Source organism: Lytechinus variegatus, chromosome 19, assembly GCF_018143015.1.
Source record: "Lytechinus variegatus isolate NC3 chromosome 19, Lvar_3.0, whole genome shotgun sequence".
NCBI classification, from domain to species: domain Eukaryota; kingdom Metazoa; phylum Echinodermata; class Echinoidea; order Temnopleuroida; family Toxopneustidae; genus Lytechinus; species Lytechinus variegatus.
The window spans coordinates 4,391,290-4,535,468 of NC_054758.1; the positions used below are offsets into that span (position 1 = coordinate 4,391,290).

Sequence of the window (144,179 nt, forward strand, 5' to 3'; positions counted from 1 at the left end):
CATTGACAGCGGGTGACCTGGTATAACTCAGGCATCCCAAATGTTTTCGAATCATCTTTTCTCTGGTGGCATACAGTGTAGGCCTACATCACGGGAGTAGGAATGGGAGGTTGTATATGGGTCATCTATGGTGTGAATCCACTCTCCAAGTTTATGCACTGTTCCCACTCTTTTGATGCCATTGCAAAATTCGGGTTTCCCTTGAGTAAATTGTATAACTAGGAAAGTAAATGATGATACACCAAAACTACCGGGTTGACTTCCCAATATTCATTCTATAGGCTTTTTGTGTAACTATAATAATATATGATTTTTGGAAACACAATGTATCTATTGTCTAAACATACTAAAGACTGCGTTCATTATCAAGAACAATGACATTGTTTTTCCTTTCCACACTGCCCTTGATGTCCTTTCGGGCGACACCATTCATCTTATGCTAATGATACATTTTATTTTTAGGAGATTAAACGTGTTAAGTGAGCATGAAGAGCGCAGCGATTAGTTGTGTGGACGTCGTCTGTGCGCTTCTACCAGATACCTCGCCCCTTTTCCGCCCTTTCTTGCCAAGAGACTACACCCTTTTCGTAATTAATAATGATGTCGAAATGACCTCGGTGATCGATGCGTGCACGTCAGTCAGTGATGGACGTCCACGCGCCCCCACCCTTTACCCCGCCCCTTCGGCCAAGTGGCTACGCCCCCTTTGTTTTAATGATGTATAGTTGGAATGACCATGATTGATGCGCCTCATAATGAAGACGTTTTGGATGTAATTACATGTCCTCATCACCTTCCCCACAGCTCCACGGTTCTCATTATAGCACCCTCTCCACTGACATCCCAACGCTCCTGGAATGCCTTTCGCACATTGCCCACCCGACTTCGATGACGTATGGCTCAGTTTAATTGAAGTGACAACTGCATTTACGGCAGCGATTATTCTCGACTTGTGGGACCTGTTCGAGTTATTGTTATGATTTGTTCCAGCGTGGTGAAATTGACTTTGGAGAGCGATTGATGAAATGGGTTCCAAGAAAGAGGATAGTTTATGAGCAATCCCGCATTATGCCCCCCCCCCTTTATGATGATTGCAGGGTGTTCATGATGGTTTTGCCATTTAGGTATATCGGAGGTTCTGAAAGATCACGTGACGGAAGAGATTAAAATTGATCATAATCATACATGCATGTAAACCATATAGGGCAACAGATGCATATGCCACTCTCCTCTTCGGTGTTTAAATTGGAACCCAGCCGTAGGACGCGAAAGCGACAAAGCCTATAGCTATTGAGTTTTGAATGCTCCTCAGGGAGTGGAGAAAGTAAATGCAGGCACACCGGTGACGGTCCGATGACGCGTCGCTCCGATGTCTTAATCGCTATACAAAAGCGGATTATCACTATTAGTGAAAGAAACTTACAAAATTAAATTCTTTTCAAGAACAATGATTAGAGCTTGGAACTCATTAGATCCTAATGTAAAGAAAAAAAATCGTGAAAATATCTGTAGAATGATTCAGAGCAACACTCGGACCCACACATGAGCAGCACGCTGGCGATTTACTTTGACTGGGAAGTGTCATTTGATGACAAATAGGTACAAATGCCAATCCAATACGGTATTCATTCACTAAGATTTTATTATCGATTTGAAAGAGCTTGGCATTTTAATTCATAAACATAAGATTTTGATATTGATTTGAAAGAGCTTGGTATTTTGATTCATAAACTTAGAAAGAAATATGACTGAAGTCAGTAATAACTCCTTAAAAAACAATTACTACACCACCAATCGTCAGACCTAATTCTGTAACGTTTCTTCCCCCAAGTGGCATTATTTGACGTGGATTTTGGACTTACATCAACGTTCGGACGGAAAGCTGAATGATTGAAGTGAATACAATTGCCGTTGCGTCACAACTTGGTATAAATATCGGCCCAAAATATTGACCAACTAAACGCTAGCACGGATATCCAATGTCACTTTTCACGTTAATCACACTTTACACAAAGTGCTCAATAAATTTGGAATGCAAACAATGGACTGTTTGGGGTTTAAATTATGTCAAAAGTAGGGCTCAAAAGGCTTGATTTGAGTTGTCTAATTGTAGTATTTGCCGTGTCTTTGACTATTTACTCGTCACCCTTCATGGTCATTCGTTAAAACATGGACCCTACCAGTCATGTCAGTGGAATGGATTTAATGACATAGTTCTTTTAGGGGATCACAGTCACAATTACAGAGTTGTGAAGCTTCTCGGTCACATTTGCTCTACGTTGGCCGTATGACGAGTCGAAACAGGCGTTTTATTTACTTTTATTCAAACCACCGATGTATAGCTGGTACAAAAATTGTTCAAATGGCTGTTTTCGACTCGCCGTACGGCCACCTAAGAGCAAATGTGACCGAGGTATTAGCGTACACAGAGGTCTGTAAAGTTGTTTTTCGATGGCCTGTCTAGTTCATGAGTTGACCAAGTGTCTCGATAAAGAATAGTTTAACTATGGAGATAATATAAAATTTCCATGGTTTAACACATTGTTCCATTTAGTACTATCTCACGTCGCTTGGAAATTAACACTTAAAATAATCTCTCGGATGGGATTGTCATGTACTTGTGAAAAATAATTTCCATTAGCAGAGATGCGCAGGTGGTACCCGTCTTCAGAAACTGAGAAGTGTTGTTCGAATTAACAGAGCGAATGTTTTCGGATGAGGTGAATGATAGCGTCTGAGAACTCCATTTTCCAAGAATTGAACACTTTTGTTTTATGTACATCGTGTAAGGAAATGAAACGTAACAGACCAAGTAATGTTTTCTTAGAAATAATCTGGCATTGTATGTAACTACAATTAATTATTTCTTTATTGGCTGTTCCTTCTTTTGCTATTCATATTGGCCTGATTGTTGTAGGATTGTGTATTATTGTTTCAATCGGTTAGGCGAATTTCTTTTCTCGCTGTATCTTGTGATGTTTCTGTTTCTGTTTTATGGTAACTCCCGTAGGAACTCGGCAGGACAGCATTTTGCTGGTTACCGCCAAGCTGGTATATAGGCCCTAACCAATTACCTAGGAAACATTTTAATCAGTCATAGCATGCATAGTGGCTGACGTTATAGACGATAGATATCACTCTCGTGCCTTTTTATCAAAGTGGAGACAATGGCAGAGTTGGGATTCGAACTCACAACCTTGCGATTAGGAGTCCAATTCTCTAACCACTGGACCACACGACCCGTGTAAGGTCCTTTTTATTAAGGTGGTTCTGAATTAGTTTTTTTTTAAGTTTATGCAAAGAAAGAAACCAATTAAGGAAATATGGATTTTTATCTCGATATATTCGTATCACTTGCTTAGTTCCAGTTGAATTTTGAACTCGAAGTCAATGAGGAAAACTACGAATCAATACGGAAGAATATTACAGGTTCTGAAATAGTGTTAATTTCCGGAGCTTATTACTTATGACATTGAAGTTATATGTAAGGCTTCCATGAATTCCATACCAAATATCTGTCATCGATGTCCATTTCATTTTATTTCATCCATTTATTGAAATACCAGAGAGGTGTGGGACCTCTCTCGTCGCGCCAGGAAAAGGAAAACTTTTTGTAATTGAAATAAATCAGATGACTGAAAACACAAGCAGCGATGACAGGACTCTTCGTCTCATTGCACTCGTCTTCACTTCGACCTTGTCCGGAGTTGATCGTTAATTTCCGCTCCTAAATTACCGTGATCTTCGGCAGCGCTCCGTGAAACTCTAACGCAGACGACAAGAAATGTTTTTCTCGTTCTGAGACCACGAATTTGCCGCCAACGGAACGCGTGTTGAAAGGCGAGATCGTGTCGAGTTTCGATTGGTATAAGACGGCGATTACTCCCTCCAAAATTGGACTGAATGTGAAATGTCAACATGCACGGAAAAGGAGTATGATTTTGATGGAAGATTCGGAAGGGTATATGGGTATATACGTAGGCCTATATAGAACAAGGTTCTTTAGTAATCTAAACGCGTTATCCCGGTAGTTCTCGGGAAGGGCACCGACTAAAATGTATCCCCCTAAAAAATTCACGAGGTAAATTTAGGTTCCACGTAATGCAAACTTATCCCCCCCGAACAAAAAATATAAATGAAATGAATAAAAATGTGATAAGTAGCCCCCCCCCCTTCTTAAAAATCCCGTCCTGTTCTTCATTAATGGAATAAATCATCCATTACAATATTCGAGCTACTCTCACACCCTACCCCCCCCCCCCCCCCTCACGCACGAGCACATTATTGTGTTGGTTACCCCATCACCTTGTCATATACCGGACCACGCCCCGTGATCAACGACAATTTCTGACCCCACCCCTTACAAGCCGAAGCCAAAGGAAGCGAATTTTCTGGCCCCCCCCCTTCTGCTTGGAAGTGGGCGAGACAAGTAGACCTGAAAACAAAATATCGATAGAATAATGAAGCACATGATGCAATATCTAATCCACATTAACTGGGGCCCGTTGCAGAAAGAGTTGCAATCAAACGCAACTCTAAAAATCATGCGCAACTTGATTTTCAACCAATCAACAGCGCGTATTTGGGACTTGCGATTGATTTTTTGACTTTCGTTTAAATGCAACTCTTTCTGCAACGGACCCCTGATTGGCTAAGAGCAAATTTGCTGGTGAAAAGCTTCATGAAATACTCTCTATGCCTGGGTCCTTGGTGGAGTTGACCTGTAGATGCCCGGCGAAGTTGAAGGCTATAAGTAATCAAATTTAAAAATGTTGACAAATATACTGTCCTAACAACTGAGGCTGATGCCTTTATTACGTCGGATATAATGTGTGCCTGTCTCCACAAGAAAGGATAATCGCCCATTCGTCTATTGCCAACTCGTCCACTCACCACAATGTTCTACCTTTATTTAGTCTAATGTCATTTTGTCCATCAACATTTCGTCTAACAGCCATTTGGTCCAATCATCACTTCGTCTAATCACCAGTTCGTCTATGACCATTTCGTCTCATTACCAGTTGGTCTAATATCTATTTTATTTCACTCATTTCGCCCAATAACACTTAGTCCAATTAGACCAAATGGTACATGGACTAAATGGCTATTGGACCAACTTATTATTAGACGAAATGGCAATTGGACCATGTGGATATTGGACGAACTGATGGTAGACCAAAAAGTTTCAGACGGAGAGCCTTGTATGTCTTTATTGTTGAAAAAGGGTACGTCATTCTGACCCTCTTCATAGTAATGTTGGATATATCTCCAGCATTTAATTTCCCCATGAAAATTCGGGTTTGTTGAGATTAAAGCTTTTTATTCATTCCTGGAAGTAATTATTGTCTTCAAACTTAAATAATCCTCCCAAAAGGATTTTGGCAGGTACTCATATAAAAAAATACCACGAAGAATGTATATAAGGAGAAGCCGAACTGTTAACCATGCATGGATATATCTCCATGCTGTAACGCCAGTATAATGTAATACGATACAAAGGAAGAAGGAAAAGGACTATACAGGAGGAGACGATAGGTAGGGATCAAAAGAAGAAAATAAGATTTGATATGTTGATCCATCATTTCCTAATTAAATAATTAAAAAAAATCAGATTTAATCCTGACGCCCATGTGTTAATAATATTAAACCATTTTCCCCTTTTCTATTCAGGAATCATTTTCACCCATTCGGAACCCCCTCCCCGCCGCCCACCCATCATTCATAAAAACCACATCTTTGCAATAAAGTTGCGAAGTAATTGTCAAAATCCGAGGTTGACCTTTCTTCTATGAGTCACGTGACCGATCGGTCACCTTTGACCCCTGCTTCGAGGCAAGGCGATCAAATGACATAACAAAACACTGAATATCAATTTCAATGTCATTAATAATTCCCGGGGGCATTTTGGTTTTTGTGGTCGCTCTTCCGATGTTTTTGTTTGCCGCCCAGTGGAGCCATTCAAATCAACGCCTCAATTCATTCGTTTTGTAATATCGAATAAGTTGAAATCCGTATATTATATTAAATGTAATTTATATTTTAGAATTTAATCGCGATTCAGAGTTCAAAACTCACACCTTATTTTTTTCCTTCATTTTTTGTAGGCCCTACATCTAATCTTTCACCTCGGAATGAGTATAATATGATGTTAGCGACAAGATTTTCTTTCCTAAAGTAAAAATTAAAATGGTAGCCTTTGAAGAGATAGAAGAAAGAGTGAGGGGGTAGCCAACGGGTGTCATTCAGTTTATTTACCCTTACTTTGGGTTGGGGTGGTTCCTTGTGACATGTAAATTTTTTATCAGGAAATGCATGGAATAACTCTCTAACTCTTCCTGGTTCTCATTCTTTGTTTTCCCTTTTTAGATAAATGAGAGTTGAAAACATGTGAACAGAACTTAATTATATTTGATTACAACTAACATGACTTACAGGTGGTTGAAGACGTCAAATTTAAGGGCAATGTTTTGCATTTTGTTTTCAGCACCACTCGTGTATCTTACATCATATAGGCCTACTCTATACACGTATTTTACCAACATTCAGACATTCGGGCTTGCTCGTACACATCATCAATAGCTCCATGCATGCATCATCCAAAGAAATAAATCCCCGTTTTTCGACCTTGGAGTCTTTGGGTTCGAAATACCATTCGATATACGTGATTCTTTATAATAAGGAATTAATGATCAAAATGTCCTTGCTATTTAAAGATGGACAAAGCTCGCTACAGAGCTCCTAAGTCGGAAGAAAATCAATTTATAGCCGTGTCTCTACATTGAATTGGATATTTCCCAATGATAATTACATCGGTTCCTTTGTTGGAATCTAAATCTGATGTCTTTTATGTTTCTTACAATGATTTTACCGTCGTTAATTATGTTCATCTGTCATTCTCTATTTTCATTTTCTGAGATATTACATTCCTTTTTTTCTTGTATAAAAGAATTTGATATTATTTTTGATATCTTTCGTAAGTTTTGTTCAATTTTGATTGCACAACGTGAACCTACTGTGGATGCTGCCTATCACGCTTGGTTCTCTGACATTTGCTCCGGCGACAATTTCACACACTAATCGAATGACCAACTTCAACCCTGGGTTTACGTTCCTAAAGTTTGAACCATAACCTGAACCTAACGTAAAAGCCTCATTGCAACCCTATTAGAGTACATCTTAGACGAAATTAAGCTCATACACTGTAAAAACTGTGGTGTTAAAACTGACACCAATTGGTGTTAATAGAGGACCACACCCTGAGGTGTTAAAATTACACCCTAAAGATTGAACATAACACCAAAGAGTGTAAACGTAACAACCAAAGGTGCTGTAGTAACACCTATAGGTGTAAAACTAACACCACCAATTTAACACCGGTGTAAAATAACTGTTGTGGTCCTCTATGTACACCGGTTAACACCACAGTTTTTGCTGTGTAGCAATTGTCGCTGGAGAAAATGTCGCGTCACCATCACGGTTCGGCGTGATACGGCGTGTTGCAAGAGAATATTTGCAATCAATCTCAAATTTCGGTAGCAAATTTACAAGTAATAGATCAATTTTAATAACGCAAATCAATTTATATTTGTTGATAAAAGAATCAGACCATGCAGTGATTGATTAATTACAAGAATTCGACTTGCAAACGATTACAAGTGTCGTGTAACGCTCCATATTAAGACATGTAAAATCTCTTTCCGATGTATCATGAAAATCACTCAAATCATATTTTCCAATAAGTGTTTTTTCTGTGTTTATTTTGTTAAACAACCCATTTAACTGTTTATCTATTGATATTAAACCAATATTTTAAACCGCCAATGATAATGACGAACCCGACTTTTATTCCCAGTTTTTAATCTGTCTACTTCTATTGCGATATATAGCTCAGGCGAAAGGGTGAAGCGGGGGTTTCGGATTCCGGTAACCCGGGTTCGATTCCCACTTGTTACGCTAGTGCCCTTTGGCATCGTTTGGTAAGGCATTTAATCCTCATTACCAAGTCCTCCGGAAAGGACAGTTACGCCGTCGGTCCTCTGTTTGCTTGCGTACAAGCATTCGTGCTTTTTAGCAACCAGGTAAAAATCATTACCATTCAACACCATCTCTCTCTCTCTCTCCCTCTTTTCACCTTTCTCTTCACCAAAATAAGACTCCAGTGAATAAAATTGTTCCTTCCTATTCATTGCATATCCCGTTATAACTCTTTAGGTCTATATTTGGGAAAGACTGACCCCTTTTAAAGGATTATCCCACACCCTATTCAAATCTACTTCCTAAAAAGTAATACAAGTCATCTGACGCACCCATTCAAATAAAATTCCAAGGTTCGATTTAAAAATTCGGATTAAATGTTGTGAATTGTATTTTAAAGAGCTATTAAGACCCGCGAGTGTTTTGAAGAGCGAATTAAGTGGTATTTGTTATAGATCTGACAAAACTATATTATGGTTTAAACGAAATCGTTTCGAAGGTGTTTGAAAAACATGCGACTTTCTTTTAGTTTACAAGAAGGTCTTCAATAATACATGTACGTCGCTATACGTTTTTTTTTATGTTTATTTACTTCATCTAAATACCCTGCTTTCCTGCATGGTAGAAATGGAAGAACGCTAGATTTTCGCGACTCGACATTTTCGTGTAACCATGGAGATATTAAAAATGTCATAAATTCCGTATTGATTCGAACTTCTCCTTCTTTCTTCTGTATGTATTCACATTTGCAGGGCTACTGATATATTCAAAAATGATAATTTTCTATTTTTAGAAACCATTATGAATATTATCAAGACTCTAAAAAATTTCCTGAGGGTTAAAAATTCATTAGACAATGTCTGAATACCAAGACTATTCCGCACTCTGGCTAAACTTGGCGACCTAAAAATGTGTTACCTTCTTTTCATCTTTCTGTCAAGCACATGCTAAGCTCTTTAGCGCAAATGAGATTGAATTAATTACGGATTAGGGGAGGTTATGATACACACATGAGCATATACTGATATAGTCTTCACAGGCTTTATAACAATCTACTCGTGTCATATTAAGGAATCTGTATCCATGGTTGTACGAGAGAGTAGGTCGTAAAAATGTGCAATTTATGAAATATTAAATTTTGTTGCTGTTTTGCCTCTTTTGTCAATGTTTTCGTTGTTTGTTGCGATTATGGAATGAAACTATACCTCTGAATATTTCATTTCATGTACATTTAACGCTGCCTTATATTTGATTGTACTTATTTATCAATGAAAAAATCATAATAAACAAAATCGATAATGTAAATCTCGGACCATGTTTTATGTCTGATATGATAACATTCAGAATTTTAGTAATGAATGACAAAATACGTTTTGGGGTAGTATTATTTATACGAAATCATAAAAAATACCTTATTTAGTGTTAAACTGAATGTTACTTGAACTACGTTTCTTTCGTTTATAATGTTTAATAATATCGCTTCCATATGAGATAAGTATAAGAAACTAGATGTTCTTTCCGTATGTTTATACTGCTTATACCAAGAAATCGGATTTTAAAGATTACACTGTGTAAACGAAAGTCTAATGTATTTACGGTTTATTTACGGTCTATTATATACCCCTTTTAAGTATATTAGTAAACACTTGAACGGATTCTTTTAGCAATATAACGGTATACAGTTATTCAACGCAATTGAGATCGGGCAGATTCGAGCTAGTAGTATATAGTAGGCCTATACGGACGAACAAGTAGATGCCGCCACTGGAGTCGCCATGGGGGTGGCGGAAAGGGGCGGGGGCAGCAGCCCTTAAGATTTTAAAGTGACAAAACAGAGGTAAGAAGAAAAAAAGGAAGAAGAATGAGAAAGAAGGGTCTTGATAATATTCTGTCGAGTTGTATACTTTTTTACTCCTATTGTTTCATCAGCAGAAAATTCATTGTCACCTTGAGAATGTTAAGGTCTTCTTGCCGGTGACACGACATTTCTCCTGCGACAATTGCTCCGGGCTTCATTTCGTCTAAGATGTGGGGTTAGGGTTGCGATAGGGTTTTATGTTAGGTTTAAGGTAGGGTATAGTGTTAAATCCAGGGTTTGAAGTTGGTCATTCGATTACTGTGTGCATGGGATTTAGAGCGGAGCAATTGTCGCCGGAGCAAATTTCATGGAACCTTTTGCCGTCCCTTCCACTTACCCTGACACGCCCCGCCTCTGATTACGCCCACAAATATGTGGATCGTTCTAGTTGGCCGATCATTCTGATCAAGGTATACAGGGACACCGAGGTAGGAGGTTTATTTCCAATAGGTCCAATGCCAATTCGTCCAATTACTCGTCAACTGTCATTTCGTCTATCATCAATTCGTCCACTATCCACATGGTCTAATTGTCATTTCGTCCACTCACCATAATTCTAATACCCAGTTGATCAAATAGCCATTTAATCCTTATGCCATTTGGTCTAATTGGGATACGTATAAATTGGGCGAAATTAGTGAAAAGAAAATGGGTATATGAGACCAACTGGTTATGAGACGAAATGGTCACAGACGAACTGGTGGTTAGACGAAGTGATTATTGGACCAATTGGTTATAGGACCAAATGGATGTTAGACGAAATGTTGATGGACGGAATGGCATTAGACTAAATGAAGGTAGACCATTGTGATGAGTGGACGAGTTGGCAATAAACGAATTGGCAGCTTACCGCGTAGGACTCCCCGCCCCTCCCTCCCCTCTTCGAAATGATTTGAAGCTGAATGATTTTTTTTAACATTTCCAGAGAAGCGTCGATCTTATCTTATCTTGTCTTATGTGATATACGCAGGTTTTTGATGCAGGATTTTCTGCATTTATTGGATATGATGTACAACATAGCATAAAGTACATAATAAAATTTTATAATGACTGGATTTAGACCAAAATACAATGTAGTAAGCACATATTAATGGCGAAAATTAATGCAGAGGCAAACTATATATGCCCCCCCCCAAAAAAAAAAAATAATTATAATAATAATATTTGTAACGACATAGCATCCTATCATAGCCCATATGCATTCAAGCAGAACTTATTAAAGCAATCCATACACTTTCTTTAGAATGTACAAATATGTACATTACAGTTTTAATTAATTTAATAAAATAACTATACATTTTGTATTTACCTATTCATTCATATTTCTATATTTTACTTCTTCGAATATTTTAGCCATTTCAGTTATAGAAATAATTCATGAAAGGTATTTTGTAAAGAGTTATTTGATTTGTATAGTACAGTACATAAATACTCATCTCGTTATACATGTATATTACGGCCAGTAAGCAACGTACGACTTCGATCTTTGCAATCTCCCGGGGTTGCGTCTTGCGTTGAAAAAGGCCCGCTATCAATGAAATTGAATTAGGCCAATTTTTATTCGTAGGAATGTTAATGTCGCTGGTTACAGAAGCACTATGTTTTGGGGGTTTGATGTACAAGTACAGAGATTGTTTTGCCCCAGGCAAAGCCAGACTTAATGGAATGATTTTTGTTTGTTTCAGGGTATAGGCATAGACTGCAAGTGAATTATTGTTGGATGTTTTTTATATCCTGCTACTATAGGCCTATATTTAAAGACGTGCATAGATTTTTTTCTTATTTTTTTCATTTGTTTCTCACATTCTTTGACTTTATATTTCTTAGTTTATTTCATTTATTATTAAGATGTATTTATTTGTTTATTTATTTATATATTTATTTATTCTTTCATTTATTTATTTATTTATTTATTTATTCGTTTATTTGTTTGTTTATTCATTAATTTATTATTAATTTTTCTATTTATTTATTATTTTTATTTTTATTTATTTGGGGGTGTGCGTGTGTCTCAGATCAACGCATGAAAAATGTCCCAATCCATTTCCCCCTTTTAAAATGGCTCTTTCTACGCCCCCATGTCTCTCTGTCTGCACCTCTCCCCCCCTCTCTCTCTCTCTGTCTTTTTTTCTTTCTTTCTTTTCCTCTCTTCCTCTCATCACCCACACTATTCCCTATCTTCCATTCTTCCCTTTCTCCCTTTCCTTTTAATGATACCCTTGATAATTTACCAGGCAAGCATTATAGTGTAGCCCCCTCTCACTTGTCAGTATTGTGTTTTGCCCGAAGTGCCATTAGCTTGGATTTCTGCGATAAAATGTGAAATTACTGCATACATACATCCATGCTATCTGACACATCCGTCACACCAACGAAACCGACTCCAAACCGACAATCGCTATCCGATTCGAAATAACGTAATAGTTTTGATCGGTCCGGAGTCGGTTTCGTTGATGTAACTGTACATGTGCCAGGTACATGATGGAGAGAGATAGTACACCGCCATGCATGTGCCCCTCGCTGCTCCCTAGTTTCTGGAAACGTCTGTTCCGTGACCTTTTCCAGTCAAAGTTACAAAACGCTTTCAATATGGATGAATAAAGACGAACTTGAACTGAACTCGTGTATATAAGGATATTGTCAAGAGAACAAAAATTGTGTTGGAGATGTACATTACATGTTTTGAAAATCATATAAATATCATCTCCAGTCTATTTTTCTTTGACATAACCCCTCTTCTCACTTTCTCTGCAGAATACTATTAAAAGCGCCCATCATGAAATAAGCTTTTTTATTATCGGGTACTGCACATATTTTGGAGGGGTCGAGTTTTATTGTAAATATTATATTGTAGTGTCTATGTAAAAACCATAACAACGACCATAATGACAAAGGTTTATCCGACAGAAATTATGATTTTAAAAATAGATAATAAGTCGTCTAATGAATTGACCCTAAAACAATATATATATAAATATATTTTGGGGGGCGTTTCCTTTAAGACCCCATCATTACACAATCGGGGTAGGCAATGTCTGTCTTGGTTCCTCAAATTAATTGTCTGTTTTACCCGACAGCAAAGACAATATCTGTATTTTAGTAGATAAACAGCCCCGGGACCAATGTATAGCATGTCCTTTCCGAGGGACCGTTTAACGAGAGTCTAGCTTTAGATACCAACCCAGAAGGAGGTTTTACTGCATCAACTCGTGCTAGGAGATTCCGTTTGGTTGAAAACTTCCAAGTCTGCTCGTATGCTTCCTCTTTCTCTGAAGAACTTGCATTTATATTCCCTTGACATGGCTTCGTAACCAATTTGTAAAGTACACACTGTAAAAAATATGTATCAGAAATTTACAAATGACCCCAACAGTATGGGCCTTTGAAAGAAGATATATTATAGATAAGACTCATTCTCTGTATGGTTTGATATGTAAATATATCAATACTGTTGTTTGCAGAGCAATCTATTCCCCATTGTCCTTTTGAATTGGAGCTATTAATCTGATAATCTTTCAATGAGTTTTATCTGCCTTTTGACACGTGTCTGTGATAAATAGTCTGTTCTTAAATCAAACAATGATATGATAGGGAAAAGAAGTCTTAGCCTAGTAAACCCTCTATGCTTGTGAAGTATTTGAGGGTCATTTTGTTAGTTAAAGTCCAAGTTCAACATGTTCAAGTGTTCGTGGCTGAACTTGGCCATAAACTGTGTGATAAACCATGAAATGACTGTAAGGACACTCTTCCGCGGAAGCCTATATAGGTCGCACACCTCTAATTGTTCCTCCGTTAGACCTGGTGGCCGATCCATAAAGCTGTTTGTAAGTTAAGAGCGACTTTAACATGTGTAAGAACGACTGGTGATCCTTTCCTGTGGTAAATGAAAATGTGTTAATTGATCATTCAGCGCGTAAGAAAGGATCGCCAGTCGTTCTTAAAGTCGCTCTTTACTTATGAACAGCTTTATGAAACACCCACCAGATGTGTTATATTTGAGATTTGAAACAATTTAATCATAAGTACATGTAAAAGTATTAATTACACATTCAAATTTAGTAGATTATCCAATATCGTCCAGTCCTGAAGACATGAAAAATATGTTATCCAGTATTTTTCTCTCTCTTCCGATCGGTCGTCGGGGGGGGGGGGGGTGCAGCACAGACATGACAGAGGACTCCCCCAATTTGTCTGCATTATACCATTGGCTGATTGTTCTAATATCGTCCTCATAAAATATGTATAAAAATCCTTCATGTATTTTTGTATACTCTATGTCTCATATCAAGTTGATGAGGTAGCAATGATTCCCGTGTGCTTACCCGACATAGCACCATCCAATGTGTATATATGAAATGAATGACATGTATGAAATATTGCATTGTCATCCATCAGGGTCCATCCCAGTGCGTGTCATGCAAAAGAAAAAATATATCGGATTTTGATGACCTTCCGTGTCCCGTTGTAATCTATCAAAATGATGCTGGATTGCTCGGCGGGAACGTCAACAAATCGATGACATTCGGGACATTTATTGATGAGCGATCGAACCCGAGCGGAGATAGATTACACTGATGAACATGATGACAGACGCGTTCATGGGCCCGTTGCAGTAGGAGTGGCAATCAATCGCAACTCTGAAAATCATGCGCAACTTGATTTTCAACCAATCAACAGCTCGCATTTGAGACTTGCGATTGATTTTTTGACTGGCGTTTAAACGCAACGCTTTCTGCAACTGACCCCAGGTTACAGTCACACCAACGTCACCTATCCAGTCCGATCGATAGTTTTCCTTTGGTAATAACGTAATAGTTTTCATCGGTGTCCCGTGTGTGTGTGACCGTGTCGTATATGGATCGTTGGCGTTTATTCCGCGGTGATGTGGAACACCGATTATCCTGATTATTTTCCGAGTCATCTGACCAGGAAGATTCCCTGACAGACCTCGGCTTCTCCACACATAAATCAATGTATGCACATTCTCCACACCCTGAGGATCAGTGGCTTTTATGAGTCGAACATTTTAAGGGGCAACGTACAGCATGACATACAAGGAAATTTGGGGATAGTGTGCGAGTGAAGCGAGCGAACGAAAAAAAAAACCTAGATTAAATATGTCTAAACTTCAACCAACCTTAATCATTTTAGGGAGCTTTCATCTACTCCGACACATGGACGTTCTCAAGCTCGCCCCAAGCCCCCTCTCTCTTTCCTCCCAACTCCCTGTTCCGAATAAGTGCAAAGGCACACATGAACCGAAACCCCAACATTCATTTCACATAATAATATACTGCAATCATTGCTATAGAGGCCTATATCAGGTCTTAGACCTAGTCTGCAGGTACAGACCCTGATTGAAAACTTTTATCGACAAGTGTGTCTCCACGCAAAGACTAGCACATACAAAACTTGCTGTTTCAAGGCATTCAGTACACAGGGCATGAGTAGGCTGCACATTGAGACCCTTAACACGAGTGAAGGGTTTGCACAGCAGACTACCTTGGACCTGTGCAATAGTTCACAGGAGAACCAAGTGGAAAGCGGAAAGGGTTCAAACGCAGTCGTTTCAGAAGACACCGAGGGTTCAAGAATCAAGGTGTTTCCCAGCATGATACTTCCTTAGGGTGGAGTCTTACCCGTGACCTTGCCTTGTCTACCCGCCCAGGATGTCTTATGGACACCAATGATGAAAAGAGCCGATGTGAGCCTTTGGGTGGACTTCCAGTTCCACCCATTCTTATTCATGTGCAGACAGACTTATGAAGCTAACTCCAAACCGAAAGAAAAGTATGGCATTGACAACGCCGCAAGAACTTTGATCAGTCGGGAGTCTGAAATGGCCAATGTGACCGGACTGTGGCATAAATGACCTGTAACATCACATTTCCCCTTCCGTCATCTCATCCTTTGATAAGAGATCAGTTTACAGTTGAACTGCCTTTTGATCGCAACTCCTGAAAATAAATGGGGCTTTAGCTGGAAAATTAAGATGAGTGTTATTTCCCCCCGAGTCTCGTTCCATTGCAAGTTTTGTGAAGGAGGCACCTTCATAACGAGGACAGGATAAAATCCTTCCTCCTTGTGTAGATTTGATGAATTGGTAAGAAGTCTGTCGATGAAAATTTAGTGAATTTGATGATTCTGATCAAATTAAATGTCAAAGTCAAAGAAACAATCTCCTCGAAATCGCCAGCTTTGCACTATTATGAGTCTGCGGCTCTGCCTATTTATCCTATCCAATTTATTTTGGACACATTAATTTGGTTTTACCTCGACCAGCATGTGTTGCAATTCTTCACCCCTGACAGATCCCGAGGTTGGTTTTGGGTCGGGATGTCTGCCTCCATGAAAATGACTCGCCCACCATCCGACTTTCAATCAGAATAATTGGGTTACCATAATGTGAATGTTCAGGGTATCAATTTAAAAGATTCCATCATGTTGCTAGATTATAATATCTTTTGGATATTTGCACTCTAAAAACGAAGAGCTACGAAGAGCGAATTGCTGATTTTTCTCGTTCAAATTTAAACTAGACAAATCAGCACTCCGAAGTGCTGCAGTCACTATACACGCTATTAGCTCTTCGTTTTTTAGTGTGGACAGTTTTGGCTGTTCAACTTTAAACGAGCTCTCTGCGTCCTCCGCACGCTTCTTTGAAATTAATTTATTTCATCTCTGTAACAATGTCAATACAGTAAGATAAGGGTAATTGACCATCGTGTATGGTATTTGAGATCAATGGATGCGATCGACCTTATCAGTTAGGTGATTCATCAACCGATTTCAGACTTATGATGAAATATGAATGATGATTATACGTTCAATAACTCAATCACTCAACATGCTCAATCAATGAAATAAATGCTCAACTAATCGTAAACTTCCCACTTACTCATTATAAATCAACGGAAATGACTGATTAAATCAATTGATCAATCACCAATTCACTCAAAATGTAAGAAATTGATCAATTACTCATTTAATCAATTATTTATTCAATATCTTAGTCGTTCAGTCAGTCGGTTTCACTGTCAGTTCATTGATTTATTAGAGATTTTGATCAAAGAAGTGCAAACAATTTCCCAATATATCAGTCAGGCAATCAACCAACAAATCATTCAGATATTGCAGTATTTCGATTAACCAATTATTGTTGACTCAATCACTCATTCTTCCTCTCGATCGATCAATCAACATTAACCAATTAACCTATCAATCATCAACTACACAATCAATCAAACAACCGGTCAACCAACTAAACAATCAATCAACCAATCAATCAGTCAGTCAATCAATCAACCAATCAATCAGTCAGTTAGTCAATCAATCAGTCAGCCAGTTAATCAATCAATCAACCAACCAATCAATCAATAAAACAACCCATCAATCAATGAACTAACCAATCAATCGGTCAGTCAGTCAATCAATCATTAATCAAGCCCAATCATTTAGACTTTTGATTTCAATTAATTGTGAAGTCAAAATCAATCGCATTGCTGATATACCAGATATTGATCGAAGATACGATGGTGTTAATTAAATTTCCAGTGATATTTATTTCTGCAATCAATCGATTCCAGCGCTTTTCTTATCCCTTTCACTAAATACGAGAAAAGTTTCCTCTGTGTTTTGTTATGTCATTACTACCATACTTCACTTTATCATGCTAAATCCACTTGTTTATTGAAATGAAATTCCGTTTCTCTACCACATTGTCTTTACCAATTATGGTTTCAATTGAGCATGCTTTCATCATTTGCACAGTTCTAAAAGGATGGATGAGAGATTCGCATCCTTTATTCAGGTGTGCTGTTTCTATTGATGGGGGGGGGTTTAGGGGCTATCTCTCTCCCTTCCCCGCTATTTATCTCTTTGATGCTATCCACCCCCTCCCCTGTACCCCTACTCTCTTCTTTCTACCCTTTCTCTCTCCATCTCTTTCTTTCTGTCACTCCATCTCTCTCCCATTTTTTCGCCCTCTCCCCATCTTTCTTTCTTCTCTTTTCGAATGTTCTCTTCTCTTCTTGTCTCTTCTCTTCTATCTCTCTTCCCTTCTCTTCTCTCTATTCTCTCGACTTTTCTCTTCTCTTGTCTCTTTTCATATTTTTTCCTCTTTTCTTTTCTCCTCTCTTCTCTCTATTCTTCTCCCTATACTTTTCTCTTGTCTCTTCCCATCTCTTTTCATCTATTCTCCTCTCATCTCGTCTTTTCTCTTCTCTGTATTCTCCTCTCGTCTTTTCTTTTTTCTTCTCTTCTTTCTATTCTCCTCTCTTCTCTTCTATTTTCTTCCTCCTCTCCTCTCCTCCCATCTTCTCTTCTTTTCTTCTCTTCTCCCTCTTTCCTTCCCTTCCTTCCCATCTCGTACGCCATATTAACGGTAGAATGACTAGTTATATTCACGCAATTACTGCTTGAATTAAAATGGTTTCGACTCCAAGGCCAAAAAGTAAATTGTCTTGTTACAATTACTGGCTGGGTTTTTGGCGTCCAGCTAGCCATTTTTTGGTTATGTATGAGAATCATGCCATATCAAATGAATTCGATATGGTAATGAAAATGTTGTGGGTATATACGCTATGTCCAATATAATGTCGCGGCCGTCACACTCGTACTGCAGTTACACTAACGAAACCGACTACAAACGATATGCCATTGGTAATAACCTATTAGATTTGGTTGGTCAAGAGTTTGTTTCGTTTGCGTGACGTGCCATCAGGAAACCGACTCACTATAAGCACGTCATACAAAATAATGTAATAATTTTAAATCAGTCGTAGTCGGTTTGTCGGTGTGACTGCTATCCGGACTGCGGTCTATTTGATAACATGATAGGATGACATTCGCGGCAAGTGTACTCTGAATTTTCAGATCACATTGTGTACAAATGTAATCCAGTTTTTTTATAGATATGGGACCGGCTTTTAACGTCACCATCCGAAAGACGTGACACGGGACTCGAACCTCTGCACCAATTTCCGCCCAAGCTACAGGCGCACACACCACAATGTCCACTTGTAACTTGTGATAGATTCTCATGAGGACGACAAGAACACAATTGTCGAAACGTCGACATTGGGTGATCCTTTTCAGGACCAACACCGTGCCCAAGAAAGATACATGGTGTACCGTGAAACCTACTATACTATTGTGATAGACTTATTTCAAGACCGACTTATTAAATGAAGTTTCAATCTTTTTAATCAGTCTCTATCTGAAGACTGCTGTCAACAAAATAAGTTTTGGGTAAAGAAGGGTGACTGGTGAACATTATCTCAAAGTTCTGTAGACCGAAAGTTGGTTACATCGTGATGCTTTCTCAGAAAGGTCAGAATAGGTTACAAACAATATGTTGGTTAAGATGTCATGAATATTTCAGATTTAAAAAGTGAGCAATGATATACAGCTCGTATACATTTTTAATCACTTAATGGAAAATTACGTCATGCATACGTTGACGATCATATACAAACGTTTCATAATTTCATTTCGGGTTTATCATTGTGGCTGTTGTCATTTTAATAGATCATTCCTCGCTCCATTAATGAAGCATATCTCGGCACTGATAATCTTTTATGATTGTCAGTGGGCCATTAAATTGACCACGATAACAGGTGGAGATTAAAACAGTGTGTATGATTGGTTAATGAGCAGGTCTCTGAAAAACATGTGCATATAAGGAGGATTATGATTGGTCACTGGTCGTATGTTTCATAATTGACAGTCTGACCTTGGATTGACTGTGATAACAGATGAAAAATAAACATGGAGTCTAATTGGTTAATAATTCATGTTAGCATTTGAACGATAAAGATAAAATTGTTTGGTAATTTCATTTATTATTGTCATTATTTAATGGTCAGTCATTTATTATGGTCAGTCGGCCATTAAGCTAGTCGTATACTGGTCATTCGAATTTCGCTGTAAATTTACATGTACGAAGAATCATAAAAGGAGGATTTCTTTTCCAAGAGATTCGAAAGTGCATTTAGAGTTGAAATGTGTTCCTCGCGCTCGTGCGACTTTGAATCTTGGAGTTATTTCCAGAAATTCTCTATCAAAACATGCTTAATTGTAAGATGGGTATATTTACATGTATTAAGGCGCTGTGAAATAAGCGTTGAGGACTTAATTTACTCCAGTCCCCTCTGGCCTATTTCCAAACAGATATATTAGTTTTCTTTTCTTATTTGTGCCTCGTTTCTACCCCCGTTTTCGTCACACCTTCCGCAATGATAATGCATCCGTGTCTTGCGGTGTTATGCTGGAAAATGGGTATATGTCACGTATGCGCATACCTTAGGATTTAGTTCTGTTGGCTTTAAATGGAAAGAATAATACAAACCAAGAAGCTTGGGAAATTTTGGGATGCTAGTTTATGACGTGAAATTGTGAATGGAAACCCAAGAAGATGTGTTATGTACTTATAAGATGGCGTTAGTGTGGATGACAAAGAGTGGTACGGAGCTCGTCGAGGGAGTGCAGTGCTAGTGTAAACTTGTGACGCAAGTGTGGGGCAGCCTCGGGAGGGGGCGACCGGGCGGGGGCACCTTCACTATAACCCCCTCCTCTTGATTTTCTACTTTTCTCTAGCTCCCCCTTTTTTTTAGATATAGTATATGCTATATGGTATCACCCGTATCAGACATCTGAGCTGGTCATTTACAAAATCGTATTGCCCTACATTTTCTTAATATCGGGAAGGTTAGGTATATTGTTTGTATTTTCCTCGGTCTCAATGTGCGCATTTATTTTGCATGCAGAGACAAAGCAAAATATACCTTTGTATTTTCCCTGGTCTCACATCCGGGCATTTGTGGATGCGTATAAAGAGATACGCTTCATAAGGATCCGCCCACCAACAATTACGTCATAATAAAGACAACGCTGAATCCGAGCGCTTGCAAGTACGTCATAATGGTAAAGTGCAGAGCCTAGACCGATATGAACATGACCACAATAGAACTCTATTTTGAAAAGAAATATCCCCATTATCATGATTTTTGCTCTAGATATCTGATTGGATGATAATAAAAATATTGACTGGCTCTTCTTTCGGGGAACATCAAATATATTGCCCTTAAAAGACACATATTGCCCTCGTCTAAAGACTCGGGCCAATATGATTCTTTTGCTGGCAATATATTTGATGTTCCCCTCAAGGCCAGTCAATATTATATAAATATAACCCGGCTAGCCCCAATGAATGTCATTACAGAAAAACAAGGTCCAAACTGTATTACAATAAATTGCCTTCGAATTTAGATTGAATTGTATAGGCCTATATGAAATTGGGAAAAATGCATTGGGGAGAATAAATACAATCTGAAAAGTCAATAACACCCCATATCCAGTACTATAAAATAAGTTTGTTATTTTAGATGACGCAACGGTACAAATACTTTTTATGAAATTGTTTTTATTTCTTATAAATATCATGTATGATTCTGATAAACACTTATTTGTTGACATGTGTGTATGTAATTTGAGTTTAGTCAGACGTGTATCAATCAGATATGATTATTTACGTCTGGGACCGACTTTTGACGTCACCATCCGAAAGACGTGACAATGGACTCGAACCTCGAACCTCTGCATCAATTTGAAACTTCCCCCAGAGCTTGGATTACAGGCGCACGCCACAACGCCCAGTTATTTGTTGACATGAACTGTGCGTCTGTTGAATAGCTGAGACAGTGTATTTTTCTTGAAAAGTGTTTAGGTCTACTTTCACTATTGTAACCATAATGTCTGTCTTTTACGCGAGAGTAGTACTTTGAGAGCCCCTAAAAATAAATCAAATTGATACGAGTACAAATTTGAAGAAAAAAAAGGCAAAGTGCATCAGATGCGAGATGTTGTTGGTGGTGGTGTTAGACATGTTCGAAGTAAGATCGCCACTGCTTGGGATTTCCCTTAGAACGAAACAGATGCCTACATGTATGTAGCTATGTTCATGGATACTTGATTTCGAGGGAGCGAAGCGGCCGAGCTGGGGAAGAAGGCGGTTTTGGCGTTTGCATAATTAAATAGGACGATTTCTGGTTACGTCTTTGAAACTGAGGTGCCCTTTTGCCTCCATATGAAATGGATATTCATCTAAATGGTAGGAAATTGCCAGTCCCCTCTCATTGTTCTTACACCCTAAAAAATGAAATGCTAATTTAGCACTAAAGGAGCATGTATAGTGACTGCACTTGCATGAAGGAGTACTGATTTATTAACGCAAATATGAACTAGAAAAATCAGCACTCCCAAGTGCAGTCCCTATACAAGGTCTGTAAGTGCTTAATTCGCACTCATTTTTTAGAGTGTATTTTCAGTTCTACTTTTGTTTCATATTAGTTTCCATGATATGTGGTGGGTTGTACCGATATTCACGTTTCAGGACGTTTCGTGCCCCTTTAAAGCATCCATTCCCGCAGAATACCTGCTTTAAATTGGAAGGCGAATTGACTACTTGGCTTGAATAGAAATGAGCAATTATTTGCGGAGCTGTGTCGAAAGGTTCTCACTGGTACCTTGAATGAGATTCACCAATGTCTGATTGTAATTCCCTTCTGCTTGTCTGTATGGTATTTGGGTTCACTTGTTACCCTCGTATCCTATTCGAGCTCGCTTTAAGACACTGCAATCTCTATATTTTACATCATTATTTGTTGTGGCCCATTAAGCGGTATGATGGGAGGGGTTGACGTTTAATATGCAGTGACGCTGTTGGTTGAAACCAGGGAACTTGTTGAAACACAGCCCCACCCCTGTTGCACATAGGGGTGGGGCTGAGGGGCAATCGCTTCTATCAGTTTGAAAATAAAATACAAAAGAACCCTTTCTTTGCCACCCCCCCCCCCCCACTTCTCAACCCAACAACTGACTCGTCATCATGTGTGAGTTTCCCTTCACCCTTTTCCCCCATCACATCCTTCTCCTCCTCTTCCTTCTCTTCTTCCGCCTCCTCCTCTCCCCGCACCTCCACTCTTTTTCTCCTCCTCCCCCCCCCTCCCCTTCAAAGTAGGCATCGCCCTTATTAGCCCCCCCCCCCCCCCCGTTCCTCCATCCTCCATCATCCTGGCTAAGTAGAATAGCCTCTCCAGCTCTAGTCAACGACAAGATAGAATGCATCATTTCATGTCCAGCAGAGTTCAGTCCGTGGCAGGTTATACGATAGAAAATAGCATCATGACATCATCACGTATCCCTTTGCACTTTTGCTCAAAATTGGAAATTCTCCTTTTTATTACCCGCTCGCCATTTCCAGCGATAGAACTCGAAAAAAACAACCTGCCCCAGAAAAAAAAAATCTGGAGGGACTGCTGTATTTCCATCGGGTGTGGGTGACAGATGGGGAGGTAGAAATTTATTTCAGTTTAGATTGAATCATAAGTAGGAGATTCGCCAATCTACGATCAATTTCCCCTATGGTGTCTTCAAATCATAAACAAATTTAGATTGGATAGAAAAACATTAGGATTTATATCTGTTCTCAAAGACGAGATGTTCATGTCGGAGAATATAGATTTATGTCACCCCAATAATGGCTATAACGCGGTGTGGTTTAAAAAAAAAGACTTAGGTTGGAGTTCGTTTTAGAGAGTGATTATGATTTTCTTGTTTTTAAAATGGCCTACTATTATGTCGGTATTGAGGTCGGTGAAGATTATGAAACAATGATGATGAAGTTATCTTTTGGTGATGGTTTTGTATTATAGTAGGTTTTGTTCTGATGGTAATTATGATGATGATAATTGTGATGGCGATCATGATGATGGTGACAATGGTGTTGATGATAATTATGGTGATGATGGTGATGATGATGATACTGATGATGATGATGATGATGAAAATGATGATGTATGGTGGCAGTACTGGTGGTGATGATGATGATGATGGTGATGGGATGGTGATAATATTAAATAAATATTGCATAAACATGTATGCTGACTTTGCGACAGTGTATATCCACGGAATTCCTTAGAATATCACATAGAAAAGGCTTTTTCAATTTTCAGTATATGTAAATCCGCTTTGAAGCCCAGTAGGCCACTGAATATGCCCCAATAAGTCAAATTAACTTACTTCAGCGAGTATACTCCCGACAACATTCCGTGTTGGATATTTATTTGAGAAACAGAAACGACTGCATTGAGTTGGAGTTTTCCAAGGTCGCCCAACAAAAGATCAAATCACCCTAGCAAAATAATTTCTTACCTCTTTCTCCGAGTTTTAAAATTTGTATTGTTGAAGTGGAAAATGGGGGAAATCTATCGTCGTTAATTTTAGCATTCCTCGGCAGACGTCGATTCCGTGACCTTAAAATTTAGGTCGCCAAATAATTTAACACATTTACAGTCAATTGTGTTATTATTTCCAGCATTCGTTGTTGGCAGAGTAAGTGTGTTTGGAATTCTGAGGACTTGGAGTGTGTGTGTGTGTGTGGGGGGGGTCTTGATTCTTGAATGTGTAGCTCGTTTGCTTTCGGAAATGATTTTATTGAAGTTACACGGTTTACAAGGATCCACTATTGTAGGAAATAAAAGAGAAACGGTGTCAATAGAATACCGTTTCTTATTTCTAAAGATGCTTGTTCACATTCCATGATAAGTCAAATTATGTAGGCCTATTGCATTTTCGCAGCAGAAAATTGAATTTAAAAATAAGAATAAATCATACCTTACATTAACAAAATGTTACTTTGACGTCATCATCTAAACATTTCATACAATGTGACGCACATCAATGAATATACTAATTCATTATAGTTGATAACAATAAAAAAAACATAACACAACGTAACCATGGTAATTGTCTGAAATATTCCGATAAGCTTGTATCGTTATTTTTTATTCCACTTTTTAAAATTTCTTATTTTATTTAAGTTCTATGATGAAAAGCCAAAGACGCAACTCATAGACAAAATGTCTTTTTGGCGGACGATGCAAATATTTGAGATGTTGGCGGCGGATGATGATGATGATGAGAAAAGGGCGCGAAAAACAGTTGTTTACCCTGTCGTCTGCCGACAATGACCAAGATCGATTTGATGAGGTTTAAAGACGATCATTATGCACTTAGCACTTCTCCTCAGAGGAAACCATGTATGTCCCATTTCCCATATTTAGCCATTTTTAGGGACGCTAAGTTTTTCATGAATCTGGAACTCGATGAACCTAATTTGAAGATGTTTTGGGAGTGAATGTTTAAAACGGAAACGGAGATGACATCATTGTATCTAGCAAACTTGGCATAAAAGGGCGGCGTCCCTTCTATGTATGGGAAGGGGGGGGGGTATTTGATAGATGGCAAGAAGACTTAAAGGTGAGCCCCCCCACTTCTCAATGGAATAACAGTGGTGTAATATATTATAGGGTTCATGTGTATGAGTTTGCGGTTTTTATAGCTTTTTTCAGACGTGTGCTAATCAGATGTGATTATTTACGTCTGAGACCGACTTTTAGCGTCACCATGCTTCGTTGTCTCATCTAGTATTAGTCCTTTACCTGAACAGTATTGGGCGACAGGGTGTGTCACTCCTGCCCCCCCCCCCCCCCTACCATGCCCATACAGCACCGCCCCTGTGTGACATTAACCGATTCCGATTGATGCAAGTGCAACTGAATGCGATGCTGTTAGATTTAAAACGCATTTATTGGAGTCATTACCAGCCCATTATTGAAAACAGCTTGGTGTTGTATATCTGTACATCTGAACGATTTCTAACGAGCGTATGACATTTGGGAAACAGTAATGTCCTGCGCCTTCCTTTCATCTTGCCATGTTGAACATGTCTCTCGGATGAAACCGAGAGAATTCAAAATAATCAACCAAAGCCCTTCCAACCTCCACGAAGTTCTTTTTTTTGCCGAATGCGACATTGCAGAAAGCTTTATAGACCAAGTCTACCCCCACCACAAGAACATTATAGAGAGAACATGAAGACTGGAGCATTGTATCGAAAATATAATGAAAATTGGATATGAAATATGGCATTTTTATAGTTTCGCTGATTTTCACAAAAGGATTATGCACCATTTTGGCGATATGACATGTATAAATCAGGGAACCGGTGATTGCAAGCACTGTTTCTTTTATACTGTTCTATAAATGGAATATTTTACACAGTAAAAACGCTGTTTGAGATTTTATACAACGCTGTTTACTATATACGAACCTTACAGTATTTATTTAACCGTTTAAACAATCATGTTTGATTTATTGAAAATTAGATATTGAAAATTAAACTTTGTTGTTGAAGATTTAAACAGTTGTTTAAACTGTTTAAACAATTACCCTAAGGTTCATATAGTAAACAGCGTTGTATAATTCGTTTTTACTGTGTAGAATATTTCAATTGTCATAGAGTTTTGGAAAGAAAGGGATGGGAGTTTTGGAGTAGGACTAGGAGGAAAGGGGACGAGAAGATTGCTGAGGGAAATGGGAAAGTTCAGTAACTTTATATTTGATAATTAAACCTGTTTGTAAATATTTTTTTATGTAATCTAAATCTTACCATTTGTGTATCTATGCCTTTGTATTGTCTCCTAATTGTCTTTTTTTACTTTTGATATTGTCAATAATTATTATTTTTTTAAGTAAGTTGGGTCGGCCTTTTTATAAGGATATTCTTTTCCTTTTTGACTGCTTCCCTCTCAATGCTTTTTTATGTCTTTGATGTTATGTAAACTTTGTCCTATGTATTTTACCACATTTTTGTTCTTTTTTATGCATTGAATTGAATTGAATTGAAAAAGGTGAAGAGAAGGGACGATGACGAGAACGGAAAAGAAAGAGAAAGAAAATGTGGATAGCAGCTCAGAGGACGGTCCAAACTATCTCCACTGATTATTGTCTCCATGTACCTTCGGGATTTTATTTTGAAGACCTAAATCAGAGTTTGAAAGTCGTTGTCCATATTATTTCCGTTATTCCAAACTTTCCTGATTTCCAGCCAATTTTTCGCTATCCCCTGGATCCCAAAACAACATCCAAAGACATACGTTTCTCATCAGAGGAGTTTCGAATCTCCGTAATCGAACCCAACTCCACAAGTTGTACAACTTTGACCCCTCATGACCCTCAAGGTGTCACGTGTCCCGTGAGGTCACCGGGTCAAGTTGAAAAGCGAGATCGTACTGCAATGTAAAGATGGTAAGACAAATATTGCCCGTTTGGGATTACAGCGCCGGAGAATATATCGCTGTATCCCGCCAGGATCTAGTAGGTTTAAGCTGGCTCTACCGTGACCCAATGCTAGCTAAGGTACGCCTGCGTCACACAAACGTAACTCGACTGACGATCATTCGAAATAACGCAATACACCACCAAGGAAAAATATAAAAAGATAATGGGGAAATATGACAATAACACAGATCAGCTTTTCGAATTAAGAAGTTCATAATTTGTGCTCACTCGCTTCTTGCGCTGGCGACTTTTTCGAAATATTTTCCCTGCCACCGCGTTTGGCCCCCTGAATATGTTTTTTTTTCAACGCTACTGGCGCAATATAACACAGGATTCGGATTCCTTGATGTGACTACGACATGCAGATATGAGAGTTTTGTGTGCGAGTCAAACCACGGTCAATTCGTACCAAAGACTTTTGAAGAAAACAAACATTTCAAATAGAGATTTTGAAAAAAGCTGTTGTTCATTGGGTTGACGTTTGCGTCAATACCCAAGGGATACGATTATAAGCTCGATACCTGCCCTAAAACGACCAAGGGGCGTCTATTTTAATACGAGTGAAAAGACTTGGCGAGCAACTAGAATACAAAGAAAGAAACATTTTTTTTGTCTACTCCAAGTTGGTAGTTTACTGATGATAGAAGAGCTTGCTGCCTCCTTACAAACATCAAAATCATTTCACATTTTCGGATGCTTCCAACTTTCTTGGAGAATTCCAGTGCATCCAAATCTAGGTCACGCTCCAAATAAGTTAACCCTCAGAAGCGACCTCTTCAGACTGTAGATGGGCCATGTCACACCGATTAACCGACTCCAGACCGATCAAAGCTATTACGTTATTACCAATGACATACCATCGTTCGGTTTGGAGTCGGTTTCGTTGATGTAACTGTAGCATAACAGAGCAGTGAATTTGCAGATAATTCCTCGATTCTTTTCGACGAATGAGATGAGAGATGTGGAGAGAAATGATGCTGTTAACTGGATGAGACATTCTTGCAAAGGGAAATGTTTTCAGCATTCCTTCTCTTCTTCTGTCTGTTGTGTTCCGGTTTATTGGAAGTATAAGTCTAAAATAGAATACGAAATGGTAGTATTTTCCAGCTTGTAGTATAAAAATAGTCCCAATCTTGGGAGTGTCCTTAATAAAAAAACCCTTAAGTTTTTTCGGTGACTTCCATAATAACTAAAACAAAAGAGGTGTTTTTGTTAATTCATTTATATTGGATTTTTATAAACACATACTAGGATTATAAGTCCACATTCTTTTGTTTTTTTCAAAGCCCTTCACATTTTTCATGAGTTGTGTTACTAAATTCGTTTGATAGCAGACAGTGACAAATAGTTACATTTCAACGAAACTCCTCATCATTGAGGCTAGGATGTGTACTCAAGAGAGAACTGCGAAGGATATTCGTCGGCGCTTTTTAATACACCCTCCTCCAAGCCCTCGACGTCTCGATTTGCCCAATTTATCACGGGGAATGTTCCCGATGACGCATAGGAGGGCGTCGATGGGAGGGGGGTGAGGGGTCCCCCCTTACACCATCCTTCGCAACCATGACAATGCAGGAAATTATTGAGATTTATAACAGCGACTTCAGATTTAATTTTGACAGTACTGTTTATGGAAAATAATTGGATATCATTATCAATATGATTAGAAATATTAGGCCTATATTAATTATTCAAATGAATAGAAAACAAAATTTATACTACATGACTATAACGTGCGGAACTACAAGGGAATCGTTCATTCTGCTCCAGCAAAACTTAGGAGCAAAACACAGTGCATTTTTTATCTTCTGGGACACATTCCAAGGATGTGTTATCTTCATTCTTTGAATTCCTGAAACATTCCCAAAATATCTTAGTACATAATCACACCCTCCATTGCCCCCTCCCCCTCCTGGTATCTCCCCCTCAGCCCCTCTCTTCACCCATCGCCCATTGGTCAGTGCTTATCTCTTATCTTGCGTACTATAGGGAGGAGTTGCGTGTGCGCCTAGAACAAATTAGGACCTAATAAGCAAATCAATTGAAATATGAAATGAACATAATCTAAGTATGTAAGGGGAAAAACGAAATTAGATTGAATTGTGTACACTTATAAACGACAATAAATTATTATTATTATTTCTTTATTGTAGTTTATTTATTTTTCAAGTGAGGGGGGGGGGGTACTTGCAAAATAATATGAGAAGAATGGAAATCCATATGCCCGAATGCTCTATCCATCATGTCCATTGCCAACCAACGCTATATATAACCACTGACATTATTACAATAGAGCTTTGGTTTAAAAAGACCCGCGTTTCGTCTTCGTTCCCAGCTATTCATTCAAAATAATGTCTGAAAAACACAACGAAGACGGCGCGCGTTTCTGTTCACGCATGCGCAGAATAACTGTTCGTGTATATAGATTTGCGTCGTGCTGCACATGAGCTTCCGTCCATCCAGTGTTACCGTCCCGTACCCATGGTAACGTAAACTTCCTGTTCGAACGGTCGCGTCTTGATATGAGCTTCTGATTCGTTTTTTTTCTTGGTTATATTTTTGTTGTTTTATTTTAAATCAGGGCGAATAGAAGATAAATGCCCAAACACAAATAATGGCGCCCTTTTTCTCTTCTACCCCTCAAAATCAGATCCATCCCTTCTTCACTTTCCCCTGATTCATGATTTCCTGTTCACGTTTGCTTCATGTTAGCATAGTACGTCATGCTTTTCTGTTTGCGCTCCTCAATAAAGATAAAAAGGGGCGACAATTTTGTACCGCTCGCTCTTTGCAGGTTAGACTCCTTCCCAGCCGCCGTGTTATTGTACATAATGAAACATAGCAATTCTTTCGAATGATATTAAAGGGGTCCTTCAGGCTGAAATAATTATCTCTTAATAAATAAAGTAAAATTTACTGAGCAAAATGCTGAAAATTTCATTAAAATCTGATGATAACAACGTTTTTGAATTTTAAAGTTTAGTCATATATTCTTTAAAAACCAGTTACAGGCACATCGTCATGAATATTCATTAGATGGGCTGATGATGTCATATCCCCACTTTCTTTTCTCTTACATGACTTTGTTTTAACATGAAATTATGTTTATTTAATATTTCCATACATATGTGTATTACATTTCTCTGTAATCATGGTAATGATAATAAAAGTTACAGCAATATAATCTACTGCATTAAATCAGTTGTCGTCCAATATTCTTATTTCTTGGAGAACATAACTGAAATAAACATATTTTCATAAATAGAATACAAAGGAACATGTTGGGATATGACATCATCAATTAGATTATTGCATATTCATGAAGACGTGCATACAACTGTTTCTCCGAAATAATGCAAATCTTTAAAGTTCCATATAACTTTGTTAATCCTTTTCCATGCAATTTTGATCAAAATTTTAGTGTTTTTTTTATTTTTTTTATCTGTTCAAATCATATTATTTTCAGCCTGAAGTCCCCCTTATAACTTTGGTTTAGGAACGTATAAAATTTGGATGTTTCATAAAATAAAATGAAAAAGAAAAGTGAGTGTGAAACATAATTGGCGACCTCTTTTGCGTATACCGACCAGGGTGAGCTGTTAGGTGAGAATAAAGGTAATTTAAGGCCTGATCGTTTTCTATACTTTCCATCAGATATTGATGATATTGCCGTTGCTATGCTTGTCAAATTTTCCTCAAATTTGTTTTAAAAATGTAACTTGTTGGGGATAGATTTGCGTGGTCTTATAGATCAATTACTGATCTGGTTTAAGTGTCTGCAATGTGATTCCACTTACATTATTACGGAATCGTATTCATTACATGAATGTGAAAAGAAACCAAGTTTGAAACTGACACTTTTTTCTAAACGGAACTTGAGGTTCAATAAGAAGGACCAACACATCACTTATCCTTCTCGGCGATTAGGTTTTATTTCAAGGCGTTAGCCCGTGTCGCTATTTACAAAGATCCCGGGCTCAAGCGATTCGGTGAAGATTGGCGCTCTGGCAAAGCACCCCATCCGATCTCATTTGAGGTAGATTGAGGAGCTCCATCGTTTGGTGGGCGAGACGTGGAGGATGGGAGTAAATATGAGAATGATACTTCACCTGCCTTAAAAAGTGTCATATAAATTAGGCATCTTGGATGGCATTTCATTAAAGCACTTTAAAGCACTTTAGCACGATTTATCTGACACGTCCAATTTTATCTGACAGTTACTATGGAAACAGTGCTTCTCAGCCAATCATAATCAAGTAAAGTTGTCAGATCTGACATCTTGTCGGATGAAAATGTTGATGAAACGTTCACCTGGATCCCCGTATGCCATGTATGTCATGCATACAAAGCTACACCTTAAAAACTTTGGTGTTGAGTCTGTGAACTGATGTACGTAGACACACTGCAAAAACTCTGGTGTTGATTTCACAATGAAGGGAGCTATCCCCCCCCCACAAAAAAAAAATGGAAAAGTCTTTGCCTTTTATTGGTCTTAAAATTCTTTGGCTTTCACTTTAAAAACCGGAAGACGTGACCTGAGCCGTATACTCGAGTTGTACTCGAGCGAGTCGGTTACGGATGAGATGTAATGTATTGGTCGCAAAATGAGTAAATAATTCTGGACAGGCCATCAATCATCACGCGAAAGCCCCCCCCCCCTCCTCCAGTCGTCAACTGGTTAAATGCCGAAATCCAGTATGAATTTGGAACCTCTTACACTAGTTTGTAACTCCTTAACTTAGCACTTAGCGACCGAGCGAATGCCTCACTCAACGGAAGTTGGAAGATATCGTCACATTCGGAATCACTCGGAGCGAAGTCCTTGAGACCGGAAGATGTTGGGGTCAAATTTTAAAACCGTTTAGCATATCCCTGCGTTTAGGTAGTAAACTTTCCTTTTTAATGGTTCCTTTCAGATTCAATCATTTTGAGGCTATTTTGATTTAGAGGAGTCCTTTCGGTTCATAATGTCGGATTCTGAATGAATAGTCTAACGTTGTCACATTCCGAAATATTCCGAAATTATTTCATGGCTGTGTGTCTTTAAGCTCGTGACGTCATTCAGTTTCAAGAGCTCTGGACCTGTCTCTCTTAGCGCGCAGACAACGATACCTTCGTGAAGTCGTGCCGTTGCTATGGTTACTGAAAGAACATTTTGATATTGTGATAGCGCGATCAGTCATTAATCATTGCTTGGGTGGTAACTTAAGCAAGATTTGTTTTATTGCCCTACTATTTTCGATTTCGACAACGAAACCGGAACGCTCTCTCAACTCTTCATCTTCTATGCTGCCATTCTGTTGTGAAATCCCCCCACCCCTCATAATCCGTCGTTGCTTATCCGGGTTTGCTATTTCAGAGTCTACAGTCAGAGGCTAACTGCGGTGTTAATTTAACACCAGTCCGGAATCTATTAATGACCACACCAGAGAAGTTTTGAAACAACATCGGTTTGAAATTAAATCGATGGTGTTTTAACACTGATTGGCTTTATTTAAACGCCTATCTGGAATATTCCAAAACCAAACCGGTGTTGTTTTAACACTTCTCTGGTGTGGTCATATATAGATTCCGGACTGGTGTTAAATTAACACCAGAGTTTTTGCAGTGTACACACTGCGACACAGGACGGATTAAAGAACAGTAGATGTATTGACAATGTCCATCAAAGAACATCTGGGAGCCTTTGTTTCGGAGCTGACGAAAACTTCCAGATGATATTTCGTTCATAATAATATAGTCCAGCGGATCTGTAAAAAATGAAGTGCTAACTTAGCACTTACAGTGCTTGTATAGTGACTGCACTACGAGTGCTGATTTTCTAGTTTAATTTTGAACTAGAAAATCAGCACTCGTAGTGCAGGCGCTATACAAGCAATTATAAGTGCTAAATTAGCACTTCATTTTTTACAGCGTCGACCCAGCCCTTTTCATAAACCTATCCTCCAATTAGCCGCCTAAGAGTAATGCGGATAATTCAATAAAAAATGCGTTCACAAACTCCGAAAATAAGCCGCATTATTTTTACGAGCGCCCGTCCTGAAAAAGGCGGATAATCGTCATGACAACTGGACACGCCCCCTCCGATGCGGTTGCGTTGGAGAAGGGTGACCTTGTGACCGCACCATGGCAATTATCCGCATTATTTGGAAATGCGTTCATAAACTCAAAATCTTGTCCCGATGCTGCTATTATGCGGATAATAGCAGCATCAAAATAATGCGGATAACTCTTGTCCTCCGATTTTACGACCAAATTATGCTGCTATTAGCCGCATAATAATGGGTTTATGAAAGGGGTAGAAACTGCCGTTCTGATCCACCAATTTTCTACAAAGAATTATTGGTCATGAAGGGCATGTCGAACATCGTGCAAGCGACAATTCCCTTAGGCCTGGAAGTCTTAAACCCTGTTCAGATATGGGTTTTCAGAAGATTAATCGTTCAAGCAATTTGTTAATTTGATTATCCCAGACTTGTAGCATCTCGGATGTTTTTTTTTTATTTGTTTCAGCCCCCATCCAACATCCAGGACCCAACCTTATGAAGCTAGGGGAGGTGAGGGATCATCAGCAATGTTGATCTTTATACGTTTAATTTTGGTAGTGTGAACGGTATTACAAGTTTGTATTCAGTCTAGTCCATTGTTTTGGAAGGGATATTAGATGTTCGACAGTCCATGAGAGGAAATAATCTAAAGTGACACAAGTTTAATCTTCTTCGTGTTCTTCGAAGGGAAATAATTGGGTCGTCCGGCAGCGCGAACATCATTTTAGCAATAATGTTAATTTATGCCAGACATATTTTTTGCCGGTGATATTCGTGGTATTCCCAAGAAAAGCATCCTTCCATTTCTGTCTTCATCTTCTTCCTAATCAGTGACAGATCCAGGGGGGCATATCCCCCCCCCCCTTGAGATCCATAATCAAAATTTGTAATGTAAGTATGCTGTTTATACCCAAGTTTGCCCCCCCCCCCCTTGAAAGTGAGGGCCTTTTTTGTGCTTGTCAACATTTTCGCGGACAAAATGACCTTCAATTGAAGGTGAAAACCTGGGGGATTGTCAAATTTTCATCGGGAAAATGTGCCCCCCGTGGAAAATTCTGGATCCGCCCCTGTTTCTCATCCATCCATTTTATCCCTCTTTCTCCTTCGTATCTATCTCTGCCCCTCCCCCCCCCCCCTCCTTCTCACTACACTCCCCCTCTCTTGCTCAATGTGATCGGTTTAGCAATTAAAAACCAAAAAAGATATTATTTCTTTTATTTAGTGTTCTTTTGTCATGTTTATGTAGGTATCGTTTAGGTTTAAATTTAAATCAGATGCCAAATACTGCTAGGGGATTTGGAGATGTGTTCTTTGAACATTCATTATGTCATTACGAATAATAATTCGAATAGCTCAGAGTCTCTCAGCCCCCCCCCCCCCCCCATACACCCCAAATCAACATCTTAAAATTTAGGGCCATTAATAGATTTTGTCTTTAATCCCACAAACCTATGATTCGGTAGTAAGCTCTAATCTCTGAACATTACAATTTCCAAACTTACAATGATGATCAATGTTTGTTTCTTTCGCTGTGTCTGATGTTGACTGCTTAAATTTCACCGTATCCAAGATGGCTGATAAATTCAAAGAAATCACTCACAACCGCGCACTTAGAGCAAGTGTTCTGAAAAACATTTTAAGTGGTCTATTTTCGTTCTACCTCACGCGCTTGATATCAAAACAAGCGTCATTGCAAATATCAGAAAAGGGTAATACGTATCAGTCTCAAACGCATTTGAGTGATAGCTCATATCATCACTTAACACCGGTGAATTATGTCAATCGATAATAATTTTCCATGAACGAATAATCGACATTTAAACGGTTATTTTGTGTAGTTGATGATCATTAGTAATTTGCTTGAAAGATATGTAATGACTTGTTAAATGTCAGATTATTTTGCACTGATTTAAAAGTTCACGTCGAGATAGCCTTATGACAAGGCTCTGTATAATTATGTTCAATGTCACGCCGTAGGACTGGGATGAGACTAGGGAGCGATGGGGGAGATGTTAATGTTTAAAATTGAGATCTGATTTCTATTTAGAATCAAATCCAATTTGGAATTTGTTGTTCTTATCCTGTTTTGGATCAAATATCAAATCCAAGTATACATGGAGAGGCAAGGTGAATTAATGATCCCTATATGTCGTGTTTGTATATGGAATTGATACCGAAAATGATTTTTGTAAATGGAAACGTTTGTAATTTTTCCTTTCGCAGTATATTGTTATCAGTGTGTCAAAATGATTTTATTAATGGAAACGTTTGTAATTTTTCCTTTCGCAGTATATTGTTATCAGTGTGTCAAAATGATTTTATTAATGGAAACGTTTGTAATTTTGCTTTCGCAATACCAATGATACTAAAACTCAGTGTGTCGAAATATTATTGAAAGGCACGCACGGCACGCGAATGTAATTTCAGCAAAGTTTATTATTTGTTACCGTCTTTTTTTCATAAATAGTGGCATGAGAAACCACAAGAATTAGACGGTAAATTGATAAAACATGCACTCAAGTCGGCGTGCTGTGCCACGCGAATAGGCTGACACCATATTTGCTAGTTTTACAAAATGAAACAAGTTTTTCTTTGAAGAAACCCCTCTTTCCCGAAAAGGAGAATATGAAGCTAATATTTCCAAATATGGTCATCTTGGTTGTGAATGGGTATATACGTGGTGAATGGTGTTGATTTTTTTATTATCATTTCTTTTAACATCTTTTTCCGTAGAGATTGCAATTGTTTTTAAATCACAATGTTTTTCAATGTTATATATTTGCGCTTTGGAAAAGAGGGGTCGTGCATCAATCACCCCCCAGGCCTGCCCCCCCCCCCCTGAAATATCCTGAGTTGCCCGCCCCTCTAGCTCCCTATATAGGCCTGCTGTCAGCTCATGCTATTAGAACTTTGTTTGGAATATTCCTTGAAAATGTGCGAAAGAACACCCTTTAAAGACGGTATTACACGATTTATGTGGAGGCTTTTCGTCGAAAATCGATTTATTCCTCCGATAATACCTCCACAAAATTGCAATTTCACCCATCCATTTTTCGGCGCATGACATGTATGATATCGGTATGTAGTATACGGGAACCCCCATACAGAGCGTAATTGTCCCATATATTGACTCTCGTGTAAAGATTCGAAGCACTATTACATACCAAACCCCGGTCAATTACTGTTAATGAAAATGGATTGGGCTGACATATTGAGGAGATACGTGGATACTTCCCCGTAAAATGTCTTGCCAGGCAACGTGAAATAATGTATTCATCATATTTTTCTGCCTGCTTTTGAAGAGCCTGGCAGCTGTTTTTCGCCAATATTCTGTCATTAATTGCAAAGCCATGGTCGTTGCTATAATCTTGGGATACAGCTGTAGGAAACTGCAAGTCCGAGGGGCTAGTTTGCTGTTTTTGACCTCAAGCTTTACCTAAAACATTTTTTTTCTTAATTTTTTCAAGTCTGTTATGTTATATATTGACCTATACTGTCCCATAACATAATGCGCTCTAGAACATTCTACTCAGATGTGAAGACATATGGCCTGTCAGAGAGGCCCGCCCATGTATATAATTTTGATTAAAAATATTAGTTTCTTGTATAATATAATAATCTACATAGTCATTCGTTTAAAATGGAAAATTCATTTAATAATTTTCATCAAAACTGTCGTTTTATTGTATAGGCCTACCCCTCTGACAAGCATCCCTGCTTGATATTCCGTTTATTATATAATGTTTGTTTTTGATACTCGAGTTTTCTTATGCCGTAGTCCCATCATTAACACCGTTTTTAGACCTGTGAATTAATTACTTTAAAAAACGTACAAGTGCACACCTAGTTACAAGAATGCGTATAGTATTTCCATTTATTTGAAAGCAGGATAAAAGAGCATTGTAGATTAAATGCCTTGCTCGTGGGCATAGGTGCCGCGGCCGGGGATCGAACCCCAGACTTTTAATGTATAGTCAGGCGCCTTAAACCACTCGGCTACGGCACCTCTAAAAATTACTAATGACATTACTATCGATCGTATTGGATATTGATATCGTTGGTGTGACTGAAAGAAAATACAAGGTGACCTTGCGCCTACGATGAGTCATTTCTCGGGTGTAAATTTGTACTCTTCACGACAAGTTTACATAAACACTTTCAAACAAGATGAAGCTGTATAAACATCTCATATCATATTTTTTTTATCGAATCTCATTTGATATTGCTGTAAGGATGGGCTGTCAGCCCTAAGAAAATTTACATACAAAAATGATGACCATTTACGGTGACAAAATGGTTAATAGGCCAATGCACATCGAGAAGTAAAAAGTGATATATCATTAGATGAAGGCCCTATTTCATGGGATGATTTTTTGCCTCTATTGGTCTCCAGCATAACACAAGGATGTAAAAGTTGCAAGATTCAGGGAATACAGGGATTACGTCAGACGCAGGACAAAATGAAGAGGCCAGGCGCTAGCCTGTACTCAAGGTCAGAGGTCAAAGGTTACAGTGCTGAAACCAAGTCACCTTCTTCAAGAGGTCACTCACGACTGAGAATTTTGGGGTAGTTCAAACAACATACTCCCAACTTTCTGGTTCAAGCTAGAAAGGGTCAAATCCTACCATGGTAAAAGGTCAGTTTAAAAAACAATAGGTCGAATATGACAAAGTTCAAGGGTCAAATGTGTCATAGCCGCAAAGGTTAAAGCTAAGTATGACCAAGGTCAAGAGTCAATTCTGTCAGAATCAACCTTTAAGTAACGAGTCCCTTGCAAGATTAAGTTGTAAAAAAGGAGGTCAAATCTTTTCAAGGTCAAATGTCAAAGCTATCAGACCCAAATTGTTGTTCGTTATGAATCACATGAAGGTTTCGGCCAACTTAAAAGTCATAGATAAATCCGATCATGGTCAATGGTCAAATTAATCTGCCATGAGAAAGAAGGGCTCAGGTTATATTTAGTTAGAAGATTCATATGACCAAGGTCAAAGTTCAAAGTCGATTCCACTAATTTCACCCAATTCGACGCCCATGGGCGGTATCACATCATTAATTGTTTCTTGTTGAAGTACTTGTTTTTTATTAATATTTTTACAAACATTAATTTATGTTATTAATTAGAATATGTTCGAATCATAACCATAATTCTGTAGGTCTATATAATCTTTCCATGTATGCATCATTATGGTATTTAGAGTGTATCATACTGTCCCGGGGGGGCCACTTCCATTCACGAGTGGATACCATGCGCGACCATGGGGTCTCGAAAAGCACCCTTAACACGTAATTTCCATATTCTGAAAATACACCCCTTAACAAGTATTGGCGTGTGAAACCCTACCCTTAACAAGTATTGGAAACAAAACGATACTCTTGGCAAATATTCCCTGAAATGAACTCCTAAACAAGTACAGGAATGTTTTATTGTTACTGGTCCTTTGGTTGTCGGCTTTACCTTATTTGGTTTAGTACGACCCCACCTTCTACACCTCGCGCAAATAGGACTCTAAACACGTAGTGTTGGGGCAAAAAGGACATCCTTTATAAAACATTTCAATTTTGTTTTTCATCCCCGCAAATTCGACCCTAAACACGTAATTTTCCTAGCGAAATAGATACCCTTTTTTCATTATTTTTGTGTTTTTGACACCCTTTTCACGTTACGTACGTAACGTGCCCTATCGTGAAAAGGACATCCTTTTTACGTGTTTTTTTGGTCGCGCATGGTATCCACTCGTCAATGTAAGTGGCCCCCCCCCCCGGGCATACTGTATCATTATCTCTACCCGAAGTCTGCCACATACCCTGTTTTATGTCGAGTAAAAGCACTTTTTCAGAGAAACCCTTAAAAGTGCTGTCGTAGGTGAAAAATGATTACCACATCCCTCACGTGACAAATATTTATCAAGATATCCGTTTCACAATGTCAAATGTGACGGAGATATGGCCCATTAGCGTTCCATAGACACCCAATCCCGAACACAGTCACATTTTACGGAAACCGCCTCCAGACCGATCAAAGCTAATACGTTACTTCCAATGACATATCCATCGGTCGGTTTGGAGTCGGTTTCGTTGGTGTGACTAGAGCGAAGCGCAAGTACATGAGGCGAATCGAGTGTAATTACATTTGCCAAGGGAGTAGTCTCTAGTTTCCAGACTCTGGTTGTGATGATGTTGGTGTTGAACCTGTTTCGAGGTTTGTCCGTCCCACATTCAAAGAAATAACGCACTTGCACCATTGGAGGAATGGTAGTGGGGTCACCTTGGATTTGAATTTAACAATGATAATGGCTGGATTTATCAAGCACTTTTTGCCTGAGGATAGAAAGCGGTGATAGGCCTATTATTACCCCGGCTTTAGCTCGAGCTACCATCACAAAAGTAATTCTTTGTATGCTAAGAGTTACGCCTCACCCATTCACCTCACCTCGAGTGCAGGACGGTATGGATTTTCTTGCTGAAGAAAAACACGCCATGGCTAGGATTCGAACCTACGTACGGCCCTCTGTTTCAAATGCGAGAGTCAGAACCACTAAACCACGACGCACCACAATTTGTCACTTTGATTCTAAACACGGTCGATCAGAATGGGATACCCCTAAAAGTATGAAAAGCAAAATTAAAAAAAAACTTGCGGGGGGGGGGGTAATCACTCCTTAAACCGGGAATGATTTAAAGTTGTTTTTTTTCATAATTTCTTTCTGTGGAAAGGGGGAGGAGTTTTTCAATAGGAAAATCTAGTCATAATTTCAAACCTTTAAGGTCAGACATCTATCGTTAAACGCCTTAAGTTTGCAGATTAAGCGGTCATTCATAATTTCTTAATTCTGGTAGCAATTATTGTCAAAATAGACATCGTACACCATGAGAACTTTTATGGTTTGTTCATTTTGCTATAGATATTATCGTATTTTCAATATGATTATCATTTTCGCGATCAACCCGTCATAACTCCTGTCTCACGGCCAGTTACATCTTCCAGCTCTTTCCCACCAAATTATCGGATTCATGTCATTCATATCATCAGATAAAACACTGAATCAAGAGAAACACATCATAAATCATGACTCATGCACGTATCGGTGCGCAAATATAATTTATTCCCCGTTTTAATGCCCGTAAATGACCCAAATTAGAAATCATTTTGCCGCCATTTGTCATTGTCCCCCTTGCAGTTTCGGGCGCGCACTGTTATGTAGTGCGCAGTTGCACCAAGGACACCAAAGTACATTACGACCAAATCTATTACGTTATTTTGATATGATATCATCGGTCGACATGGAGCCGGATTGAGTTGGTTCCATTTGTTGTGACTGGGGCTTTATAGAAAGAAAGGGATGGCCAGCAGCGTGTATTTATAGAGATTTGTGCTTAGATTAATCGTTGTGTGACTGTAAAGAGTTCGTTAATTTATCTCATCAGAAATAAAAATGCCTCGCGGGGGTATTATAGGTTGGTAGATCTGATTGAGCTGAGATAGCGAACTCCCAATTAATTAATATCCATTAAAATGAATAGATCGGAAGCCAGATCAAATCGCGATGGAGTGTTGTACTGTGTAAAGGTTACAGCAGGTCAAAAATCAGAATTGCTCCATTGTGAGACGACACACTCAAAAAACGCTGAGTAAAATTGTATCCAATATTGGGCAGAAAAGGAACATGCATGTTTGCTGATTTTTTTACCCCATATTGGGCTATTTCAACGCAATATTGGTAAACTTTACCCAACCATCGTGCATGTTCTCGTTTTACCCAATATTGGGTAAAACTTTCTTTTAGAGTGCATGATTGCATATTTGTAAGCTTTTGTAGATTGAAGCAGTAAGTTATGTTTGTAGCATAATGCATGGGAAGTTATCCAGTTATTGACGTAATGTTTTGACCATGAATTAATACCCATGATTTGAATTAATAAATCATTAAATTCGTAATGTTTGTGGCTTGAATTATGTAAAGGACAGTGCAGGTGCATGAATAGGTACAGAAATTGATGGAGGTTTCGATAATATCAAGTTGTATTAAAACGAAAATACATTCAGGATAATCTTCTACAGTACGGGCTATGAGGGGAAACATCAGTTTAAGCCATAATATTTAGGCTATACATGGAAAACGGGTGTACTTTTGAAATGGGCATTTCAAGGTTTGATCTTCACGACATAATATTTTTTTTAAAGATATTTTAAGTGAAACTGAAAACCATGTCAGCTTAAAGCTTTTCCACTCATTAACTGTATACTCTACTATTAATTTTGAGCAAGCCTAGCTATAGACCTCCAAACTGTGCTCGGGATGCACGTATATAATATTCATGTACTATTAGGCCTACTTGCAATAATGATTATTCACGTTTAGATATAGATTTATGATGCCATATGATACAATTAGAATTTGAGTTTTTCTTTCCTGTCCATGGCTTAGAAAAAACCCAAAGATCATAACTCCAAACGGGAAAAAGGTAATTGGTAAAGTGTAAACAACAAGGTGAAGTCATCCCTCAAGAATTCACTCGAAATACCTCAGCCTTCTAAAAACGGACCGAACGAGATGAACATGACCTTTGACCAGAGCAGTGGTCTCCTGGGCCATGATCTGAGCGATTAGAGCGCCTTGGTCATGTCGATCAGGGCTCGTGGATGTTCGTGTGATTCCGAAGGTCTTCGGAATTCTTCGACTATCATGGAAAGGTTTGTGGTCACAGACGGTCCGTTTATTTCCGTATTCTTTCGAATTTTATTGGGATTTCCAAGTTCTACTATTTCAATCTAAGTTCTCTGTTTGTAAATTCGCATATTTTCTCACTGTTTCTATTACAAACTAATGTTTTCAATGTACTTTGTTCGAGATGATTCGGAATGTCTTCATGTTCGTGTCTGAGAGTTCATAAGTATAATCGTCGTAATGCTGTATGTTAATAAAATTTTGAAAGAGTAATGATAAGTTTCCACCAACTTTTCCACTGCATTTGTTTATCACTTGTTTATCAAGACTATCTAAATGCATGACTTGTGTTAGACCAAACTCAATGATGTTTAAGTCAGTTTGGTGGAAAAGAAGATGTACTCTCGTATCTTTTCGCATGTGTTCGGGATACTTCGGAAATCATCGTAAGATCAAAAATAATCAATTAATCGATGGTTCAACACCTCTCTTTGACGAACTTTTCCATCCAATTATATTTATTTATATATTCATTATCAAAGGATCTCTTGTATTTGATGTAGGATAAGGTCTAAGCCTGATATAGATTTTGTTTGGTATCACAACTTATATCAAGACGAAACAGAAACCTGCCCCTCCCCCTTTCACTCTTCCCAGTATCATCAATATCTATTTTTAAATTATTAGTGAGTGCTGGTTTCAGCTGATGTAAATGGGCGTGCCACCGCCCTTCCTCTATCTCCTATGTTTTAGAGTTTAGACCATTTCTGGCACTATGATCATTTCAACGAATAGTGGAAATTGTTTTGAAGGATTCAAACTTCATAGCACGACTGTGTCAAGTTCTCTACCGTTATGACACGCTGTTAGTATCACTCCTGTCATACGATCCGGTTTGTAGACATTTCGTTTACACATCACTCTCCTTCCTTCGTGTTTATCGTAACAAGGGACAGCGCAACTTCAGGAGGGAGTGTCCCTGCGTTTTTTTAACTCTTTGCACACTGAATTAATTTTGAGGGGATGATAATGACAATTTTTTTTGCATGTTATTTTCTTCAGTTTAAGAGATCCTATTGCACCATTGATAATCATTATCATGATATAGATGTCATCCAAGAACTGATGCCTTTTATTAGCTTTTCTAATGTGAAGGTAGGGGAGAAAACTAATTATTGCGATTGTTGAATTTAATTGTGTGAATGTGCAAAATAAAAGAATTGGAACATCAGCGCGGAAAGGGTTAAAAAAGTGAAAATATATATAAAGAGAGGAAGGAGAGTATGGACAACGAGATTTGGGCTTTGTGACTCTGTAATGAATCTAAAATTTAATTGAGAAAAATTATAACGTCATCACTTTTAGGTATTTTTGTCCCCTCATTGAATCATTGCGCCGCCCCTAACATGCCTACTGGTAACACCTCATTGATATGCATAATTCTTTTTTCTAAGGAAACGGAATAAAGATAACCGACCCTGTTGGATAATTCCTTTTAACATTTGGGGCCTGTAAAAATGAAGACATTTTTGTCAGATAATGTTCTTTTATCCGTCAAATACAATGATTTTTCATGAAACTTATAAGTAGGTGTTGGTCATCCTTTTTTTTTTTACCTCAGGTGTTGGTCATCCTGTTATGATCCGGGACAGCGCCATGATAGGGGGTTGCGGGTGCGTTGAAAATGGACGCAATGCAGCGTAATGTGTGGTGTAAAAATAACACTCATGTGGTGTTATAAATAACACCAATAAGTGTGGTATGAGAGAACAACACCAAAAAGTGTACCTGTGACATCCAAAGGTGGTGTAATAACACCTATATGTGTTAAACTAACACTGTAAAGCTAACACCGGTGTAAAATAACTGGTGTGGTCCTCTATGCACTGTAAAAACTGTGGTGTTAAAACTGACACCAATTGGTGTTAATAGAAGACCGCACCCTGAGGTGTTAAAATTACACGCTAAAGATTGAACATAACACCAAAGAGTGTAAATGTAACAACCAAAGGTGTTGTAATAACACCTACACCTAAAACTAACATCACCAATTTAACACCGGTGTAAAATAACTGGTGTGGTCCTCTATGTACACCGGTTAACACCACAGTTTTTTTGTGTGTACACCGGTTAACACCACAGTTTTGCTGTGTATATTCTGGATTGAGTAATATACAACATACCTTCTTTTTATACTTTCCTTTATTTTATTATTACCCTCCCCCTTTTGGCTATTTGACAAAATCTCAGATCGCCCCGTGTGCCCCCTCCCCTGTATTTCTTGTTTTCTATAAAAAGTATTTCATCCTTGAAATGTATTTTCCTCATTTTTTATATAATGTCCTTGTAAGTAGAATGTATATTCTTTAGGAATTCCGCGTTAGATGTATTTTTTATTTATCATGTTAATCATCATCATCTAATGAAAGATGTAGCTTACAATCTTAATGTTTCGAAAAGTAAATTTTCAATGTAAAATATTAACGACTTTTGTCGCTGTCTGACTCCCGAAAAAAAAGCATAATAGAAGCTGATTTCCTCACAGGCGATTTCTGATTATATTCAAGCAATGTACAAATGAATTATACTTGTGTCCTTTTAGCTCTGACTCGATCAATGTTGCACTTTGAGGTCGTGGTACTCGCATACTGCCTCGGGGACAGTTTCGTACGTTTTCGGAAAATAACTCGAAAACTTGTCGGTGGTGTGATTTATAAGACCTTTAAAATCATGACTCATATTTTTTCTCGCCTAATGTCATTATTGTCACGCTGTGAGTTATGAGACAATCGACTCGCCGCCATTGGGTCAAAGGTCACGTCCTCCGACCCGACCGTCTTTATTTTCATTCTTTCCTATTTGGAAGTCAAGTTGTTGGCTAGTCTGGATTCAGTCACTAGTTGTTTAAGTTTTCCATTTTATTTCATCAATTCTTTTGACGAGGTGAGTTTTAAAAGTATATGTTACTATATTTGTGTGATTCCCTGCGATGAATAGTTTGACTTTATATAATTCATACTCTTTTTTTACTACTTCAGGAATCAGGATGATTGAAAGATTATTTTGAATTGCACCCCCCCCTCCTTTATTCATTTTAATCACAGTGGCTGGAAATTTTCTGTATCGCTGGTCATGCTTGTGGGAAATCTCGCTAAAACCGAGTGATGACGGAGTGAAAATGAATCCCTGTTTTCTGAAGAATCTCACGAAATTCAAGTAATTGCAAAGCTGGCAAAATAAATCACGCACACACCTTTACACACACACTCTCCAAACGCACACCCACTCCGTGCTTCAAGCCACTTTTCTGTATAATGACCGCTATGCCATAAAATCTTATTGTTTTAGAATCATGCCTGTTTAACCGTGTATTTTAATAGTGTAGGTCCATGGTTTAACGAAATTTGAGAAATTGAACATTTCCTTCCCCAAAGGTGGCGTCATTTTTGTTCTGAAAGGGGGAACTAGGTAATTGTATCGATAAACGGCGCTATGTTTTCAGTAATCTTGTCTGTTTTTCTAATCATATTTTCCCCTTTCTCCCCTCTTTATACTCCTTGATTTCTTATCACTTACAAAAGTGAAAAAGGACGGTCGCGCGCCCCTGCCCCCCCCCTTGTGCCCCCCATGATCACGGATATGATTTTGATGGTATAGAAGGGGAAGGCTTAGCAATGACCAAATATCTAGGCTATACTTTGACATTGAACACAAAAAGAAGACCTGATCCACCCCCGGCGAAATGTTTTATTTGAATAGAAAGAGAAAAATCAAGCAAGGATAACGCTTAACATGTCTCCAAAATCGATGTAATTTATACCATGGTCAAATTTGCTCTACGGCGGCCGTACGGCGAGTCAAAATCAGCCGTTTTATTCATTTTTATTCAAACCACCTATATTTAGCTGGTACAGAAATGTTTAAAACGGCTGTTTTTGACTCGCCATACGGCCGCCGTAGAACAAATGTGACCATGGTATAAAGGAGATGACATTTTAAAGTTACGCTTAATTTCTCTCAACAGTAATGTGCGCATCCTGGTAGATATGCAAATGATTGAACGGATTACTGACGTCACCCATTTTACAATATTTCTTTTGTGTTTATCATAAGAAAGCTGAAATGTTTTAATAGTCTCTTTTATGCAATATTATGAAACAATTTTGATTCCTCCCTGAACATGTGGGATTGTCGTTATGCGATTTATCGTGATTTGACGAAGAATCTCCGAAGTGTCGTATCTCCAAAAAAGAACATGAAATATTGAATAATTAAACCAATGATAAAAAATAAATTAATACAATAGTGAGTGAGTGACATAATCGGCTCTCTCATTTTCCATTCTCTCGTTATACTAGTTTCATAGTCTCCTTATAATTTCCTTTTTTCACATTTTGTGCTTTTTAAAATACTTTTTGTGCTGTTTTCTTTATTTGATCAGGAAGGTGGCAGGAAAAATCTTTCCTCGCCAACCAGATGCTGGCGCGCCAGGAAATATTTTGGCAAAATCCTTGGAAAAATACGAATTATGTCCAAACATTGTTGGCTTACAAGACCAAGGTATGCCCGGGCCGAAGGGTTTATTTGCATTTACTCGAAATGGAATGACACAGTGCGACTTACCTGGGGAATCAACTCTCAAGTTCAGGGGTCGGTTTCAGGAACAGTTGCAGTTAAACGCAAATCGAAAAATCAAGCGCATGTATAGTTAATGCACGCTTTTGATTGGTTGAAAATCATCTTGCGATTGATTGTTAGAGTTGCGTTTGATTGAAACTCATTCAGCAACGGATGGAGTCCTGGGGCCCGTTTCATAAGGAGTTACAACTGTTGTAACTTTGACATTATGACAACTACCATGGTAACAGGGCTCAGCAGCCAATCAAAATCAAGGTTACCATGACAAACTTACAAAAGTTGCAACTCTGTATGAAACGGACCCTGGTCCCCGTGATACAAAGGTTGGGATTCATCGCTTATTTGAAGAGCAATTCTGATTGGTTCTTAGTCAGTCTACTGAACAACATGCGCATGCAACGATGATCTTGATAGGCCATTTCTTTCATTTAGAGATTAATCGCAACTTTTTTTTGTTACGAGGCCCAGAAACGGTTGAAATTGTTCAACTCCATGACAGTCACGAGCAATGGAGGGGTCACGTGGAGGAAATTCGAATTTGGATCAGGGCTAGTTAAATGGAATGAGATAGAGAGTTGGTCTTAGTGTTCGATGCTGGGAAGCGTGAAGTGGAGGTTAGCAAGACGAATGGAATGGAGGAGGACTAGACAATTCGGTGGGAGATTTCTTCGTGTAAAAGTTGTGTCGAGCGCAGCAAGCGAGCGAAAATTTCAACCTTTTTAATTCAATGGAAGTAAATTCTAGACAATTCAATACAATTATTTCATACATAATACAAAGCATCATTTTTGATAGATATAAACAAAGTATTCCGAAAGCAACATATTTCACCACTTTCTTTTACTTTATTTTCTATGGGGTTTTTTTTGGGGGGGGACGTTTGGATATCTAGTGCCCTCCAAGCCGAATGATATGTTTGAGATTTTTTGTAAAATCGGAGTCTATTATTCCAGTTCCGAATGATTCCATTCAATGATGTTGTTGAGGATTATTCTTTGGTGCGATTTCTTCCCACGGGTATCCCTCGGGCAAAAACTATTGAAGTTTGAGGTCATGACCTCGTGACCCGATGACCTCTTGAACAGCTGAGCCTTATTCATCCGGGACTTCTTGACGAATATCAAATGAAATCAAGAAAAGAACTCGTTATGATATGCCGCCTTCATTCGTACCATCGCTGTTCAACTGACAAACACCTACAAATTACTTCGAATGTTTTATTGGTTTCCTGAGAAATGTCAGTTTTGATTAATCGCCCAAATTCAATACCAAAATTTTGTTTAAATCTCTTGAAAACTTGTCAACATGGTCAAGATTAAATGAGATGAAACAGGGGGTAGATATGATTTTATAAATGTTTCTTCGAACTGTCTTTTATTTTATTCTGCACAAACATTTCAGGGAAATACATTTGAACGAGTTTTCGAGAAGGGAAAACAAAACGGGTATTTATTTTTTCTGACAGTTCAATTCGCCATTATTATTATTATTACTGATTATTTGCTTAAAATTAGCTAGTTTGACGATTAATCAGGTTGATCCGGAAGCTATCGATAGTAAAACTAAAGATAGCTCTTTGGAACTTGCCTATAGTTCTCGGAATACTTAATTTTATTCTAAACTAATGATTTTCTTCTTATTATTGTTGTTAGGGTCACCACCATCCCCGTCCCGCGTTTTTTTTTAAATAGCAATAATGTCATATAACGCACAAAAGAGAGCGTGCATATTTTATAACGCATGCATAAATCAGACCTCTTTCATACTTGCCTGAGCCGATAGAAGGCATAGGAAGAATAACAAGTTTGGAAGCGATTTCTCGGCGATTTTCAATCTACACAAGAAAGAACGGGGGAAAACTTTGACGTTGCTGACAAAGCAGTGGTGTTTTCACAAGAACTTTTACAAGATGCTTGGCCACAGGGGGTCAAGCATCTCTCTGGGCTGTGGCATTCATGGCGTAATTGGCTGCTTTTTTTCTCTCTTTGGTCACTATTGTTGAGGGCTTCTAACGGACGAGGTTGACACACCCGGCACGCCCCAAGCACCCCTGGAAGAACGCTTATCTGGGTTACCCCTCCCATCTCTCCCCCTCCCTCTCTCCTCTGTCCCTCATCCGTCCACTTTCTCGGTCCCAGACTTTCTCTCTCACTCTTTCCCCCTCCCATTATTGTGTTTGTAGGCCTACATTTGTTCTCTCTCTCCCCCTCTCTCTTTCCTTCCATCCCCTCTCTCATTCTCTTTCGTCCCCTTCCTCTCTTTGTCCATCTCATCCCTCTTTTGTTCTGATTTAATCTCTTCTATTCTACCCCATTGGCATACCCTCATGCATCCATCCACCGCCTCATCATATTCTATACCAGGAGTAATATCTACCTACCGATACACCTGTGTTGCAAATTGCAGAATCGCGGGAAGCAGGTTCTATGCTGAGGTCATTGGCATTCATTGACACGTCAAAAATGATATCCCATCATGCATTTCAAGACGACTTAGATCCCATAGATGCAAGATGAAGTCGTTTTATATGCCTATTTCACATTTCATGCATTGATGCTGATTCATTAGTAGGAAATTGTGTTTTTATTATTATGTCAACACAAAGTTCTGAAAGAAGAGATAGTGGAATGACCAGAGGAAACAGTTCCCAAGTATCCATATTCGAGAGGTGTGTGGAGTGCGGGTGGTTGTGACGATGACAACGATGATGAGGATGATGGTGATGATGACAGATGATGATGGTGGTGGTGATGATGATGATGATGGTGGTGGTGGTGGTGTTGGTGGTAATGATGATGATGGTGGTGGTGGTGGTGGTAATGATGATGATGGTGGTGGTGGTGGTGGTGGTGGTGATGATGATGATGATGATGATGATGGTGACCGATGATGATGATGATGATGACGGTGGTGGTGGTGATGGTGGTGGTGATGATGATGATGATGATGATGGTGGTGGTGGTGGTGGTGGTGGTGATGATGATGATGATGATGATGATGGTGACCGATGATGATGATGATGATGACGGTGGTGGTGGTGATGGTGGTGATGATGATGATGATGGTGGTGGTGGTGGTGGTGGTGGTGACAGATGGTGGTGGTGATGATGGTTGTGGTGGTAATGGTGATAAAGTGTGGTGGTACTGGTAGTGATGGTGAATGTGATGATATTGATATTGATAATAATAAGGATGACGACGAGGTTGATATTGATTAGTTAGCTTATTACGATCTTATGTATGTCATGTATGTATTAATTTATATCCAAGCGAATTGGAGGTTCTCATGTCATTATACAATTCTTCCAAGAATAATACCCATTCATTTTCGACTGTACAGCATCAAAGTCTATTTTGGTCGCCATCTCTGTACCGTTAGTAAGACTATAGCTGGCGCTCAACACAATGTAACAGGTCAGAAAATATATGTACAAGAGAGAGATTTTCTATGTGTATTTTGATTTTTTCTATGTGTATATAAAACTGATCTGTTGAGAAGGTCCCTGAATGCATTGAAGCATATGTATTGTCCCTGGAAGCATTGTATTGAATTCATCCCTTTCAATCTAAATACTTCTGAGGAGATCCCTTCAAGGAAGTCCTCCTTGACCTTGGGTCAGTGAGGGTGATCTTGGGACAGCTTTCTTGATATATAGCTTGCTTGACACATGACCAAGGAGAGGGAAAGAGACTGACCACCCTCTTGCTTTGGGAAGGTCAAGATTACAGTTACTTTTTGATGATCTATTTGAAGGTGGTTTGATGTGTCTTCACTGTCAAAAAGCTGTATATGGGTGGTCGAACCCTCGATTCGTTGATGATGCTATTGCTATGTAGGTGACTTTCAATCTGCATGTAGATTTGTCCTCCTTGAGAACTCAAGAGGGATGACTGTGTCATGCGTCATATATACCTGCCGTCACAAAATGGCGTTGCGAGTAGGATTGTGGTTTTGAGAGTAGATGACCCGTTTTTGCATTAGGAACCCCCTCTTGAGGATGTAACTGATGTCTGAGGACGTGACTGCTGTCTTGGAACTTGGTTGATGCAGGAGATTATACGGGACGTGGAATGTTAGACTTACCCACACGCTGGATTTCAGATGTGCAAACTGGATCGATGCACATCTTCCTAGGAGTGATACAGTTATTGAAATCAGATGCGCAAACTGGATCGATGCACATCTTCCTAGGAGTGATACAGTTATTGAAATATGAACTTTAAATCATAGTAACAGATCCAATTTTCCAAAGAACTTTAAAAGAACTTTAATTGAACTTCAATTTTAGTAGTATTTTGAAGTATATGGTGATCTATTTTTACATGTATGTTTATATACACAGTTTGTATTAGTGCATTTATCTCATTTCACAGGTTGCATTAGTGCATTTGTATCGTTTCATTTGTATCCTTTCAGCCAGTTGCAAAATCATGGCAGAGAAGAAAAGAAGTCCAAGTCCTGGTAGAGAAGTAGTGGAGGAGGAACTTCGAAAACTTCAGGTAGAACTGCATCAGTTGAAATTACAGGGAGCAAGTCAAGCAAGCCATAATGAAAAGGTACCACCCGTTGTGTACGTATCTGCAGAGCGTCAGATAAGGAAATTTGGAGGTGACGAGGGGATTGATGAATGGATTTCAGATATTCAGAGTTTATTGGCAGACAAGGTCGCCTACCAAACCCCCAAGGAAAGGTTGCAGACTGTGATCAGACATACCCATGGTGCAGCTCGCATGGAACTTGTCAGTCGGGAAGATATCGGTAGCGCAGAGGATGCATTCCAAGTTCTGAGGTCAGTTTTTGGAGAAGTAGGAAGTCAAGCGTCCCAGAAGCGAAAGTTTTTCAGTCGCCTGCAGAAGAGAGGAGAAACATTGATAGAATATTCCATGAACTGATCCGGTTGTTGCAGACGTGGAGAGGATTGGGAAAGCAGGATCGAGAAGAGACCTCATCTCACAATTCATTGAAGGAGTTTCTGATGCTGATCTTCGTCGGGAACTTCTTCGTCGATCTCAAGAAAACCCAGCACCCTTTGTGGCCCTCCGAGACTGGGCTGTACAGTGGGAACGGCAAGGCTCCCATAGCAGAAGGTCAGATAGAGGTCAACTAGGGGTAGAGTCTCAAGAGCAGGGAGTCAGCTCGACTAAACCAGAGCATCTCTCTTGTATTAGAAGCACTTCAACAACAAAATAAGCTGGTATCTGCCCTCCTTACCCAGCAGGAAGAGCAAAGCAGAGTACTGAATAGCCTCTTAGCTCAGAGTCGTCCACGTTGGCCTCAAGGTTGTTTTCAGTGCGGAGCCAAGGACCACATCAGACGTAATTGCCCTCGCACACGCAATTTAAACGAATAAAGCCCGCTGCTGGACAGGAAGTGGCGGGCGTGATACCATCGTTCAGCCCCGAACGAATCCTGAAGAAGGCCATCGGAAAGTGTCCTTATAGTGAGGTTCAGGTGCAGGGGGTTGCAGTTTCCTGTCTAATGGATTCAGGTTCACAAGTTTCAACCATTACAGAGACATTCTTTCGGAAGAACTATGGTACCCTCAAGTGGCAAAATATTCCTTTCCTGAAATTGACAGCAGCTAATGGACTCTCTATTCCATATTGTGGGTATGTTGAGTTGGATGTTGTTATAGGAGAACACTACTTACCAGAGATGGGCTGGCTTGTGGTAAAGGAGTCAGGTGATGAAGATACCCGTAGTAGGAAAGAGAAACATCCTGGAGTTATCGGAAGTAATATTATTGAGGTGCTGCGAGAGGCTGTCCAGTCAAGTTCAGTACAGTCAGGACAGGTGGGACAGACTCCTTTATCAAACCTGTCATTCTACACAGAGGCAATATGTCAGATATCACAATTACTACATCCACTGTAACAGCAGAGAGCAATTTTCAAGGATGTACTAGGGTAATGGGGAAGCAGCCCATTCTCATTCCTGCAGAGAGCACCAGAACTATTATTCCTCCGCTCGTGGGCATGATGAAGTCATGTTAATTGAAGAACTCGAAGAGAGTTCCCTTCCTCATGGGCTATCGGTGCTGCCTTCATTAGTCTGTTCCAGGCATGGACAAATCCCAGTCACCGTTACAAATTTCTCCCGAGAGGATCAGTACCTGTATCCACACACCCCGATAGCAAAGATTGACTTGCCTCAAGAGATTCAGAACTTTCCAAGGAATTCTGTAGAAACAATTTCAGTCGAAGAAGTGATGGTGCTCCAAGGCCATACCCCAGGTATTGTCAAGTCTGAGGATTCTAAAATCCATGATGTATTTTCCAAACTTGACATTGGTGACATAAGTGTAGAGGAGAGAAGTAGGCTACAATCACTTATCACACAGCATGATGAAGTGTTCAGCAGAGGAGATCATGACATGGGGTACTGTGATAAGATCAGACATTCAATAAAGACAGTGGATGATACTCCAATCAAGTTGCCTTACAGACGGGTTCCACCAAGCCAGTGGGAGGCAGTTAGAGATTTCTTGGAAACGCAGTGTTCCATTGGTGTCATCCGTCCAAGTACTTCACCGTACGCTGCTGCCATGGTTTTGGTAAGGAAGCCTAATGGAAAGATCAGAGTTTGTGGTGATTTTCGACTGTTGAATGCAAAGACTATCAAAGACGCACACCCACTCCCACGAGTTGATGAGGCATTAGAGGCATTAAACGGAGCCAAGTACTTTGCATCCTTAGATCTGGCACATGGATTTTGGCAGTGTGCTATCGAGGAGACTGATATACCCAAAACTGCATTTCGAGCTGGTCCTTGGGGTCTCTTTGAATACACACGGATGCCCATGGGTTTGTGCAATGACCCTGCCACATTTTCCAGGTTAATGCAAGCTTGTCTGGGAGATGTGAACCTACAGAGTGTAATAGTCTACCTAGATGACATTCTGGTCTTCGGCAGCACTTTCGAAGAAACCTTGGATAGACTAGATATGGTCTTGCATCGCCTTCATGCATTTGGACTCAAGATTAAGCCAGAAAAATGCCACTTAATGAAGAAGGAGGTTAAGTACCTGGGCCATGTTGTTTCTGAAGCAGGAATTAGTACTGATCCAGAGAAGGTATCTGCTGTCAAGTCGTGGAAGCTTCCTATGACGGAGAGCGAGCTGAGGTCATTTCTTGGGCTAGCCAGCTATTATCGCCGTTTTATACGGGGCTTTGCCTCGATAGCGAGACCTCTTCATGCCCTCTTGGGACCCACCAACAGGCAATTGGCTAAGAAGAAAAAGAACAGACCGAACAATCATGACAGTCGGCCATTTCAAGACAAATGGACGGATGAGTGCACCCAAGCCTTTGAGGAAATGAAACGAAGTCTTACATCTAGCCCACTGTTGGGATATCCAGACTTCAAATCTCCCTTCATCGTTGAAACTGATGCCAGTTTTAGTGGACTAGGTGCTGTTCTGTCACAGAAACAGAAAAGCAGGACGGTAGTCATAGCCTATGCCAGCCGCTCCTACGTCCAGCAGAACGCAATGATTCCAATTACAGTGCTATGAAGTTAGAACTGTTGGGACTCAAATGGGCGGTGACAGAGAAATTCCGGGATTATCTACTTGGAAACACTTTCACAGTACTTACAGACAATAATCCTCTTGCCTACTTAGACACTGCCAAATTAGGAGCCACTGAAATGCGATGGGTTGCGCAGCTTGCTCAGTTCAACTTCAAGGTGCGATACCGTTCTGGACGAACCAATCGTCATGCCGATGCCCTGAGTCGCAACCCGGCCCCATCTATTGGCAATACCCTGGAACAAGATGAGACAGATGTCTTGTCTCACTTGGTGACAAGCAGCGAACTGCCTCAGGAGTTGAAGGTTAGGGTGGAGGAATTGATGACGGAAGCTACATCCACACAGATTCACTCAACTGTAACGATTGATGAAGTGAGAACCCGATCTAGCAATATCAATCCTGTTGGATGCCAATCCACTCTTCCAGGTTTTACTCATACAGATATCTGTCGGCTCCAGGAAACGGACCCAGACATTGGTCACCTTCTTCGACTAAAGAAGTCGCTACAGAAACCTAGTGGAAACATTCTTCATTCACTGCCAAAGAATGTAAGACTCTATGTTCGAGAGTGGGACTCGAATTGTGTGCATTGTCATTGGCAAAGTGTGGGTCCGGGAAGTTCAGTTTCGAGATCAATTTGTTCAGCAACTTTTGCTCCCTACGTCTTTGAAAGGAAGAGTCCTAGAAGAGTTACATGATAATCTTGGCCATCAGGGAGTAGACCGTACACTGTCTCTATGCAGGAGCCGCTTCTTCTGGCCAGGCATGTCAACAGATGTAGAGAGATATTGCCAAAACTGCCATCGCTGCCTGTTCGCCAAGGCCAAGCCCAAAGTCCGCCCAGCTATGGGTAGTATCATTGCCCAGAAGCCGCAAGAAGTAGTAGCAATTGACTTTACGGTATTGGAGCGCTCAGCAAATGGCTTTGAGAATGTTCTTGTGATTACAGATGTCTTCACTAAATTTACCCAAGCCATACCCACCAGAGATCAGAAGGCTAGGACAGTGGCTGAAGTCTTAGTGAAAGAATGGTTTGTGCGTTATGGTGTACCAAGAAGGCTCCATAGTGATCAAGGACGTTGTTTTGAGGCTGATATCATACAGGAACTTGGTCGTATGTATGGAATCAGAAAGAGTCGTACCACCCCATACCATCCAACTGGTAATGGGCAAGCGGAGCGATTCAATAGGACCATGCATAACTTCTCAGAACCCTGGAAATTGATGAGAAACGGAGATGGAACCAACATATCGCGGAACTTGTCTTCGCTTATAATCCAGCACCACATGCAAGCACAGGATATACTCCCTACTTCTTATTCTTTGGTAGAGAACCTCAACTTCCCATAGATCAGCTTTTCAAACCTCCAAGCCAAGGTGATAAATCAGCTAACATAGACGAGTGGGTGTCTAAGCATCAGAGTCAGCTAAAGGATGCTTGGGAGAGAGCTGCCGGGAACTTAGAGAAGGAAGCACGACGACGTCAAGAGATCCAAAAGACTAGTGCAAAGGATGTCGAACTTGAGGTTGGCCAGAGAGTGTTCCTTCGACAGCAAGCTTGGACAGGAAGGCACAAAATCCAAGACATTTGGCAAGGAACCCCATACCGCATCCGAAAGAGACTAAACCCCACTGGACATGTATATGAAATTGAACCAGTCAATGGTTCTGAGAAAACCAAAGTGGTGCACAGAGCTGACTTATTGATTATTCCAGAATCAATCCAGAATCAACTGAATTGGTCCGTCATTCCAAGCCTAGGACTCTTCCTACTTCCATATCCAAGCCGGATAAATCAGATGATATCCCTAATGTGCAGTGGAATGTAAGCGACATTGCCCAGGCTCTCAACCACTCTCAAGCCCCACCTCATTTCCAGAAAATGATCAGCCGGTAGACGAGCCTGTGTTGGAAGATGGAAATGAGCAGTCACAGACCAAACCGTATGAGGCATCTCTGACTCCCATTCATGACTCTTTAGATGAAGAAACCGTCAATGAGGAGGAATCCCCCCTTGTCAGTGAGAATGAAGTGCCACCATCGGAACAAGAGAAGCCGATGTCTCCCTGTCTTCGAAGGTCAACTCGCTCCACAGCGGGTAGAAATAATAACCCATATAATCTTCCGAGATCTGTTTTGAGCGAAGGGATTGACCTTTCAGCAAACAGTTAAATCTATTCAATGTATTCTGGTAACTATAGTTATGGATATTGGAATTTATATTCTCTATTTATAGAAATAATTCATACTTTGTAATTATGAGGTGTTTATTTATGTTGCTGGGACAGCAACCTTTTAGCAGGGGAGAATGTAACAGGTCAGAAAATATATGTACAAGAGAGAGATTTTCTATGTGTATTTTGATTTTTTCTATGTGTATTAAAACTGATCTGTTGAGAAGGTCCCTGAATGCATTGAAGCATATGTATTGTCCCTGGAAGCATTGTATTGAATTCATCCCTTTCAATCTAAATACTTCTGAGGAGATCCCTTCAAGGAAGTCCTCCTTGACCTTGGGTCAGTGAGGGTGATCTTGGGACAGCTTTCTTGATATATAGCTTGCTTGACACATGACCAAAGGAGAGGGAAAGAGACTGACCACCCTCTTGCTTTGGGAAGGTCAAGATTACAGTTACTTTTTGATGATCTATTTGAAGGTGGTTTGATGTGTCTTCACTGTCAAAAAGCTGTATATGGGTGGTCGAACCCTCGATTCGTTGATGATGCTATTGCTATGTAGGTGACTTTCAATCTGCATGTAGATTTGTCCTCCTTGAGAACTCAAGAGGGATGACTGTGTCATGCGTCATATATACCTGCCGTCACACAATAAACATGATAAAATAGTTTTGCTTTATTCCGCTTCCCAGGATACCATAACTTGGGGAGAGTACGGGCTATGAACACCCCCCCCCATATAAAGACCCTTCTTAAATCTACTTTTATATTATACATTATTATTTTATTTTTATATTATATGATACTTTTATATGTATATATATGGGGGAGGGGAACTCTGTATTTCACTCCCCGCGAAAGTTTTGTCACTTGTTTTGGAGCCTTTTTGAAAAAAGTACTCGGACCAAATTCTCTTCTTGGTCCAAATCCTGGTTTCACGTTAGGAAAGTTTTATCTCTTTAGATATTTTTATCTTTAGATATTCTCTCGAAACGTTCAGGGTTATGAGAGAAATGAATAAGTTTAAGAACCCAGAAATACTACCTGAGAACTCCCACCTTATGAAAGCGAAATACTGCACATTATTTTCTTAGTAATAGGGAGTAACAAATGAAACTGAAAGTGCATATTATTATTACTCAGAAATTATAAGTACGGCACTAATTATTTAATTCTGTTTCGGCGTAAGAATGATCCGCTTCCGGAATCATAAAATGGGTGGTTGCAGTCAACACTTCCGTGCCAAGCTGGGTTTCACCTTTCTTCCTCCATATTCATGATACAAAAATAAATGACTGAACAATATTCATCGAAAGGCAATGTATTAATTCTTTCCATTTAATATTTTGGGACATTGCTGTTGCAACAGGATTAAAATAGTTTGCACTGGGCATGATGATGGGTGGTGTCCTAGGTCTGCATTGGCAAATCGGTCAGGACGCGCGTTATTGCAAATGTTAGTGAAATTAAGCGAAACTTTAACAATGTCAATTCTTTCTTATTCGACATTCCATGTTTTATTTTAGGACCAATATTATGTTTGATTAATATTAATTAATTATCCATTTTCTTGTCCTTTCTTTGCCATCTCTTTTCACAGGAAGCGATGAAGCTATCCCTCCAACAGCACGATCACTTCGCCCAAGCTCGATGTATGTGTGTCTTCGCTGATGTGCACAGAAATAGAGGGGATTGCGAGGTTCGTATTAAAATATGATTTTTATTTATTCACCGGGGCGGCGCTACGGGCAGGGGATCCATCGCCCCCTTCTCCCGTGCTTTTTCAGCAATAACCACAAAAAAATTGGGAGGGCCAAAGAAGAGAGAAGACAAGGGAAGAAACAGAGATAGTACTTGCTAGTTTGTGAGTTATAATAGAATTACTTAGAGCAAGTATATGACTTAATGTTTCTAAGGAACAGAAGAATCCGGGGGGGATTTCATAAAGCTGTTCGTAAGTTAAGAGCGACTTTAAGAACGACTGGTGAACCTTTCTTACGCGCTTAACCATCGACAATGACTATACAATTTACCACATGCAGTGACATGCAGTCACTTGCTCCCAATGTCAAACGACCAAGAAAAATAAGGGGAAAAGGAAGGAATTGAAAGAGAAACGGATTTTAAAATGTTTTCTGGATGTTAGAACTTTAAAGAGTTTTTTTTAACTCACTCGCTTCGTTTTCATGCGACTATTTAGAAAATCCCAAACACGTCACAGTTCAACCCCTCAAAACTGTTGCCTCATTTCGCCAATATTTTCAGCATGTAAATCAGTATTTTACTTGTTTTCACCATAGAGCTACTCCATGTTTTCACGTTTTACTTCAGCATGTTTAGTGAATTTTAGAATGACGTTCTGCCACACATGCTGAAGGCGATAGGAACTTGACCTTTGACCTCAAGCACGTGACTTCTGGTGACCCCTCTGTCACTTTGAGCGAATTAGGATGAGTAACGAGTTTCTGTAACACAATGGAATGACTTCGAAGTGGAAGGATGATTTGAGATGATGAAACTTAGAAAATGCGGCAACAAGCAATATGATATGTCGCTGCATGGAGTTTACAAAATATCGTTATCAAAATAGCTAGGTACATGAGAAAAAAAAAAAGAAAGATAAATGAATGTAAACTGAATATATTAATGAAGTTGAATGTCGAATCGATTTAAATCGATAAAAAAAAATATTAAGTTAAAGTAATTTCAACCGTGGTAGCGCCTAAATTAATTAATAAACAAAATAAATAAATAAGTAAACAGAAAAGTGAATAGATGAAACTATAATAGAACGGTTCATGAATCAAAAGATAAATGCATGAATCAACCAAAATAAATGAATAGTTAATAAACAAATCAATGGCGTAATCAACCGATCAGTCGGTCAGTCAATCAATCAATCACCAATGAACACATAAAATAATCAAATATTATAATGCTTTTCATTTCTGCCATATAATGTTTGAAAAATGAAACTCTCTCGTTGGTTCCGCCACATCACGTGTTGCAACCTGGGTTCCGTAACACAAAGGTTTGCGATCAATCGCTTAATGAACTGACCAATCAAGATCAATCTTACAGGCGCATTTGGTTTAAAATACTGACCAGGGACCAATCAGTGCGGAGCTTTCATATTTGCAATCCATCGCAAATCTTTGCGTTACGGAGCACAGATGCTGCATCTGCTCAGCATCCCCCTGATCCGAAGATTTCCGAGTTTAAATCCTGGTTCGTACTCGGGACTTGAATGTTTCAAGAATCTGTGCCAATCCCGGATTGACATGGTTAAGTAGTAACATGATAACTGGGACATAAAGAGTTCAATTAATGACATCGTTTGACGTTTCGACAACATGCTCAGGGTATAGTCTCTGTCACATACGACATGTTTCCATTTATGTTCAGTGGCGTGATGAGCCAAACATTTTTAGGGGCCAGATATGTCGTATCGGACAAAATGTATTTTAAAAAAGTTGCGAGACGAGCGAAAATTTTGACAATTTTATAATAAAAATAATTTTTTTTTGGAAAGATCTTAACATAATATTCAGGAAATATATATTTCACAATTCTCTCTTTCCTTTTGTCTTCGGTCTGTACGTCACCGACGTTGTTAGATGGCGGCAAATGCTTTTTGCCTGTTCAGTTGGGATGAGAGAGAAAAAAAAACGTCTGTCATTATATGTCTAAAAATCATCTTGACTTCAAGGTGAAGTCCACCTCAGAAAATTGTTGGTATGAATCAATAGAGAAAAATCAAACAAGCATAATGATGACAATTTTATCAAAATCGGATGTAAAATAAGAAAGTTATGACATTTTTTTTATCATTAAAATCTTAAAATATTTCAATTTTTCAGATTTGACAATAAGAACCAATTTGAATTAACCATAAATGTTCAACAATGGTAATTTCACATGTTCAGGGAGAAATAAAGCTTTTTGCTAGTAGGATCCATGGTTTCACAGGACAGTGAGGAGAAAATTGGAATATTTCATATTTCCAATAGTGAAATGCAAAAGAAATAGTGAGTGAGTGATGTCATCAGTTCCTCATTTGCATACCGACGGGGATATGCATATAACTATTTTGTGAAATTAAGCAAAACTTAAAAATAACATAACTTTCTTGTTTTACATCCGATTTTGATAAAAATTTTCAGCGTTATGCCTGTTGGATTTTTCTCTTTTTATCAAAATCAACTTTTTGTTGGGGTGTATTTGTCCTTTAAGGATGAATTTAGCAAGTCAAATAAACGTATGTACTCGCTTTCCAGACGGTATCTTAGTAAAGACTTAAAGTGATTGGTTAACATTGGTTTGACTTTAAAAAAATCTGAGCTAGAAGGTCACATTTGTCACATGTGTCTGTGATATGTTACAAAAATGAAGCCCAGAAAAAATTGCATTTGAAAATAATTATTTAGTGCTTCAAAAATTGAAATATAAGTGACCGGAAACACCATCTTAATTTCATCCCTTAAAAAAGTGCACTTATGTGTACTTTTTAGGCGTCTATAAGACGCCTATTTACAAAATCGGGGTTTGCCTTGTAGTTTTAGCTTTTCATTCTCAAAATGGTTGTTTTCAGGGTTTATTAGTTCTAATACATGCACTGGTACACATATTTCATCTTGGTTTGAGAATTTTTGTAAATCGGCTGCTCACAAATTCCTTTAAGAGTGTGGCAGGTTCTTAAGGAAATTTATTCCACATGACGACCAGATAGAATGAAGATATCGGTGTTTATAACACTTTCTTTCCCGTTTATTTGACTATTTTTTTTTATCTCAGGACTGATGTAGTTGGTCTGTGCCACGTCACTTGAATATTACCCAGTATAATATTGTTTGAAATCAGTCAACAACACTTGCGTTGATAGCGAAAGGTCCCATGTTGCATAAACATGAAAACAGTTGATCTGATCGGAAAAGTTCAGAGTGAATCGCCATATGCAGCGATTCGGGTGACGGGGGTAATATGCCCAATTCCATCTTTTCTTAGGGGTTGTCCGAATCTAGACTTTTCCATTATACCTATTTTTCGAGAAAAAACACAGCCTTCTCGTTTTGCTCCCTCGCATAAATCGACTATACCCCCCCCCTTGACATCTCAAACGGAGTAAGTGGGCGGGATCTGGTGGCAATGCTGTCATGATATTTAAGTTACAGTCATGGCTACCCCCCCCCCCCCCCCCTCTCAATTATAAACCATCCGATATTCGTCTCTACAGTGAGATGGAGAAAATAGGTGGATGGGGGGTGATTCCTCCAGAAGAGAGAGAGGGGGGGGGGGGGAGAAAGAGCCAGCTAAGGGATGAGTGACCGGTGTGCCAATTTGGTCAAGTTAACGGCCAATTTAAATTGTCCAGAGTTTTGGCATCCCAGATGTCAAAATCTATTTGCGGACCCGATGTGCGAGATGATATGTTCAGCTTGTACGCCATGTAGACAGGTGTACTCGAGAAGCTTGCGATTGGGTGACGTCATAATAGATGGGCAGTTATTAACATATCTTTTTATTGATATATTATTTTGTTTTATTGAATGTTGAAACCAGTGGAAGACAAAAATATGCTGTATTTCAGATGCTATAATACAGAAAATTCAATTCAATTATATTTATTAAAAGAGGAAAATGATGTATTACATATATTTGATATGTTAGATTTTTTTTAATTATGCATGCACGAACTTCACTAATTTTTACATTAAAGTTTAGTGACATACTTCTAGTAAGCCTATATTCATGGGAATATCCACTAAATTGGACATTTACTATGTAAACTTTCGATTGGATTAATATGTATATAATCACAATTATGGCAATTATATTTACTTCTGCGTGATAGTTTATCATAATTATAGGATTATACTTAAAATGTTATCTTGCTGTTTTTATCATTGCATCATATACTGTAGTTTAATCATGCATATTTAATATACATAGGCCTACTATTTTTAATCTGATAGACTCCCTCTGACTTGTCTTCGGAGAATCGGGTCATACCTTGAAGTTCACGCTCATATGCTATATAGAGCGATCCGACTTTAATGAGAGATTTATATGACCGCGAGCTGCTGTATAGTTGACATTACACTGTTGATAATTGGAGTAGGTCTATGTAGTTTAGGAGTCTGTGGTGATGGTCACTGCCGTAGCTTCCCGGTCAGCTATAAACCATGTAAACCTGACCACGATGGGCAGAACATTTCGGACAAGTAAATTGGGGTCACCAGTGGCAAAATTTCCTAAAATCTGACGTAAAAAGATAAATGAAACTAAAACTTTTAGGGGGAACGCTGCCCTCCTTCATTAACACCCCCCCCCCCCCACCGCCCCGGTACGCTGTTACTAAAGTTATTATCTGTCCCATGCAATGTTCTCTGTTCATTTGTTTATAAAAAAAAATGACCGTCCTGATTGGTCAAGACTAGTCAATGACGTTAGCTCTTGCTTGGATTCCGACCAAGATCAACTTTCGCTGACAGAATTACGTATACGCCTGCGTGTATAAAATTATGACCACTTTGGATTTCAGATCACTGACGTTCAGATAGGGGGGCTTGTGGGAGGGCTATTGCCCCCCCCCCCCCAAAAAAAAAAAAATATAATTTCAAACCAAGAAAAAACGAAAAAGGGAAGAAAAGGAAAGATTGATGGATGAAATATTATATTATTTTCGGAATGTTACGTCAAACTCTATCACAAAATTTGATTTTTGAAAACTTTTATAAGATACACCATATTTCTAGCCCCGTCAAAATTTTCGGCCCATTTTGCTACTGTTTCAGAAAGTAACTCGTAATAGCTTGAATCACTCTTTGAATTTACAGTCTAAACCTCTAGATCTAGCTCTGTTTGTAAACATTTCCAAGCCCAATGCTATCGGAGGTCCGAGTATTACTGTTTTGGTATAAAGGTCGATCTGATGAAGATATGAACGTAGTCATTTCTTAATGACATTGTGTGTGGGTGTTGTGACGGGGGGGGGGGGCGGGGGCGGCGTTTCATGAAAGTTGGCAGCTGTGACTAAACTTGTTTTAACTTAATTTTAGTGAAATCCTTGTTTTTGATTGGAAGAGAAGGAGGTAACTGTCGGAGAAAGACACTTGTCAGTCAGGGGGCCCGTTGCAGAGAGAGTTGCATTTAAACGAAAGTAAAAAAATCAATCGCAAGTTCCAAATGCGCGCTGTTGATTGTTTGAAAATCAGTTTCGCATGATTTTTAGAGTTGCGATCGATTGCCCTTTTTCTGCAACGGGCCCCTGACATGATACGGTCACATAGTGATGAAATTAAGTGTCACATAAAGCTTATTCGAATATCCTACCTTAAATATCAAAATAATGTTACCAACACTGAATGCGTTTGATATATATATTTTTTATATAAAATAGGCCCGTGTTGGCTGGGGGGCTCCGATTTTCATTCATCTTGCGAAAGAAGGTGCTTTAATTTTATTATGATTAAAGAGAGAAAAGATATCAGCACTTTATACTTATAGGTTTTAGCTAAGGAAATTGAGTTGAACTCGTGAAGTTTTATTTTGATAACATTTTGGAAACACTGTTAAGATGTGATCCTGCACTTGTTGTGGTATGCTTTAACTATTCGTTTTGTAACTCGAGTTATTTCGAGTATTTACGGACTCATGTTAACAAACCAAAACAAGGACTGCGCCAGTGGTGTCATCGATTCAGGTATATGTCAGTTATGTGAGGGACGCCGGAGCTTCGGGAGTGAAGTCCCGTAGGAGCCCGCTGAGATAACCTTTTTCATCATGGGTTGACCCCCTGGCGTTAGGTGAATTCCTACCGGTACTGGCCCGCTGAGCGCCTGTCCAACTACCGTGTTACTTGTAAGACTATTCGCGAATGGCGCTGGCATGCGGCGCCTCTTCTTTATATTAGACAGTTTTCGCAAACGGCGTGGACGCGGGCCCCGCTTTCTACAACTCTGAACTCCTGTGAAAATGCAAATCACAATGGAGAACTGAGGGGCTTTTCTCGAAAGTTGGTGGACAGGGTTAGCATATTTTGCCCGGAAACAATTTGCAAATATGTCGTTGCCCGGAGTCAAGAGGCGACGCTGCTGTTGCTGTCAAACAACGTGAGACGACTCTGTTGTCCCAGTCCACCAACTTTCGACAAAAGCCTCTCAGCTCTACATGATTTTGATTTGACTTGCATTTTCAAAGGAATTAGTGCGTTGTAGAGAGCGCCGCGTCGTGCATTGCAAAAACTGTCTAACCTCTCTAATTGGGTCCATGACTCACGTTTGCCCGGCGACATTAGCTCCGATTGAAATTCTAACCTCTCAAACTAAATAAACCCTAATCATGATCTTTACATTATTCGAAACTAAAAAACTCTATTTCAATCCTGTAACTGTAACGCTGTTCCCTCTGAGATACTAAGACCGGAGCAAAATTAATGTTGCATGTCTTGTCACCCTCTAGATCAATCTATCTTTTTCCTCTTTTCTGCCCCCCCCCCCTCATTTTGTAACGTTCTCCCACCCACGTCATTCCATCTTCCATAATGTCTTGCATAAAATTTGTTTGACATGTGAAAGTGGCTGGCGTGTACAAGGTGGGTGTTTCATAAAGCTGTTCTAAAAGTTACGCACGACTTTATAGTCCAGGATAGAAGAGGCATAACCTTGTTTTTTTATATATACAATATTTTTTTATGGTTTCTTGTCAATTCGAGGGTGCTGATTACGAATCTGAATGATGCCACTCGTGTAACCTTGAGCATTTTCCGCAATTGGCAAAATCCAATATGGCCGCCAAAATATGCAAATTACCCATGAAAATCATAAAATTGTCCGCACATTGGCTGTAAAATGCGTGAAATTGTGTGGCAGGAGTGAAATACAATCTTAAAAAATAATTTTTGACAAAAAAAATATTTTCCTGATATTCAAAATGGCCGCCATAGGCCATTGTATACACTATCATGTACAATATGAATAGGGAAAACTAATTTTCACAAAAATGAGCACTAAACTGCAAAAAATCGCGATGTATGAACGAAGTAATATATGCAAATCACCATTAATAACGAGATATAGCATTTGTAATGTCATATATGGGAAAATTGCAGTATTTTGATATCTAAAATAGCCGCCACTGGCCCAAACAGTATTGCGTACAATGGCAATGGGGGCCAAAAAATTCTCAAGAGTGATCGCTAAAAATGCTTATTATGAAGATTAACAGTTGGAATACTGACTATAAACATAATTATTAACGGAATATATTACTAATATGCCATGTATGTGGTGAATGTTGTATTCTGATATTCAAAATGGCTGCCAAAGGCCCTAAAAGTATTATACAGAAATGAGAAATGGGAGAAAAGAAATCACAAGAGTGAGCGCTAAAATGCATATATTTTGTGATAAATTAATTGGATACTGTCTAAAAACTTATTTTCTTACGAAATATATCATTCAGGTTTTAAGTTTGTGTTAAATATTGTATTTCGACTTTCAAAATGGCCGCCATCGACATTAACCGTATTATGTACAATGCAAAGTGGGAAACCAATATTCACAGGAGTGAGCACCATAAATGCACGTAATAGTGATCTATGAGTAAAATATTGTCTGAAAGCATAATTTATATTAAGATATATCATTTATTCTGCCAGTTAGGTGATAAATACGGTTATTTTTAAGTTAAAATGGCCGCTACAGTCCCTTACGGTATTATACACAATATGAATAGGAACAAATCATTTGAACAGAATTTGGCTTTGCTTGGTCAAATGGTGATGTATGAGTGGAACGTTGTCTGAAAACATTATTTATAACAAAATATATAATGTCTTAAGTAATTTAGGTGATAAATACTGTATTTCAACATTCAAAATGGCTGCCATATGCCCTTTTTGTGAACATGATTTGTCTCCACCCAAAATGTATATTATACGATAAGTGCCTAATATGGTGGCCATTTTCAATTTAAAAATGCAGCATTTATCACCTTAATTACACAACATTATGATATATCTAGTTAGAAACCATGGTTTTAGACAATTATTCACCTTTACATCACAATTCACAATTATATGCAATATTTAGAGTCAAGCAAAGCCAAATTCTGTCAAAATTATATGTCCCATGTTACAATGTACACAATACTTTTAGGACCTATGGCAGCCATTTTGGATTTCAAATTACACCATTATACCTACCTCCACCATGTCCACGACCCATATGTGATGTATTTAGTTAGAAATAATGTTTAAGACAATATCTTTACCCATACATCACAGTTATATGCATTTTATGATTCTCACTCTTGTGAAAATTAATTTCCCTGTTCGCATGTTACATAATTTAGTTAGGGCTTGTAGAGGTTATTTTGAATGTCAAAATACAGTATTTATCACTTATATGAAAGAAGAAATGCGATGATAAAAAAAAATGTTTTCAAACAACGTTTTACTCATACAACAGGATTATATGGATGTCATAGTCAAGCAAATCCAAATTCGTACAAAATTATATGTCCCAATTCACATTGTAGATAATACTGTTAGGGCCTATAGGGGCCATTTTGAATTTCATAATACAGTATTTATCTCATGCATGACAAAAGAAATGATATGTCTTGCTATAAAACATGTTGTCAGACAATATTTTACTCATAGATCACAATTACATGCATTTTATGTTTCTTACTCGTGTGAAAATTAGTTTCTCTATTCGCATTGTACATGATGAAGATAGGGGCTATGGCGGCCATTTTGAATTTCAAATACAGCATTTACCACATAAATGGCATATTTACAACTATGTTTTTAGTCAGTATTCCACTCGTTTATCTTAATAATATGCATTTTAATGCTCAATCTTCTCATTTTTTGGCCCCGGCCATTGCCATTGTACATAATACTCTTTGGGCCAGTGGCGGCTATTTTAGATATCGAAATACAGCAATGTTCCCATATTTGACATAATAAGTAATATATCTCATTAGTAATGATGATTTGCATATATTACTTCGTTCATACATCGCGATTTTTGCAATTTAATGCTCATTTTTGTGAAAATTAATTTTCCCTATTCATATTGTACATGATAGTGTATACAATGGCCTATGGCGGCCATTTTGAATATCAGGAAGATAAATATTTTGTCAAAAATTATTTTTAAGATTGTATTTCACTCCTGCCACACAATTTCATGCATTTCACAGCCAATGTGCGGACAATTTTATGAATTTCATGGGTAATTTGCATATTTTGGCGGCCATATTGGATTTTGCCAATTTGCGGAAAATGCTCAAGGTTACACGAGTGGCATCATTCAGATTCGTAATCAGCACCCTCGAATTGACAAGAAACCATAAAAAAATATTGTATATATAAAAAAACAAGGTTTGGTCAATTTCCTATGGGGCCTATCCTGGACTATTACACACGACTGGAACATGTTCTATGTCAGATACTTATATCGTTTAGCATAAGAAAGGATCACCAGTCGTGCGTAAAGTTATTCTTAACTTAATAGCAGCTTTATGAAACACCCACCCGACTAGATCAGTTTGTCCACCCTTTCTCTCCTCACAGGGGCGGGGATGTGGAATATTGCTTAGTTTTTATCAACCTTTATCAGAGTATAGAATTGAATCTTAAATACCTAACTAATACATATATTATCTTCTTTGCGCTGGAAAAAAAAGAAAGCTTTAAAAAGCAGAAGTAGCGCTGCTTAGAATGTCGGAGCATGAAGGCCTATCTCTTGAAAAATCAAATATTGAGGGAGACGTGGGAAGACAAGCCCCCCCCCCCCCCCGCCCTTCTTTCATCTTCACGCAACACCGCGTCGCCTGTCCTATACCAACATGAATGTTAATCAATTCAATGTCCTCAGACAGCTTCCTACCGTTTATGTTACTAGAGAGATGCTGATATTGAATGTTTACATGCCTAAGTGCATCTGCTTGTAAACATTACTATCTCGTTGGCACGCATCAGGCCTTGCTGATTTCCTCCCCCTTCAGATAACACCCCAGTAGAGATAAGGCATGTATAGTCAGTCGGCAATGTCCACTAATTTTATAAAGTCCCCTTCTTTACTATACCGACGACAAACAGGAAATCGGTAATGGAAGTTTGGTAATTGTTGATGTAGTATGAGAGTGACCGATACCTTAAAACATATTTTCACTGCGAGCATAGCGAGCGAGAATGTTTTAGGACAATTTGCTCTTGTGTCTTCTAATTATGAATTTGATATTTTCATTCACGACTGTTTAGACCACTGTATGTTGTGTTTCGTTTTTTAGGTGATGAGTTTTGAGCTCACTTTCCCCACCATCGCGGAACAGCTAATGTGAGGCTGTACTATTTTGATACGTCAAACTTATTGCTATTATTCATGCCTCTTTTCTTATCTCTTCACTCCTTTTCTCTTTTCCACTCCTCTCCTCTCTTCTCTACTCCTCTCCTCTCTTCTCTCCTTTTCTCCTATCCTCTCTTCTCTTCTCCACAAGTCTAATCTCCTCTCTTCTCTCCCTCCTCTCTTCTTTTCTCCTATCCTCTCTTCTCTTCTCCACAAGTCTACTCTCCTCTCTTCTCTTCTCGCTTCTTCTCATCTCGTCTTTAATATGTCTTGTCTTCTTTTCATTTCTTGACTACAGAGGGCGTTTCCTCGATACGAGTCTGCGTTGAATCTGATGTCTGATATTGGTGATCGCTATGGTCAGATAATTGTTCTTGCCGGGATGACCAAAGCATTGATTCATATGAAACAACCCGAAAAGGTAATGAGCTTAATAAACCTTTAGAAATTATAAGTTTCACTAGATCAACCCCTAAAGTCAGCCACTATAGATTTCTAAATTTTCTCTCCCCCAAACCACTCTCATCCTCCCATAGTTCCTCTTTAACTTTATCGCCACCCCAGCCTTCTTTCGTTACCACCTTCCCCACTCCTTTTGTTCACCCTTCATCTTCTACACCCCCCCCCCCCCCCCTTCCTCAAAACCCTCCCATCTCTCTCCCCACTCCCCCTTCTTTCCTCTCCCGATTTCATCTCTTCTCCTCTCCTCTTTTGCAATCGTATCGTTTTTAAAAGTGATTGTATGTTTCTGTGAATAAATATCCATTCGCTTTGATTGCACACGCTGAAAAAATAATTTTGTCCTGTTTATTATCCTTTATCAACAGGCAATAGATTTCTGCAACAAGGCGATGGAAGTCGCAACAAGTATTGGCAATAAGGTAGGTCGAATTATCATTTCTTTCTTGTTGTTGAAAATGACTGTTTTCATCTTAAAAATAAAAAAATTAATAATGATAATGTTCAATTCTTGTATAGCGCGTCACACATAGCATAGCATGTCCCTATGCGCTTAAAGAAGAAATAGTGTAAGGTAAGAATAAAGTAATATAAATAAAGAGAATCCCCCTCCCCAAAAGAATGATTGAAAATGTGGTTGTAAAATGTTAATATAAATATCTTGCCTATTTTAAAGTCTCTGGCCAAGCTTTGTCAATTCTTGGTCATAAAATATGAAGGTAATATTGAACCATTCATAGTGATCATAAACGAAGCGACATTCACGTCTCTGATTGGTCAATAGTTACCCTTGGTAACAAGGTGTGAATGTTACAATGATTCTGATTGGTTGGCTATTTCAAATAATTCTATGAATTTCAGATGTGCATGCTGCGATCAAACTGGACGCTTCACACGCTGTACCGAGCTATAGGAGACATGACGTCATCGCAGCAACATGCCTGCAAGTTTGACCAATATCTCCAAGAGATGGAGCTATACTGTGGAGTGTGTCATGAAGTCATGGGCAACAGGGAGAATAGTCTAAAGAGTCTCACTTGCTTTCACATTTTTCATTCAAGGTATGTAGCTCATCATCGATACCATCGTCACCACTCTGCATTGTCATTATCATCTTCATCTGCAATGCAACCACCATCATCACCCTCACCACTTTCATCATCATCATCATCATCAGAAGCAACTTCAGTTTCATCATCATTCATCATCATCACATTCACTATCACTAAAACCGGTATCATCATCACCATTACCACCATCATCAGCATCATCATCACCATCTTCATCATCATCACCATCGTCATCACCACCATCATCATCGTCATCACCATCATCGTCTTCACCATCATCATCAACAGCAACAACAATAACAACAACAATATGAAAAAATGACCAATTTCCCATCTTCGTGTTGTGGGAAGCTTAGAAATAACTTGTGTTGCAATACTTGGATATGCGAGAGTCGTGGTGGTGGTGGTGGTGGTGGTAGCAATGTATTCTTGATTGGTTATTTTAGGGTGTAGGATTTTGCTGATGATGTACATATCCATAGGTGGATTTCCCTTTAGGGGATGTGGGATAATGAAACGTAATATTTTAACTGTATTGATGATGACAATGATGTTGCTGGGAAGGTTGGTATTCTTCCCTTGTATCTGTTACTGCTTCAAATGGTGATAAATGAGATAATGGTTATGAAGGTGGTGGTGACGACAAGAATAGTGGTGGCTATGGTATTGATGGTTATGATTCATTTAGAATCTTTGACAAAATTGCATGAATTTCAATAAATTATGATATTGTTGGAGATACAGTTAATCATCTCACTATGCTTAAGTTCTAACATTCTACCTCTGCTTTCTTTCATTCATTTTAATTTTCACTCTGGTTCTACAGGTGCGTGGAGAACAGTACGTTCAAGACACGAGGCTGTCCAAACTGCAAGAAGACTTCCCACCTCTCATCTCCAGTACGAGTATAGCATCATCCAACACGACCAAGCACCACCTGCACCCATCAATGGGGGTAAAGTTCGCCCCTCTTCCTCCATGTATATCCGCAGCACGCTTAAATTGGGGTAAACTCTACCCCTCTTCCTCCAGCTGCACCCCTGAATAGGGCGTTAATCCACCCCTCTTCCTCCAGCAGCACTCCTCAATGGGGGTAAAGTTGTCCCATTAGGGGCAACACAAACTATTGGCACCCTCGAGGGGGTAAAGCTTGCCCACCCCCCTCCACTACATCATCTGACACAACCAAGCAGCACCCCTCAATGGGATCAAGTTTACCCCCTCCTCTTCTATATCATTCAACCTGACCATGCAGCACTCTTTAACAGGGGTAAAATTGACCCCCTCTTTTACCCCAGCTGGTCCACACAACAGATCAGCACTCCTCAAATTGGGGTGAATTCCATCCCCTCTTCCTTCCTACATTGCAGCTTCTGACACAACCAAACAGCATTTATTAGTTGGGGGTAAAGTTTACCCCTTTTTTCCCCAGCAGGTCCAAATCAACCTATAATGTGAGAATTCCTAACCACCAATTAAGTTGTAAATAAATAAAGCGATATTTACCTTTTATTTACCTATGTTTGATATAACTTGTAAAATAAATAAAGCTATGTATTTAGTGTAAATTATGTGGACATATTTTATACGCAATTGTACTGTTACCAATAACATTATTATGCAAAGTATAATGGACAGTGCTATGTAAAAAGGGTGAAAATAAACCCTGATTATTTTGCTACAAGCTGGGTTTAATGTCTGAATACCTGGTTTTTATTGTATTGCAAACACTAGTTAATTTAAAACCAACCATGTATCTATATAATATGACAACAACATAAAAGTTTTTGAAACAAAAACAAAGCGTTTGAATGGGGATTACACCAAATAACATGTATTTAAACAACACCAGTCGTCAGGGTTACAACATCGGTTTGATTCTAAACAGGGTTCCATTACACAAAGGATAGTAATTGATCGTACGCTTGATTTTCACAATTGATTGTACAGTGTAGTCAATGGAATCAATCGTATAAAACTGTTCTACGATAATTGCTAAGTTTTGTGTTACGGCCCCTGGTGTTGTTCTGACAAACATCTCTAGTTTAGTCTTAGAATGCTGGTTTGGGGTTAAATGAACGCCACGTTTTGTAGTGCTTTTTGTTTTTTGCTAAGATGTTTATGGAGTAGTGTTGATTATAATAACAGTGATGATGATATCAATAATAAGCATAACAAGCTTAACTGAAGATAAGCTTTATTGATTCTAGTATTGATGAGAAGCTTTAATGGTGACAACATTGATAATAAGCTTTAATTTTGACAGTATTAAGCTTTAATTCATAGCAATTAGATATGGTTGTTATAAGTTACATCGTGCGTGAATACGTCTTTGACTGTGGGCGTTTGGTTTTTAACTGGCTTATGAGGGAAATGGGCTTAGTATGTTGAGCATTTCGCACAGACATGTGATCTTTCTTTTAGCGTGCATGCAAAAGCACTGTAATTTTCCGGGGACTTGAAAAAACTCGATTGCCACCCAATTATCCTCAGATTATTTTCATTAGTCAAAACTTCACATATTCCAGAATAATCTCATCTTCATCTCTGTCGTTCACTTATGACTGTTGTAATAATCACATCAACATTTGACTTCGTGTTCAATGTTATTTTCTGATCGTAAGCAAGCAATAATAGATCAATGTCGTAGAGTTAGGATTCGAATTTTATTTCTCATGTATAATTTTGATGTTTTGACTCTTTCATCAAATGCCTCTATCACAATTATTAAAATAACTTACATGGTAGTAGTAGACTTGCACGGGACACATCATATGATTTCAGTATTCAGTACTCAATGTTAACTTTGTACTACGCATGTTGAAGGATTTGTGGGATTTTATATGATTTTAAATAGATGTACTTCAAAAGCATGGATGTCTATATGAGTTTAAACAAGAAATGGGATATGAGAAGGCAAATCGCTAGAATGGGTAATGAAAAAGAGAAGTAACTAACTTCGTTTCGGAAGAATGTATTTATATACTTTTTAATACAGACAGGCGGTATCTCTTTCCCGTAGTACTTTAAACTTCACCATAATGTACATGTTGTCTAGTGCACAAATTGTATTGGTTTTCCATAGTTTTATGCAGGCGCGGATCCAGGGGGGGCACCCCCCCCCCTTTGAGAGGCAAAATTAATTTGTAATGCAAAAATGCCATTAAAACATAGATGTGCCCCCTCTTTTGAAATTGAGAAATTGAAGACCTTGTTGTTTTTTCTGCTTGTCAAATTTTTTTCGGTGCGAAAACCTTGTCAAAATTTTCCTCAAAAAAATTGCCCCCCCCCCCCCCTTTGGAAAATCCTGGATCCACCCCTGTTGTTGAATATGATGAATATGATTCAGATTAAGTTATTAAGATATATTTAATGGGATAGACAATGGTAGTTCTGGCAGGGTGAAGACTAGACTTCAAGTCAGGATCTCTTCAAAGGTTTACACAATGTTGATCAAAAGGGAGCAAACACGTATGTTGGGCAAAACAATGCCCAATGCTGTGTAAATTTTTTACGCAATGTTGATTTTAAAAAATACTCATGAAACGTGCTTTGTATTACCCACCAAAATGCATTTCCCCTTTTAACTCGATATTGAGCAACCTATAACTCAACCTCATACGTGCTGAACTCCATTTTTAAACTCCATTTTCATGATCATGTATATTTCGGTTTGGGTGCACAAATTTTATGTTATAATACGTTTTTATTATTATTCATATTTTATGCATTTATATATAAAACGATGCATTTGAAATAAGACAGGAATATGTCATGGCGTATTGACAAGGGTTATTCTATTGAAGGAGTGTTACAATGAATGGTTTTCTTTAACAAAATGTCATATCTTGCCAAATTCACGTTTCACACTGATTTAGCGATAAGGTTAAGAGGTTTTTAGTAATGTATTTTTGTGTATCATTTTGTTTAATGCAAGAATTGTATTGTCATGTTATAATCAGTCACGAAATTGCTTTTTCAAAGTTTCGTTTCACTCAAAGTTTTTTTTACCTGTATCGATGCCATATCATGTCTGGTTTTATATTATGCCTTTAGAAAGATGTAGAAATTATGAATCATCGCGATCATTAAATACGAAAAATACCGAAAACTGCGCACGAAACGTGATTATTGCTTTGCTTCAGTAAATCAAAATAGTACATATCGCATGAAATCTGTCTTTTCCCATTCGATATTTCTCTAATGGCATACAATGTTGTACCGAAATGAATATATTTATTACAATAGGGAATGTGTTGTATGATTCAAATATATGTTTATTTCCTGTTTGAACCATGTTGGTATTAAAATGTTATGGGTTTATTTATTTTTCACTATTTGCCTATAGGAGAGGCATTTGTAAATTTCACTGAAAATAAGATTAAACTGCACATGGTTGATAATTGATAATAAAAGGATGAAATGTACTGGAAATGAAGTGTATTTTGTGCATTTTGTGGATTTTTGGAAAATTTACAGAGTTGTGCGAGCATTTGTGTCGGGGAGGTTGGGTTCAAAACAATACCACTATCGTTCTCCAATGACTTCTCTAAACGGTTGTGTAAAATTTACTAAGCTGCAACAGTGGCTATTAAATTTCCACTTATAAAAGCAATTTCTACACAACTGTAAGAGTATATGCCAGGCAAGGGTTTTCGAAACGCTATGAATTGGAAATGAATTTGTTAGAATTATGCCTATTTAAATGTTACTTTAGATTCGTGACTAGCAATCATCTCTAAACGGCGGTCTAATTCTAAATATAGTATAGTTATAAAACTACAAACTAAAATATCACACAAAAAGGTAGGTCATGTTTTGATGTGTACCTAATTATTTGCACATTTAATCATTAGTTCACATCATTGCTTTGCAGTTTGAGACTTCACATGCGTCTGACAAAAATAAATACAATTCTGAATGTTTTTGTCACGTATTTTCCGCGATTCAATATGTTGGCAACATGCCTCCGTCGAGTAGCAACGATTCATAGCGACAACAGCATAATCTTTTCCTATAAATTTTATTGAAGAGCATCGTCTATGTTTATACATCTAACAAGAAAGAAGTAGGGTCGCCAGCGGCTTACTGGCTTGCCATATATCTTCGCATCTCAGTTGTTGACGCAGTTGTCTTTTGGCAACTGTTAGGGAGCATAGTTTGCAAATGCTCATCAGCAACGTTGCAGCAACAGCGTCTTCTCTGTGACCAGCCTGTCGCAAGAATAATTATTTCGCGTGTCAACATTTTTTGACATGACGGAATCACACATTGATGAAGCTCGTCTTTCTACAAAGTTTGTAAAAGAGTATACCGACATTTATCGTCATTGCTTTAATTGTACATGTTCATCTGCAACACAACGACAAAAAAATTGCCTTTTCATCAGCTTGTAGCAACCGTCATGGCGTTCAGCATCTTCTTAATCTATGACCTATTTTGTTCACATGGTGGTATCACTCACGCACTGACGATACCTCTATCTATGTACAACGTTTGATGACGAGGAGGCTTACATCGAGGCTTGTTCGTCACGACGGCAACAATCTCGTCTGTCTCAACAGCTTGTAGCAAGAAAACTCTTTCGTTTTTCAACATGATGGCAACACACACAATGATAACCATGCAAGTCTTTATGCAATGTTTGTTGACGAGAGACTTTCGTCATTCCTTGTACATGTTCGTCTGCAACATGACGGCAACAATCTCGTCTCTCTCAACAGCTTGTAGTAAGAAAACTATTTCGTTTTTCAACATGATCTTCAATGATAGCAACACACACAATGGTGAAACATGTGTTTCTGCAATGTTTGTTGACAAGAGACTTTTCGTCATTCTTTGTACATGTTCGTCTGCAACATGACGGCAACAAACTCGTCTCTCTCTCAACAGCTTGTAGCAAGAAAACTATTTCGTTTTTCAACATGATGTTCACATGATGGCAACACACACAATGATAAACGTGCCTTATGCAATGTTTGTTGACTGTAGACCTTTCGTCATTCTTTGTACATGTTCGTCTGCAACATGACGGCAACAAACTCGTCTCTGTTGATAGTGTTGTCACCACTGCTACTTGCCTCCTCGATCATCTCTCTGATCATGCTATCGCTGACCTTGACCCCGGTTTCCTTGGCAACCATCTTGAGATCATCCGTACTCAGGCATCCTTTCTTCCCTTCAAGTTCAAACAAAAAAGGTATAGAATACAAAAACAAATGAATAAAATGATAGAATAATCTTTAAGCAGTTATTACGTCATCACGAATATTTACTTAAATGAAACGAAATTATTCGCGCAACAGCAAAGTGTTTTATCAACATTAGTCGTCAGACAATCTGACAATTTCCTTGAGTTTGGTTGGCTGAGAAGCACAGATGTCTGACTGTTACTATGGTAACTGTCGGATAAAACATACGAAAAATCCTTTTTCCGACGCGTGTCATTGGTCCTGAATATTTATGTGAAATACGTTGTGCATTGATATATGGCTCAAAGTGACCATGACATTTTTTCGGCACTTCAAGAAAATGGCGCGAATAGTCTGTCTTGTTAATACAGAAACAGAAGCAGAATTATACCTGTATGATATTCCATAGTGTCAGCTGTGATTTTTCAAGAATTTTCAAGATTTATAATGTCGTTTTGCGGAAAGATTTAATACAACTAGCGTACAATAGCTGTCAGTCGAAAATCACTGATAAGTAGCTTCATGAAAGTTTGTTTTTTTAATTTTCTTACCGTAATCCATCATATCAAAGCCTTGGTGTATCTCATCGTAGATGTCTCTTGAGTCTCCCTGGCGATGTGCTACCAGCTCAACAAAGTCTGGGAAACTCACTTCCCTGATTCAAGAAATAAACACATAAAATATTAGTCCAGTAGGTTACCATGGTTACAAAATTAATAATTGTACTTTTTGAAGAAAATTATACTTATTTGGAAGGATGGATATTATTGATCCACGGGTTCTTCTATACACGATAATGAATGAATTGATCATGATGATGACGATGATGACAACGACGGCGAAGAAGTATATATTTTCCCCTCCTCATGGATTATATTATTTGTTCAACATAACCATAATCTATTCAATGACAAATCAAATTCATGGTAATAAAATAAATAAAACAAAAATTGGTAAAAAAAAATATAACGAACTGTCAGGTTCACATAATAATAAATATACGTATTTGGTAAAGGTAATTTATTTTGTTCATTTAAAAAAATTAAAAGTAGAGTTTAACCATTTAACCTTTTAACGAAGAGTGCAGAGGCGAAAAGGTAGACCCATTTCGCAGATATTCAAGCCAATTTTATATAAATTATGATTTATAGATACATGCAACACAATAATATTTTTTAATCATTTCATAGAAATCGATATCTAGCACCCCCCCAAAAAAAAAAAAAACCTCCAGGACCCCGTATTACAAAGAGTTCCAACTGATAAGGGAGGGTCTCATGAAAGGACTTGTCAGACGTTTATCCGACAAGTCCTGAGAGGAGTATTTCATCAACATTTTCATCCAACAAGTAGCCAGACAACTTCCCTTGATGTTGATTGGCTAAGAAGCAGTGTTACCATGGTAACTGTCGATAAAATGGGACCTTTCGGATAAAACGTCCGACAACTCCTTTCATGATACGCTTTCCAATTTTATCTGACAATTACCATAGTAACAGTGCTTCTCAGCTAATCAAAATCAAGGATATTTATCAGATCTGACAAGATTGTCTGACAAAAAACTTAAAATGCTCCTCGGATCAACCTCTTCTGTAATTGAAAACCATCAATGTCATATTTTTTCTACATGCAGTAAATTCTCACAATGTCCTTTGTAAAGAAAGAGAAGCACAATGAATTTTCATGAACAAAATTTTTGAGCAAATATGCATTTTTATGCTGACATTGTTGGCTTTCCATAGTTGCGGTTGATTGGATCAATCACAACTCTTTGTAAGGCCCTGAGCAATAGAACTCTTTAGTTCGAAAATTATTCAACTAATAACTTCCTCGCAACAAAGTCAGTCAACAAACTGAAATAAAATGCCAACATTAAAGTGACAGCTCACAATTTGTACTTACCCTATTCTTCTGCCAATGTCAGCTGAAAAAGGAAAAAGATAACATTTGAAGAGATAAGGTTCATTTTCTTTTATTGATAAATAGAATTTTGTTCTCCAATAAAATAGAGGTGATTTTGATTACGAGAAATTTGACAAGCCAAAAAAAAGTTTAATAATTAAATTTCTGTTATTAAGCATATACCTGCCAGATTTCCAGGCGTGCTGCCTATGGTGAATAATTCACACAGCGCCAACCAGCAAGGGCGGGCCATGGAGACCACCCCCCCCCCCAAAAAAAAAAAAAAAAATAATAATGATAATAATAGAATAAATAAACAAATAAATAAATGAATAAATAAATAAAATAAAATCTGGATCTGCGACAACTTGACAGTAATTTTATTATATTATAATTTTGATAATTTTTGACAGCTTACCTATAGCTTCATCTATTTGCTCATGAGAAAGTTTAAACCCAAGAACTCTCATTGCACTCCGAAGATCAAAAGCATCGATGTATCTAAAAATAGAAATTGAATAAAAGATAATGTTATATTTCAAAAGTCACATTAATGACAGCAATTAGAAAATTTTCCTGTGAAACTTTGAAAAGCCTAACTGGCTGTCCTCAAGGTCCTAGGCGCTGAGTTATTAGAGGTCATAGTTCAATCAAAATGAAACATTGCAATAAATTTATGTATATGTAAATTTGTTGAAATAAGCATTTCAAAAGTGTTACAGGACAGAACTTTATAGAATATGCTATACAGGTCTAGAATCTAAATTCATTTTCATTTAATCTGTTTCACATTTATGTGTAAAAATGTATCGCACCCTAATTCACCGTGATAATGATTAAATTATAAACATCAGTTGCGCATCACAATTTCTCTAACGAACTTAAATATGATTTGGTTGATGAAATTCAATTCAATTTTCATGTCAGATATAAGAAAAGAAGATTTATCTGTGATCAATTTGTAACTTACCCTTTTTTATTCTTATCAAATGTATCAAATACCATCCTCAAATCTCGGAGCTCCTGCGCCGTGAACTGCGCAGTGAGGGCGGGGTCTATTTCAGCCACGTGATCCCTCTGTTGCTCCAATGAGTGAAGGAGACTGCTGGCCACGCCCATTTGACCTTGGGAGGAGGAGAGCGATGACGACGGTGGAGCGGCCATATTGGATGAGGTTCGATTCTGTCAAGAATTAAAAACGATTATCATTTCAAGATCTCGAATAATTATTGGAAAATAAAACAAACAAAAGGATTAAAGGGGAATGAAACCTTTGGAATAAGTAGGCTTGTGTCGAAACAGAAAAATCAAAGAATAAGATCAAAGAAAGTTTGAGAGAAATCGGACAAATAATAAGAAAGTTATGAGCATTTGAATATTGCAATCACTAATGCTATGGAGATCCTACTATTGGCATTGCGACAAGGATGTGTGATGTCACATGTGAACAACTTTCCCTTGATGGACTATAAAATACCCTGAAAATGTCTCTTTCTGCTTTTCTTATGGTGATACAAACTCTTATCCATGGTGTATTCTTTAAAAATCTGTATTACATGCCCTCATGTAGAAAGAACACATTGTCTATATAGTGATAGATGTGATAAAAGAGGCAATTTAAGTGAAATATATACTAAGGTAATGGGGAGAGTTGTTCACAAGTGACATGACCATCTGTAATAGCTCCATGATTAAATGTTCAGTTGTAATTATGTTAAGTTGTAATTAAGAAAGGATCACCAATCGTTCTTAAGTCGCTCTTAATTTAAGGACAACTTTTTGAAACACCCGCCTGGAGAGGAAAAAGGGAAAGGAAAGGAAAAGGGTGAAATATAAAATCGTTTTCTAAGTATACATGTATTGCCAAAATTTATCACTAATAAAAATCAAAATCACATTTTCTTATTAAGAGGGCCAAAATTTTGCTCGCTTGCGAATAGGCCTATACCATGTTTGGCTCTTCATTTTTTTTCGCTCATTACGCTACTGACTGACATGTCAATGTAGTTTAATAAATAAATTCAGTCTCATTTACGTTACCGGTTACATCATTTCAGATACACTTCAAGTAGATTGTAAAATCAATTCAATTCAATTTATTAATAATTCATAAAATGCCAAGAAGATATATACAATAAAATGTCTATGGAATCACAACAAAAGCCTATGGCTTGCTAAACAGTGATCCCCTTATGTCATGGTAAATCAAGAACTTAAAAGAATAATCAAATCTATAATAGGCCAATACACATAGACTACAATCAACAAAGAAGTTATAGGAAGAGAAAACATATTAAAAAATTGGTGCATTTAACAAAAAAAACATATATGTTTGTGTATTTCATTATTCCTGTATCCAAATGTTGCTTTTCGTGATCTTCTAGTTATTTAAATCGTATGCCTATACAAAACTACACAGTTGTAATTTGTAACAATATCATGGTAAGATAAATATTTTACCTTTTCAGAAGAAATATACATTGAAATGATCTTCCTACCTGTATCTGAAGTCTCTCTGTGGGTTGTCTGGAAATAACTCCTTTTCTAAATATCTACGAATTACTCCTTGCTATAATGCTTCAACGTCCAAAGTTCACAAAAGCACTCGATACAACATATTAAACAGTGATATATTATATCGTCACAATAGCTACGTTGTTTTCCAAGAGACAGACTGGGAGCTAGTCCTGATTTGACAATATCTTTCACGAATACTGATCAAATTTGAGCACCATTTTGATTCGTATCATTATTGGCGGTAACAATGCAAAATTGATCATAATTATGTGCGTCGCGAACTCACCATGTGCGATGCATCCTAATAATTATCAAAAAACAATGGAAGAATTCCGCAGCTTGGAACATGGGATGTAATTAACCAATGTCGTGTAATTAACTAACGTCTTGTAATTTTGTTGTAACCAACAACACACGCGGAGATGTTCGCTACTGAAGATATAGGCCTACATGATAAAGTTTAGGGCTTGTATTGTCTGCCGGGGGCTGTTGTCTGAGCTCGAGTATTTGATTAAAAGATAATGATTTACTCAAGGGAAAGAGGTGAACATTACCATTTTGTGCACCGATCTAGTTTTGCAGTCATGCATGGTATTCTCTCGTTACCTTTTCTTTCTTCTTCTTTTTTTTTACATATCTTTCTGATATTTTTTTCTCTGACTCCTTCCCACCTTCCGCTGTCTTTTCATAATTATTTTAGTTTGTTATGAATACAAGTAACTAATTCTTGTGATAATTTGTTCCATTTCAACATTCTGTAATCAGAAGCGAATGTGGCATTTCATAAATGGGGGCACAAAAGATGGATCAAATTGCTTTGGAGATGTTTTCGGTCAAGAAAACAAGAGATGAGTTTTAAAAAGGGTTTATTTTCACAATTCAGTTTGTTTGATTTATGAAACGTATACAAGTTACTGATTCTTGTGATATTTCATTTATCTTATTTCAACCTTCTCTGTAATCAGAGACGTATCTGATATTTCATGTATTGGTAGGGGGCAGGAGGTGAATCGAATTTGTTCGGGAGATTTCTTCTTGTAAAAAAAATAGGTAAGCTTCAAAAAAGGATTCTCATTCCCAAAAAGGACCTTAATTGTCTCAAAGAAAAAACAGTTATCATTTCGTAAGCGGAAAGAAAAAAAACGAATCTTACAAAAGAAATAAAAGAAAGAGAGAGGATAGAAGAACCCACTCAGGAAATGACTGATCATTTCCCCTCATTAAAACATGGATCAGGCTAAATCATGTCTTAAAATTGAACAGTTCTTACGTAACAAAGGAATAACAGTATACAACTTGTATCAAAATGAGGGGCTCATTCCCCTGTACCCCTCAGAATCAACGCATGTATGTCATAAAATAAATATCCCTAAATGAACATAGTCGGTGTGTTGCCGGTTGTGTAGATTGAAATAAGGGGCAGGGGGGGGGCGGGGGTGAGTACTGAAGTATAGTGCTAAGAGCATCGACAAAGGAAGACACTTCAATATTTGATCGCCTTGGAAAATATTTGCTCTAGGTTCTTTTGTCAACGTAATAGTTCCCCCGTCTCCACTAACACAAATAGAAACAGAGCAATGTTTTTAGAGGACCATTTTGGTGATGCGTTATTGGTGCCTCGATTAATGATTATCATGGTTATGGTGAATATTTCATTTCTTAATAAAATAAAATTATGTCAAGCAATGATTGTCTGTCATGAGATATCTACAGTGCGTCTCAAAGAAAACTATACACTTTTGAAATGGCCCCTAAACCAAAAATATGTCACTTTGGGGGAAAATACTATATATATGGAAAGCCAATAAATTCAACTTTTAGATGACACCAACAAGTTGAGAGTGGGGGCAGGGAAAAGGAGCTGAAAATGCTAAATTAATGTTGATACGTTACAATATCTCTTAATTTTTTTCCAGGTATCTTCAGAAAATGCAAGGGGGGGGTATTTCATTTCTTCCTATACTTTTCACATTGTGTTCCCTTTCATTGTATGTTGTTTTGTAATAAAGAAATGATTAACAGAAGTAATAAGATCGGGGGACCGTTTCATGAAGCTGTCAGCACTGACAATTGTCTTTTCAGACAGTTACCATGGTGACAGTCAGAGGTTAGTGCCTCTAAGCCAATCAAAACCAAGGATTTCACTAAAATTGTCAGCTCTGACAATTTAGTCAGCGCTGGCAACATTCATAAAACACCCCCCCCCCCCCCCCCGTCCATCCCAACAGGAGAGTTGAACTGAATAATTAAGTATGTGACGTCATATACTTCCTTATCCACATAGAGGTCAGGTTATAATTGGTGAAAATAAGAAACACTAAACAATACTGATGAAATTTCTACAGTTATGCTATTTACATTTTTCTACTTTTTATCAATATCAACCTGTTGGCGATTGACTTAGCCTTTACAAAATACATTATCAAACAGCCAAATACAACAATAACATTTATTTCTTGATTTATTGGTACTTTTAATATCAATCAATTTCATCGATTTTTAGAAGACATCAACCATCAAGGCAAAGGTGTAATATTATATACATATTTATAATTCAAATAATTATCTGTCATGATACAAAATAAAACCACTGGAAATGAGATCAATGTACATATACAATATAACCCTAGAATGGAATTAGAATATTGAACTGAAATGTAATAAAAAATTATGACAAGGGAGTTGGATACAGTAACTTAAAGATAAATGAAAGTAGTTGCAGTAAACAATGAATTCGCGAGAAAGTCTTTAAAACCAGGCTTAATTGTTACTATATCATCAAGGATATTGATCTGGTACAGTTACATAAACCGAACTTTGCCAATCTTGAAATCTACGCTGAAAATGTTCGCATTGAAGATCACCAACACAGATAAGCGCACGTGGGACAATGTATTATTATTGCTTTGAATGTCGGCCCGACGCTTGACCCGAATCCCGTGCTTATTTGCTAATTTCTCGGCAATTACACAATTTCTTCCAGAATTCTTTGGCACTATGTGTTTATTTATACAGACAGACACTTTGGTGGCCATTTCATTGGATTCTGTATGAACTCATTTTGAAATTGTTGCCACAACTGGCATTTATCTTTAACATTGCGATAGTTGAATAAAATTCAACACCATCATTCATTGTTTACCACGGTGCTAATAAGTTAATGAACCCCAACAGAAAATGAGCTTATTTAAAGTGTTCAAGTTCTGCCATGTTCTAGATATATAATTGTGAAGACAGGTGGTAAAATATTACATTCCATACAGTTCGTTTCTCTGGGCTTGCCTGACATTGCAGTGTTGTCTACATTCAACACTCAGCATGAAGGAGTGCAATTTGTGGGAGGGTTCACTAACTTTTGAGCATAACTTTATATTTGGTATGTTTTGGTTGAGAACAAATATTTCACAAGAAACAGACAATTTTAGGATTAGGAATATCTGATTTTCTACAGTATACAAACATGATGACATATGACATAGCACACTATGCTTACATGCACATTGTATTAATACAGGAAGCACCAACATATTCTGTACATCCATGATTTTTTTTTTGAGCAAGTACTGAAAAGGCAGTGCATTTCCACCACCATAGTGAAAATTATCCAGTTCTTAAAATGATTAATTAATGCAAAATATCAAGTATGTTAAGGCCACCGCATACCTTACGACCTGACTGGTCTACGACTGGCTTGCGACTGAGCTGAGTGAGGGGAGATGTTACGTCACAGCTCTTGTCAGTTTGAGAGTCGCAGACCGGTCATAGACAAGTCGCAAGGAAAATCGTAAGGATTTGACATGTTGAATCCTAATGACTGGATCGCAAGCTCAATCCAACTTCCAGCCAATCAGACAGCAGAGTTGAACGACGCGTACATGCACATGATATGCAACGCGCATACACAGTAGCAAGTGCCATGTTCTCAGTTGCTATGGCAAAAAGCAAAGAACGTATGCGTGAGTCGCAGACCGCATGGTAATCGGATTGCAAGGTGTACGGTGTCGAGGCTTACGACTACCTCGCAATTCATCTCCACTCACCCAGTCGTAGACCAGTCAGGTCGTCAAGGTGTGCGGTGGCCTTTAATTGTAATATCATGATTAGATCACAATAGAATAAGAGAATCACTCCAAACCTTCTAGGTTATCTATTGTTCATTTTTAAATGTGTTTTAAGATCGATCTCAACTTATTTCCTATTTACAAACATTCATGCTATTCTTTTTAGCTTCATTGATACTTCGGTTGTTGTTAATACACTCTGTACTCTCACAATACATGTATATGTATTCTTGTTTACATACTTTGTCATTGTAATATATTTTAGGTACATGTATATAACAATATCACTATTTCCATAAATATTTAAATTCACTTCCATTCAAGTTCATAGATGCAAATGAAATCAGATGTTTTTAATTTTTTTCATAAACAAGGAAAGAGAGGGAATCGATCACACCTCATAAATCAAATTCAAGTTGATTTTCAACCAAACTGAACAAATTAAATAGGATTTACTAATCTTTAATATCTATTAAGTACTCTACAACAGATTAACTTAAAAGCTTCAAAAAGTCAGAATATTTATATAATATTGACTAGCTTTGAGGGGAACATCAAACATGTTGCCTGCAGCAGAATCATATGGGCCTGAGTCTTTAGACGAGGGTAATATGGTTCTTTTAAGGGCAACATAATTGATGTTTCCCGAAAGAAGAGCCAGTCAAATGAGTCAATATTATCATAACCTAAATGTAAGGTTGCATAATATGTAATTCAAGCTATTATTTTGAACAATTTATATGCCTGTTTGCTCATCACTCCTGATTCCAGGTTATTCACAAATTTATCGCAGTAACCCTTGCTAAGTTTTGAGCAAGAGAAGTAATATGGCCAATATTGCCCTCTGTTTTTGTACAGGATTCCTATGGGCAAAGCCTGGGGTGGGCAATATGACAAATATTTACCTCGAGCAAAATATGATATTCATTTACTGCTAAAATGTCTTGTATAGGTAATAACTGTTTTTATGACAACAAATGAAATATAAATTATACAGGAATGATTACATTATTAGATAAAAGAAATCATCTAATAATGATGGGCATTACACAGGGCAATCGTTTTAAATAAAATATAGTCCGAGGCAAACTATTAATCTACATTCTGTTAGCATTAGGCTATTGCACAATTCATCATTTAAAAACAGCTCATGTCCGACAATTAAAAAAGTATGAACAACCTAAAAAAAAAGACAAAGTCTTATATACAGATATGTACACATTTCATGGATGGCACATTCTAAATCTAACATAAGTAAGTTGCATTGCTTGGCATCGCGTTGTAGTGACTTTAAGTATTCATCACCCAAAGAAGGGTGCGAGAATATCAAAGCCACTCGGAATAAAAACATTCATATCACATATATATAACAACACATAACATTCACATTACTCTTATAACTATCTAAGTTAAACTCCTTCCCTCCCCGGTCCCCCCCAAAAAAAACAATAACAATAATGAATATAACTATACAATGAGAGGATAAATAAATCCAATATTAAATATAAAAAAATGAATTTTAGAGAATAATTGAGTAAGCATTAAAAGTGAAACTATGAATTGTGCTCCAAGAGCAGAATTTCAAGATACTAAAACTGACAAATATCAAAAATCAATTTTTCATCTCAACGAATAACAAAAGTGAATAAAAAGTACCATTATGTTTGAAGGAAATAAAAATGCATTTGAAATGCTTTAAAAAATCAAATTTTATATATCAAATAAATACCCAAACAAAGTTGAGCACTGGGAAAGATAAAATACGAAGGAAAATATCTGCATATTTTGCTATGCGGTTTCTAAAATGAGGAAATCATAGATAAAACCAACCTACGACGATTTGCATACATATAGAGTACCCATTGGTATACTCTTTGAGCAATAAAGACGAATTATATCCACTTAAACATAAAAAATAAGATATTTTTGATGACTTTTTATGACAAAATTGCTCAGAGGTTTTCGCTTTCAAGTGAAAGCAGAGAAGCTACAGTTTTGAGTCCTATCTGAGGATTTATTTATTTTGTTAAAAAAAAAAAGGAAGCCCATTCAATAATGAGTTGGTCTCCCATGGGACGCTGTTACAATGTATATAGCATAACGTAACAATTACAACAATTCATTTACATAACAGCATCATAATAAGAGAGGCATAGATAAATAGATAATAAATCTGAAGTATCAGATCATGGACGAGTTGTAAGGTTACCAGAGATCTTTATGATAAGTTACCTACATCACATAAAAATCACCACTCTCACAGCATTCAGCACTCATACCTTGTGGGTGTTTCAGTATTAAGTATGACTTAGAGTAGCACTTAAATACCGTGTTGTGTACGGTATGAAAGGCTTGACCGCATCGGTCAGATCGAGGACGCGCACTAATGCGTATCTATCAATAAGATTGCGCGTTGCATATCATGTACGCGTCGGTATTTAAGTGCGACTTAAGTCATACTTAAATCTTTGTGAAACACCCCCCAGCAAATCCAAGTAAAAATACATCTACTCTACGACACCCAACTGCTATAACGTCCCACCGGATCTCTTCTTCAGGTCCGTGACGATGGGTGCGTACACTCGACTCGGCGCGTCCATACCCCAGATGAAGTCAAGGTGATCGTAGTCCTCATAATGGTGGTTCCCCTGAATGACCTTGGTCAGTTTTGGTATGAGCCACTGGACGTCCTTCGGGTCGGCCAGGTAGTCCTTGTCGCCCCAGAAGATGGACACCGGAGTGGTCATGCCTTCTGGATTGTACAGGGGTGGGGTGCTCTGAGGGTAACAATATACAAATGAAAATACCTTTTAAAAAAAATAGATGGATTCACACATTCAATGTGTATGCCTCCGTTACTGCCAGACCAAAATACAGCCTCTCCAACTCTCATTCAGGTCTTATTTTCTCTATCTTGTACAAGTTTGATTGATCTTGTCTTTGATCTGTTTGTATTCTTTGTCTTTTGAATGCCAAATAAAATAATAATAATAATGATAACATGACACACACATACATGTACTTCTGAGATTTTCAAATGACCTTTGACCCCATAATCAAATCTGGGCCCCATTGAAGAAAAGTTGCCATTATGGTAACTTTGCCATGCAATGGTTGGTAACTTGCCTGGAATACTTGATTTTGATTGGTCATTGATCAGCATTACCATGGTAGTTACCATTGGACGGCTAAGTTACCATAATAGTAACTTTTATGCAATGGGGTCCAGATCATTCATACATAGGCATTCATGAAGTTCCAAAATGATATGTCAAACAGTCAAACAGATCATTTAGTTTTTACAAAAATGAACTTTACGACCTCTGACCTTTGACTTTGATACCGCCAATACTATTCACTTGATTGCCACTCATCTGTGCAGTGGGAGGAGACATAAATATCAAGTTTTAAGTTTATTGATATTTATGTCTCCTCCCACCAGTTTAAGGATCAGTCCATGGGGACATTTACAGAAGGCTGTCTTTGAGGAGGATCTCACAGGTCAATTTACAAAGTTTACTGAGCAGAATTTTCTAGTAAAGATCTGATAAACAACTTAACCAATATGAAACAATTAGATTATTTTAACCCTATACTAAAAAGGGGATCAATCTTACATCAGGCCTATGCACAAAATTTTACATTGCAGTGCAAATGCTCTACATTGTAACACACAATTGGGTAGTACACCAAATTCTGGAGATGTCAGGCAAAAAAAAAATCACTATTCTATTTTCTGTGACTACTTTTCCCAACCTACTGCTTAAATTTTCAGTATTGGATAAACTTTAACACTGTAATGAAAGGGGATTTTCCAGGGCTTTTTTTTATTTTACCAGGAATATTTTGAGCATTTCGGGGCAAAATCACCAAGCCCCCGACTAATTTTTCCCTGCTTTATGTGGGACTTCCCCGTTCATATGAATTACTCTCTCTCAAATTATCATGGTTAGAGCAGTTTGTGAAGTTAATTCATTTTATTGAAGTGCTCAATTATAAAGGTTTATCTTCCCAGTCTCTTACCTGGTTATATCTTGCCATGTTTCCTGCTACTCCGTAGTCGTACATCTGGAATGTGCCTGACTCAACCATCTGCAAGAATAATGAAGTCATGAAAAGAAAAGAACCTTAAAATTATTTTCAAATCAACTTCCTTGTATAACTTAAGTTAAAAAATTGATATCCTCAAACCACAACACGAAGTTTAGCATCTAAATGTGAGAAAGTTATGATTTAATTTTTTTTTTACTGTATCAATGGATCTGCCCAAGAGTAATATGTTAATTTGTTGATCCTCGACGTTCAAGATCTTCTGATTCCAAATCATGGGGATTTGGTCATTTTTACCTATGCTGGATCTTTACTGTTGGATCCATTGTTGCCACATCACAACTGTAATATTTTCAAATGTTTCTTTTCACCCTAAACTGACCGGGGGGGATCGCAGAAAATGTTGAGGGGGGTTGATTCCTCAACATTTTCCGCGATCATTCCGCCACGCAAAATTTTTTGACCGCGCCACTCACAGAGTTTATACTTTTAAGTCTTGCAGTGATGATATCGGTGCACCCTCTGCTACTGGGAAAACTTAACCTTCAGTTAAGATTTGGTATTGATGCCACCGCCGCCGTCGGAAAAGTGGCGCCTATAGTCTCACACTGCGTTGCAGGTGAGACAAAAAAGAAAATCAGGCAAATAGATTTGTCATGCTCTATTTATACATGTATATCTAAATTTTTTTTCTAATAATTATTTTTTTTAAAGAGCTTGATTAATTAGATCAAATTGGCAATGTTTGTTACGTACCTGTGCATAGTGGACAACGTCCATGACAGATGTCCCTGCAGGATCATGGGTAACGTATACAGGGAGACGAGTCTGGAGAAAAATAAAGAGATAAAAGTGGCAAAATCAGAATTATAGCAAGAACTGTATGTGATATAACTAATCCTTAAATCATTCTTTTTTTTAAAACTTTTTATTCAAAGTCATACATGTGACGTGTAAATAGCTGACAATCACAGTTCCATTGATTTGTATTCTAGTCATAAAAAAATATGTGGCATGAATAGGACTGTCAAATTTGTTCCACCATTATATTATTCAAGCTTTCAACTTCTGCAAAAAACATGTGGTATTTTGAGGTCAATTTTAAATGTGCATAATCTGATTTATTGATTGATTTTTGCGCATTGATTCAGCTCTGGTTTATATCATAACTCTTCATCTATCACACTAAAAACTCTTGCCTTCTATTCAGTTTCCACTAATATTTACGATCCTAAAATAAGGTGATATGACCATGGTTGGGCTCAATTACAAAGATGCACAAAGATTGTGCATTTTGTCTTCTTTGGCTCCCCCCACAGTAATGCACATATCTTTGTATTACTTTTGATCAACTCAGTTCACTTTCCTTTTTCAATTATGTTTGTTTCCTATTCTGTACATATTTGTAATTTTTTTAAATATTATTGTGGAAATAAATGATTTGATTAATTACAAAGTAATTGATCAATTATTTAGTTACATTTTTTAAAGTAATTATACTATGTAATTGAATTTATGGGAAAGTAATTGTAATTGAACAATTGTAATTGACTTAAATTATTGTCAATTACTTTTGTACATTCAATTCATCCAGGATTTTCCATAAGTGGGGGGCACATTTTTCTGAGGAAAATTTGACCAAAAAAATAAGATTTTTAACCCCAAATTAATGATATTTTAGAAAGAGGAGACACTTTTGCTATAAAGAAGTGCACAAAATAGGTGGTGCTACATACAAAATAAACTGATCCGATTTATGACTTATAGAAAGTAATTGCATTATAGTTGTAATTGACAAAAGTAATTGGTAATTGTAACTGAAAAATTGTAATTTAATTGAAAAGTAACTGTAATTGAACATTTCTTCAATTACGTAATTGTAATTGAAGTAAGTAATAAGCCAGTTCCTAGTTCCTTTCTGCGCATGATCAAAAGATTCTACGCATGATCAAAAGATTCTACGCATGATCAAAAGATTCTACGCATGATCAAAAGATTCTACGCATGATCAAAAGATTCTACGCATGATCAAAAGATTCTACGCATGATCAAAAGATTCTACGCATGATCAGAAGATTCTACGCATGATCAGAAGATTCTACGCATGATCAAAAGATTCTACGCATGATCAAAAGATTCTACGCATGATCAAAAGATTCTACGCATGATCAAAAGATTCTGCGCATGATCAAAAGATTCTGCGCATGATCAAAAGATTCTACGCATGATCAAAAGATTCTACGCATGATCAAAAGATTCTGCGCATGATCAAAAGATTCTACGCATGATCAAAAGATTCTGCGCATGATCAAAAGATTCTGCGCATGATCAAAAGATTCTACGCATGATCAAAAGATTCTACGCATGATCAAAAGATTCTGCGCATGATCAAAAGATTCTACGCATGATCAAAAGATTCTACGCATGATCAAAAGATTCTACGCATAATCAAAAGATTCTACGCATGATCAAAAGATTCTACGCATGATCAAAAGATTCTACGCATGATCAAAAGATTCTACGCATGATCAAAAGATTCTACGCATGATCAAAAGATTCTACGCATGATCAAAAGATTCTACGCATGATCAAAAGATTCTACGCATGATCAAAAGATTCTACGCATGATCAAAAGATTCTACGCATGATCAAAAGATTCTACGCATGATCAAAAGATTCTACGCATGATCAAAAGATTCTGCGCATGATCAAAAGATTCTACGCATGATCAAAAGATTCTACGCATGATCAAAAGATTCTACGCATGATCAGAAGAAGGTCATTTGTACTAAAGTGACATGGTGCTTTAAAATCTAATGAGATAAGCACCAACTTTGATGTCTTGATTATTCATATATTCTTTTGAATTGTCGTTTTAATTACATCCACAAATAACAACAATGCTTCCACGAACGACTGGTATTTCACAGTTTGTCAAGTACATAGTGTTCATCGGTGTGCTATTCTAGTCACCTGCTCTATTCAATTTCTTCATCCTGCTATGTAAGGCAAGCTTACGTAATATCTTGCTTTGAAATCTGCCTATCATGATGAAAGAAATGAAAGGTCATTTGACCAAAATTGCCCATGAAGTAACTACGAACTGGTCTATTGAGCCCAACCTTGGCTGAGACTTACCATGTTAAGATTCTTTTCGTCAAAACCACAGATGACAAAGAGAACGTTTGAACACAGCGTCTTATCTACAGTACACATGTCTTTGGCTAACCACTTCACAAACTCGTTGCTCGGCATAAACTCGCCCTCCCCTAAGATTTCAAAGAGGAACTGGAAAGGATGAAGAAGACAAATTACAATGATAAAATTAATTTTTCCTTTTACATCTACTTCTTCAGAAAAATGGCAGAAAGAAACTGCTGAAAACTGCTTATCTAATAAAAGAGAGCCCATGGAGTAAATTATAGAGTCAAAAGGGCCTAAGCTTTCGATCCTAGCAGAATCTTCATCAGAGGCAAAATGACCTCAGAAAAATCATTGATTAGCAGGGACTCATTCGAAGAGAAACTGGAAAGGGAGAAAATATACAATAGTATCCAAAATATCATTTTTATTACATATACGATACTAAACATTTTACAATCGCATTCTCCTGCACACAATATGCTCATATTCATTGCATCAATACCTATCATTTGGTGCTAAGTTTTCAAGTGATGAATAGTCACTAAAATCCTTAAATCGGCAATGCAATGGAGCAGTCCAAATTCCCTATATGAACATGCAATTTGGCAATCTTCTAAACATTCTTTTTTCAATTAACCTTATTAAGATACATGGAAATTTATAAGAAAAATATATTGGTGTTAACAATTTGAGGGAATAGCCATTCAAATACATACAAGTATTCAAAGAATTCTGTTACAAATTGGCTGGGAGCTTCTACAAATTCTTTTTGAAAACTCATATTAATTTCACATGAATATTTTTAAGTGAAAAATAGCTGGTGCTGCTAAACTTGAAAGAAAATCTGTTCAAATACAGATAAAAAAAATCAGCCATGAATGAGATGGAAAACTTCTTAACAATATTCATACCAGAAACACGAACGTTCGTGAAAGAAAAAAAATAATGGTGCTGCCAATTTGAATGAAAAGCTGTTCACATACAGATTCAAATGAATAGGTTTACTTACCTTAATTTCAGGGAGGAAGTATGTAAGGTAGCGAAGAGGGCTTGTCATGTTACCCACTCTCGTTACCGGAGCTAATGCATACATCATCTTGACCTATAGTATGGGAGAAACAAAAAAATCAACAAAAAAATCAGAATATATCCTTAACAAAAGGACTGAAAATTTGTGGAATAGCTATACATATTGTGGGGGCCAGTGCCTTTGAATGTTTCTGATAGATAAATGGCACAAATTTTGTTAATCTGATATCACCAGATATACATTAATAAATTTCACTTTACATGATTAACTCTTTAGGGTAAAATAATCAGTCAAAACTGATGGAAGTGGGTGAAAAACTATTTTTTTTTAAATCAAATTCACAAAATTGAACAGAAGGCTTAAAAAAAAAACATGGAAATTGATCACAAGCAGATGGATTAGTGGAGCGTCGTGCCCAGTGGATTAGTCTCCGGACTTTGAAACAGAGAGTCGTGGGTTCAAATCCCAGCCATGACATAGTTTCCTTCAGCAAGGAATTTATCCAGTGTGCTGCACTCGACCCAGGTGAGGTAAATGGGTAGAGGCAGGAAGTAATTCCTCAAAAAGCTGTGTGCACTTGAATAGGTAGCCTAGCTTAGCCGGGGTAATAATAATGCAGGGCCCCCTGGGAGAACAATTTTCGGAACTGAAGTGGCTACCCTGATTACATATTATCTTCAGCAACCTCAGTACTGTGAACTCTAACCATAAATCTTCAACAAAGGAAAATGAAAAGCTCATCTAGAGTCCTTCATTGTTCTGACACAAAAGCAGGAAAGGGAAAAAAGGAATTGGAGCAACAATTTCCTTCCTTTGTGCGGGAGAGCAGGTACTTGATTTGGTTTACACATTGAGCACTTGTCTCATATAAATATACAGTAAAAGCAGATTTGGAAAAAAGTGGAAATTGTTGTTTATCTTTGCTTATTTTTCAAAAAAACAAATACATACATACACACAACACTGGTAAGAAATGAGACAGTCAATGTCACTCAATCAGCTTTTCTTTTGTATTTCAATGAATTGTAGAATATTGCAATTTTTTTCAGACTTGACATGACAATTAGGAAACTCTTCATCACAGTAATGAAGCTTCCACATGTGCAAGATGGGGTTCGAATTTAATTTCACAGCATATAATTGAAATTCATTAGAGTATCATATTTCATTTATTGAAATGGTAAGTGGGTGGTGTACATGTAATCATTACCCTCATTCGCATACCGACCAGGATATGCATATAAGTTTTTCTTTTCCAAATAAGTGATCACTTCCAATTTCCCCCATCAAGCGGGATGCACTGCATGAGCTGAGAGATAGTTGATAGCTACCAGGCACATACGCAGGGGGTGGGGGATGTTGCAGGGGTTCAACTCCCCCCTCAGATTTTTTGTTGCTTGTCAATTTTTTTTTTTACGAAAAGACCTTTTTTTTTTTCCTAGCCAAATTTTCTTTTTTTCTTTTGGCTTGTCAAATTTTCACGCATCTCAACCCCCCCCCCCCCGCCCTTTTAAAAAATCCTGCGTATGCTGCTACAGCAAGCTTGCCTTGATGATAAGAGATTGCCAATCACCGCCCCCATCACAAATTATTTTCTGACTAATCTCAGCGACCTTTTTTTTTTAAACTAACCTTGGATGCAAGCTCAATGTTTCTGGAAAACTCTGCAAATGCGATTGTCGTTCCTTGAGAGTGGCCGATATAGAAGAGATCTCGTTGATTTGTTTCCTTCAAAGCAAGGTTTATCATGGCTGGTAGATCGTACTTGGCCATTTCATCCCAACTAGGAAAATAAAAAGATAAACGGTTTGGCATGATACAATAAAAGCTACAGTCATTGGTCACAGAGTGAGGGGGGACACTTGAAATTGAACAAAGAAGGAATTCATAAAATAAAGGACAATTGTACACATCAAATCATAACTTTTCTGATGAAAATAGTTTTCTAATTAAATAATTCTCCTTTTTGTCCGTAAAGTTACATTGGCTTAATATTTCATGAGGAGTTTTTTCCTTGAAAGAAAATGACTTGAACATCATTCAATGAAAACAAATTGAAGTGTAAAGAACGAATTCTTTAGAATAACTTCAATTTTGCCAATAAGTCATAATCAACTCTCTTTGAAACACCACTCCACCCGATAAAATCCATGAAAGCTAGAACAACAAACCTCCATTTCCAGAATTCCACATCTTCTGGCTTGTACTTGATGCTTTTCCTCGAATAGACATTCCCCCGAACGTTGCCGAGCCACACGTCAAAACCAGCATCAGCAAGAATGTATGCCAGGCTCTCATTCGCAAGGTTCGTCAACCAGTTGGTGGCAGATGCTAGAAGGCCGTGCTGCAAGAAGACAACGGGTCGTGGGGTGTACTCTGATTCGTTGCGACCATAGGGAATGCGTTGGACACCGAGGATAAAACCATCTTCAGTCTGGACAGAGTATTCCTTACAAGGGTAGCCTTTGCTTGTAATTAATTCACTCTATGGAAAAAATTAGAGTGATGATTAAGTGACTTTTATTTTTGGCTGAAGATGTTGATACTGATGTTGCAAATTGTGAGATAGTATTTGAGCAAAATTAACTCAGCTGAATTGAGACAGATAAAATCATGAGTCTCAATGTCTACCTTAATCGTCATCATCACCATCAATCGTCATATTCAATATCATCTTCATCAATATCAACATCATCCTCATCATAATTGTCATCATCATCACCATCACAATCATCATCTTCAATATCATCTTCATCAATATCAACATCATCATTATCATCAATCATCATCATCTTCAATATCATCATTTTCATCAATATCATCATCATCATCTATTGCCAATTGCCATCATCATTTATATTTTGCACAAATGGTTTTGTTAGATCTACCAAACATGCTGAACTCTGTTAAAGATTGTGCAACAAAAATACTGATAATCAATGTACAATTCAAATACAAAGGAGACATAAGAAAATCATCAACATTAGGTCTACATGTATGTGATGTAAGAGACTTTGCTAATTTGATGGCAAAAATGAAAAAAAAATCTGAACAAAATTTGATGAAAATTATCTCAGAACTCCATGAGTTGAAAGTTAGAACAAAAACCAAAATTCGAAATAGACAACCAGCTGAAAAGTGTCACTGTAGTATAGACCCATTCATTTTCCCTTTTTTTAATAAGTGTAGTTTATGATCCATGACATGACCAATATACCACTGATGATCAATTTATGGTGAGTTCCCCCATGTCTGCGCAGTCTCCATAGTCTGCGCACCTGCGTATCTGCGCGATTCTAGTAAAAGAAGATATGCAACGAGCACGAACTTTACACATGCAATGCATAGACAGGTATTCATAAAAAAATCTTACTCAGGGCATTTCATGTGACGGCCTCAAAATGCAGCCTTTGTCATTAAAATCCCTGAATCGTGTTTAAAGGTCAAGTCCACCTCAGAAAAATGTTGATTTGAATCAAAAAAGAAAAATCAAACAAGCACAATACCGAAAAATTTCATCCAAATCGGATGTAAAATAAGAAAGTTATGACATTTCAAAATTTCGCTCATTTTTAAAATAACAGTTAAATGAACGAGCCAGTTACATGTACATCCAAATGAGAGAGTCGATGATGTCACTATTTCTTTTGCTTTTTATTGTTTGAATTATACAATATTTCAATTTTTACGAATTTGATGATTAGGACCTCCTTGCCTGAAGCACATAATGTTAAATTTGAAATAATGGAATTCCGGTAAAAGTAGTAAAATGGTATTTATTGGTAAAAACAACATATCGCAGCCCAAAGGCTGAATTACATGAAGTTTACAATTGTAATGTTAGAAATTTGATTACACATCATTTTCACAATTCAATTACATAATAATATGAAATAACTACATCTTAAGACTAAATACAACTTTTAACAGACTAAGGGTTGAAAGAATGGCATAAAGAAAGAGAGCAAGAGAGAAAGAAACATAGAAATGAAGGAGAGGATGAAATATGGGATAAGAGAAAGGAAAACAGGGAGAGAGAAAGAGAGGGAGAGATGTTTAGAAAAGGATAAATCATGGGGTGGAGAAGTGGGAATGAAAAGGCAGAAAGGTAAGGGAAATGAAAGAATGAAGCGAAAAAGAAATTGAAGCATACATGTGTGCATGTAGGAAAACGAAATATACCAAAAATGTAATAAAATTTTGCATTTCATATAATATGTAAAACGTTTGCGATATAACTCAAATTCTCCGTGTTCAGGGAGGAATGAAACTTCATTTCACATGAAAATGACGAGAAAATCAAAATATTTCATATTTCATATAATATAATACAAAAGAAATAGTGAGTGATGTCATCAGTTCCCTCATTTGCATACCGACCAAGATGTGCATATGATTGTTTTGTGAAATGAAGCGAAACTTTAAAATGTCAACTTTCTTATTTTACATCTGATTTTGATGAAATTTTCAGTGTTATGCTTGTTGAATTTTTCTCTTTTTATTCAAATCAAGTTTTTGTTGGGCTGGACTTATCCTTTAAAGTGAATGAGTGCGCAAACATGGGATACCATTTTTTTTTTCAATCTGAAAATGACTGCCAGAGGTTTTTTCAAGAAAATCTTATGTTTTCTTTCATTTTTTAATGAGAAATGTGGTACACTTACTCTTAATATTATAAGGAACACTATTAACTAAAAGATTTTGTGAAATAAGAAGAAATTCATGTTAAATCTTAACTCAAATTGTTAGATGCGCAGACTTGGGGCCCACCATCATACATGTACATTCTACACTACAGACTGCAATGAAAAGGACAAAATGTGTCATTCATCTTTTTTAGTCTTGCAGGAAAGCACCGCAACTGGATTGCCTGTATGGACTCAACAATCAACAGACAATTTACACAAGGATGGTAAAGGTGCTATAGTCTGCACAGTGCTCGTTGCATTGTTTTTTTTGTAACTGAATTGAATCGTAAGTAAAGAGAATGGGTGTGCAGATCTGCACACCCATTCTCTTAAAACGGTGTCCATGGGACACCGTTTTTTGTTCAATCTTAAAAAAATGACTGGCCATGGCCAAGGACTTTTTTTTCCAAGAATGTCATACATTTTTCTCATATTTTTATATTTTTTGCATACTACTCAAGTCAAGAATATGATAGGGGCATTATCAACTGAAAATTTATGTGAAATAACAAGAAATTCATGTTTAATCCCACGTTACATCGCAAGGTGATCGATGCACGGGGACCCTTACATAAAGCTGGGCAGGTTCACGGCCAAGCTCAAAGTTACGTAAGAAAATGCGGCACTCTGATTGGACGACACCGGGGTTCGCCCATGACACACCTACCACGTACACACAAGCCTTTCTTCCGACAATCACCTACACCACTTCGATCCATTTCCAACTGAAAATATGCTATTCAAACAAAACTATGAAATTTCTTACCGCATTCCTGTTGACGTCGGGATCTTCCCCTAAATTTCTGTAGTTTCTGGCGTCCAATCTGTAGCAAGTGATCGCTCCAATTAGTGATATAATGGAGAGAACATGCAGAGCTTTGGGCACAATGACCGCCATGTTTTCAACTGATCAATGCATTGCAATCTCATATCACGTGCGTGTGTACTGGTACCGTATTGTTATTGTCATGTTATTGTGTAAAGTGCAGTGCATGCAGTCACGAGACGCTTTAGTTTACGTCACCATACGAGATCCATGTTTTGCTTGCTACACAAAGTCTACGATTAACTTGTGATGATTTATATGTGGCAGTCGGCACTGGCATACAAGGTGGGGGGGGGGGGCATGGATCCTCCCCAAAAATATATATAAATACATATATATATATATATATATATACATGTTTTTAAGGGAGAAAAGGAGAGAAAAGAAAATGGGTGAATCATTGTATTTTCTGAATCTTTATGTAAAAAAATCTGACAATTTTTTTAATTAAAATAGATGGAGATAAGATTCACAGCTTCCATGCAATCAGTTCCTAATATCAAGACTGTCTCTAGCTCTTTACTCTTTAGTGCATATACCCATGGACCTCTCTCATGCACCCCCCCCCCCCCCCCTCCCCCTCTCCAACTCATTTTCTCTCCCTCTCTACATGTCTATTTTTTTATTACATTTTAAAACATATTAGATCAGATATGATCAATACTTCCTATAATCGGATACATTCAGATAATTGAAATGATAAGTCACATGCTATCGCCATTAATTAGGGTTACTGTTCTTTTTTGTACAGATATTGGCCCAGATATCTGATACGGATATTGAACCGAGCTTCAAAAAAGGAAGCAGAAAAAAAATTAGAATGACACATTGGCATGTAGGCCCTATATTGACTCATATTTTTCACTTTTCCTGAACATTGATATTTACAAGTTCTTCATCTCAAATAAAACTCATATCATTTTCAGGTATCTAAAATGAGTCGTCTTTTTTTCTTCGATTTCAATTTTTTTTTTATCTATCACCAGGCAGGAACAGGGTATTTTGAAGGAGGATATGACCCAAATGTTTCATCTCTTTTCCAAGCCCACCCTCCTTCATAACTTATATTCTTTAATCATAACTTGAAAAATCGAAACAGGGGGATGTTTCATAAAGCTGTTCATAAGTTAAGAGCAACTTTAAGAATGACTGGTGATCCTTTCTTGTGGTAAATGATATATTAATTGGCGATGGTTAAGCGTGTAAAGGATCACCAGTCGTTCTTAACTTACGAACAGCTTTATGAAACAGCCCCCTGGACCGTTGCCCTTCAACAGACTACACAAATCAATTTGCTTTATTTCTCTCTATGATTATCTAGATTATAAATAAAGAATGATTTTCCACTAGTTTAAAATGTTGAATTCAATTAAGTTACCCGATACTTTTAACTTTTTTTGATGTAGATTGCAACAAAACCAACTATCTGCTTTAGTTGAAATATAATTCCAACTGCCTGTCTAAAGGGGGGGGGGGGTTAAATCAGTGTTTTTGGTGTCGGTCGTTTATTTTTTTTTCATTATTCTATTTGTGTTTTTAATTGTACGATAATGAAGTAATATAGGGAGTCGGCTTTGACAGGTCAATGTCCTTTCCGACTTCCTACATCCACTGCATTTTCTTTTCATTTCTACTTTTTCTTATTGCTTAAGTCATAAAAATTCTTTTACTTTTTTTGTTGTTGTATCATCGTATTCTTGTGCATGTGTTTGTATGTATTTATAGAATGTCAAATGAATTGAAGATTCACGCTCATACCATAGAGATCCAAACAAGACGACCCTCTACTATGTATTAGTAGTTAAGGATCTTGATAAACATACCCCGGGGGCCACTCCCATTCACGAGTGGATACCATGCGCGACCATGGGGTCTCGAAAAGCACCCTAAACACGTAATTTCCATATTCTGAAAATGCACCCCTTAACAGGTATTGGCGTGTGAAACCCTACCCTTAACAAGTATTGGAAACAAAACGATACTCTTGGCAAATATTCCCTGAAATGAACCCCTAAACAAGTACAGGAATGTTTTATTGTTACGGGTCCTTTGGTTGTCGGCTTTACCTTATTTGGTTTAGTACCACCCCACCTTCTACACCTCGCGCAAATAGGACTCTAAACACGTAGTGTTGGGGCAAAAAGGACATCCTTTATAAAACATTCTAATTTTGTTTTATCATCCCCGCAAATTCGACCCTAAACACGTAATTTTCCTAGCGAAATAGATACCCTTTTTTCATTATTTTTGTATTTTTGACACCCTTTTCACGTTACGTACGTAACGTGCCCTGTCGTGAAAAGGACATCCTTTTTACGTGTTTTTTTGGTCGCGCATGGTATCCACTCGTCAATGTAAGTGCCCCCCCCCCCGGGTAAACATATCACCCTACAATCTAGCAGTTTAGGCTATGGATACTCTTGCCCCAAACCATTTTTGGGGGGGGGGGTGTGGGAGGGTTGGTGAGAAGTTCTTTGGCTTTTATGCGAAAATTGTGTTGTTTTGACAGGGAGAGGTCATCTTTGTGTATTAATCATATTCTTACCCTGGATTCTTACCCCCCCCTGCGTCAGACCAGAAGACGTTAAAAGATGTAAGCTGCTGCTACCCTGTTTGGAGTTCAATGATTAAAGGGATAGAACCTAGTTGATCTGGCGCTGCACAGCGGCTGCCGGGCCAACGATCAGTTGGGCAAAGTAAATTTTCGGAGTATTTCATTTCTATTTCGAACAATAAATTATGGATTTTCAACAATAAAATAAAATGAAAAATGAATAAATATCAATAAATTATACAAATGATAAATCCATAATTTATTGTTCGAAATAGACATGAAATGAAATACTGCGAAAATTTGCTTTGCCCAATTGATCGTGAGCCCGGCGGCCACTGTGCAGCGCCAGATCGACGAGGCTCTATCCCTTTAATCGTTGAACGCCAAACAGGGTAATAAATTAATACAATAAAAATAAATTAACAAAATAAAAAATAAACAACTACAGAATCATAAAGCAAATCAGATAACAAATTTTCAAGTGCACACTCATGAAGAGGTTGATTGTTTTTATTTTATTTTTTATTGTCAATGTCAACCAACAAACAGTTGCTCATGTCATTTACATTCGGCCTAAAGCTCTCGATTCCTAATATTTATATTACTACATTCATACAAAAATCTTGTATTTATTTACACAATACATTTAAACATGCATTCCTCAACAAACCCTTTAGTCTTCCCTTCTTGAAGAAAAAAACAATTTATAAGGAAGAAATAGAAATGAAAAATACAAATATTGAAATATCTGAATGAGAAAATATCAAAATCGCCTTGTTTTAACCAGATCACAAGACGCACAGATGAGCAAGCTCACTTACTGCAATAAATAACAAGACAATAATTCATTTGTCCTCTCTCTTTCATCAACAAGAGCTGCTCATGATCATGTCAACACCGTCAAAACAAAATCGGAACAAAATAGAAAGGTATAGAGAATAATACAAATCTAATTACATATCTATACCAAAGTCAATGTACACGTAATCGTATGTACATTCAATGTAAATAATATACTATAGAAGGAAATACTTAGTAGCTTCCATCATCGAGTGAAAAAAGTTTTTGTTTATATGACATGGAAAACAATCGCAGTATTGCAGACACTCGAAAAGATAGAAAATGTAGGCCAAAGTGTCGTTGCTATTTCACTCAAAGATATTTCTTTCCCACTCACCCTTCGAGGGAAGTGTCATTGTGTACAGAATAATTTAGAACAAGAAATAATAATACTTTAGGAAACAGGAAAGCTCAAGTACAGGTCTATAAATAAGTTAACCTTCCAATGGCACAGTATATGTGAACGACTTAAAACGATACTTTAAACGATATATTGAAAACAAGGGGGAAATGGGGAGTATGCGATTCTTTTTTAACGTTCATAGGGTGATCGGATCACACAGGGTTAGTTTTTTAATGATTTAGTGATTGTATTGAAGGGCTCAAATGGTTAATTGCCACTTGGTCCACACCCACTCTGTCTAATGCGGGTATAATCCCATATGGTTTGATCCATCAACCTACAACCGATTGGTCTCATTGCTATTAGGTCCAACTCCACTTCTTGAACATACCGTTAAAGAGTTCCAGGTTTGAATTTGCCATTTTGTCTACCCCCTTTTGGTCAATCTTGGACTTTGTATTCAAAAACGCAATACAATAACTCGGAGGTAATTCCAAAAATGTGCGCTTCTGATTGGGTGAAAATCACCTGCGATTGATTTTGGAGTTATGATTAATGTCAACTCTTGCTGCAACAGGCCTCTTCTTAGACAGACTTGTCGTAAACCAAATATCATTAAACAAGGGAAAACTAAAGAGACGACAAAGCAAATAGACCAAATGATTGGACCAAAATTATTACCAAAATAGAATTAAAACAAAATGTCTGATGGAGAGGTGTTGGACTGTCATGTGACAAATTGACTTTAAACAACAATGATTGTAAGTAAATTATTTCAAGTCGAAGCGATACAGAAATTTAGTAGAATGTAACCACCTGTGTGCGTAACACAAAGGGTAGCAATTGACCATAGGGCTGACTTTACGATTACAATGTACAATTAACAATGTAACCAATTATAGAAATCATTACTTGCAAAGTTTTATGTATCAAGGCCTGGTGCCCTGTCTTACAAACAAAGAGTTATGATTGATCCAATCAATCTCAAGTGTATGGATATCCATCCATACCGTAATCATTTCTACCGGAAATTTGTAGAATCACACTCAATCTTCAAGAGAACGATGAACGTATGAATATACATTCATATCTAGTAAAATATTTTGAACAAACATGCTTTTCAGATGCTGACGTTGCTGGCTTTCCATAGTTGTGGTTGATAGGATTAATTAAAACTCTTTGTAAGACGGGGCCCAGGTTTCTTCATCCAACATGAAGGCTCAGTTCGAATGTTAACCACTGGGAGACCGAGAATTTTGGTTTGCAATTAGAGGAAATAAATATACATCACTTTTGTTTCTCTGTACAACACTGGAATGTACTAATGCCCAAACAGCTCTTCAAAAATAAATACCATACAAATCACCCTCATGTCAAAAGATGCATGCCTCCTTTTCACTACTGTTACAAAACTATTACTCATGGAAAAGAAACAATAATTATGGCTTAAATAGGTATATGATTTACTGACAAAACAGGAATATGTTAAGATATTTTGTATCAAACATATCCAGATATTTCTTTAACTAAGTCAATGAACTGTAATAGGGCAGTAATATTTGGTTGCAATACTTTTAATATACATCATAACTCAAGGTGTTTGATTGTTGGGGGGGGGGGAGTTAGGAGAGGGGTTGTTATCTATTTAACAGGTTGATTACTGAATTATTGAATTTGGACAGGGATCCACTATGTAGCTGATCAATTAATATCTAAAATCAATGCTACATGATATGAATCAATTTCAAGACGGTCTACAACTTCTTTACAATCAATTTCAATTGTTATAATCCACCTGCAGAACCTATTTTCAAAGGGAGTGGGTAGATTCAAATTGCTTATTGGCTTTCCATAGTTTAAGTTAAGTTTGATTCCAGCCTAACTATGGAAGGCCAGCAATACTATAATTCATCATCTGGAATATTCTCTATGTTCCACTGATTTATTGTTGCGATTCAGTGTACTGTACTGTCATTGTAAAAACTAGGTGGTAGGAGGGTAACATTAAGAAATCTTACATTTGGGGAACATAATGTTTATAGTATATGGTCTATTCATTTGGGTGGGGAGGGGGTGGGGGTAAATAAATAATTATTTTTTACATTAATTACACTTATCTGAATTTCTTTCACACACCAAATGTATCTTGGGTGCATTTATACTTAATTGTTCTTGGCTAGAATGAGCGTTTCAAAATGTGTTTCTTAAAAGCATTCTTTCTCAATTTCACATTTATGGAAAATTGTGAAAGGTGAAAACGCATCGTAATTGCTGTCACAAACAAGTGCTATCTAGGTTGAAACCTATATAGCACACGCAATGCATGTTTTTAGAACTTGTTTCTCCCGAGCCCCCTAAAATTGGGTCGAAGAGCTTGCTTTAAATAGCTACAGTGCAAGTTTCAAAATGCTCATTCTACGTTAAAAACATAAGCATAAACGCAGCCATGACATTACTCATCAAATAATCTCAATTTAAGAATGAAACAAAAACGCAATGACATTTAAGACAAAGACATTAGAAAACCATACAAAAATCAACTAGGAAATTCTTACAAAATCCAACAAAATAATTATAACTTGACATATTTGTTGACATAATGGCACACATATGATCTACATTGAAACCCTCTTACGGGCGATTCCATAAAATATTCAACTGTTTGGTAAGTCCCAACCCCAAATATAACTTACACCATAGTCTATTGGTTAAGACTCGTCTTTCAATCTTAAGAGGCGTGGGTTGGATTCCCAGCCATGGCGTGTTTTCCTTCAGCAAGAAATTAACCACATTGTGCGGCACTCAACCCCAGGTGAGGTAAATGGGTACCAGCAGGAAGTAATTCCTCAAAACGTTGTGAGCACTGGAATCAGTAGACTAGCTTAACCGAGGTAATACAGGAGCGCCTTGAGCACCTAACAAGGTGGATACGTGCGCTATACAAATCCTATATTATCATTTCTTTTTATTACGTACTTAATAAACTGCTCAACCCCTTACATTTTGAGAGCATTACGACATTTCATTTGTCTTCGAACTAGAAGCATATCATTTCAGGTAGATCCTACCAACATATAAGGGAGTCTAGCATACATGTGCATACTTTATGGAATTGCCCTTTTCCTTCTCACAAATAAATCATGGAAAAAAAAACCAAAAAAAACATAACAAAGAAATGATCAAAGATACACATTCATCTGTCATAAATAACACTTCATTTTTTTTACACCTCATCACAACATTTGTAATAAAAAAATTTGTTGGTCCTTTCTGATAGTGCTATGGTAGAAATTATGTACATTTTATGCAGCTCGTGGTAATTCCACATAACTTAAGAGATGATTTTGTACATTGGTAATTTACAGTCATTGCTCCCCTAAACTACCGAAAGACATTAGAAGAAACTTGGTATACCAAGGTACAGTGAAGAACAACTTAAAGATCATCTTGAAGATCAACTACTTAGAGCTGAAAGGTAGTAGCTCCGAGAAAAGAGGTTTATTACATCCTTTTTGCTCTCAGCATACTATAGGAAAGAAGCATTTCATTTTAGATTCAGGAATTGTAACCGTCACATGGCCATCCATGCTACGATCATTAAAATCATAAGTCTATTGAACAAGTCAATGCATCTCTAATTACGGTATTTTCTCACTGGATATTTTCGGGGAGAAACTGGTAAGTACCGTGCATGTTTTTAAACATTCATATTCTGTGTATTTGTGGAAACAACCCGCACATGATCATCAGATGCCGGTTGTTCTCTTGGTGAACGTGACATCATACACATAGACTGGGCATCATGATCACGCTTTAAACTTCTTGGCATAGAGTTACTTCTAACTGTTATATGCTACTGAATGGATTAATAGTATGGTAGAGGACAGATTTGTCAAAAACTTCACCCAATTCCGAATGATGAGTGTTATGAAATTGATTGCTCCAAACAAAGTTAACATGAATTTCATTTTAACTGCAATCATGTTCTCAAATCAGACTTGAGTGGCTATACCTATGAAATTCTTAGTCTAGAATAAAAGTCATGGTAAGTACTTGTGCGCTATCACTTATCATTACTCCTTTGCCATCCACACATGGGTTCAGACAGTTTCATCTGTTAAGAAGACATTGCCAGAACTCAATTTACCATTTAAAGATATGTAGAAAACAATTTATTATCAAGAAATAAGTGTGAATGGAAGAAATTTGGAGACTGAGACAGGATGTTTTTTCCTGGGTTAACTCTGTCTTTAGAAATTATTGCTGAAAGGAAGGAATAGCCTGTGCCCCGTAACATAAAGCTTGGCGATTGATCGTAAAGCAGGGGACTGTTTCATGGAAGTTGTCAGCGCTGACGGGATGTCTTCCTCCGACAGTTACCATAGCAACAGTCAGAGGCCAGAGCTTCTCAGCCAATGAAAAGCGAGGATTTCACTGAAATAGGCAGCACTGACAATTTAGTCAGTGCCGACAACTTACATGAACACCCACCAGATTTCTATGATCAATTGCATTGATTATTGTGCATGATCAATCACATAAATTAGCCCCACGATTTATTGCAAAACTTTATGATAAAGGGTTATGATAGGTGTATGGCATCCTACCAAAATACTTTTGGCAATGGTTGGTTTGAAGTTTTGAAATCAATGTTGACAAGAGGGTCTATTCTCAAGATTTCAAGATTATTTGTCGTTATATCTGTTGTGCCGTCCCCACTCCGAAACCCATTGCTTCAGGCAATCGAAAAACAAGTGCTCATCAATATCTTCTTTTGCCCTATGCTTTTGCAAGAATTCTTGAGTTATTTTATGTGACCATTCTGGCTGACTGTACATCCTAGCAGCCTACATAAATCCATGACCAAAAAAGCTTCTTCAAGATACCGAGGTGAGGAATCTTCTTGAGTATTAAGAAAATATTTTTTTTTAACCCCAATAACCCCAATCTTTTATCTGCTAGGAGCAATTGATGTACAAAACTTCAGAAGCATCCTTAATTCTGGAGTGTTATACAGAAAAAGTTTCCTATTGTGCTGTCTCGCTATGTAAGTATCAGTAAATACTTATTCTGGAATCAACTGAATTACATGTGCAAGAACCTTTCAGGGTCAAGGATTTTGAAGTTGTTGGACCTGAATAGCCTCCCAGTGTGACCTTTGCCAACTCGGGTCATCACCACTTTAAATTCTATTTCAAGCAGCAGATCTACAAGAACTACAGTATCACAGATTTTAGAGTAGCTGCACCCAGATGGTCTCTAAGTGTATTCTTGCCACGTAATAAGTCGTCACTCATTCTTCAAGCAATTGTTCTTCAGGAAAGTTAGCAGCATCAAGGATTTCTGAGTAGTTGTGATCAAGTGGCCTCGAAAAAAAATTTCAGCCACCTCAGAGGCTGTCACTTATTCTTCAAGCAATGGATTTCAGGAACTTCACACTATCAACACTTCTGAAGTAGTTGTGCCAGACAGCCCCTGAGCATTCCTTGGCCACTTCAGAAGTTGTCAACCATTCTTCTTATGATTAATCTGCTTCTCCAGTATCAAAGATCCTAGGGCAGTTGTACTCAGAAGGGAACCCCAGAAGTTGCCACTCATTAAGCAAGCAGTTGATCTACAAAGACCTTCTACAGCATCAAGGATTCTAGACTAGTTGTGCCCAGGTGGCCTCCCAACAGATATCAGCCACCTCACAAGTTGTCACTTATTCTTCAAGCAGTTGATCTACAACACCTTCTGCAGTATCAAGAATACTTGAGTTGCTTGTTTGCTCACATAGCCACACTGTCTCAATGTTCTTCACCTTCCTGGAAGCTCAGCTGGTGTCATGAGTCCATAACCAGTTTGTTCAAGCACTTGGCCAACGTTGTGGATGATTCCGTGTTGCTGATAGCCAGGCGAGCCAGAAGGAGCTCATGTTTTCGGATCTCCCTGCAAACAAAAAAAGATCAGGATATTATTTATGCTGATATATCAGGGCAAATACTCTATCTTTTAAAAAGATTTTGCCACAGACTGAGACTGATAACGTGGCGCGTGCTTATTCTATCTGCATTAATCTTTCCTCCACTTTCATAACTTTCATCACATTCACACGTTGCATCCGCCACTATTAGTTGGCCTTTCCTTACAAAACAGTAAGTGCAAACATGAGCGACATATTTTCAAGACGATGATATTCATGAGAGACCATCATGAGGAGTTCAGGAGACTGTTGCAGAAAGAGATGCAATTAAACGCAACAATAAAATTAATCAACTTGACTTCCAATCAATCATTTTTACCATTCTCAATCCTAGTAAATTGAGTGCCCAATCAATTTTGAAGTCCTTGGAATGACTCGGCCAGGGATCGAGCCCATGACCTTTCTTTGATAGGGCTGGTGTGCATTCAGGGGCCCATTTCATAAAGGACTGTTTTAACTTTGTCATTATGACAACTACCATGGTAACAGGGCTCAGCAGCCAATCAGAATCAAGGTTGCCATGGCAGTTACCATAACGTCAAAGTTACAACAGTTGCAAATCCTTTATGAAACTGGCTTCTGGCCTTGCCGTTGAGAAAGAAACCTCTATGTTCGATGGACCCCAGTACATATACATGTACATCAAAGCACAACCGATGAAAGACTATCATTGCTACTCACCTTCTTCCTAAGGCTGAATGCGATGCAATGTTCTTCAAGATAAGAGCTGCCGTCAGTCGTATACTCTTTGTGACAGGGCCTTCATTTTCACCCTGCATAGCAAATAAAAAACAAAAACAAATAATTAGAAAGTTCTCATGTTTGAATGGTGAAAAGTACAGATAAAAAGATGTAGCAAGGGACATGTACTGTAAATGTCTTGTAAGACCACCACTGTTGTCACTGTATATCAAAATAAAAGAGAAAATTCTTGTTGAATCTTCTTTAGCATGAAGAGTACACATATTAAGTGGCTGTGCTATACAAATTCATTGTATTATAATTAAATTCATCATATTATGAGAAGTTTGTGTCGGTCTATAGTCTGTTTGGCCGGTGTTACTGTGACAATTATCCCGTTAACTTACCAAGAACTTACCGAGTGATGGTGTATTGAGGTGTTTTCGTATTGCATGGTACGCAGTGTGTGCATTGTAGATGATGGGAGGAGGTTGAGGGGAGGAGTCTTATGAAGGAAGAAAGAAGGAAGAACTCATTGAGCGACGGGAGTATTGAGGCTTCTTCGTATTGCATGGTATGCAGTGTGTGCGTTGTAGATGATTGAGGGAGGTTGAGGGGAGGAGTCTTATGAAGGAGTGGGCGGGGCCTGTTTACTTACCAAGAACTCATTGAGTGAAGGTGTATTGAGGCTTCTTCGTATTGCATGGTATGCAGTGTGTGCGTTGTAGATGATTGGGGGAGGTTGAGGGGAGGAGTCTTATGAAGGAGTGGGCGGGGCCTGTTTACTTACCAAGAACTCATTGAGTGAAGGTGTATTGAGGCTTCTTCGTATTGCATGGTATGCAGTGTGTGCGTTGTAGATGATTGGAGGAGGTTGAGGGGAGGAGTCTTGTGAAGGCGGAGGAGTGGGCTGGGCGGCACGCTGAGCTCGCTTGTCCATTGATGCTTGGATGGCCTGCTCAGAACAGTGCTTCTCCTATGGAATAAAAGGGACGAGAAAAAAAAAGTTTCATAAATCTATAGAAGTTTCATAAATCTATAGAAATCGATTACGTTGATTGTAAAATACAATCAATGTAATCAAATAATCGAAATATGTGCATAGTTTTGAATTATGGAGCCAATATTTAGACAGCATTTCAAAAGGAAGAATGAAGGATGAAGGATAGAATGGAGAAGATGAGGAAGAAAAGAAAGAGATGGATGGAAGTACATTGAGGACCAGAAATAAAGGAAAAGGAAGATGGAGGGTTAGGTGGAAGAATTGACAAATTCTTGGAAATGAGGAAAGTAAAGGAATAGCAGAAAAATAATGAGATGGAAGTTTTCAAATGTCTAGATAGATAAGATAGAATGGGTGGATGAAAAGATAAAAAAAAAGATAAGGAAAATTATGAAATTAATAATCATAGGATGAAAAATAAGAGAAATAAATTTAAAAGAATGGATAGATAGATGGATGGATGGATGGATGAATTTCCATTCCTTTCCATTTATGCTCAATATCATACTGTTTTTGTTTTACAAAGTAAGAATGTTTGTCTGTAAAATTGTACTTGATTTACATCACTTTATATTGCTTTGTATTATGTTTTGAATGGAAATGGAATAAAGAATTGATTTGAATGAGTGAGTGAATGAATGAATGAAAGGAAATGAGATAGAGGAAAGTAAAGAAGCAGTAAGAAAGAGATTCAAACATGAAAACAAGCAAGAAAAGAGAAGCTCTCCTAAATAATTGATTGCATGACTCACCATAATGTGGCTAACAACAGACCAACGTTGCCTCTGAATACGATCGCATCCATCCCATTCACAGATACCCCTGTAATTGATTGTCAGGACATGGGCCAGACACGTATGAGTGTGAAGAGCCTTGGCAGACACAAGCTTCCTGTGTGATAAAGAATATCAGTATTAAAGAAACAAAGAAGACTTGGACCTCCCATTACAGTGCCTATACTATTCAATGAAAGTCTTCCTGTCATAATCGCCCAAATTCACAAAAGTGGTTTTGAAAGCCATCGGTTGAACCCATGGTTTATGCAGATTATATGTATAAATTACGCCCAATTTACTGTGTATATAAAACAAATGTCCAATGCTGATGTGCTCTTTTGTCACAGTGCGCCATATTGACAACTGTAGCCTTGGTTGTGTTATTCATGAGTCTACTGTTTTGAATTAATGAGTCCACTCTTAAAAACAGTGGACTCATGAATAAAACCGGAAATAGGAGACAATCTTGGGGGCTTGAAGCGTATAACATCAACTGGGCTATTTGTCTCTATGTATGAACTCAATGAAAATATTGCTGAGCTTGCTTTCACCATACCTGAATAGGATTACGTCTCCCAATTAGATATATGATTTGTACAATATATGGTACGGAGATTAGACATGTTAAGGTGAAACAACTGTGTTCTTAGAACAGTTTCAACACATACAAAGTATGCTTCCCAAAACAAAAGAAAAGTTCTATGACTTAATACTTCTTTCAAACCCCTTGCAATTCAATAGAAAGAAGCCCTGAAAAAAAAAAATCAAAACCCTGAAAAGTGTTATTTCTAAAATATGGTTTTGAATACAATTAGGACTAAATGAGAAGTAATTTGACTCTATTCCTCACCTGCAACAACCTTTCCATTCACAGATGTACTTTTGAACCACAGGTGCTGATTTCCCGCTAACACTACCAGACTTCCGACTTGAACTTGACGTAGATGACGACGACGAATGCCGCCTCCTCTTCTTACCAGACCGGGGTGTTGATGGTGAAGGCGGCGTAGGAGCTGGAGTTGTCGGTGAGGGTGCTGGGTTTGTTGATTGCTTGGGGTCTGGTGATGACAGAACGTCATCGATGGGTCGCTTGAAGCATGGGGAGGCAGTGGAAGGGCTAGATACTTGCACGGTTAACGGAGAAGGTGGCTGCTGCGCCGGCAGAGGCAAGGAAGATTGCGTTGAGGTAGATGAAGCTAGAGGGGCAGACGTCGCCACTTGTGAGGAAGAAGTGGTCACCCTTGCCTCGGAACTGCTCGTCGGGTCGACTGAGCTTTGAGTCCTGTTTGAGGCAGCGGAACTTGTCTGGGTGTCACCAGACAGCGAGGTGGAGAGAGGCACTGACTGACATGAAGTTTGCTGGTTGTTGTTATTAGCATTGGCCACTGCACCGACAGTGACGGAAGGCACGGTACTGGGAAAGCTGGGGCGGATCTCGTGGCAGAAGGCCACCAGAGACTTGGGGTTAGGAGTACTGGCATTTGGAATGTTAGGTTGGCTAAGGTTTGGTACTGCTCCATGTAGGAGCTTATCGAGTCTGTCACTCACAGTTTTATTACTATCATAATTGTCTTTGAGCAAAGAGGGTTCTGCGTGTGATCCCATATCACCATTTAACACATGATTTAAAACTGGTTTTCCCAACTTATCCGCGAGGATGCCATTTTCCGCTGAAGAAGACATGTCCCTTTTCATTTGTTCCACCACACTGTCTACTTTATCGCCAATTGTTTGAGGAGTTTTCTTCAAGAGAGATTCAATGTCTTTGGAAGCGATGCCATCCTTGGCTAGTTTGATCCCACTATGAAGTTTATCATTCATATAACCATTAGGCAGTCCTTGTTTAGTCGGGGTGTCTTGATTCGGAGAATCTACAGAGTTATTGCATTCACCGGAATCCGTCCTTGTGCCTACAGGTACAGGCAAGCCATTGCAAACAACCCCTACAACTTTCTTATCACCCTCCTCCGATATCACATTGATTGAATACCCACCTTTACCACTGTCCTTCTCACCGTTTGCAGCCACTTGGCTTTCAGGGACTTTGTTCTGATCATTCTTCACACTTCCGTTTTTGTTCTTCTCGCGTTCCTTGTCCTTGTCTTTGTCTTTCTTTTTATGCTTTGATTTGTTTTTCTTGGACTTTGTATCCTTCATGTTGACATTGGGGCTTGTGGTACCTGGTGGGGCCGGCAGGATGGGTTGGTGATGAAGCTGGATCTGCGGAATGTTTCCAATGGTTGGAGATGACTGGACAGTCATTCCTTGAGGGAACTGGGTGACCACTTGGACATGGGACAAAGGCATGGTCTGACCTTGAGTTTGAACAGTCATAGGAGCACCTTGTGATTGTCCAATGGCATTTAGCACTATCTGTCCCTGCTGAGGCTGTATCACTTGTAGCTGCTGCTGTCCACCGGTGTGGCCTGAAGAGCTGGTCCTTGCTGAAGCAACCGTTTAATGAGAGGAGAATCTCTGTTTGTAGGGCTCAGGGGGCCTTGTAATCTCTGCATACCTGGAAAGCGTGCTATCTGCACATTTTGAGCATTCCCTTGAACCTGAGCGACACTCGTTGCATGGACCTGGTGAGACTGAATGGGTTGTGCGATCTGGATATTCTGAGTTCCATGAAAATGTGCAGGTTGTGGGTAAATAGCTCTTGGTGCCTGAGCCATAGTAGAAACAGGTGGCGGCTGTGGTAGAATCGGCTTTGGGCCAGTTCTAGGAGGAGCACTTACATTCTGCACCACAAGCTGTCCAGGAGTCTGGGAGAGAATGGTAGCCTGGGCAAAGTTTCCTTGTTGTTTACTGTTGGTGTTGGTCATGATCATTGTCTGGCCAGGTTGTAGATGTTGGACACCTGTTACCACACTGACCTGCTGCTGCTGGACTTGCTGCTGACCCTGACTTTGTCCTGGAGGCTGCTGTACTAACGTCACTTGCAGAGGCACTTGCGTCTGGAACTGCTGTCCTTGGAAGTTTGTCTGGTTATGAATGACTGTTTGATGGCCTTGCATTTGAATCTGTGGTTGAACTTGAACATAGCTGCCCCCTTGGGTCTGAATGACTGTACCCTGCGAGTTTCCAACCACGGTTCCTGTTGACATGCTCACTGGATGACTCTGAACCATATTTCCAGCCTGAGTCTGCAGAACTGCCTGGTTACCATGCATCTGAACATTGACAACACCTCTGGAGACTACAGCCTGTGTGGGAATCTGCTGTTGAATAACATACTGTTGCTGTGGTTGAGCTTGTGTTGCCATTCCACTAGTTGCTGGTTGTTTATTGCTATTGGCCAATTGGAATTGTTGGGTAACCTGTGCCTTTGTCTGCTGTTGTGGTTGGCTAAAGACACCTGCTTGATTATTACCGACAGATTCTGGGACAGTTGAAACCAAACCTTGCATCTGCTGAGGTTGAGGCAGATCAGGTGTTGACGTCTCCCCGTTCATCTTCGGTGTCTGAGATCTCTCATCCTCTACAGTATCTGTCTCAGACATCATGCTCTCATTTTCTTCCATTGGAATGCTGCAGGAACTTTGGTTGAGGACGGGGGAGCCTGCAATCTGGCGAACGATACCTTCTGCGAGATCTGTCCTGTCCTCAGCATCCTCATCATCATCCTCCACCCCGACAGCATGCATATTAGGAATCTTTTCTATTCTAACCTCACCATCTGGCAGTGGAACTTTGAGAGGGGGTTTGCACTTCTCAGTGGTTGCATCCTCAGCAGAAGGATTAGGAGATTTCTCCACTCCTCCAGATCCTCTGCTTGGACTCTTACTTGATTGTCTTGATGGGGATTTCTTCGCCGATTTCCCACTACCGTTTCGGCTCCTGCTTTTAGAGTTCAATTCAATGCTTGACTCTGAATTTGTATCAGATTGAATATGGTGTTGTCCGTTTCCTGTCGGAACAGATATTCCTTCACTCTGCTCCTGCAGATGAGCAGGCGATGGAACACTCATGTTTGTTTGTGGAGGCATAGTAATTTCAGCTTGCGATACAATACCACTGGGCACAGTAGAAGGATTTGATGACACTGCTGTGGGTGTTCCAACATAATTCTGAGGTCCATTTACTGATTGAGCTGGGCCCATTTGTCCATTAACAGGCTTGCCATTGGTTTGTTGCAAGCCAAAGTTCAACTGTTGCTGAGGAACTCTCATGTTTCCTGCAACGATATCTGCAACACTGACATTTTCTCCCTGAGATGATTGTGGTACTGGTTGTTGCAGTGGAGTTCCCTGCGGTAACTGCTGCTGCATTACTTCAGGTCGCTGTATCTGATTCCCACCCACTGTATAGCTTCCCTGTTGAGGATTTTGTCCTATACTTGGCACAGTTCCAGGCAAAACTCCAGGAAGAGTCCCAGCAACGGATCCCGGAAGAGACCCTGCAACAGTTCCTTGAGGAACCTGTCCCATCTGAGGCTGCATTACTTGTGGTTGTGGCACAACTTGCGGTTGCATGGCTGGTGCCAGCGTGCTGGGCACAACCGCTCTAGGAGTCATCACTGGCCCCCCTTGGCTCACTTGACCACCCATTGATGTATGAATCTGTATCTGAGAAGGCAGCTGTCCAGTTTGGCCAAGAATCTGTCCAGGTGTTGGTCCTTGCCCGTTTGGAGGATGAGACTGCATCACTGGTGCGTGGATGTGTCCTGGTATTTGTCCATGGACCTGACCGGGCAGCTGAACAGAAGGGAGTCCAGAAGGCGGTGCAACAAGCTGTCTTTGGGGAATGCCAGGGGGAACACCCGGAGGAATACCTTGATGAAAGGTGCCACCCTTGGGAGGAGGAGGGCTTGGTGATACTGTAGGAGATGGAGAGTGTCTTTGAGCCATCCTGGCAATCATGGCTGAAGCCGTCATATTACCTGGAGTAGTTAGAAATCACAAAGGAACAAACAAAGACATAAATATTAACAGAATTCTTTCATTTTTCAATTTCTAAGAAACTTGCTCTCAATTTCAATTAAAAGTCAATCACACATCTTGCAATTAATTGCAAATGTGTGATTGCTGGTCTGTTTCTGACAAAAAGAGAAAGAACTCTTATTAACTTAAACAATCACTGATCAATCATTTGCAAAATTAGAACCGAAATTTGCAAACAAATACAGGTATGTTTCTTGCAACATTCTCTCACTGGGAATTAGATGAAATTATTACGAGACTACCTAGGATTACACTGTATGGGATAGACCAAAAAGGCATTGTATGGGATAGATCAAACAAACATTGAATATTCAGACTGAAGGGGTATTGGATAAAGACTATACTGTGGTGAACAATACAAAATGCTAAGGTGAAGGAAAATTGCCCTGTATCTTCGACCACCATACTTTCAACAGGGCCCTATACTATAGAATAACTTTGAAAGAACGCTTATTGTTTTTGTTATGCTATAAAAGTATAAAACTTAATTAAAAAATAAAAAGATTAAAAAACAACCCCAAAAAAAGATAAAGAAAAATGTAACTATAATGTTAACTGCCACTGAATCACTGACTTTGATTTAAAACCTTAGGAGGGCCTGTTCCCACTAGAGCCCCATAACATAAAACCTAGCGCTTGATTTTCAGCTGATTTTTTTAATGCTTGATTACATACATCATCATAAGCAATCTAACATAGAAATAAGCTGAACAATCCTTCGCAAGGGTTTGTGAAACAGGGCACAGAAACATGTTAGAAGTCACACTCACCACCAGGGGAGGGGGCACTCTGGCTTGGTTGCCATTTCCATGGTAACGGGACACGCCTTCTTTTGATGCCAGCAATCAGGAACTGAGGACCCGCCTCACTATCTGTTTTCTTGCCTTCCACTGCAGGAAAGACAATCCTGCAAAAAAAAAAGGAGATGAACGTCAGCTTGAATTCCCGATGTAATATGTCTGGCAATCACACGGCAATAAACCATGATAAGATTACCAAGGGCATTTATGATGGAAGCTCTAGATTCTAGTGTGTGGGAAAAACAGATATCTGTATCAATTTCTGATTGTGTACTCTAATCGTGCATTAATTCTTGTAAAAATTGTAATTTTCATGATTTTTGTTCAATAAAACCAGAATTGTAAAATTATCAAGACATTTTTTCTAAATGAAATAGTTTTTTCACGTAAATTTTGAAAAACATTAATACTAAGCATAGGATAAAGGAATTTATTATTTATACAAAATATAGGATGAAGGAACAACAAATAAGGGATATCTGTAATTGCTACCTTTAGTTTCACTTTTGTAACCCTAATTTAAAATGTGTCAATTTATCTTTTATTTGAAGCAAAACAAGTCCTCAAGTGACTCTGTATATTAAACTTGTTTCAAACTTCATTCATAATTTTTTTTTTTACTAGAAGACTTTCACAAAGCAATTCTTCAGTAATTTTCACACGCAACTGTTATAAGCTACTGAAATCATTGCATCTGATTGGACGACAGCAAAGTTATCAATGAAAATCAAGGACAAGACACTTCATGAAAACGCTTGCTGAGTGAAGGTTTGGTAACTTACTTGACGCATCGCATGAAGTCGTTTGAGTTGAGGATGTTCCGGCCCATGATCTTGCCACAGGCTGAGAGGTACTCTGCGTAGAGATCTATGTTGGTGATTGATGCCCCAGGGTCTAAGTCATAATGTGCGCCCAACCTGAAATATAAAGAGTTGAAGAATGTATTGATAAATCAGAGAGTGAGGGAGAAAGAATGGATGGATAGAAATATGGAGGAAATAAGTGAAGAAATGAAGAATAAGTGAAATACAGTATATAAATTAGTGAATACAGGAAAGAATGAAAGGATTAATGAAGAATGATTGGAAAATGAAGAATGGACATAACTAAATGGATGAGTGAATAAATGAACAAATGATAAAAAACACACAAATGGATAAAGGAATGAACGGACAGCAGATGGATGGATAGGTGGATGGATGGATTGATGGGTGGGTGGATGGATTGATGGGTGGATGGATGGGTGGATGGGTGGATAGATGGGTGGATGGATGGACAGATGGATGAATGAACAAACGAATGAACAAAGGACTGAATGAGTAAATAAATATATATAAAATAAATTAATTAACTAAGGGAAATTAATTAAGAATGTAAACATAACTTACCACTGACAGGCTAAACTTTCCATATCAGCATCCTTTATTGGTTGGCCTCCCTGGGCTGGTGGGGGTGGGGTGGGCGAAGCTGAAGAGTTTGACGGCACTAGAGGAGGTCCTATGGAAGAAAAAACAGATAAAGCAAGAAGATGTAAATCATTAATGCTGTAATTACAAATACAGCAGGGGGGGGGGGTCATACAAACAGGAAAACCCAAACTTTTCCTGGAGTTTTGACAGAGGAACTGAATTTTCTAAAACTTTAATAAAAAATTTTAATCAAAATAAATTTTGCATTCGAATACTTGTTGAGTGTTGGCAGCAAGAATATATATCTACAAATACCATATTTCAAGATGATTGGAATAAAATGACCTGACTTAGATATAACACTGCTAATGCCCAACAATTACAGTAATTATTGCCCATTATCAAGTAGGACAATTCCAAGCAAGGTGAGTCCACCCCTAATATTTGAGACCTTCCTGAAATTATACGGATCTACTTTTAATTTCATTAAAAAAATTGTAATGCTCTCAAATTATTACGGCTTCAGCAGTTCATGAAATTAAGAATGGAGAAATTAGTGGCCAGACGTACAGAAAGACTGAGCTTTTTATTTAGTACTTACTTGGTAGTTGGGCAGCTGGTGGAGTCTGGAGCTTGGCAGGAGGTTGAGGGGGGTTGTTGGGCGTCGCCCCTGGTTTACCCATAGTGACGATGGGATGGTGGATACCATCTGGTACGTGATCAACGATCTTGATCCCTAGGAAGGCATCAGCACCTAATGACTGGGCATCCAATGTTATCAGGCATACCAGTACATCTATGAAAGGATAAGATCAAATATCAAAACATTGAGATTAAAAGAGGGTTGGGTGTCACCCCTGGTTTACCCATGGTGGCTATAGAATGATATCATCTGGTTTATATCAACGATTTTGATCCCTACAAAGGCATTGGTGCTTAATGACTCGGCATACCAGTACAAACCTGAGAGCAAAATATCAAATATCAATAACCTTGAGGAGATCAATTTCGACAACTAGTTCAAATGCAGCTCCAGTTACGGCTAAATTTCAATGAACAGATATCTAATAGCACAGTTTGATGCAAGGAATATGAATGAGCCTTGATCACTTACTGTCCACATACTATCCTTTCCCCACAGACTAAGGATTAACAAAAGAACTTCAGATCAAAAGAAATATGCAAACAAAGAATTTTCAAGAATGGTCCCAAAATCCATCACAAGTTTTGCAACTAATCATAATTTTTTCAATTTGTGATCTGTTTATTACAAAAAAATAACCCTGATGATACACAAATAAGATTGATCATACAATGCAAATTTGAAATTGATACTTGCAATCAAATGCACATATCCGTCTTGTGCAGCATCCTTAAAGTGGAATTAGACAAGGGGTGTTAAGTGTAACTTAGAGTAGCACTTAAATGCCTAGTTGCACGCATTATAAATAAAGGCATGACTGCATTTGTCAGATCATGATAAGAGGAAGCGCATTACTGCATATGAATCAATAAGACTGCGCGTTGCATATCATGTACTTGTCAGCATTTAAGTGCAACTATAAATCATACTTTGTGAAACACCCTCCTGGTTCTCGAAACAGAGCTGAGCACTTGATCATCAGGCCAAGTTTTACACTTGATTATTACATGCAATTAAGCACCATGGGGCCGTTTTATAAAGCCGTTAAGTTAGAAAGAGTGACTTTAAGCTAATGATTCTTTCTTTAACGTGTAAAATAGGTTTCCCATTCATTCTTAAAGTCGCTCTTAACTACGAACAGCTTTATGAAACTCCCCCCTCGACAAGGAATTAAGATCAGATGCAATTCATCATTAATATTGTAGATAATACTGGTTTCACAAATGCAAACTAAACACTGATACTTGCAATCATCTGCACATTTGTCTCTTGCAACCCCCATCCCCCCCCCACCAAGTACCTTTAAACCCATCACACAATCTTACTGGGTTATTAATGGGCTGCAAAGCCCCCCAAACACTGCCACACTAATATCTATCTATGTGAAGATGGAAGTATGGCGCTTCAAGGTATGTACTGACCTATGCTATGGTGGACGCTCGATAGGCGCGTGCAGAAGGGCTCCTCCCTCTCCGACATGACCAACATGACCTCTAGCGCCCCCAGCAGCAGCTGTATGTCGTGTATGGTGAGGAGGTTGACAATCTTGACGTAGATGGTTGGCTCCATGCACCGTTGAAACAGATCAAGGTTGTTGTCGACCATCATCAGCTTCTCTATAAGCTCCATTGCTACAGATTTGTAAAGAAAATCAATATATTCATTACTATTAATGCTAATGGATTTCAATTCAAATCAATATTTTCTTTTCATTTATTTTATATTTCTACTATTTTTCATTGCTTATACTGTAATTTAAGTTCTTTTACTCTTTTGTTGCTATATCATATTTCAGTTGTACATATGTTTGTATATATTTAAAAGGATGTCAAGTAAATAAATAAAATTAAATTGAATAAACATCAATACAAAGAACAGAACAGATTGATAACAAAACAAATGCAACATACATCAATCATAAGGCAAGCAAATTTCAGATAGAACGGGGTAATTATTATGGCAATACAAAAGAAACAATATCGCAGCAAACAATAATTTCATGAGAAGGTTAGTTGTAATCACTCATTGTAAATCTTGAGGTGGTATTTTCACATAAACCTAACTTTGGGAAATCATGAATTGAAAAAATGTTACACTGAAGATCACCAACACAGATAAGTACATGTGGGACTGTGTATTACTATTGCTAGGAAGAAAAAAAAACCAACCTGACTGGAAATACTGTACTTATTCTGTTGAATTTTAAGCAATTACATACTTTCAACCAGAATCATTTGGCATAATTTTTTAAAATCATACATGCAAACACTTGGATGATGAATTCATTGGATTCTGTTTGAACACATTTCTAGCTTGTTCCCAAAACTGTCAACTGGACGTGAGACAAAATTAACTAAATCCAGTTACTCTTCGGGGAAAATCTGAATTAAACTCACATCTTAGGGTGACGAACTTGTCGGATTGTGAAAGTAGACCTTTATGGATCGTATGCAGCATGAGTTGTGTACTGACATAATCTATGGAATCTAGGACAACCTGTGAAAAAAAGAAGAGATTAAGTTGACTGAGACAGGTGTCAATAGTTGATAGCTTAACAAAGCATCTAAATAAAAAAAACTAAATAAAACCTGCAAAATATCATCTTTAATTGGTTGATGCCTATCATTTAATTGAGAAAAGGGATTTCATAATTCTTTGAATATATGTATACACAAAAAAAATTCAATTTCCCAAATGAAAACAGCTTTATTGAGCATTGATAACTACACAATGTATTTGTAGCTTATTGCTGCATGGTCAAAAATGTTCTTTCTGTTTGACCCTAACCTCCCCCCCCCTGTTCCTCTCATATAAAATATACAAAACACCAATCCCGAAATCAGACAGTATGTATATTACTTACATGATTGCAAATATCATTCGGATGATTGCATACATATGATAGCATATAATACTTACATGATTGCATATATCATTCACATGATTGCATATATTATTCACATGATTGCATATAGTACTTACTTGATTGCATATATTAGTGAGTGTGTCCATGCCCAGTTGTTGTAGCATTGTGCAGGAGTTATGTGCCAGGAGTAATAAAAATCTGTACAGTGTCCGATGACTAGCCATGGTGCTTATGTGATGGCTTTCAAATGACAAGTTTCTGAAGATGATTGCAATCTGTTGAACATACAATCAAAGTCAAATACAATCAATTCATTAGATGGAGTTAACTATCAAAGTTTACCGAAATCTCGAAAGCATTCAATAGCTGACTGTGGTTATACAATGATTGATCTGAAACAAGAAGTTTCTAAGGATGATGGAAATCTGCATTTGATCAAAATTAAATACACATATAATCAATACTTAAATACATTCATTAGATGGAGTTAATTACCTTTTTTCAATGATGAAAAGCATCCAATAACTGATTGTGGTTATAAAGAGCTATCCCAAACCACAAGTTTGTTAGATGATTGCAATCTTTGAACATAAAATCTAAGTAAAATACAATCAAGACTTTACCCTATCTAGGCCGGGGGGGGGGGCCTCGGAGGCCCCCCCTCAACGAATCGCGCAATATTTTCGCTGCGCAAAATTTTTTGGCCGCGCCGCTCGCTGACTTTTTACTTTCAAGTCTTGCGCAACTTTTGAGACCAACATTGCGTCACCCGGGTATGTGGTTCGGAAATTACGCAACATTATGTAAGTGCATGTCAGACCGAAAATTGCTCAAAAACGTGATTTCGTGTACAAAGTCAATGCAAATTGTGTTTTCAACCAAAATTCATAAATGTATGATTATTTTTAGTTTTGCTGGTCTAAATGTATTTATTTTATGCTTTTTATGATCACAGAAGAGTCCCCAACAAATTTCATTGAAAAAACAATGAAAAACAAAAGGTCAAAAAACAAAGAAATACATAAGAAATTGCAAAAAACAATAAAATACATAAGAAAATGATTTGATATCGCAATTTTTTTCATGTATACTTGCTAAGAACACCACAAAGAGTTTCTATACCAAAAATTAGTACATTTGGAGCTTTATTTAGGGAGTTAGAGGAAAAAGTATGATTTCGCATACTAATTACGCATAAATTAGCATAATCACTTAATAGCGATTTGCATGAAATAAATTACTATACAATCTTGTAGATTATGTCCCAGGCAACCCGCGTGCCAATTTTCGGCGCGATCGCGCGGTCGACGGCCGAGATCTTGGGGGGGGCCTGGGAGGCCCCCCCCCCGGCCATATGAACTCCCAAAATACCCCGGCCTAGATAGGGTTAAATACACTCAACAGATGGAGTTCAGTATGAAAAATTCTCAAAAATATTGCAAAGCATCCAATACCGGCGTCATTCTAATTCATCCTTGGTCATTCAAATTAATATTTGATTCACATATAATTCTGTTCAGTGAATACTGCACCTGCTTGTTTGATGATGTCATATGCGTTACTACGGATGCTAGAAGGAACGGTGCTAGAATATGTAAGTACGAACTATATGGCTTAATCATGGCCTGGCTATGCACCGTTATCATCCTCACACATTTCTTTATATTAATACTTACAAAATACTAAAAGAAACTTTTATTCTCACCTGTAGTATCCTTTGGCCTTCTACATCAGAAAGACCCATCTTTCTAACTGCAAACAGCTCTACATCTTTGTATTGTCGCTTATCGAGATATAAAAAAGGAACATGGATTCGGAGTAAGAAAAGGGAGCTTGGGTAATGAAAAATGTTTTATCACTGATGACATTACCCTCTCATTCTAAAAGCTATATCAAAACAAAATTGGCATAAAGAGACAATTCTTTTGATCTGCCCAATCATTTTGGCAATGATTATCACTAAAATCATACAAAGTATTTGACATCTAGAAATAAAAATCTGCCTTTTTCTATTGCATTTATATATTTTCTGTTTGATAAACAAGTAAAGATGTACAAAGAGGAAAAATGACCACTAACATACTGAAATTGATGATGTAATATCACAATTTTTCCAAGCAAACAGACAACTGTTAAACTTAGAATTTAATATATTTGTATTCATTTCAAGTAAAAAAAAAACCCTTGGAGAGCTGCCAACAATAATTGTGAAAAAAAACACTCTTTTTTTTTCTTTTTATCCTATTTTCAAGACTAAAATCATATTTTTCTTTAAAATTTTGAAAAACATACCCAAAAAATATCATTCAGTATCAGCAGTATCACAAATCCTATTATTAGGGAGAAAATCCTATTTTATGTCACTTCCCCCTTAAAAAATCCTACAAGATGGGATAAAATCCTTCTAATAGGCAGCTCTGTCCTTAATGTTGCTGATCTGATGAAGAACAGCATGAACATGAACTACCCCAAGTAGATTCAAGAAAACACCTTCATTGATTGACTACTTCACATATTGAAAGGGTGTGGCAATGACTTTTATTGCTCTTGTGGTCTCTCGGAAGAGAAATTCTGTGTAAGTTTTACTTTATTTTTGGCAAAATATAAAATCGACATTATGCTCTTCTATCATAAAAGACAAACCAGCTGGGATGATCACAAAATTTTAGTTTTGATAAAGCGTTTATATCAAAGTAGAGTTCATTTACCTTCGGGTTTCTTTGATCCTGGGCCGATGACCTCCCTGACTTCTTTGTCACTGATAGTGTCATACCAGAACTGTACAAACTTTCTTCTCGTCTTCTCAACCCAGTCTTCTTCGTACAGCTTCCTCAAACTTCCCGTCCTTGGGGGAAAAAAAGAAAAACAAATGATTAGGAGGGATTCACATAACTGTATGTTTTCTGTTTAAGAGGAAGATGAAGATGAAATATAGAGTAAAAGATGGAGAGAAATTTGTCCACTAATAACAGAAAACAACTCTGTGGAATGAATGAGTGTCTTAGTAAAATGAGAAAATGCATCATTGTTTTATGTGGAAGTGTATGCATTTGAAGTGTCTATACGTGTTTGAAATGTCTATATTTCAGAAATTGGCCGACTGTGTGACTCTAATTATTTTTAGCATCATGAAATAAAGACCATACAAAAAATATCCCAACCCAAATCAAGAAAAAAATGTCAACTCTGACAGCAGAATTGATGTAGTAGATTGTCAGATGGATGGTCTTTTTTGAATAGCTTAGAACTTCAAACTTTTTGGTCTTGAGAAACATGAAAACCAATTTTTGAGGAAGGATTCACAGGTTTTGATAAAATTTGTACAGTGCATGTTTTCTGTTCAAGAAAGAGGGTTGAAGCTTGAGAGAGTGACTGATGGAGAAACATTTGATGAATGGATGGATGGACAAATGCCAGATCTCAGTAGTTTTTGACGATTTTCAGAGAAAATCATCCCCAAATCGCTTCATGAAACACTTAAAAGCGACCCGTAACACAAAGATTAGTGTTTGATCATAGCACAGATTTTCATGCTCAATTACATTAATCATTATGTGCGATCACGCATAAAAATCAACTGTACAATCTATCACTAACCTTTACATTACTGGTACTAGAAATAACTTTTCCTTTGTTAAAATATCTAAAAGAAATAAAATCCATGAAAAATCCAGGGATCATCGTACCTTCATAGAAGATGCCTGCATGTGCGAGAAGGAGGTCGATGAGCATCGGGACTTTCTCCAAGTGGATGACGTGCTTGCCTTCGTTGGAGAGCAGCGTGCAGATGTTGATGGCGAAGTCCACTTCATTGGGGAGACCAGACTGGAGAGAATGGAGTATTCGGTCGTACTCCGACGTCCGACATTTCTCCTTGGCGAAGCCATGTGTCTGTCTGATTTTGTCTGCATAAGAAGATATCATTTGCACAATGACAGTTTCTCAAAACAACTTGCTTCTAATTACATTTGGGATCAATTGAAAGTGTCTTAACATTGATTCAAATAATTCAAGCCAGCTAAAAATGATGACAAATTTAAAAAAAATAACACTTTTTAAGATAAAATAACCCCTTTTCTATCACAACCCTGTAAAAAAAGATGAAAATACATGTGTTAATAGTGAGATGAGAAAACTTCTACTGAAGGTTAAAACTAGAAATTGTTGCAGGAATAATAAGCATATGTTACAAAGCAAAGAGTACCTGTAAAAGGGATGCTGAGGGGGTTGTTTTGTCACAGTAGCAATTTATAGATTTCAAAAAATCATTCCTTCTTTTTATCAAATCACACCTTTCTTTTGTCTAGCATTTCCTGGAACCTTCACCTAATTCCTTTACAACTCCTATTTCAAACAATACAACAAAGCAAATTTCCCTTTAAGAGAGTACTTTGAAATGAACATGTGTAGTTATGAACTTGTGTATTGTAAGCTGCCGGAATGCTAATCAACATATGAATGGAAATATCATAATTCGCTCCATGGTCAACAATAAAACCAATATAGTGGAAGTTCCCTCTGTGATATAAGATACCATCTGATCAGTAATTTCCTTCCTGTCATGTAAATTGGCAAGAAGTAGCTAGCATCAACACACTCTACTATACAACTTACTATGCTATTAGCAAATGACAATTGTTTTATGTTGCTATTTTTACAATCAATATCACTTGTGAACCTTTTCAATATTAATAACGGAGAAAGAGAGGTCGTTGAGAGGTCCTTGAATATTTGAAATGAGTTTTACGAGATTGGAAAATGTTGCACCTTCATGTACATAATCTGACTTTCTATAGAGAACAAGGATGATAACTGCATGTGCAATATTAGAATAGAGAAAACTCTAACATGGAACAAAAGCATTGTCCACTTTCATATCATTTTTATATATTTTGGAAAAATATAATTTATCAGATGCTCAGGAATTCAATCTACGGTCCAAAATTGATGAAATGGAGCCAAACTTGAATATTCTTAATCTTAAGCACATGTACTTGAATAGTTCTATTTGATATGCACATGTACTTCTATAGTTCTATTTGATGTGCATATGATGCCTCTATTTCCTAATATCTTTTGGGATTCCTCATCTTGAACAGCATGAGCATACATGTACACTAATTCTTTTATGCATTATCATATGCACTTTCCAATCTTTTTGAAGCAATCCTCTCCACAATTCCAATCTTCTCTAGAACTTAATTCTTCTTCCTTTAACGGTAATGTTTCCTCTTATCTCACCATATCAATATATCGCATAAATGTCATGTAATGATATTGCATTGGCTGGTGCTCTTAACAAATGCTTTTCATCTTTCATTAAATAAGTACTAACAAGAACTGCAATAACCACAGTGCCATAATCATTATTAAAATGCAACCATTTCTGATGCCGGTGATTAAGCTGCTTGATGATAATCTACGCTTTTACCCTCGTAATTCTTCAGAAAGGGTCCCTGGAATATATCTTAAAATGAATTAAATAGGCTTTACTTGCCGTAAGATCCCATTAGCTAGTGGTACACCATCATTTCAAATAGAGAGGTTGACAGTCATTTATTTCAATGATAAAACCCTGGACAAGATATTACAGGCATACTTCAAGAAAAGTCTTGAAACATTGGATATCAGTTAATTGTATTGCATAATATTAATGTACATAATAAAACAATGAATATTCTACATGACAAACTCATTTCTTTTGGATGAATTTTTAGAGACAAGGGGCCTGTTGCATATAACTTTTTACCTTAGAAAACTCTGGTAAAAACTGAAAACTAAGGTTAGTCTGATTTCTGCCATTGACTTTAACACAGGGCAAAAACTCCGGTAAAAATAACCCGAGTTTTCTCAAGTAAAAAGCTTTATGCAATGGGCTCAAGGTTTCATCTGCCCAGCCACGATATGTACATGTACCAACCTGATATTTCTCTCCTGTAAGCAAAGCTGATAGGGGTATGCGGTCTGATTACTGTCCCTCTCCTTTCATCATCATCTTCTCCTTTGAAATGGACTTTCTCATAAGCCTCAAGGTATCTGAGAAAGAAAAACAATAAAAGAAATTAAGAGTTATCAAAATTTAAATCATATTTATCAAAACGATACAAGAGGTAAACTTTTCAGTTGGCCTTCCACAAGTTGAATATTCTCTGATTTATAAATTATAGCTGAAGCATTTTAGTCCAGATTCTGCAGAACGTGTTACATGTATGTACTGTAGGGGGAGGAGGCAGAGCTGGGGTCAAACATACCTTGCCTTCTCTTATACCCTTTTTACACAGGCTAAAATTTCCTTAACCCCGTACTATAGGTGGGGCTAAATGGCCATTTAGCCCCACTTATAGTACGGGGTTAAGCTAAGCCCACTTTCTTTTTACACAGCATTTTTGCAAAGTGGGCTAACCCCACCTTTAGTACGGGATTATTTGGCCCTGCAAAAAAGCAGGGTTATCCCAGCAATTGCGGTGCTAAGAGCGATAGTACGGGGTTAAGATTGCTAGTGTAAAACGAAAGTGGGCTAAGCTTAACCCTGTACTATATGTAGGTGGGGCTATATAGCAATTTAGCCCCACCTATAGTACGGGGTTAAGGAAATTTTAGCATGTGTAAAAAAGTGTACGAGTGAAGTACTTGTACTACCAATGATCGACAAAAACCGCTAGTCCGGGTTAGCGAGTTTCGTGTGTAAAAAGCAAGCATTCCTTATCCGGGTTAGCAATAACAATTTGGCATGTGTGAAAAGGAAAAAAAATAGTACGGGGTTAAGGATAGTACGGGGTTAGCGATAGTCCGGGGTTAAGAAAATCCTGTGTAAAAAGGGTATTAATATACAGTTGTAGCATGCAAAGTTCACGTTGCAAACTATGCAAAGTATCTTCACTTGCAAGTGCGTTAATTTAAATCACAAGACTGAAAATGAAGGTTTAATATTGAAAAAGAAACATGTGGATTGCAGAACATAGTAGTAGCACACACAGAAATACTGGGAGATGAGAAAGCGGTAACTACATGTAAGAAATGGAAATCAGTTTGATGAATGAGTCTAATACTGTCGCACCCTACACGCTCAATGCAGGCTAAATTGAGTAAATTCACGATCAATCAATAAAATGCTATTTGAGACTGAGGAAGGTCAATTCCACACAAAAGGCCATAAAGGTGTTGACTCAAAGGAAAGCTAACCACCCATACATACAATCAATCTACAAACATACAGTGGCCACCTCGTAGGGGTACCAATGATTGCTGTTGAGTGCAGAAGAGCAGTTTGGCCAAGATTTTAAACACAATCAAGCACTTGTGCTAACTTTATTACAATCCTTTATTAAATCAATTTTTACATGAACGCAAAATATATATCAGGATGACAAATATTTGTAATAAAAATAAGACTGCGGTACAGTTACAAGGTTTTTAAAGTCAATGCATGGTAGACCTTGGAAGTTGGAACATGTAGTTTGGTCAGTTGAGACAAGTCAAGGATAATTTTTGCAAGGAAAATAATCACTAGTTTAAATACATGGTTATTTCTTTTTAAGTGTGGTCCAAATGGTGTATTCAAATAGGTGGGTCTTCATTTTCCTTGGTTACCATAGCTCAATATAAAGATCCTAGTTCAACAAGCTCACATGGATATCAATCCAACACGGATAATCTCCATCAGCCACCTGCACTAACCACTACTGTACCTTCTGGGATGTGGATGGCAGGCAAAGGGCAGGAGTTTAATAAATGAATCGAAAAGATGGTCGTTCCTGTCTCATTGTTTCAGTACTAAACTACATGTATGACAATAAGTGGTTTCAGATCGCCTCGAAGTTCGTCAGTTCCAGGTATTCTCTGATTGGAAAATTTACCCCAATCAGAAAATACCAGGTATTTTGGTAATGTGAAAGCAAACTACGCGTTATTTCCCTGAAAGAAAATACCCGCTAAATAGTAGGTACTCAGCAAAATTACAAGAACTTTCGCGGGGATTTTTTCCAAGGTCGCAGGTATTTTGGCAATGTGAAAGCAATTTACAGGAACTTTTAGCCCAGCGTGTCGTTGGGCGCGGAAGCCGAGGGTGGCTGCTTGGCTAGTGATATTTTAATCTGGCGCCTTGCCTGCTTATCAGACCATATACTGCGCATGCTCGTAACTTCAGGAACTTATCCCGAATGGTATGTTTCGGGGCGGTGTGAATGCAGGAATAATTAATGGGTATTTTTTAGCCTAAAAAAGTTCTCGTAATTTAACGGGGATTCTTGTGATCGAGAAGGTTTGAAACCACCTATTGATATGATAGTCTAGACATGTAGGCAGCAGGCATACATGAAGCTTCAGCTACAGAGTTTTATCTCTGTATTCATTGGAGCAGCATGTTAGTTTGTTTACATTCTTTGAATGTGTCCTGCTTTAGATAGAGCACTGCAGATTTGTTTACAATCCTCATAGAAATGTATGTCTGGACATTGGGGTCACAGACAGGGGTCATAAAGGAAACATGCTCTATTGTTGGGTATTCAGTATACAGGGAATAATTTTATTATACCAATTTGAATAGCATTTTTAGTCATAAGAGAAAAGCTCTCAACTATTTAATGTACAGTCCTTTGTAAACATATACTATACAAAAGACTATATGCGTAGCAGTCTTTAAAAAATGTGGAGCAAATTGCGATGGGATACCAGGAAAATTATTCCCTGGTATGATGATAATCAGCAAAGTTCAATAAAGGTGTTTTGATACATGAAGTGTTACAACTGGGTCAAATACCAACTGCGAATGTGTTTAGCCTTGAAATCATGTTTGCAGCTTGGAAGAGCCCTTCCATTTCCAGATTATATTGTACCTGATAACTTATTCAGTGCATTCAGATTTACGACTGCCTGAAACTTCTGGTAATGTTTAAAGGGATGGTCCGGGCTGAAAATACTTCTATCTGAATAAATAGAGTAAAAAAAGCAAAATGCTGAAAATTTCATCAAAATCGGATTACAAATAACAAAGTTATTGAATTTTGAGTTTATCAATATTTTGTGAACTGTTTCACTGGAATAATGCAAATCTTTAAAATTCAATAACTTTATTATTTGTTATCCAATTTTGATCAAATTTTCAGCATTTTGCTCTGTAAATTTTACTCTGTTTATTGAGATATAAATCTTTCCAGCCCGGACTGTCCCTTTAAAAGTGCTTATAGCCATAGGCTCTATAATATTTGTTAGGGATATCATGAATAGTTTCCTTCACACTAGTAAAACGCGAGATACAAGCGCAAAAATGGAGGCTGTCTTTCTCTCATCCACTGCCACTTGTCCTTGAGAGTATGATCTATTCCATCATTGATGGTACTTGTAGTGTCATTGTGATGAGGTGTTCTCTATTATTGTAATCAAGCACAATACAGGATCAATGCGGTGAGCGAAGGAGACAAGAATAGCTTTGAAAATAACCTCAGCAATAACCTCTGTGTTGTGGAATGGTGGAGACTGCACAAAAGATTGCTATCGTGTAACATTCACCCTTACAAAGGATGACATTGAGACACTGGTACGAGTGCAAATGGGGTCATTCATGCAAAATGTTAGTCCAAGTCATACAAAGTTTCATGCAATTTGTTTGGAAGAACATTTTGCATTCATGGTAGTCTGGAACCCCCCCCCAAAAAAAAAAAAATTGCGTATGCCTCTTAAAAACATTTAAAAAAAAGAAATGTGTCCCTAGATTCAAATTTGATCAAGTTCTATCCAAGTTATATCTCTATGCACCGATTCCAATTCTCATCAGTGTTTAATATAGGCCGACAGTAGGCCTATCTTTTAGTCTTTTGTGAAGCTTCCTGTCTGAAGGTAAAATACCAACAAATTTGCAGTAATGTTTTGTCTAGATGGATATTAAGTTGACCTCAAACTGACCTGAAGAAAAGGAAGGGTCCATGAATTCTCCCAAAAGGGGATGGATGGTCATAAAAAAACTGTGCCTGACCTCAAGAAAATGAGCAAATTTACAATAGAGTTTGGCTGCATTTACATGTAGATTCTGATTCATGTCAGGGGGGGGTGGGTAGACCTTGTAAAACAACTTTTATGTGAAAGATGTAAAAGATTTTGTGATTTTACACTACATGTACATCCACTTTGATCAGTTTAGTATCAGTTGCCAAATCAACATAAGATAGCTACATATTTTTCTGCGTTTTGATATGAAAAAGACATCTAAAGCATGGAATGGGCAAAAAATTCAGCAAATTAGGGCTTAATCATTGCCTATATTACTTTCTGATATCCAATCACTAAAGATAAGTGCTCAATGGACCCCTTTTTTAATGAAAAGTAAAAACATTATATGGGAAGAGGGCATTTTACATCTAAAATCAATAGATGAAACCTATAATAAAGTCGGGGGGGGGGGGTACCATGGGGCTTCGGGGCTAGTTTGTCCCCAAAATGTTTAAAAGAACCCTGGAAACTAAAGAGGAGCCCTGGAAACCCCCATTCATTGCAAAGTTAAAGCTTATGTTGCAGATTTAGGCAGTAAAAGTTGTAAAAAGTAGCCCCCGAAAAAAGAAAAAAAATATGCTTTGGGTTTGTTTTGGGTATAAAGTGATCACAAATTCCCCAAAGTTTCATCACTATTTCCATTCATTTCTAAAAGCATGGAGCTAAGGTAGGCCTACATATAGGCAAATGTCCTAACCTAAAAAGGTTGCTGTGTAGAAATTGACATGAAATTTTTAGAACTGTTTTTGTGGATGTACACTGATTTTTCATAATATAAATAACTAAAATTTATTTAAGTGAAGAACTTGGCATCCTCACCAAAATACAGAAAACTTTTTTTTCAAGCTACAAAGCCATTTTTCCTCAAGTATGGAAAGGGATGTTGTGACCTAAAATGCAATCATTTAACTTGTAAGATAATTTCAAGAGTATTTTTCAAAAGAAAATTAAATCATTAACTAGAGTGGGCACTGAATAAGGCCTATGCCTTTATTATTTATATTTATATAAACTTCATATTTTCACTAATGATACTAAACAGATAGCGCCAAGGGCCTATACGTGTGTCAGAACCACCTTTGCATGTCAGAGAAGTTCATGAAATATTATTTTAGATGACACTCCAATAAAAGTCACATTATTTGACCTTTACCAAAGATTTACATGTAGACAGGCTTTCGATACCCTTATCCTAAGATTCTATTGACAATGGAATAACACAAACTGAGAAAAAAAATGACTGAATAAAGATTGCAAAAAATTATGACCATTTCATAACAGATTTATTTCTGACTGTAGATGTACAATATTCACTAAGCCTCCTTTCGGTTAAAATTTGTAATAATGAGTCCTTTTCAGCACATTGTCTGTGCAATAATTGACTGCACCTTGATTGAAAGTGGAAGCATTTCATTGGAACCGCCTTTGCATGTCAGAGGGTTCGTGAAATATGTAGGGCAAGCTTTCTAAACAGGGTTTTTAGTGATCCATTGTGACTCTAAAATAGGATACAGCACCTGATGTTACTGTACAAAATACCCTGCATACATTCAGCGCACAGCAGCTAAGGGGCAAGTTTACATGGAATCTACACTGAAAGAAACCTTGTACAAATGCAATGTACAAGCTGTGTGTGATTTGTACCAGGCATGGCTATGCCATACAGCTCGCATGCCAGTGTGTGTTTATGAGTGTTGTGCACAAAGAAATACCATGATAGTTTATCACACACACTTTTCAACTGGAGCATGTACTGTACAGTGCTATACTTGTACACATACACACAAACCTTTGTCTGCCTCAGCCAGCACAGCAAGCCTAGCCTATTACATGCACAAAGCGCACAGAAACATAATTCTCTTCGGTGCCCCATACAATACACATATAATGCTTCAAACAAGATTGTTTATATTGTGAACATAACTGCTCTATGCCCAATACATTTAGCTCAATCATCTCTCTCTTTTGCCCTTTATGCTTTTCCGACCTGTGGATTGTAACTCGCTTTGATCTGAAATAACTTCTCTTTCTCGCACTCGCTCTGTTCCAACAAAATCTCCATAACTGTTCCACTCCCTTTCCCAGCCCAAGAAGCATGAAAAGGGTAGAATTTATCGAAAAACAAATTAATTATTGAAAGGAATTGGTACAGTACTTGCATCACAAACTATTCTATGACTATGTTTGAAATATTCAGGCAAACACAGCATACAGCATTAGAGAAATATATTACAGCAGATTATGTTTCAAACAAGTTATATTTACCATATTGTCTATTAATCTTACACCGGAGGCTTACATGTACAAATAGTACAATGCATTGTGGTTGTTGGATTTGAGGATTTTATTTTTTCCTTCAATCTTCCAGCGGTGTTGGAAATCATAAAATTAGTACAAAATGAATTTTTAGAAAATATGACAAGCAAATTTTGTGTATGAAATAAATTCTGAGAGAACAAGGCATAGGCCTATTTAAATTATAACTCTAACTTATATATGTTTGTTTCTGCCTCATTGATCAACTTATCAATTTTTTCAATTCATATTTCTTAGATTTTCCCTGGTACACTGTATAGCTATGAGGTTTAATAAGTACAGGGGCCATTGCAGAAAGAATTGCAAGCAATCGTAACTCCGAAAATCATTCACAACTCTTAGAATCATTTGCAACTCTAGAAATCATGCGCAACTCTAGAAATCATGCGCAACTCTAAAAATCATGCGCAACTTGATTTTCAACCAATCAACAACGCACATTCAGGACTTGCAATTGATTTTTTGGCTTGCGTTTAAATGCAACTCTTGCTGCAACGGGCCCCGGGAAAATCATGTACTGTAACTGATTCAATATCAAATTTTGTTTTAAATACTTGTATGATCATGATTATTGTACTCGGCTACATGTTAAGTCTGCTTAACTTGTAGGCCTATTCATTTTAACTGATTTTGCAGTCTTCAGAATGTTTTTCAATTCTTATTTTCTTGTTCCAATGATTGTACTGGTCTACAACTACATTTGCTGAGTAAGAACAAACTTGGAATTTTATTGGGTTGTCTGTCACATCAGTCGTCCGCATGTGCATGTTTATGTTAGTCACAATGCACAACATTCACTATGATGGCCAAGAATAGGCCTAAACAATTTCAAATTTATAAGATTTTCATGTTGGGTCTATTTGCTAGCAATCAACAATAATTATTGCTCAATTACCCTTTTTACACAGGGTTTTCTTAGCCCCGACTATCGCTAACCCCGTACTACTTTTTTTTTCGTTTTCACACATGCCAAATTGTTATTGCTAACCCCTGATAAGGAATGCTTGCTTTTCACACATGAAACTCGCTAACCCCGGACTAGTGGTAGCTCACAAGCGTTGATGAGGAAAGTATTAAAACACGAATTCCAACTCGCTGCCTTATGGCGCACACTTTTTCTCATCGTCGTGTTCGCTGTTCATGAATATTCATTATGCTTACCTCTGATTGGACAACAGGGCCGGCTCTATTGCGGGGCATGAATGGGAGCGCTTAGCCCACTTTCGTTTTACACTAGCAATCTTAACCCAGTACTATCGCTCTTAGCACCGCAATTGCTGGGATAACCCTGCTTTTTTGCAGGGCCAAATAATCCTGTATTATAGGTGGGGTTATCCCCTTTGCAAAAATGCTGTGTAAAAAGAAAGTGGGCTAAGCTAACCCCGTACTACAGGTAGGGCTAAATAGCAATTTAGCCCCACCTGTAGTACGGGGTTAAGAAAATTACATGTGTAGCGTGTGTAAAAAGGGTAAATGATGTTATTCAAGTTGATACCTTAGAGAAAATACATCCCAACAAAGTTCATGTCAGATAAAAAAAATCAATAAGAATGAAATATTGTTTAGATCAATTTTAACTTCATTAGTAACATTATGTGTACATGATGGTAGTTCAGTAGCATATTCCTACACAGCTGTTGTCTATTCTTGAGATGTTGACAAAAGGGAAACATGAAAACTAACTTGCTTAGTGTAGTACATGGAATTCTTTAATTCCCATGGGGAACAAAATACCTTGTTCATGACAAGCAAGGGGTTATTAAGGTGTGGGCGAGTGGCAGAGAATATCCTCACCCCCACCCCACCCCACCCCCCCCTTCCTCATGTTGCCCTGCAATGCAAAGCTAGCCTTCATCAGTGGAAAAAGGCCATACATGTATCTCACCAACAGAAACATCATGAGAATTTATAGAAAGTACTTGTAGGTCTCCATCTTGGTGATAAGAAGACAATGGTTTGCAGTGTGACCAAGAAACTTGCAGGAGACAAATAATTAAAAAATATTTTGAATTCAAGCCAGCTGTCAATCAATTTTCTTGGAAGTTAGGAGACATATTCTAGGTCTCAGTTCAGCTGCAACTTGCAACAATGTGTAACAATGTCTTCTGTGATGTCACCAAAAGTAAATAGTCTCTATAACTGACACCGACAGAGAACTCGCATAGATGTGGTTTGTTTTAGCCTATATATGGCACGTATCATTCAGTAGTGACTGAATAAGTAGTGAATATTTGTGCCAGAGAATCTCATAGTCTTCAAACAGTCTCCAAAAAGAAAAAAAATTCTTCCAACTACATAGATACCGGTACTCTATAATTTCCAAGAGATGTCTGTCATGTCTCTGCAACAACATCTGGAATTGCAAACTATTTATTAGTAGTCATAAAGTTTAAGTAGTGAGATACTTCATGTAAACATGTAGGCCTATGCTATGCCCATAAAGATCAAAATACAGGGATTGAAAAATCATAAAATAATGCGAGTGAGGTTCGCTGCCCAGTTCATGATCACAAAATTAACACAGAAATACATTGTTTTGAATCCTGACTGCTACAGTGCCAGTCACCTGATCCTGTTAGAAGTAACCATGGCAACGGAACAGTGCAAAAACCACTGGACAAACTTGCAGAATCAGGAACATGATGAGTGCAGTCTGGGCCTCAGAGCATCAATCATATTTCACAGAAAAAGAATTGTGAAGAAAAAAAAATCATCGAAAGAGGGAAAAAGGATACATGTAGGGTGCATGTAGGCATGCAGCATAGACATTGCACTGTACATGCGTATATTTTAAGGAGGTTACAAGTCCAAAATATTTATTTAAAACTTGACCTTGTGACATTGGAGCTACACCTAATTTTGTCCACAAGTAGTCAGTCTACTCTTACTGTACATTTATGTACAAAGCCTGCAGTTATCATCTCTTATCTGGAATAGAATTGGATTTGGAGTCTGTGCAGATTTTTATCTATGGGATTAGAAATGCCCTTTTAAAAACAGCCCAAAAAAATGAGTAATAAATAAGGCCAGAAATGCATGAGATGGACAAAAGATGTTTGGAAACTCATTTTTACTTCAATAACTTCAATTTTTTTTTTTTTTTTTGGGGGGGGGCCAGAGAAAATTTATGCACCACATCAAGTATACAGCCATAGGCTAAAATGTTTTGGGGCTATTGTGGCTGTGAAAAATACAGTAACATGTTTTGAAACCATCCCAGAAAACAGATGAGACAACCATGTGTATATGCATCATACAGTACACACCAATGATTGCTGTTACGTTCTTATTTGTTTCAAATCTTACTGAAGGCACAGAAATAAGCAGAATATTTTTTAAATGTCTAAAATAAATCTTGGAACAGTGACATTACAAACTACAAATAGACAAGTGCTTTCAAAGAGAGAGGGACATTTATCACAACTCTCGATACAAAGCAAATGTCTAGTGTGCAACAAAAATTGTCAGCACAAATCTGTCAATGTACATAAACTTGGAATGTACAGTACTGGATTTGTGGCCTTTAGCTGTTTCCCTATTTTTAGCCAATATTTCAAACACGAGGCCTGGTCAGAAGGGCAATATGAAATTGGCAAATCTTTTAGCTTTACGTTCATCCATCATGGTAAAAATGGCCAACAGATGTTCATAAAAGATGTTTAAATTGAAAACATGTTATCAATTTACAAACTGAATCTAAAACATGATGTAAAATAAAAAAGAGAATAACTGCCTATTTGATTTTTTTTCTCTTTCAGTCTTGGTAGTACATGTACATGTAGGACTTTTTTTTCTCCTTCAACCTCCTCAAAAACAATCAAATCATTGCAAGTTCATTATATTGCCTTTTTAATATCACTCACTGTAAAAACAGGATTGCGATGTCAGAAAGTGATTGATAACATACATTTTCCAACCCTGATTTTCACCAAATATATAAATGATGAATTATTCTATTTTTTGAGATGTCTGTCAAGTTCAACTGTAATTGTAAACAACTTGACCTTTTGGATATAGACCCAGAAATGGGTATTTTAAACAAGCCATTTAGAATCTCGACACAATGAAAGTATTTGGTAGAAATATTTCCCTTGAGGCCAATGAGTTAAAAAGTTGCAATACAGTCAATGTAATGTACTTTAGAAATTAGACAGAACTGTAAAATATATTTGTGGATTCATGTGTACTGTACAGAAAATAGGAGAAAATAAATACATGTGTACCGGGATTGTAATAATCATTGAATGAACTTAAACATGCATCGTTATTGTCTAAAAAAATTATAATTAATCACAGGGCTTGGATGGAAATTAATCCAAGGTCATCCAAGGTCAGAGCCTGAGATTCCATTTTTCATTTCTCTCACTGCCCGCTTTCACTAGCCTTGCATATTTGTTTGTGCTTTTGCATTTTCTCCATTAGTCAGTGCTGTAATCTAAAAAAAGTACCCTATTGAAAAGTGGCCTTGCCCCTACAATGTAAAAATAATGAAATTTTAAGGCATGTCATAGATAAGAATGGGATGTCCAATCCAGGTAACATAACTTAATAAAATTGTCTTTATTTCCTCCATTATATAGGTGATATACTTGAATAGTAATAAAAAGTATAATAGAAAATGGGGGTCTCATTCATGGCACATACGGTAAATATCATACTGTACATGTACATCTATACCCCCCCTGGGGTTTAGGGTTAAGTTAAGGGTAGGGTATACATGTAGTGTTACATGTACATCCAGGATCGGCTCAATTAGTGTGTGGAATTTACAGCGAAGCAATTGTCGCCAGAGCAAATGTCATGGAAGCTAGTTTCAAGATGACACAGGGTTTTTTTTAATGTTTGATTTTCTGTTTCTCTTTTTCCTATATTATTTTTTTCAAATATTTTTTGCAACCCAACAGTGCCTGTCAAATTTAGTATAACCACACGGTGACACATACATACAATAATAATAATGCAGTTCTTGTATATAGCGCATATCACATTATTACCGTGTTTACACAGTGACACGGCTCGGGTTTCGACACGCGAGCCGTGCTCAACACGGCAATTTTATGCTGTGTAAACGCGATCAGTGTGATCCGCGAGCGTGTCGAACACGGCTTTTTTCGATCTGCCAAAATCGTAGGTTTCAAACCCGCGAGCCGAGTCAGACTCGGCAATTTTTTTCGTGTGTAAACAGAAAGCCGTGTCGAACTCTCTTGACCTAGGTCACTGCGCGCGCTTTCACTTTTGGCATTGTTGTTGTTCGCACGGACAAGATTCGATTCCGGCGGTGAATTTCCCGCGTTTAATTTGCGACGTCATAATTCTTCTTCCGTTCGAGATCTGCGAGCCGTGTTGAACTCGCCTTTTTATATGTACGTATAAACGCGATCTCTGATCCCTTCTTCGCAGTGTTCAACCCGGCTCGCGGATTCAACACGCGAGCCGAGTCAATGTGTAAACACGGTAATAGTCATAACTTCCCTATGCATTTCCAAAGGACTTGGATATTATTACCCTGGCTTTAACCCCGCAGCCTTTTACAGCACGGTGGTATGTACATGTAAATCCATTATTTGTTTTCAAAAGTTTAGAACCACATTAAAAGTTTCAAACCCTTCAAAGATCATCAATGAAGGCAGTCAGGGCAGGCAAAAATATCTCTTAATAAGATACATGTAATACATAAAAAGGCCTTTGATACTGACAATAATAAAATAAAAATGCTCAAGAGATATAATTCTGTTTGGCGTATAAACATTTAAATTTTATATATTCTTTTATTAATGAGCATCGTTAAAACCAATCGAGAAAATGTACCGTAGCATTCACCAAGCATTTTATCTTTCAAGTTCAAAAGTTCATGGGGGGAATAAAGCAATTGGTTGACCATAATTCATCATGTACTATGAAGGACAACTACTGTTCATATGTGCATGTGTTTTCAAATGATACAACAAAAGACCAGTTTAAAGGAGTGAGGCCTATAAGATCTTCCATTTGCTTTGTTACTCATCATCCTTTTGTTATCTTTTTCCTCATTCTTTGTCTAGGAGCCCCCTAGATAGGGCCCAGCAAGGCAGCCTTCACTGTGCTGTGAAATGGGTCAGGGGTTCTTTTGTTATCAGCAGGGCCTATTATTCTCTCAGTCAGTATGCAAGTATGGAAGATTCTCCTTCAGTTTTAGCATGGACCTGAAACAAATGGTTTTAGGAAGGCACGGAGTGTAATGCCGCAATGCAGCTGACACATTAACATGCATGAATAGCAGTATCCAGTGAAATAAAAACAATAGATATGTAAAATTTTAAAATATCAATTAATCAGAACTTGAGAAGTCCAACAAAAGTGAGAACTTTGTTGGTTTAGATGAAGCAATTTAGGAAGAAAGAAGGTAACAAATTAATTTGTAAATTTTCAATTTGAAATACAAAAGCTTACATGTATACATGTAGATAATGTGTATGTAAGAAGTACATTTAAAAAGACACATTGGAAATTATGTTTAATACACAGATGTAACTTCCAAAATCCCAATCAACAGATTACTATAAACCACAGAACAAAGATATGCTAAAAAACGTTACCAAGAATGACATGACTTCATGTTCGATTATTTTCTTTCTTTTATTTTAAAATTTTTAGTCAAGAAAATGAGCATAAAAGCAAAAAAAAAGGTCTATGGCTCATTATCTGATGTCGGGTTTTAAGTTGTAGTTAAAGTATGGATAGCCAATTGTGACAAATCACTAACAGTAAAGATATATTTCAGCTCATTTTACTCTCAAATCATTCTCAATTGTCTATGAAACTTTAATGAATAAGTACATTGTCTTCACCATTGAATCAGGAAAAAGTGCAGTAATAGTAAACATAAGAAACATACAATGTACATGTTATCAAAACTTAAAACACTTTTTGTTTCCCATATTTTAGCACAGAGTTCAACCATGGCCTAAGTTAAATCTAACTTCAGATTACGGGCCTGATATTGCGAGAGTTCACCTTGGATATTGGCAAGAAAGATTTTTAAGACTCATAACAATTTTTCTTTTCTTTCCTTTTACAAAGAGACAAGAGTGTGAAGTTTTCAGAAGATGAGCTATTGTAGGAAAGAAATTAAAGAATATCGATCAGTTTACTAGTAGTTGACAATGAAATCAAATTGTTTCAAAGAAATAGCAGGATGATAGAAGATGGGGTTTGTTTCCCCCTCCCCCCCCAGAAATTTACAAAAAGCAGTTTCACAGGTTGAAAACAAAACTTCAATGATTCTGGGTTCATTTGAACATCAGCTTTAATTTTACAAGTTGCTAGTTTAATTCAACTTTCATATCATTCATTCATTCATACAGCCTTCATCAACAGAATAGAAAATCTTTGGCAATATCACAGCATTAAACAAAGGAAACTTGATAATTGATATGAACAAAATTACAAAAAGCCAAATTAAGGTACATGTACAGTAACATCTGAGCACTATGATATTTTTGAAACACTATCACTTTTAAATGAATTAATTAATCAACACATTGTGTCCCACAAATTCATTATTGCTTGAGTGTGGTGTCAATGCATGGATACACTGGTAACCATCAGGCAAACCTCAGGCAGCCAACTTAGCCAAGATCCTTATCTGTGTCTGTTACCAGGTGACAGTACAAGTGAGAGCTACAGTACAATGATGTGACTACATTCAATAATTGAAATGACAGCATGGACCATTGATAAACAAGCCAAAATACAGAAATTGCCCAACTTAAAGATCCATCACATTCGTCAATGTCATTTAAAAGTCAAGTCCACCTCAGAAAAATGTTGATTTGAATCAATAGAGAAAAATCAGACAAGCACAATGCTGAAAATTTCATCAAAATCGGATGTAAAATAAGAAAGTTATGACATTTCATAGTTTCGCTTATTTTTAACAAAATAGTTATATGAACGAGCCAGTTACATCCAAATAAGAGAGTTGATGACGTCACTCACTATTTCGTTTGGTTTTTATTGTTTGAATTATACGATATTTAAATTTTTACGAATTTGACAATTAGGACCTCCTTGCCTGAAGCACAAAATGTTAAAATAATGGAAATCCACGTGTTCAGGGAGGAATGAAACTTCATTTCACATGACAATGACGAGAAAATAAAAATATTTCATATTTCATATAATAAAATACAAAAGAAATAGTGAGTGATGTCATCAGTTCATCATTTGCATACCGACTGAGATGTGCATAACTGTTTTGTGAAATGAAGCGAAACTTTAAAATGCCATAACTTTCTTATTTACGATTTTGTTGAAATTTTCAGTGTTATGCTCGTTGAATTTGTCTCTTTTTATTCAAATCAAGTTTTTGTTGGGGTGGACTTGTCCTTTAGCAACATGCAGAAATGAGTAAAGAAAAAAATAATGTTTTTTTTTACATTCTATTCTAGCCATATATTTTTTTTACTTTTCAAGAAAATACGAAGCACACACTCTGACACTCAGCCCCTCATACGCAATAAAGCCAAACTTTTATTTTACAGTAATGCTGGAGGCCTATTACCATGACAAGAGTATTGATAATGTGATTATGGAGGTGTTCATTCTCTACTACATGTATCCAATTAATGAATTAGGCATCATTCTCATTTCCTCCTTGGTGCGATAAAGAAATAAAAATTCACACACAAGAAGACCAAGTGAAGATGTACATATAGAGCATTCACATTTAGTACACAAAACACACAATGTCTACATCTACATTTAGTAGATGTATGGTAAGGATCGTATTAACGAACACTTTACATGATTCAATCATATCAAACACAATATTCTCATAAAATTCACTAAACTTTCACTATGAATACACAAATACCTAAAAAATGCGTAAAAATTTTGCCCAAATCTTGTTTTTTTAAGAAATCAGCTTCCAGTCATACCTCTCTTTGCAAGTGAAATATTTCGGTCACTTGAAAATTGTACCACATTAGTAATTACAGATTGTGTGTTTTCTATGGGAAAAGTTGAAAAAAAAAAAAATCAGTGATGAGCTTTTACAATGTTTTATTACTTTCAGAATATAAAGACTTTGAAAATGTGTTTTTGACCATATTTTCATCATCTTTCCAATTATAAATCTAATCAAGTTTCATTTGGAAGGATGTTGTAAAGTTTTGACTGTATGAAATTATTTTCTGATGTGCATGATGCACACGTTCGGTAATATAAAGGCCAGTCAGTAATACAATCACTCACTGCATCTAGTCTCTTACCTAAGATAGTGTTGTCTAATGACATAGCCAATCTGACTGCAGCCAGGAGGAAACCCTAATACCTCGCTAACGATATCCCATTTATGTTCATTGGTTACCTGTAATAAACAAACAACAAATAAACAGTTATAAAACATAATAAATAAAAGTTCACAACTTCACACGAAAGATACAATAACAAAAGTAAACATGGTCAAAGTTCAAATAATCACACATATTACATGCCCACTGACATCTATCCCTTCTGGAGAGAAAATCAGCAGAAGAAAAAAGTGTGAAGTTTCAACACAAAAGCAAGAGTTCAAAATTTATATGAAAACAGGGACCGTGTGAAATTTTTATTCTGACCCAATATTAATATACATCAAATTGAAGAAAGATTATGAGATGACAACTAATGCAGAATTTGTTTTAGGTTTATTGATATTCATGTGCAACTGTCCATACCATTTTGGGCACAAAAATAATTTGAAACAAAACAAAAAAATTACCATCAAGAGAAGTAAGCTTGCTAAAATCTTAAATTGCTTAAACTTCAACAATATATGTCCCTCTCAGATTTGTCAAACTTGTATCCAGGTTCAATCTAGATAAATCTGCCTGTACTATGCATGAAAAAAAGTGAAATTGTTTTAAATTTGAATAATTATAATTTTAAATTCCCCAAAAATCACTTCACGACATGATAGAAAAACAAATAGAAAGAAAAAAGATTGAACAGATATCGAAAACCAGTTTTACATACATGTATATTTCAAATCCAAATTCTTTCTGTAAATTGGAGGTGACCAAAGCTAATCAAAAATGTTAATGTAGTGATTGTGGGTACTGTATCAGGAAGATTTGGTCACCAGTAGACCAACATTTTCTATGTGTTCCATTTATTTCTTAACTATTAAAAATGCCAAGGGAACAGAAGAAAATAAACAGGAAAAAGATGAACTCTCAAGTCTCTTTGAAACAAGAGCTAACAAAGGTGAAGTTCACCCCATAATAGTACATGAATATTCCTTGAGCAAACTGATGTCATATCCCCACTCATTATTTTCTTTATTTTATATCAAGTTATCTTCATTCAAATCTTGTTCTTTAAGAATGAAACAAATTAGACTGACAAATGATTTAATTCATTAGATTTAGATATTCATTGATTGAGCAGCACTGCCACTTACTTTACAATGTAACACTATAATTTGGGAGATGTATCATGTACAGATGTTTTAGCAGCTTAAATGAAAAAATTATTTCATCTAATCACATAAAAAAGGGAAAATGGGGACATGACATCTACAGCCCACCTAATGAATAGTCATGATGATGTCCAAATAACTGTTTTCACAAAATATTATGAAACTTAATCATTCAATAACATCTTTATTTGTAATAAGATTTTAATTAAATTTTCAGCATTTTGCTTTGTGAAATTTACTCTA

At 37.6% G+C, this 144,179-nt stretch overlaps 4 protein-coding genes across 5 annotated transcripts in view; 1 reads left to right on the forward strand and 3 right to left on the reverse strand.

The window, feature by feature from the left end:
- The first annotated feature begins 57,676 nt into the window (after positions 1–57,676).
- LOC121406027 (43 kDa receptor-associated protein of the synapse-like) lies at positions 57,677–70,940 on the forward strand. The gene is made up of 5 exons (XM_041597031.1): positions 57,677–57,774; positions 68,733–68,855; positions 69,262–69,315; positions 69,755–69,954; positions 70,790–70,940. The coding sequence occupies exons 1-5, from the start codon at positions 57,682–57,684 to the stop codon at positions 70,872–70,874; spliced, it is 555 nt and encodes a 184-aa protein (XP_041452965.1). The 5' UTR covers positions 57,677–57,681; the 3' UTR covers positions 70,875–70,940.
- A 3,844-nt stretch (positions 70,941–74,784) lies between these two features.
- On the reverse strand, positions 74,785–79,236 carry LOC121405997 (caltractin-like). 2 transcript variants are annotated; one of them, XM_041596995.1, is made up of 6 exons: positions 79,027–79,236; positions 78,475–78,557; positions 78,057–78,078; positions 76,706–76,809; positions 76,005–76,141; positions 74,785–75,836 (listed from the first exon to the last, which is right to left on the reverse strand). In XM_041596995.1, the coding sequence occupies exons 1-6, from the start codon at positions 79,218–79,220 to the stop codon at positions 75,795–75,797; spliced, it is 582 nt and encodes a 193-aa protein (XP_041452929.1). In that variant the 5' UTR covers positions 79,221–79,236; the 3' UTR covers positions 74,785–75,794. The 2 variants fall into 2 exon arrangements, with proteins under 2 accessions (XP_041452929.1, XP_041452928.1); XM_041596994.1 differs by lacking the exon at positions 74,785–75,836 and having other exon boundaries at positions 75,847–76,141.
- Positions 79,237–87,042: 7,806 nt separating this feature from the next.
- LOC121406381 (gastric triacylglycerol lipase-like) lies at positions 87,043–98,473 on the reverse strand. Its single transcript, XM_041597423.1, has 8 exons — positions 98,313–98,473; positions 95,030–95,343; positions 94,491–94,641; positions 92,838–92,930; positions 91,823–91,972; positions 89,441–89,512; positions 88,658–88,726; positions 87,043–87,411 (listed from the first exon to the last, which is right to left on the reverse strand). The coding sequence occupies exons 1-8, from the start codon at positions 98,442–98,444 to the stop codon at positions 87,163–87,165; spliced, it is 1,230 nt and encodes a 409-aa protein (XP_041453357.1). The 5' UTR covers positions 98,445–98,473; the 3' UTR covers positions 87,043–87,162.
- Positions 98,474–103,376: 4,903 nt separating this feature from the next.
- LOC121406383 (AT-rich interactive domain-containing protein 2-like) overlaps positions 103,377–144,179 on the reverse strand; it is a 42,168-nt gene continuing 1,365 nt past the window's right edge. The window contains 18 exon segments of the mRNA XM_041597424.1: positions 103,377–108,040; positions 108,756–108,847; positions 109,546–109,731; positions 110,511–110,649; positions 111,385–112,955; positions 112,958–115,416; positions 116,248–116,384; positions 117,060–117,194; positions 117,666–117,774; positions 118,288–118,482; positions 119,751–119,960; positions 120,726–120,825; positions 121,312–121,470; positions 122,901–122,984; positions 123,905–124,041; positions 124,882–125,100; positions 127,116–127,231; positions 142,747–142,844. Coding sequence (XP_041453358.1) covers positions 107,935–108,040; positions 108,756–108,847; positions 109,546–109,731; positions 110,511–110,649; positions 111,385–112,955; positions 112,958–115,416; positions 116,248–116,384; positions 117,060–117,194; positions 117,666–117,774; positions 118,288–118,482; positions 119,751–119,960; positions 120,726–120,825; positions 121,312–121,470; positions 122,901–122,984; positions 123,905–124,041; positions 124,882–125,100; positions 127,116–127,231; positions 142,747–142,844 — 6,252 coding nt within the window. The 3' untranslated portion in view covers positions 103,377–107,934.

Coding starts and splice junctions, on each gene's coding strand:
- LOC121405997 (XM_041596995.1), bottom strand. CDS start 79,220: ATGGCCGCTCCACCGTCGTCATCGCTCTCCTCCTCCCAAGGTCAAATG. Junction 76,810..78,056: donor GACATTGGCAGAAGAATAGG/GTAAGTACAAAT, acceptor TTCTTGAATCAG/GGAAGTGAGTTTCCCAGACT. Junction 76,142..76,705: donor CTTTGATATGATGGATTACG/GTAAGAAAATTA, acceptor TTGAACTTGAAG/GGAAGAAAGGATGCCTGAGT.
- LOC121406381 (XM_041597423.1), bottom strand. CDS start 98,444: ATGGCGGTCATTGTGCCCAAAGCTCTGCATGTTCTCTCCATTATATCA. Junction 94,642..95,029: donor GTGGAATTCTGGAAATGGAG/GTTTGTTGTTCT, acceptor TTATTTTCCTAG/TTGGGATGAAATGGCCAAGT. Junction 91,973..92,837: donor ACTTCCTCCCTGAAATTAAG/GTAAGTAAACCT, acceptor CATCCTTTCCAG/TTCCTCTTTGAAATCTTAGG.
- LOC121406027 (XM_041597031.1), top strand. CDS start 57,682: ATGAAGCTATCCCTCCAACAGCACGATCACTTCGCCCAAGCTCGATGT. Junction 69,316..69,754: donor CAACAAGTATTGGCAATAAG/GTAGGTCGAATT, acceptor TATGAATTTCAG/ATGTGCATGCTGCGATCAAA. Junction 69,955..70,789: donor TTTCACATTTTTCATTCAAG/GTATGTAGCTCA, acceptor CTGGTTCTACAG/GTGCGTGGAGAACAGTACGT.